This window comes from Carassius auratus, chromosome 46, assembly GCF_003368295.1.
Source record: "Carassius auratus strain Wakin chromosome 46, ASM336829v1, whole genome shotgun sequence".
NCBI classification, from domain to species: Eukaryota; Metazoa; Chordata; class Actinopteri; order Cypriniformes; family Cyprinidae; genus Carassius; species Carassius auratus.
In genome coordinates this window covers 4370585-4514763 of record NC_039288.1, presented here as the reverse complement: position 1 = coordinate 4514763, position 144179 = coordinate 4370585, and the positions used below count along the sequence as shown (strand labels likewise).

Sequence of the window (144179 nt, the reverse complement as noted above, 5' to 3'; positions counted from 1 at the left end):
ACTTTATATTAGATTTATCATGCAATTACTCTGATGTTACACAGCAGTGACCAGTAAGTTAGGCTTTACATATAAGTTGTGGTTTGTGTCCAGAATGTTACACTTATATTAATTGGACAGTTCCCGAGGAATTACCATATAAGTACACTGGTATTACAGTTGTGCACTAACTCCTGCCACTTTACATATCCCCAAACCTACCCATCTTCACCCTCTGGATCCCATTTCCTCCCCTAAACCTACCCATCTTTACCCCCTGGATCCCATTTCCTCCCCTAAACCTACCCATCTCCAGCCCCTGTATCCCATTTCCTCCCTTAAACCTACCTATCTCCACCACCTGGATCCAATTTCCTTCCCTAAACCTACCTATCTCCACCACCTGGATCCCATTTCCTCCCCTAAACCTACCCATCTTCAGCCCCTGGATCCCATTTCCTCACCTAAACCTACCTATCTCCACCACCTGGATCCAATTTCCTCCCCTAAACCTACCCATCTCCAGCCCCTGGATCCCATTTCCTCCTCTAAACCTACCTATCTCCACCACCTGGATCCCATTTCCTCCCCTAAACCTACCCATCTCCAGCCCCTGGATCCCATTTCCTCCTCTAAACCTACCCATCTACAACCCCTGGATCAAATGGTTCCAATTACTCTTATACATATTGTTGTTACAAAATGTAGTTATATAATTCCTGTTACACTAGTACTTAGTGAAGTAAAAAGTGTTGTTATCAATGTCCTGTTACACATTTGTACTTACACAGACCATCCTGAAGGTTGTTACATGTGTGTAGTTACAGAAATATTACAGCTGTAGATGCTATGTACCAATGCATACTTACACTGTGGTTACATACTGCGTACACATTTAGTTACTATGTACTGTAAGTACACAGGTGTTATGGACACAATATAAAGTGGGAAAGAAAATGTCCTTAAATTAATTTTCTTACCACCGCCCACAAATATAAATAAATAAATAAATAAATAAATAAAGTTTGCTGAAGATTTACTCACCCTTGTTATGAAACAATGTTTCAAACTCTTATTGTGAGGCAATAACTCTATTGTAGAAAAGTATTGTAGAATAAGAAATATGGGGTTTATTCTTGCAAGAAAGTCAGACAATCATACAGAGCATCTGCACAGTGTGTGACAAAGAGGAACACATCGACTCTGTATTTATAACCTAATTAAACCAGGATGTGTCTATCTCATCCAATCATAATGCATACTCAACATACATCTCCTTTTAGGGTATCTATTACAGCAAATTTGATAGTGTTATAATAACATTCACAGTTAGAAAGTTAACACTTTTTCTGGATTATATACAGGTCCACCCTAAATAGAGGTAAATTAACACTTTAAATAGTGTTACTTTTATCATTATATATATATATATATATATATATATATATATATATATATATATATATATATATATATATATATATACAGTATTGTTCAAAATAATAGCAGTACAATGTGACTAACCAGAATAATCAAGGTTTTTAGTATATTTTTTATTGCTACGTGGCAAACAAGTTACCAGTAGGTTCAGTAGATTCTCAGAAAACAAACAAGACCCAGCATTCATGATATGCACGCTCTTAAGGCTGTGCAATTGGGCAATTAGTTGAAAGGGGTGTGTTCAAAAAAATAGCAGTGTCTACCTTTGACTGTACAAACTCAAAACTATTTTGTACAAACATTTTTTTTTCTGGGATTTAGCAATCTTGTGAATCACTAAACTAATATTTAGTTGTATGACCACAGTTTTTTAAAACTGCTTGACATCTGTGTGGCATGGAGTCAACCAACTTGTGGCACCTCTCAGCTGTTATTCCACTCCATGATTCTTTAACAACATTCCACAATTCATTCACATTTCTTGGTTTTGCTTCAGAAACAGCATTTTTGATATCACCCCACAAGTTCTCAATTGGATTAAGGTCTGGAAATTGGGCTGGCCAATCCATAACATTAATTTTGTTGGTTTGGAACCAAAACTTTGCCCGTTTACTAGTGTGTTTTGGGTCATTGTCTTGTTGAAACAACCATTTCAAGGGCATGTCCTCTTCAGCATAGGGCAACATGACCTCTTCAAGTATTTTAACATATGCAAACTGATCCATGATCCCTGGTATGCGATAAATAGGCCCAACACCATAGTAGGAGAAACATGCCCATATCATGATGCTTGCACCTCCATGCTGCACTGTCTTCACTGTGTACTGTGGCTTGAATTCAGAGTTTGGGGGTCATCTCACAAACTGCCTGTGGCCCTTGGACCCAAAATGAACAATTTTACTCTCATCAGTCCACAAAATGTTCCTCCATTTCTCTTTAGGCCAGTTGATGTGTTCTTTGGCAAATTGTAACCTCTTCTGCACATGCCTTTTTTTTAACAGAGGGACTTTGCGGGGGATTCTTGAAAATAGATTAGCTTCACACAGACGTCTTCTAACTGTCACAGTACTTACAGGTAACTCCAGACTGTCTTTGATCATCCTGGAGGTGATCATTGGCTGAGCCTTTGCCATTCTGGTTATTCTTCTATCCATTTTGATGGTTGTCTTCCGTTTTCTTCCACGTCTCTCTGGTTTTGCTCTCCATTTTAAGGCATTGGAGATCATTTTAGCTGAACAGCCTATCATTTTTTGCACCTCTTTATAGGTTTTCCCCTCTCTAATCAACTTTTTAATCAAAGTACGCTGTTCTTCTGAACAATGTCTTGAACGACCCATTTTCCTCCGCTTTCAAATGCATGTTCAACAAGTGTTGGCTTCATCCTTAAATAGGGGCCACCTGATTCACACCTGTTTCTTCACAAAATTGATGACCTGAGTGATTGAATGCCACACTGCTATTTTTTTGAACACACCCCTTTCAACTAATTCAACTAATTGCCCAATTGCACAGCCTTAATAGCGTGCATATCATGAATGCTGGGTCTCATTTGTTTTCTGAGAATCTACTGAACCTAATGGTAACTTGTTTGCCACGTAGCAATAAAAAAATATACGAAAAACCTTGATTATTCTGGTTAGTCACATTGTACTGCTATTATTTTGAACAATACTGTATATATACACACACACACACACACACACACACAAATACAAAGGGGCGCTGGACTCGGGGTAAAACCAGTACTGATTACCAGGCCCCCAAAGGAAGAGAGGGCCATCGAAAAGTCTGGAATATATATTTTCAAGGTGAGGGGGGCCCATTAGGGCTGCCTATGCATAGGGCCCGGGATCTTGTGCAGCGCCCCTGTTTATATATATATATATTATATATATATAATAATAATGATAAAAGTAACAATATTTAAAGTGTTAATTTAAATATATATATATACATACCAAAAGTTTGGACACATCTTTTCATTCGAAAAGTTTTCTTTATTTTCATGACTATGAAAATTGTAGATTCACACTGAAGGCATCAAAACTATGAATTAACACATGTGGAATTATATACATAACAAAAAAGTGTGAAACAACTGAAAATATGACATATTCTAGGTTCTTCAAAGTAGCCACCTTTTGCTATGATTACTGCTTTGCACACTCTTGGCATTCTCTTGATGAGCTTCAAGAGGTAGTCACCTGAAATGGTCTTCCAACAGTCTTGAAGGAGTTCCCCGAGAGATGCTTAGCACTTCTTGGCCCTTTTGCCTTCTGTCTGCGTTCCAGCTCACCCCTAAACCATCTCGATTGGGTTCAGGTCCGGTGACTGTGGAGGCCAGGTCATCTGGCGCAGCACCCCATTACTCTCCTTCTTGGTCAGATAGCCCTTGATGCCTGTGACTCTACAATTTTCATATATATATACTATTTAAATACTTTGCACACTTTGAAGTATAGTCTCAGTAAACTACTAGTTTAGTAGATTTATACTGCAAGTATACTCAGAAGTTTTCTTTAAGTGAACTTTACATCAAATTTTAAGTATACTTCTATGTCCCTATTTAGGTTTTAATTTGTATATATTTTGTTATGTGAATATCTGAACAAACAGAACATCCAAAGAACAGGGTATCTGTTTGTAAATAAAAACATTTTATTCTAGCTTCATGCAATCTTTTTTTAAACACTTTAATGTAAGTTAAAATAAAGAAATAACTTTTTGAACAAAAAGCTGAAAAAAGACAATTAATTTGATTTAGAATGATAATCAGAACATAGAGTCGATGAACACCCCAAAGCTTGACTGTAATTATTACCTCTTCATCGGTCGACATTTTGTTCCATAATGTTAAAATTTTGATGCTGTTTAATTTCAGAGGATCGTGTTAGATTACATGTGTTAGTATCTATTGTTTCGTTTTCTTCTTCACTTGTTTTTTCTTCTGTTCAGAAGATGTGTACTAGTGCCCTCTACCGTATAACAATGAAAACACGGATACTAGGAGCACAAGTATAGCTCAAATATATTTAGGCTTTTTCTATAGTATAAGTAAAGTATACTTACATGTCATTTTAAGTGTATTTCTGAGGAGTATATAAAGTCAACTTCTGAGAAGTAAACTAAAAGCATACTCTCCTTTTTTTAGTTTTATGAAATATACTAATAGCATTTTTGAATAAACTTATTTTTTGTAAGGGCAACACTGTAATTGTTCACCGTTAGCACCATTAGTGTTTTCTCTCCCCCTCATTTGCACCAAGTTATTGAAACTAGGGCCGATGTTGGTCAAACGGGTGTTTTTATTGTTTTTATTTATGCTTTTTAAGTCATTTGAAAGGCTATTGTTGGCTAGGTGTGTTTTTAAACTACAAAAAAATACCACCTTAATACTTCTTTGTAAATTATTATTTGAAGTAACAAAACCATGGTTAATTTGCGATTACCATAGCTGCCAGAACCATGATTTTTGATTTTATTCGTGTTAAAACCATTTATTGTTCATAATGAAACATGGAAACTCAGAGAGAATATTAGATTTGTTGGTGGTGGTAAAATTATTACAGACATTAAAAACAGCCCAAAAAGCTTCACGGGATTCTGAATGTAGGCTACCTGAAAGATTGGCTCCATAGTTAGGAGTGAATAATTGTATCAGTTGTTTGTTATTCATGCCACAATGCATATTACTGTAATAGTTTTTATTAATAACCATTACTATATCTGATAACTTTGTCTAGTGCTCGTATGAATGTTTATAGCATGATTTGTGAAAAATTTAACTACTATAGCCTACTGAATGAAATAGTATAGAATGAATATTTTATTTAATTCTGTAACCTACTGTACTAGTTCTACAAGTCTGTGCACTAGTGTTAAATGCTAGGGGAGAGCGAGGGACAAAGTAACTCTTTTTGAATTTCAGTTTGTGCACACACACACACACACACACACACACACATATATATATATATATATATATATATTCTGAACCCTATGTGTATTAATTATGTATGTATATATTTATACTAGACAGGTTTAAATAACTTTTACACCTGTCTAGTATAAATATGGTGCTTTTTTCATAATTACAGTGTACCTAAAGTGATGGTGCAATGTGATATAATTTAACAATCCTCATTCCTCCAAAACAGAGAAAACATATTTAATAAACAACTCTTTTAAATGGCGCAGTGAATAAGAGACATGCCTTTGATGTGAGAGCCTTGGGTTCAAATCCACTGTGAGACAACTATGTGTCCGTGTGCAAGATGCTTAACCCCTAGTGGGGCTGTAGTACTCGAGTCCGGACTCGAGATGTTTTTCTGTCTTCTCGGACTAGTTGTGTTTTGACTTGTCCCGGACTTGGCCATTGGACTCGCCAAATGTTCTTGTTGGTCTTGACCGAGTTCAGAAAAAATAAAAAAATAAAAAATAAATTATCCTTCAAAACAAAATCAGATTTGCATGATGTCACGACTGAAAACATGTGGAAAACGCTAGGCGCGCCACTCTCCTTTTTTCCAAAGCACTCTGTAGCCTGCGCTTGCACTCCAGTGGCGTCTGCTGTTGCTAGGCAACCATGACCCGCTCTCCAATAGAGCATCACAGTCCCGCCCACAGCCCGAGAGAGCGTTGTAGCCGGAAGTAAATTTCCCATTCATTTCTCCCATTGACTTTCAGAAAAATCAGTATCTAAAGAGTTTTAGAGCATGTATGAGGATAACCAGCTACTGCTGAACTCATAAGCATATAACATATCATTTCAAGTGAAAAAATTAAGACAAAATCCAAGAAAAGTCAAAGGTACAAGGAAATACTCATCCCATAAACCACTGCGCCTCATTGAATTCGACTGAAGCCACAACCACGAACGAGCCTTTTGAGCGACTTCCAAATATGATGACGGCCGCCCGTGCAAACTTTTTCCTCCAGTGAATTTTATTTTATATAATGAATGTGCAGTAACACTAGTAACACTTTCAGTATTAATAATTGTTTAAATAAATAGTGTTTTATATATGTATTGTGTATTGATTTTTATATATGGCTCATGCTACTGTAAATGAAAACACATTAAATAGTTTTTTTTATCAATAAATGCTTATTAATGTATAGACTTATGCAACAATTACATATGTACATTTTAAAAACTTTATAATTATGTAAAGTATATATATATATATATAAGTATAATTTAAATTTTCATGTAGCTAACAGCCAGTATTTGTATCTGTAACAACATTTTTAGTATCTGCATTCGGACAACGTCGTACTGTTACTTGATAAGACCGTTATGACTTTTTATCTTTTTTTTTCCCGTAGTTATCACTGAACAAGTATGTCGTGTTAAATTAAAATAATTATTAATTTCTAAAAAAAATTTTTTTTAATGCAAACAGAGAGATTTTGAATGTTACAACAAGAGCTGTTCAAAACATACTGTTTGTTAGGGCGTTCTGGAGAAATGCTCCTTCAAATAACTTTACACTCAGCATGCTGAACAATATACCTGTTATGAGTCATAGCCTATAGCAATGCTATAATAAGCCTGTATGTCATTTTGGCCAAACTATTTTCATCTCAAGTTGGTGATGAAAGGAAGTGTGTGTGACCATGATGTCCCTTGCACTAATTTCCACAGTAGAGCATTTTAATAAACTGAGACTCTTATGTGTAAGGTTTAAACATTGCCTTCCTTGCTTTCTAATACTAAATTAAATGCATGTATAACATATCTGTGTAATATGCAATTAATTGTATATGTTCTTTTCTGTTATATCAGTTATTATACTTCACACCTATGAGCAGTAAGCAGAATGAACATTATCTTTGTTACCCACAAAGCAGGACAAATTTACTTGATTAAAATCAAAAATGCTTACCATGGATAACATTTATGATGTGGAAAAGCATATACAGTTTGTGCATAATTATTGGGCAAGTCAACATTCTGAACATATTTTTTAAGCCCTTCCAATTCCAAACCACATCAATCACTATTAATTTTGTTTATGTCTTATAATTATAGGTATAATCAATGCGAACTGGAAGTGAAAAACGCTCACTGTTGCTCCAGAAGGAAACACAATGAATTAAGGGGATGAAAATTTTGTAACAGAATGAAGATGTGTACATTTATCTTATTTAGCCTAAATATATTGTTTTCATTTAGTACTGCCCTTCAGAGGCTAAAAAAGATACTTGCATGTTTCTAGACAAAATAAGTTAAATTTACGCTGATCTTCAAATTCAAAAAGTTTCCACCCCCTTAATGCATTGTGTTTCCTTCTGAAGCATCAGTAAATGTTTGAACCTTCTGTAATAGTTGTATATGAGCCCCTCGGTTGTCCTCAGTTTGAAAAGATGGATCTCAACAGGGCCGTGCACAGACATTTTGAGTGGCACTGGCCCAAACCAAATAAATGGACACAAGGAGGGTGGGTGCTTGTTAATACAAATTATCAAGTTGTTACAAATATACAATTAAAAAAGAAGAAAGAACACGCTGTAATAATTGACTCTATTGTAGATGTTTTGATAAGAGTGGGCTCTCCCTCACTCTCTGAGCCTGCTTCTGCCTTCATCTTCAATGGAAGTAGGGGGGAGTGGGGTAAGTTGAGCCAGTGGGTAAGTTGACCCACCCACTGTATCTTGGCAACTGTACACTTTAAGTGTCATGTGACCATGTATTTTGGAACCACCCATCATTTCTGCCAGACTGTGAAAAGGAGAAACACATTGGAGAAATGGAAAGCACCATGGCCGTAGCCAGGGTTTGAAAATTAGTGTGGTCTGGATGGGCACTGTGCTTTACATTACATTATTAATTAAGCTGAAGCTTTTATCCAAAGCATCTTACAATTGCTATATATGTCAGAGGTTGCACGCTTCTGGAGCAACTAGGGGTTAGAGCTGTAGTCAAGTCCAGCTTTGTCCAGTCCAAGTCAAGTCCAAGTCCAGGACTAGTCGAGACAAAGTCAAGACCGAGTCCAAAGAGGTTTGAGTCCAAGTCAAGTCCAAGTCCAAAAGTTTCAAGTCCAAGTCAAGACCAAGAGTCCAAATGAGATAAAAAAGGGGCATTACACAAGATCCCGGCATAGGCAGTCCTGATGGGAGTTGCTCTCTTCCTTTGGGGCCCTGGTAATGAGTACTGGTTTTACCCCCAGTCCGACCCTGGGAGCTAAACTCTAAAGAACACTGGCCCTCTAGAACAGAGGTTGGAGCTGTAAGGTCAAATTATTTTTATGTACTTTATTTTCATTTTATTTACTTTATAATGCTGCTTTTGCTGACATTATGTCTGTGGTTAAAAATTAAAATGACTGATTCCTTGGCACAGTGCACACACACATGCAAAGCTCAGGATATGACAAATGCGCGCGGCAAGGCTAGAAGGGATACGTTTGGCTCTACTGGGCATGCGCACATAAATACAGCAAAAGCTGCCAGGCCCGTTTCTACGAGCTGTGTGTTAACAAAAGCAGTGCTGTCTACATTGGATGCGGCGTCGGGCACGCTACACAAAAAATTACCAACAACTGATCGTGCGTGCGCTCTGTTTCTGAAGCACTTCAAGCTTTTTTGACGCACTTTTTTTTTTTTGCTTTATTTGGTAGTATTTTGAATTAATGGTTTTTAAATAGTTGCCTATTATAAAAAAAAAATATGTAAAAAAAAAAAATTCACTCGTTCACTCATTCTGGCGCCCCTATGGATGAGTGGCGCCCTTAGCATTTGCCTATACCGCCTATGCCGCAGGCCGGCCCTGGTGATTGCTGTTTAATTTGGACTATCCTCCAAGCCATTAATGCACAAACCAATCTGAAATGAGACACCATCTGGGGATAGGAAGCGGGGGCTATAGGTATCAGGACCGGCAGGGTTGTAGCGAGACACCTGGTAAAATCACGAATGTGCCAAGTGTATTGAGGACACTTGGTCTCTGAGAGGTTGATGTCATCCAGAGACAGACCACCCTTTGATGATTTTCTTCCTTTAACTCCTTCAAACACCACTCGGAATTTATCAGAGACATTTAGCATAACATGGTAGTTCCCAGGAGCCTTGACATCCACCTAGGTTGTACAATTATAAGTTACCCATTGGCTAAAATGATTTATCTATTGGTGGTTTAAACATAAATAATTATTACCTCTGATCTTCTGATTGAGTCTCACGGCTCCTTTGGGGTTTTTAACTGAGTATTCATGCAACCAGATGTTTAGCTGGTCATCAACGCCCCCGCTGTTGTAGTAATAGAAATGCTGGCATTGGGAGCATCTTTCGGGGTGAAAGAGTCAACTTTCCAGGTAAACCTTTTCACCCTGTGTTCCTGTGGCAGTTCTGAAATGCATGAAGAACCCAACCCCTGTGGAAGTATACACTTTATTCGATAATAGACCATTAAACCAGTATTCTCACTTTCTCTTTGGACCGTATAATGGAGTTTAAAATCATTTTGCATGTCATATTGCAATCCTTGACAAGAAATGTTTTGAGAAGGTCAAAGAAAATGTGTTTATCATGAAGACCAAAGTGCCACCATTAAAAAAGAGGTATTGGTGGAGGATTGTGGACTATGAATTATTTAGCCTTCTACAAATTGGTGATATAATGAAAATGAAACAAATTTAAACATATCTTCTTATAGTTTTCTCTATATATTTGGATTCCATGTAAATGCAACAGCAGATTTTGTGTGTGTGTGTGTGTAAACTTGGCAAAAATAATATTTGCCATGTTGAAAAAGTTTTATTGCTAGTGATCCAGTGGCTAAAACTGACAATTTTCGTTGAAAATGAAAATTTTTTTTTTTACATATCTAACATTTTAAAAGACAATTAGCAAACAAAGGTACACAGAACAAATATCCATGGACTAAATATCATATATCATGCATTTTCACTTAGCTTCATCAGTTGATTACACCTAAACTGGTTATGAGGTAACTGGAGTAAAACATCATTTTCAATGCTTCCACATTGTCTGTAAAACTTATATGAGTGGAAAAAGAACTTGTTCATATCTCCTTGACATTACATCAGTCAGTTAGCGTTAGCATTAACATTAGCACTGCTCTCAGGGCATGAGTACTCCATATTCATATTACTGTTATTTTAGTAAACTGTGTGCTGCTCTCAGGGCAGAAGTATTCAATATTCATATTACGATTATTTTTTACTGATCTATGTGCTGCTTTCAGGGAGGATTACTCATATTACTGTTATTTTGATAAACTGTTTGCTGCTCTCATGGCAGGAGTACTCTATTCATATTACTGTTATTTTTACTGATCTATGTGCTGCTCTCAGGGCAGGAGTAATCAATATTCATATTAATGTTATTTTTAGTGCACTATATGCTGCTCTCATGGCAGAAGTACTCAAGATTCATATTACTATTACTTTACTAAACTATGTGCTGCTCTCAGGGCACGAGTACTCAATATTCATGTTTTTAGTGTATTATATCTATTACCTAACCATTGTTAATTATTTTAAACAACATTACATTATATCAATCATGAACAACATTCATCCACACTGCAAATATAGTATATTTTTTTCATTTGTTCTATATAGTATTGATATAGTTTTTCTTGTTTATATTAATGAGTTATAGGCTAATAAATCTATGAATATTTTTAAGAGTAATATTTTTTTATCATTACATTTATAAATCAATAATCAAATTATGCATTATTGAATGATCTTTTATTTTATTTTCCAGTTACCTGGAGGAGCTGGCAGAAACAGGACGAATCAAAGGAGCTAACACTGAAGAGGCATCTGATGCTGCTGAGTGCAAAATGGTGCAATAAATGGAGATGAATGAAAAAAGGTGTGTGTTTGGTTCCACCTGATAAAAGTACATTATAGCCAAATTCGAATGGTAATTGGTCCCATGGAGACGTAAGAGATTATCAACATTTGCAGGGGTTAGTCTGTGATTTTACTGCCATCTGAATCCAGAATGTCATAGTTTTTTGTCCCACCATCCCCATGAATATCCCCGGCCGAATCCCAAGGTCATGTGGTAATTCAATTGCTGTTCAAATCCACATCCTCTGAGAATAAATCATTTTAAAATTAACAATTTAAACCCATTTTCACCACTGTTTAACCCCATATACTAACTGTTTTACTTTGAATGCATATTACTGAAAAAAAATCTCTCTCTCTCTCTCTCCCCCCCCCCTCTCTCTCTCTTTATATATATATATATATATATATATATATATATATATATATATATATATATATATATATATATATATATATATATATATATATATATATATATTGAAATAGATATATTATAAAAAAATATATATATTTTTGCTAGAATGTTTACAAGAATACTATTTCAGAAATGCTCCATCACAGTGATTGGATGGTTGTTAAGGACAAAATGACCAGAAAAGCACGTAAACATTTTAAATGGGTCATTATTATGGCAGTAACAGGTATACAATACCATTTTTTTTATATATTTATAGGCCTACAATTACATACTTAAAAATGCAAACCAAGTAGCTTTGTTTGCCTCGTGTTAACAAGAGGTTGCATTTACTTATTAATGCGAATTTCCAGATTTTTAATGACACATCATTTTGAGAGAGAAAATTTAAGAAAACTATTTTAGCTATATTGGGTCTATTTTCCTTTTAAACCAGATATTTAAATAAATAATAATCCACTGTGAATAAACCATCAAATCCATGAGTTATCACTGAGGTGCAGTGTTTGGAATAACGCCATTTAAAAGAACAGCGTTAGGTAACAACGTTTTTTTTCAGTAATGGGGTAATCTAATTACTTTTCCCGTCGTTACAACGCCGTTAACATTACTCAACGTAAAATGCGGTGCGTTACAATGCATTGATATCCGAACTCACCCCTGGCTCACACAGCGAGTAAGGAGGTGGGTTAATAACTAGATAAGCGATTATGATTGGCTTAGGCAGAGTCACGTGTTTCATAGTAGCCAGTCAGAACCAGTGTTTTTACGCCAGCGGCGCCAAACACACACACACGCACGAACGCAACAGCTAAACAGAGATTCGCAGCAGCAGCAGCAGTGATGGCGAGTCAGGAGCAATCCGATGAAAAGTTGGCATTTTCAAGGTGGAGATATAAGCACTACTTCAAATTCATCGCGGTCAAAGGCAAGAATGTGCATGTAATGTGTATGTGTAATGTGATTCACACGCATCTACAAAGCTAGTGGCCAAAAACACTTTTCTTACAAAGAGTACGGAAATACTTGAAGTGCAGAATAAAACTTTTGCTGTCTGTTGACGTGCAATAAATATTGAAAGTTATGTACGAACACCTGTCTAACTGACTTTTGAAAACTGCCAAAAAAATAAAAATTCTTTTTTTTTTCTTTTTCTTTTTTTTTACAGTAACACAAATAGTTACTTTCCCTGGTAACGAGTTACTTTTATTATAGAGTAATTCAGTTACTAACTCTTTCTGGAACAATTAGTGAGTAACTATAACTAATTACTTTTTTAAAGAGCCAGTAAGATGAAAATTCTAAGCTTCCTATCACTGTTTATAAGTCCTGTACAATAGGTTTAAATCCATCCAAGGTTAAAAAACATTGTTATTTTGTCAAAATATCATTTTAAAATTACCTCAATTCTCAGAGATCCCCAAACGGTTCGCGTGAAGCTGTTCAAAAGATTCCGTTTCCTTAAACCCCACCTTTCGGTAGCACACTGTGTTCTGATTGGTCAACTAACATAGTCAGTTTTGATTGGTTGTTCCGCACACAACTTCATGGTAAACAATGCGTTAGCATCTTTTTGGGGGGAATTATGTCTTATTCATCTCATCGCGAAGCAAACAGTAAAATAAAAAACTTGAACAGTCTCGCTGCTTTTTCTTCTGTGTGGGTGTATTCAAGCCGCGCGCTTCAGTTTGAATCTGAATAGCGCGTTCAGCGCGGGGGCGTAGTCACATTAGATACAGAGACGTGAAAAACGGACATCGCGTTGTTTTCATATGGATTACTTTATCACAGAATATCTGTTAGCAGCACTTGTTACACTTCATTTTAATGATGTGTTTGTAAATGAAGATCAGCACAGACAAAGGCTGCAGACAGCACACATACTGATAAGACGTTTGGGAGAAAACAAACGCATAACTTCATAATCATACTTCGTGTTGTGATTCGGAGATGCTTGTTGGTCTAAATGAAGTTGGTAATGAACCCTCTTTTATGGCCAAACGCTTTGAAAATTCCGCCTTGAACTCACCGAGATTAGAAAAGCAGTCATCAGTGAAATGTTGTGAACACAACAAAAGGGATTTGTTGTACTACTCTGTTATTGTGGTAAAAATTAATTTTAGCCATTGGTTCTTCTGATCTTCATTCTTTGGCAGTGAAAATAAAACAAACTTGCCTTTACAATTAAAAACACACTGTCTCCTCGACATGATGCTATCAGACCAACCAGAGCATCTGTGTGTGTGTGTGGGGGGGGGGGGGGGGGGGGGGTTCAGCTAGGATTTTTCATTACATGGAACTTACATTGCCTTGAGTGCTGGAATGAGAATTTGCTGGGGTGCTTAGGACAAAGCAACTGCCCAAGGATTGTATTCCAAGACTCCCGGACTACAACCAGAAGAACAAATACTTCCTTCCATCAATACCTACCATTTGCAGATAGGTGCATCCACTGATGACTTCTGCCTTTTCCAAGAATGTTATTCTGCAAAGAGAAGTAAAACTACATGAAACAGTCACAGCTGTAATAAAAACAAATGTATGGGCCCTCGAGTCATGAAAATCCCTACATAAATATCCCTAACAATACACTATCAAGTCAGTGATAGGTTTCTCCAAATTTACATACTAAACATGCAAAGCTTCAAAGCAGAAGCCGCCTATTAGGGGCCATTTCAACAAAAATCTTCAGAACTTCTTTCTTGTCGATTCCTATGTCCTTCTCTATGGCCAGCAGGAGGAGGTCTGATAGCCGTTCTTGACCACACTGATTTCTGAGCCTTGATTTGACCAGCTTCAGCTTTGAAAAGGAATGTTCTACCGTGGGGAATATGACGTTAGCATTGTTTTCCTTGAATACTTCAAGCATAGACTTGACTGTCCTCTTGGGACACTTGTAAGACGCATGGAAGACTCTCAGCTCTGTTTGAAGGTTTAGTGAATGTGCTGTATCAACACCTTGGCCAATATCCTTCCACAGCTCTGGGTCAGTGAGTCTCTGCAGTGACATCACAATGCCCCGAGTCTTCCCTTCCCCATAAAATCTTCTCTCAAGCTCCTGTCTCAATCTGTCCAGAAAGGTATAGTATGTCCTTCCCCTGTAATATTCCTCCAAGGTCTGGACTGCATCATCTTCTCTTGCTGATTTGGAAGTGTATTTCAGCTTTGCAGGGACTTTTCTTTCTCTACCTGGAATATTTGTGGGAATGCTTGTCATTTTCCTCTGCAAATGTTGTGGCAGTGTTGTATATTTGTGAGAATTTGTGAGTCTCTCCTCAGTTCCACTACTCGCTTCAAGACCCCATCTAACACAGAGAAAGCAGCAGCCAAGTCCAGGTCATCCTGCTGGAGTACTTTTGAGGCAACTGATGTCTCCATGAACACTGGCATTGCTATTTCAAGAAGACACAGCAAAAATTCAAAATCCATGCTCAACAGCATTTTAGCTTCTCCTGCAGCCAGATCGGGGGGGGGGGGGGGTCACACTCTCTCAGATCTCTCAAGAACTGTAGGGAAGCAGGGAGGACCTTCCTAATTGTCTTTAAAGCATCTTCCCTGCAGCTCCACCGGGTGTCTGAAAGCCTCTGTAGTTCAAGGACACGTTGGTCTGGATTCATGGCTTTTTGAGTATCCACAAATGCAGCATGGCGCTCTGTAGAGCTGGCAATGAATGTGTACAGCCTCTCAACGACTGTGAAGAAATCCACAAAGTGCTTTTTGGATTTTGCACTCTCAACTAAAACGAGATTTAAACAATGTGCATGGCAGTGCACATATAATGCTCTCATTTTGTCTCTGAATCCGGGACTGCAGCCCATTGTAGCGTCCACTCATAATGGCAGCTCCATCATATCCCTGTCCACACACATCTTGAATGTTGAAGTTGTTTTGCTCAAGAAGCTTCATCTCTGCATTCTCCAGTGCCTCTCCCGTTGTTGATGCCACATCACATAGTTGGACAAAGCGTTCCTTTATAGTCATGTTGTGGACATATCGCACAACAAAGGACACCTGCTCAATATGTGACACATCAGTGGTCTCGTCCAGCAAAATAGAAAATTGTGATGCTTCTGTCACTTCCTTCTGTATGATTCGTCTCACATAAAGACTAGGTGCTTTTATGAGGTCGTTTTGTGTCCTATTGGACAGGAGAGACACCTAGCACCTTTGGTTTGATGCTTGTTTTTCCTTGACTGCATCAAGATGAAGCCCGAGTACGCTGTCATATTGGCCAAGCAAATCCACCAGGTTCAGAAAATTTCCTCTGTTTGAACTTGACAAGTCTTCTTCATTTCCCCTAAAGGCCAAAGCTTGTTTTGCCAGATATAATGTGATGTCTATTAAACGGAACATAATCTCTCTGTTTTTCTGCCTCTCTCTTTCTTTGGCTGCTTCCATCTGAGAATCAGCTACTGCAAAAGCCCTCTGCAGTGTATCTTTTGTAAAGGCATTCCACCTAATCATGCTTAGCATATGCAATTCACTGCTGCGGTGCTCCTTAATCTTCACTTTGGCCTGCCTCCACAAGTTTATCCCTACAGACTTCCATCCTGTCCTGCTCTGACATTTTTCCTCATTCATAAAATTCCTGCAGCTAATGCAATGCATGGCATCATTCAGTGGAGAATATTCCAGCCAGGGGTCATCGTTATACCATTGGTCTTGAAAAGAGCGCCCATCTGGATTTTTAGGGAACTTTACCATAGGACTGCAAGGCCCGACTGAATTGGAAAATGTGATGAAGGTCTGATCGTATTTAAGAGTGCTGCTTTGTACATGAGCTGGATCTGTGGGATTAGCCAACCTGAGCAAAAAATCTAAATCTGTTGACTCTGCCCCACTCGTCATCTCAATATCTTCCCTTGCTGATGCTCTAGTCTCCCTCATCTCATCCTCTTGCTCATCTATCATTTCCCTATATTAACCCTATGGTTAATTAATCAATTCACCTACATAGTGTCATGTCATCTTTATCACAGTGCAAAGTCTCTGTCTCACCTGCTGGTTGGCTTTTTCGCAGCCAACCCTGCAGTGATGTGCTGCCCTTTGCTGCCTCCCTGAATCGTCTCTCCCTCTTCTGAATTCGCCTCTTTTCAGTGGGCATCTTGGCTTCAAACAATACCCAAAATAGTGATAGGATTTAGGCATTTAACCATTTTGAATAAAATAATTAATGTGATGCATTACTTCCATCATTCATTCTTCTTGCTAAAACGAAATGGGAGAAACTAACTATCAGCAGACATGTAGCTTAGTTTGCCTAATGCCTACCAAAAAAATAGTAGCCTAGGCTGCTTGTCTGCAAGCTATCTGTCTGATTATTTAGGCTAAACGTGGCAAACTCATCCTGGATTTATGAAGATTTTAATTCATTTGATAAAACTCGATGATGATGATCGTCCGTTTGTTATACATCCAAGGTTATTATAGTTTTGCATTTTTCATTAGTTTTTATTTTTATTTCGTTTTGACTTTTTGTCTTCAAATTCAGTTTAGTTTTAATTAGTATTTAAAATCGGTTTGCTAGTATAGTTTTTATTTATTGAAAATGCTTAGTTTTAGTTTAGTTTTTATTAGTTTTAGTGTTAGTCTTAGTCTTTTTTTGTAATTTGGGTTATTTGTCAGGGGCAAGATTCAAAAAGGTCAGAAAAAGTATTGTGTAATAATAACTCAACAAAAACATCATACAATTTTAGAAAATATTCTTTCAAAAAATAAAATCAGTACTTAAAATGTACATATGGGCACACATATGTAAACAGTCTCAACACTCCGCAGTAAGTGCAAAATGTGTAAGTGACGTGTGCCAGTAAAAAACCTAAAGAGCCAACAGACTAAAGAAGACATATATGAACCGCATTTGTGTTCAACCCATTTTTGAGCCACAACAAGACATTTCTGTCAGATTGTCAGGGAGCTTAATCTGAGAAAAGAACATGACAAATAACAAATAAAAAGAAAACTTTAAATACAGCATAATTTCTTTAGTGTGTGTGTGCCATGCATGAGTGAGTGTGCATGGGTGAGAAAGAAAGAGACGGCTTTACTTTAGTCAAGCAATAATTTTCTATACAGAATTCACACCCTATACAAATTCCACAGCTGTACAATTTTCATACCCTATACTAAATTTACCCTATACAATAGCCTACTCATCTGGAATGAAGGAGCAAACATTCAGTGTAAGAGTAAAAAAATGACATAACATTATTTAATATTTATACTACGGGGCCGTTGAATGCTTGAATCTGATTGGCTGACGAACGTTCTGAGGCGTGACATTATTTTCTGGGAAAAGCATGGCGAACGTAATTCCAGGCAGCTCTCTTGACCGCATTACAGTTCCATATCACTTCGCATAGTAAAACTATAATAACGGAAATTATAGGACTAACAAAAACAGCATGACAGACGATTTTCCAAAAGTACACATGACATTTCTCACTAGCGAGGCAATAACAGCGCTGTTTAGAGACGCTGCTGCAGTCTAATTCACACAAGCTCTCTCTCTCTCTCTCTGTGTGTGTGTCTCTGTGTCTCTGTCTCTCGCTCTCTTTCTAATAACTTCATTAATAACTGCATTATAATACTATCAACGGCTCAAGCCTCCATTACCAGCTTTAAAATGACATTGTGAAACCAGCAAAAGAAGTGTTGGATGAGATGTGGAAGAAATAGTCCTACCTACAATAGCGATTAAGTACAAAAACTGAACGAATCCCTTTAAATATATCATCTGATCGATGTCTTGAGGTGTGGTAACCGTGGTATAAGCGGAAAAATTGGCTTTGAGTCGTGACCGAATCACCACCTCAGGTGTGCATTATTTTTCTAATAATTCAACGGCCCATCGTCAATTTTTCCTTACTTGAATCACAGCTTAAATAGTGTTTTGACATCGACAACCCAAGTGCATTTTATTATTTTTCATTAATTTGTAGATGTACAATCCAGTCTTTCTGATCACTTTCATAGTCAGTTACTGCATCAACATAAAATTCTTCCACTTCACACTCAGTAATTGCATTCACTTGGTTAAAAGATCTCTTGCTTTTACAACAACGTGCATAATGATTATTTTTATCACACTTTTTACCATAAGCTGGACATTTTCTAGGCGGATGTTGCATCCCACACCGATCACATATTCGTTGACGCTTCTCATCTGTACCTCTGTCCTTTTCACTGAACATTGGTTTCTTTACACTTTCACTAGGTGGTGTCTGACATTTCCTTACAACATCCACAGTACAGGTCTCATTTAACAACTCTTCAGCTTGTGTCTTTACAGTTTCTGCTACTCTGCAAAGCAAAAGCACCTTCTCCAAAACCAAGTCTTGTTCCCTGAGCAATCGCTCCCTCAATCCATTATCAGGTATTCCACACACAATTATGTCTTTTATTAGAGAATCTGTCAACTCACCAAACTCGCACGTTTTACTCCTATGTCTCAACTCTGTCACATATTGATCAATGGTTTCTCCAATTCTCTGCATACACGTGAAAAAATCGATGCCTTTCATAAGTAACTTTCCTCTTCGGGATACAAAACGCTTCAAATTGATCCATTATTGGCTGCAACTTCAAACTCTCCCCTTCTTCAAAAGTAAAATTATTATATACCTCCAATGCTTCATCACCCACCACATGAAGAAACAATGAGGCTTTCATCTTTTCCCCTTTACGTTCTCCATCAATTGCAGATAAATACAAGATAAATTGTTGCTTGAATCATCTCAAATTCTCAGCAACATTACCGGTAAGTTGAAGTTTCGGAGGCGGCTTCCAATTACTATTATCATTACAGACTGCCCTTTACTCTTTGCACACAAGCCCACTTGGCATTTCCACCATCACCCAAATATTATTTAATAAATTTAAGTGATAAAAGATCCACTGAAGTGCCTTCAAGTGTCACAATTTTCAAACTGTACATCCCCAGCATCATTATAGTAACTGCTTTGCTTTAGTGACCGTTCAAATTGAAACTAAAGGGGAAATCTATTAGAGTTAGACTGTGACTGTCATAAGTTGTCAAATCTGTCTTTTCTGAGCTCAACAGCTCTGACCCAAGCTGTGATATAAACAAAACGCTACGGGCTATTTTAAAAAGAGGAGGCGGGGCTTCTTGCTATGTCCTTTTTCATCTAAAACTGTCAACTCATAGAATAATATATATGCTGTTTGTTATCTATAGTGCACTACATGCCATCCACCATACAGAAAATACTATATGAATAGGGCCGTGTGAAAATGATGGGTTAAACAGCTGCATTTTTTCAAAGCTTGTGACTGTTGTTCCGAAAAATTACCTTGAAATGAGTAATTCCTACTGTTTTACATCAAGATCTTATTTGTGTGAAACAGAAGCAGTTTGACGTTAAGTTCTGTCACACGCAAAGACCGAAGTTACTGACCTGCTGTAGCTAAATAGCTTAATTGCTCAAGAGCTACATCTTTCTCAACAAAGAGCTGGTAACATCAGTTTCTAAAGGAAATAAAGCTACGGCTTCACTGTTAATAGAGAGACCCGGCAAAATGGTGGAAATTCATACATGCACAGCCTATCTCACGCTTTCTCTGTTATGTTGTAAATTAACAGTTGATAAATTACACTTTTCTGAGAATATTCAAGTGGAGATCGCTAAACTGCAAGATCACCAGTGTTTTCAGAAAGCAAGCGCATTTATCCACAGTGGAGAAAGAGAGAGAGCGTGCACAGAGTTGCCAAAGATGAGTAGCACACTTAGCAGATATTTCCATATTGCACAAGTGGGCAGATCTGTCTCAGGGATTAAGTCTCTTTCACGCTTGTTATTTTTTATTCATTATTGCAATATATTTGGCAGGATTCTGATCCCATAGATGGGGTGCTTCTAGAAAGCATTTGGTTGGACAGAAAGTTTGATGAGAATCTGAAAAAGAATTGATCCATATTGAGGGAAGTTAGAGACTGAAAGATATAATCATTGAAATAATTCAATGATTATATCTTCTAAATGTGAATTTTGTCATTGTTTTGGAGCACACTATATAGTTTATAGATAACATTCTAAAAAACAAAAAAATCTTCAATTTTGATTTCATGGGGACTTTAAAAGTAAGATAAAAAAGAATATATATTTGGTAGGTTTTTGTTTGAAAAAAAAAGTGACATACATTTACAGAAATGTGAATATAGTTTTGATTGTTGCACAATGTGTGAAGATGAGTTTAAATGTGTGTTGTGTTTTGAAGTTTTCTTACCCTCTGCCTTTTAAATACGAAAATATAGTTTGGCTCTCTACTCCAGGATTTAAAGTCAATACAGGTCTTGAGTCTGTATTGCTCAAAAGCTCTCAGTATCACACCTTTAACATTGATTTCTATAAAAAAAAAAAAAAAAAAATTAGTACAGTGAGTGCGTAATTTGGAGCAAATATTACATTATTATATTCAAATACCAAGGCTGCTCTCTAAGTGACATTCAGTGGTCAGCCAGCGATACTTTTCACCCATAATAGTGTTTCTGTATTCTCCCTGTGAAATATAAAGCAAACAAGGATTTATTTTATTTAAATAAAATTGTATTATTTTGATGTTTGTGATGTTTAGTGTATCTAACTGTATTTACAAATTAGTCTGACCTCCTGAGGTTAATCTTGACATTTTCTGAAGTTTAAGAATGTCCTTAAAAATGGAGAGACACCTTGAGAACTTCAATCTTCACTCACTTCAGAAAAAAGTGCATTGTGTATTAACCGATTTATAGAACAAAAGAGCTAAGTCTGCAATGGTACGAGCTTGTATCCGATCGTTTATGATTTATTACACTAATGGTAAACTTGATATTGTTAGAAATGGTAAAATGAATTATTGAAATTGATTTAGGCTTAATGAAAGTTCACCTAAAATTTAATTTGGTTGAAGATTTACTCACCCTTGTTATGGAAAAATGTCCAGGTCTTATTGTGAGACAATAACTCAGGGTTTATTCTTGCTAGAAAGTCAGACAATCATACAGAACATCTGCACAGTGTGTGAAAAAGAGGAACACATCGACTCAGTCTTTATAACCCAATCAAACCAGGATGTTTCTATCTCATCCAATCATAATGCATATGTCTCCTTTTAGGGTATCTATTTCACAGCAAATTTGAAATTGTTTTAAATTAACACACACATTGAGAAAGTTAACACTTTTTTTGTGGTTTAGATTAGATTAGATTAGATTAGATTAAACGTTATTGTCATTATGCAGAGGACAAGTACAGGGCTAATGAAATGCAGTTAGCATCTAACCAGAATTGCAAGAATGTAGTGTTTTACATACTGTATATAAATATGCAGAGAAAGTAAAAGTGACATTCAGCCAAGTATGGTGACCCATACTCAGAATTTGTGCTCTACATTTAACCCATCCAAAGTGCACACACACAGCAATTAACACACACACCGTGAGCACACACCCGGAGCAGTGAAGCTACATGTATGATATACAGAATGTTACGGGGGCCGAGAGAGCTCAACACTCTGCAACTTAAGAAAACACATGCAAACTGAAAAAACACCAGCAAATGAAGAAAACATCTTCATTAGTTTGACAACACAAGTGTTGCAAATCATCACAGCACATGCATATGACAAAACACGCTGCAAATCATTACAACACATGCATATATCGAAACGCGCTGCAAATCCTCACAGTACATGCACATTAAAAACCAATTAATGAAGCATTGCAGATTTATTTTCATTAACCTTGAAATTATATTTAGCTGAAGATATTAAAGTTAGCCATTTCACCGTTACCATTTAGCCGTTTTACATTTAATCATATAATTATTCAGATTATTTAGGCTAATAATATCCAAAAGATAAACGGATCATGCAATCAGTTTGTTTAAAAAAACAGAAACAAAAACCTCACCTTTCAGTTCACCAACAACTCCACTGACCAGTAGCCACTGCACGATAAGCAAATCCCAGCCGGGTCCGACATTTTTTTGGGATCTCCTTTAATTAAACATTTCCATTGCGGTCAGTTCTATTTGCAGTGTTTCTTAATTTGCATGTGTTGTGAAGGATTAGCGGCGCGTTTTGTTATATGCATGTGTTGTGAGATTTTGCAGCGGGTTTTGTTATATGCATGTGTTATGATGGATTTGCAGTGCGTTTTGTTACATGCATGTGCTGTGAGGATTTGCAGCGCATTTTGTTATATGCATGTTTTGTGATGGATTTGCAGCACGTTTCGTTATATGCATGTGCTGTGAGGATTCCAATGCGTTTCGTTATATGCATGTGTTGAGATGGATTTGCAGTGCGTTTCGTTATATGCATGTGCTGTGAGGATTTGCAGCGTGTTTCGTTATATGTATGTGTTGTGATGATTTGCAACACTTGTGTTGTCAAATTGATGAAGATGCTTTTATTTATTTGCTGGTGTTTTTTCAATTTGCATGTGTTTTCTTGAATTGCAGCATGTTGAGCTCTCTCGGCCACCGTAGAATGTACAGTGGAGTTGCCATATACAGAAATGAGCAGAGAATATACAGAATATAAATAGGAATGCGATGTAGGGATTGTATGTACATTATGAACAGAGCAATGTAGGATTATATATACATTATGAACAGCAGCAACGTAAGAACAGTGGTAATAAATACAGTTGGATGAGTGTGCAAAAGTATTGTTAATAAACAATGTATTCTATTAAAAATAATAGCAGTGCTATTATAGAAATAGTTTACTGTTCTTTGTACAGTAACAACTTTAGACAGTTTACAGTGTAATAGCTTGAACAATGTGCAGTCTGTGCAAAATATGTGAAGTGCAATACATGTATGTAATGTATTGTGACCAGTACAGTAAGAGAGCAGGTGCAGGTTAGATTGGTGGTGTGGAGTTCAGAAGTCTCACAGCCTCAGGGAAGAAGCTTTTCCTCAGCCTGCTCCTGTAATGCTTGCCGAATGGAAGGAGGGTTAAATCTCCATGGCCAGAGTGAGAGGCATCCTTGATGATGTTTCTTGCCCTGCCCAGGCAGCACTTCTGATAAATGTTCTCAATGGAAGTTAACTGGGTGCCGGTGATCCGTTGAGCAGTTTTCACCACTGTAGCATATCAGACCCAAACCATACAAATTAAAGAGTCGATCAGGACTGTGGTTGAAACACGAGGCGAATTCCTCAGAAAGGCAACAGGAGTTTGTAAATCATTCCTAGTGCCACAAGCCAGAAGCAAGATAACCAACCAACCAACTCTTTCACAGAACAGCTTTCAACATTAACACCACTAGAACAATTATTGACAATTTCAATTCGGAGAAGAGATTGTCAAATTTTGGGCAAGTAATCAAGATGCAATGCTGGCCAGCACATGTAAACCCCTGAGAGTAATAAACAAGATCCTTGGATTGACTTCCCCCCACTTAGCAGGACCAGACTGTTTGAGAGTTTCGTGTTTTGAGTTTTGTAACGCCGTGTCTCAGAGTCTGACCTCAAGTGCCCATTCAACTTCAACCAGCCCACAAAACTCCACAATATGAGCCGACACCCAACCACGGGCTTCCCAAGACGTCACTTCAGCGACTACTGAACTTCCAGCCAATCAGCGACATCGGGAAAACCCCTTTCAAGGACAACAAAGGGAACCCTGTTTACACAGGAGATGCAAGTAACTCCTCCAGACATTTGTACTGGTGTATCTAATATGATTTTAACCTCATTGAGGAACTCAATGTGAGGGCTAATTAAGTGATTTATGACTGTTCATGTCTATGCAGCTTCACGTATTGCTGTAAACTTGGGATTCCACATTTTCGTTCTCTTAAACTCATTCTTCCCTAACTTTCTATCTTCCTGCAACTTTTGTGAATGTGTTAGACTAGTTTATGTGTCTTAGATTTATCTAATAAAGCCTTATTCATATTGAAAAGAGAAGTATCTTGTGTTTTCTGCTTACTAGTTAATGTCTTGAACTGCCGATCTTCTTACTGTGCTAATTAATAGTGTTTTCACTATAGTTTGGATATTAATATCCAGTGCAGATTTGATGTTAAACGGCTCATTCAGTGAATCGCAGGGCGCCTCAGTGATTCTGTCCAAATTCCCTTTAAAATCTTTAATGATTCCCTTTGAGCTAAATTGACCTGTTCCACTTACACCACCTGCTGGAGTGCTTTGCGGTCAGATGCAGAGCAATTGCTGTACCATACTGAGATGCAGTTTGTGAGTATGCTCTCAATGGTACAGCGGTATAATTCAACAAGAATCCAGGGACTCAGGTGAACTTTCTTAAGGCTCCTTAAGAAGTAAAGGTGCTGCTGTGCCTTTTTGACCAGGGTCAGGACCAGGTGAGGTCATCAGAGATGTGGATGCCAAGGAATTTGAAACTGGACACATGCTCCACTACAGCTCTGTTGATGTAGATGGTGTGTGTGCATGACTCATAGTCCGCCTGAAGTCCACAGTGATCTCCTTTGTCTTCTGGGTGTTTAGTTCCAGATTGTTAGTGGCACAACACACAGCCAGGTGCTGCACATCATCCCTGTAGACTGACTCATCATCATCCTTGATCAGACTTACCACCGTGGTGTCATCTGCAAATTTGATTATGGTGCTGGATCCATAACACAGTCATGGGTGATTAGGGAGTACAGGAGAGGGCTCAGTACGCAGCCCTGTGGCATGCCGGTGTTCAGGGTGATGATGGAGGATGAGAGGTTATCTAACTTAACAGACTGAGGTCTGTTAGTCAGAAAATCTAGAATCCAGTTGCAGATGAGTGTGCTGATTCCAAGCTGGCTGAGCTTGGAGATCAGCTTGGAGGGGATTACAGAACTGAAATCTATGAACAGCACTCTCACATGTGTTTTGACTGTCCAGGTGTGTAAGGGCAGAGTGAAGTGCCGTTGAGATGGCGTCCTCTGTTAACCTATTGTGGTGATAGGCAAATTGGAATGGGTCTAGTGTAGCAGGGAGACATGATTTTAAGTGGGATGAAACCAGTTTCCCAAAGCACTTGGCAATGATGGGGGTGAGTGCAACAGGACGGAAGTCCTTAGGGACCAAGGCAGTGGAGTGCTTCGGTACTGGCACGAAGGTGGAGGTTTTGAAGCTAATGGGGACAGTTATTTGGGCCAGGGGCAGATTAAAAAAGTCCATGAAGACCTCAGCCAGCTGCTCCTCACAGGCTTTAAGCACACAACCAGGTATTCCGTCAGGGCCAGCTGCCTTCTGTGCATTCACCTTGTGGAGTGGAGTAAACATCTGATGTGGAGAGTATGACAGGCAGTTCACTGTGTTAATGCTCAGCTTTGAGTGAGATCTCCTTATTATTTTGATAAAACTGAGCATAAAAGTGATTGAGCTCGTCGGGGAGGGAGGCAGTGATGGGGGGGGGGGGGTACACAGTGTTTGGTGTTTTGTAGTCTGTGATAGATTGTACACCTTGCCACATAAGCCGGGGGTCTAAAGAATTGAATTGTTCTTCAATCCTCTGATTATGTGTGAGTTTGGCCTGGCAGATGCCCTTCCTCAGGTTGGCTCTAGCTGAGCTGTAAGCCTCCCAATCTCCAGACCTGAAGACAGCATCTCTTGCTTTGAGCAGGAGACGAACCTCTCTGTTCATTCAGGGCTTCTGATTGGGGAATTTTTTTTTTTTTGTATGTGGTCACTCTGCCCACACATCTGTTGATGTGCTCCAAGACAGAGTTGGTGTAATTGTCAATGTTGATCTGAGAGTTTGTGGTGGTCAGGGCTGCAAACTCACTCCAGTCTGTGTGCTGGAATTGATGTTGAAAAGTGGAGTCAGCACCTTCCAGACAGATTTTAACATTTATTATTGTAGGTTTAACAAATTTAATGACCGGGGTATGCTTGGGGAGCAGGAACAAAGAGAGGTGGTCAGACTGACCGAGGTGGGGGAGGGGTTTGACTTTGTAGGCCTCAGTCACATTAGTATTTACGTGGTCCAATGTTTTATGTCCCCTTGTAGTGGAGGAGACATTTTGGTGAAATTTAGGAAGAACAGATCTTAAAGTGCAGTGATTTAAAGTCCCCAGCAACAATAAAGGCATTTTAAATTTGAAATAATTTAAAATAAAATTTTACAAATTACTTTTTACTGTATTATTGGTTAAATAAATGCAGCCTTTATATATTACAGAAAGCTGTTCACAGCTTTCCAAAGCTTTGAACAGTATTGTGTGTGTGTGTGTGTGTATGTATGTATATGTATATTAATAAAGAGGCGAAGGGAAGGAAATATGTGGTATAAAACAGAGTAGAAACAATAGGGAGAACCGCACCCTGGAGAGGATTGTGAAACAAAACCGATTAAAAAATGTGGGGGTGATACACAAAGAGTGGACTGCAGCTGGAGTCAGTGCTTCAAGAAACACTACACACAGACGTATGCAAGACATGGGTTTCAGCTGTCGCATTCCTTGTGTCAATGCACTCTTGAACAACAGACAGCATCAGAAGCATCTAAAGACAAAAAGGACTGGACAATCATTAAAACTTTTTATAGTTATTGTCTTTTGTTTTGAACAGGCCTTCTAGGCTTTGATGCTAAGACCACTGTTCTGTCCATCTCACTGTGTATCTGAAGAGTCAAGCAGTCTCCAACCCCATGGTTGCAGGAGCCACTGCTTACTGGGTGCCAAGAGTTCCCAGACCAATACCTCCTTCAGGCAAGCAGGCCATGTTCCCCTCAAACTAATCATAATAATAGCATTAAAACTTAAGGCATAATCACAAACGATCTTCCATGCTTTAATTTTAACAGTTAAACCTGTTGTTCAGCACTTTGTTTGCTGAAAAAAAGGATCTGTTAAACTTTCATTTGATTTATGTAAATTTTAGAGATATATTTTTTAGAAAGTGAATGATTTATTCTTTAATTTGATGACCACCATTTCTAATAATACATTTGTATATGAATCCAGGAAAATTAAATAAGACATTTAGATTGGGGGGACCAGAAATATAAAAATGGAAGTTCCACTAGCATCTAAGAGTATTTTTAGTAAGTATATGATTATAATGTAATATATGGCCCCAAAGAGAACCCCTGATCCACATAAAGTGTATTGTTAGTACTGCACATCATCAATACTGGTATATTGTAACACCCCTAGTCATCAATATTTGTGGTACAACACATTTTAGTTAGAACTGAACCATAGATACTTCTCAGTGTCCTTCACTCAGGTATTGTTTTTTCCCCCTATCTCTCCATGTTGTCAAATCTGCCTCTGATAATTGGGTAAACAAATGTTCTCATCTTGTTAATGGACATGCATGGTGTTGCCTTCCATTTTAGTGTTCAGCATCAGTATTCCAAAAAAATAAATGTGGAATGACACACTGTCCGGGTCCCCCAAGGACAAATTCCTGCCTGCAATTTTATATACATTGGTACATGTTGTTGATGATTTGAATGGTAAAGTGGAAGTGTGCTGTTTCGCTGGTCTTTGCTTTGCAATTATGCCCATGATGGTCAAAAGGCAACTCACGTTTTGACACAGCCTATATATGTTTTGATTGGTGGTTAATTTTAACTGTTTGTCCTGACTAGGTGAATACTCTGAGGAGTACATCTACTCTGCTGCAGGTTAGTTCATTAAAGGTGAAATTTCAGCATCATGCTCTTGTCAGTGTGTGCACTGGTATTAAAACCTCATGTTTCTGTATTGCAGAAGCAGGATATCAGAGTCCATCGGTGTATGGTGCAGCAGCAGAGTCTACCACCAATCTTGTACGGTTTCCAAACTTCATTTGTCAAAATTGTTCACCAAAATGCTAATACCGTGGCTGACATGAGTTCCAGTGGGAGAACATGGAGTAGATGTGCTCTGACAGCTCTGCACAATCTCTCCTAAACAAACTTGTATTATTTTCCTTTATTTGAGAATTCAGAAAATGTGACTTCCCTCATTAGATGAGTGTATGGAAATGTTTAATCACTTTTACAATAAATAGAGATTTCTAATCCGTTTGAATTTTGACATTTTTGCAGACCATTCAGGAAGGAAGTTCTCGTGCTGGGTCACCACAAGAGGGTGTCGCTACCTACAGTTACTCACAACAGGCATGCATTGTTCACAGTTTTTATACATTTGTTAAACAGTTGCTCTCCCTTGGAGGGGATGTGTGTAACTCAGTGTGGTTGTTCAGGTGGTTGTGAAGACTTCTGTGCTCTCCTCTTCTCAACCAATCAACTCTGCCCCGGCTGCAGTCTTCACATCAAACTCTTCCTCTTCATCCACTGGGAGCTCCCAGACCCGGCCAAACTCACTGCAGCCCAACAACATCTTAACATCTGGACAGCCACCACCTCAGAATGCTCTGGGCAGGCCTGGAATACAGGTATGGTTATTTTGTCTAACGTTTTAAAATAACGTAGTGATTCTCATGTACAATCATCAAATACTAATGTTAGCAAAGGAGGTCAATCAAGACTCTTCCTCCTGTAGCCATTGTGTAGTTTTATCCATACTGTTTTTCCTGAGCAGTTCCGTGGTTTGTCAATGAGTTGGGAGAGCCAGCTACCATGGCACCTCCTCCTCCATATTCTTATGACCCCAATGGCAGTGACCTTCCAGGTCAGAGGGTACCACTTCTTTGTCTAATATTTGTGCATTATCTTTTCTGCATATTTAGTTATACTCTTAAAAATAAAGGTTCTTCAAGTGATGCCATAGAAGAACCATTCAGTCAAAGATTCTATAAAGAACCATCTCTTACATTTTTTAATATGAAGAACCTTCTTTCTCCACAAAGAACCTTTTGTGAAACAAAGTTTCTACAGATGTTAAAGGTTATTTATGGAACCATTTAGACAAAAAGGTTCTTCTATGAAGCACTTTTATTTTTTAAGAGTATATTTCTAAGCTTTTTCTCCCTCAGATTGCAAAGTGCTCCACTACTATTACAATTTTGGGGTTCAGGTAAGTGAGCATTTTGCTTTTGATCTCTACTTTGTCACCTATACAGATGTATAGCTTATGTAATGTCCTGCACTTATAAATGAGGCAAGGTTTATGTGAGTTATACCTAAATGTGAGTAATATGTGGCCTATTGTGGATTTTATGAAACAAAAGCAGCATGGGAAGTCAAAAGGATTTGGAAAAAATATGTAGCGCTCCAAACAGAAAAAAAAGTTCTCAGTACTACAGGTGCGAACAAGTTTTTGCACGATGCAAATTGAAAAATAAATAATTTTTGTAGACTTTCAGTCTTGAGTGGATCAGTGTGCGGCTAGCAACTCCTCTTGTTCAAGTCAAAAGGAAATCATAATTTAAGGCTTCATGAAATGCATTTTAAAAATAATTTTAGATTTTTTCCTGTGGTGCAATTATCTTAGTACCCCCCCCCCTTCTTTTCTCAAGAATAATAATTTCTAAATTCATTGTTTTGATATAAATTGTCATTTTCTACCCTAAATTGAGTCTCTATTCGAGCACTTTATTGGATGGGGTTGGAACCTATTCAAACTTGTAAACACCCACTGTTATGATTGGCTGACATCTTTGCACCTATGAGCCCTACATGTCTGTGCTCTCCACAACACACCACTACCTCACGCCCTGGACTCTTGGTGCCATCCCATACCCCCCCCCCCCCCCCCCCATGCACCACCCCACATACTGTCCCTCTTCCTCTCACTGTCCCATCAACTACATCACCGCCCCCACCCACCTGCCACAACTCACAGTTAGTCTAAGTCTCGTTTACCAGCAGAAATGTTCCCGTTTGTTCATTTGTTAGTATTGTTTTCACAGAAGAATGGTTATTCAGGGATCCTGCAGTGTTACTCAGTACTTAAATAGAAATGCAGGACAGAGTAGGTGTGCTTTTACCACCCTGCACATTCTCTCTACCCAATCAACATCATTTCACTGTAATTTAATAAGCTTACATTGGACTTTTTTCCATAATTATTTGATGATTTTAAAAGGTGACATGATTCTATTCGTTCCCTCCTCATTTGCTTTTACAAATGTTTGCACGCTTCCAGAATGTAGTATTTAAGCATCACACCAGGAGTTAAAGTCAAAGGAAAACAATGTCTGTTGTTTATCTGTCAAAAACATCACTTATTATACTTGCACAAAAAAATAAAAAAATAAATTTGAAACCAAATCAAGTGGTTTCCAAATCCATTTTGAGGTTACAAGCTAAATCTTATTTTTATGAAATAAATGTACTATTTGAAGGATCCTAAAAAGGAAAATGTCAATATAAATATAAAAATCAATATAAGATTTGATCACAGGATTAAATGTCATTTTACAGTTTAATTTAAATGTGTAATATTGTGAAATTAGTTTTTACTGTATTTTTGCTAAAATAGATGCAGCCTTGGGGAACATATACTTAAAACAAATTTCCAGAATGGTTGAATTGTGTTTGTAAATTTGTGAATCTATCAAGTTGCAAATGTTTTTATTGGTCTATCACAGGGGTGGCCACCTGCTCACCAACCTGTAACTTTCTAGTAACTTTCAGACCTTGATTAGCTCGTTCAGCTGTGCTTCATCAGGGTTGGAGCTGAACTCTGCAGGGTCTACATCCTTCGGAGGACTCATTTGAAGGATGTTACGTCACAGCGCCGCGGCGAAGGCTGTCCAAATTCGTAGGATCCTTCAAATGTGGCCCACAAATGCGGCCTCCTTTTCCCCGAACTGGAAGGATGGGTGTGGTGGATCCTTTCGCGTCCTACCTATCCCATAATTATTTTCGTCAGGACGAAGCGAGCGGTAGCGGAGTGGGGGAGGAGTATTATTTTCGATGTTTTTTAAAAACTGGCTTTTCAAAAATATATATTTTCAGTGGTTTTCTAGTTAGGCATTTTGTTTTAGCATTAAGCTTTTTTTTTTTGTTTTACATTTGTACGTGTATATGTAAAAAAAAAAAAAAAAAGTTTACTTTCGTAAACTAGCTTCTTCCTTACTGCCTGTGTGAATATCCCCTTACACACAGCTTATTTGTTAGTGATTGAAGCTGTTTTTAACGCTTCTAAGGACGAATGAGCAAACAGAAGTGTTTATAAAGCTCCGGGGAGAGAACGATGAGCTCTCCCCCCGCGTCTTGCTTAGCGCTGTCACGGTTGCTAGGCGACAGGATATGAGCAACGGGTAAGGGAGGGAACTGAAAGAAGGGTAGGCTGTCCAAATTCACAAACACCGACTTCCGGTTTTTGCGGTCGTCGGAGGACCCCTCCTCCTTCAACCGGGTAGGAAGGATCCTAAGGAGGATGCAGACCCTGAATTTGGACACAGCTAGTGGTAGAATGGTGTGGCCACGAACAGCTTGTTAATAACTTGTACCCTGTGTACAGTATGTTGCCACATTATTGTTTTTACTTTTGATATTTATCTGGAGGAATCTTTGAGGCCGATCAGTTTGCTCATCATTTGAGATTCTTCCTCTCCAGCTGCCCATATCCCACAATAATACCCACATCACCCTTAGGTGGCCCTCTCACCAGTAACATCATCATGCAGGTCTGTGCTCGCACAGGCCGGGGGTTAGCCATGATAAGGCAGCATATATATATTTTATTTATTTATTTATTTTTTATAGTACCTTCTCTAAACAAATGTTTTAATGTTAACTAAAAACTTGTGTGGCCACTGTGACATCAACTGAAATGCAGAGTCATTTGAGAGAAAAAGCAAGAAATTACATTTAAAAAGAAATATTATATTATTAACTTTCAATAACATGCACAATAACACAAGGAAAATTTAGACTTTAAAGAACAGCAAAGGTTTCCATCATTAGCAATGTTAACCCAGATGTGATTTTTATTAAGTTCATGTGACCACAAACTAAAAATGAAATATAAAACCACTAAAGCATCTATTTTAACTCAAGGTATAAAAATCCTCACCCATTATGTCTACATGAAATTTAACAATAATGTACCCCATATGTCAAAAAAGAATAGAAAAATAAATTTAGAAAATTTACTGTCGATAACTGACAGCATTATAACCATCATAAAGCAACACAAGTGAGAGGTTACTAACCCACAACAGAAATTGTAAAATGAATTTGATATATTATTTGTGATGGGTTCATAGTCTAAACTAGAAACTAACTCTACAGTAGCTCCTGGTATTGAGCTTTCACAAACTCTAAATATTTGATCATGCATTGTGTTTTAGTCACTAATACCATTAGCTATAAAACATTTTTGGAAAAACAAATGAAAAGCTATTACCAGTCACATAGATGCACAATTTTTGTAGCATATTTTAAGCTTAATTTGAAACCATTTGGTGACCTTTAAAAACATTTATGTTCAGTGCAGAGATAAGTTTATTACAAAGATGCATATATATTAAGGTCCACATCATGTTACCTGTATCTTCTAATAAAATAATGTCACTTAAAGATCACTAAATAACTTGCATTGTTTCAGATATCATATTTCATATATTGGCTCTACTTCCACTTCTGATTTCTGAAAAGGACTTTCTATAGTACATACACATGATCTTCAAATCTGCAGTATGAGCTCGTTTTCAAAAAATATTGCACTAGCATTAATGATTAAAAGTGTTACAGCACCAGAACTGAGTATGCGGTGCAGAGTTATACAGAGTAAATGTCTCTTGTTTAAATTGCTAACTTAAAGCCGTACATAATAAACTCAGGATTTTACTTTAGATTTGTATGAGAGAGTTGCTACAAGGGTGCATTCTGAGGTATAATTTGAAGAGCTCAGAAGTGTATAAAGTTTTTCTTGCTTTGGGATTTTTATTAAATGTCGTTTTCCGACATCATTTTGAATGGAATTCAAATAAAATGAACCAAAAATTCTGATATAGCCACAGTAGGTGCGAACAGAGCCAATATTAAGTTTACATTTAAAGGTGAAGTGTCTCTGAGTAAAGAGTCAACTGAGTAAAGCCACCTTTGCAATGCACATAATAAATGATGTCTGATAGACTGGAATTCATTTGTTTCCTATTTAGAGACACATAGGCTTATGGGATCATATGTGGATGTGTTATTTTTGAGATCCAATTCAAGCTTTGGATGTATTAATTTTGAACTTGAGATATTAGACCGCATGTAACATGCTAACCTGAATTTAATTAAATCAGTGTACAGTGTAACTCTTACACACTTAATAGTTGTAAAATGCAATTATTTAATAGTAGGAACACAATTATTAATTAAAATGTTTTACTTGTTTTGTCTGTTCCAAAAGAATTGGTAGTCATTTGCCCTATATGCATATCTAGCTATTGTTTATATTTGATTATTCATTTTCCGCCATGGTGAGGATAAATGTTCACCAGACGTTTTATTTATCTGAATATTCCCTGTAATGAAAATTTGGCTTACGACATTCATAGGTTGATTACCTGAAAAGTGTAACACAGTCCCCTCATCGGGACATGCTTACTTCCCTGCTAATAGTATGCAAAACATAGTACGTCAAATTATCACTAACCAAATTCGCAGAATTCATAAAACAGTATGTAAAAAAAAAAAAAAAAAGATAGCTGAGACGTTTTACTACCCCATAAAGCCATGTGAGAGTATTCGTCAATGGTGGGGAAGCGAAATGACTGATGTTGTAGGTCACATGACAATGCCAACATGGTAAATGTAGTATGTACGAATTGTATTAATACTACATCTATGCATACTGTAGATCATGGCTGCCTCTAAAATAGCATACTCTCCAAGTTGACACTTTTGAATATGTAATTACTTTTTAAACATTCAAAAAGTACATTCTATGTAGTATGAATGAGTTTACGTTCATGTAACCTTTCCATCAGTTACGTTGCTTCACTGCTCTCCCGTGCCCTCATGGGATAGTAAAGTGTCCATTGGATACATACTTCAGAGCCTTTTGTCTACTATATAGGAAGGAAAAGTATGTTATTTCAGATGCAGTCTGCGATTTTGCTTTAATTTGTAGGATCCAATCAATGGCAGAAAGGGGAGTGTTGAGCATTTTCTATATATATTTTTTTGTTTGTTTGTTTTCTTCGCAAATAAATTACATGCTTCACCTTTGAATGTAAATTCCAAGTGGCCTCAATCAAGGAACAAATTTTCCAAATCTTTTGCTTAGGCGTTACATAAATGGTCGACCAGACACTTGCGTTGATGTTTTACGAATGTTTTTACACAATTCGTGCTGCTCTGGTTTTGTGAATAAAGCCCAATGTGTGCAAAGCAGAAAGATGCTGAAGTATAAGAGTAATATGCCCTTCACTGCTGTTGAAGCTTTGAACTAGTCTTAAGCCAGGGATCTCCAACCCTGCTCCTGGAGTCAGTTCCAACACACCTGCCTGTAATTATCAAGTAACTCTGAACACTTTGTTTAGCTAGTTCACGTGTGTTTGATTGGGGTTAGAGCTGAAATCTGTAGGATGGTAGCTCTCCAGGGGCAGTTTTGGAGACCCCTGCCTTAAGCTGTGAAACTTTAATGAACTGACTTCGCATCTACAGCTTTGTCGTAACCGACTCCTCTTGTTCCCAGCTTGAGGAGCCCAAACTGTCACCGGGTCCGACCCAGTCGTGGCACAGATAATCACTGGAGGCCAGGAGCTGGACACTGGAGGCGGTCAGACTGGAAGCAGAGTGCAGCGAGTGCCTGGGCGACTGGAGGAGGAGACTGTCCCTGCCGTTTGCCCGTTGAGATGTGGCCTGCATTGGGTTCTGTTCAGTCTCTGGTGGTCCCAGTCCCAGTGTGTGCAGGTGCATCTCGCTCTGTGTTACCTTCAACAACACCTGGGGACCTTTCCAAGACGTTTGTGGTACGCTGTTTGAGATGCTGTATGCAGACTGTTGATCTCCCTTGGTCTCTGCCTGTTGGTCAGGGATGTGTCCGTTCATACGAGACATTAGCATTTCCAAGCGTTTCAAAGAGTTTTTCTTGGAACACGAAAAGCGCTGCAGGCGGCTGCTGTGCACAAATGCAGCCGAGTGGGATATGTTGTTTCTCAAGCCATTGCTTTCCGGTCTGCCTCTGACCGGTCCCGACATGGACTTGAAGAGAGCTGATACGCTGAACTGGGACTCTCTGTTTCTCCTGTAACATTGGGAGAAGGATGTAGATGCTTTAGATCTAGATGACTCTTCCCCATCCCCATATCCAGGTCCTCTGAGCCTATCGCCCTCCCCGTCCTCCTCTTCCTCAGACTCAGGTGTTTCGTCCTGCTGAGTGGCCTCGCTACTAGAAGAGTATGTGCGGCGCGGTGGTTTACGGTTGCCCAGCAGGTCAAGAACCTCATAGCGGAAGCTGGAGATGTCCTGCTTAAGTTCCTGAATGCGGAGAAAATGAATTCAATTACCAGAGCGTAAACAAGACCACCTAATTACTGGGAATATTCTAGCGTTGTGACTATCTTCATGACTTTTGCTTCTTATGGTTGGACTTGCTGACTTTAGGGGTGAGTCATATCTGGAGTTTATCATCTTCCGTAATCAGTCTCTCCCCAAATGTCTGAGGTTTAATATACAGGAAATGATGGCATCTCAAAATGAATATCAAGCAAACAACAAAATGTTCTGTTGCATACAGGTTGGAAATTGGATTAATGTGAAATTACTTGTTTTGTCCTATTGTGTTATTGGCTAGTTCACTTTGCACTTTAAGGTCCTAAAGGGAAATAGCTATTTAGACCATGAAATTCGTAGAAAAAATGGATTTAATAAGGAGAATATTACATCTTCTATCGCACCCAAGCCAAAAGAAATATTTACAGAATTTGCTGTTTTGTACTTTAAACAGTGTACAATTAGGCTAATAAATTATTTTTATTCATATTAATAATTAACAATATTAATATATTTAACATAATAATGGCAACTAATACGCATCGAATACTGATGTCTTTTGTATTTCTTCAGAAGACCATAGATTATTTTGAAGTAAGATCATTTACAGCCCTGAATTCAATGTTCATTTATTCTACTCAACATTATTTCATTAGTGTTCACGTCAAAAGTGTGTTTCTACCACATGTAACCGTCAAAACTTCATGACAAACATGCTACATTTGAAAAAAAAAAAAAAGTACACTTTACGAATGTAAATGAGATCATTATTGCCTCAATAAGTGCCTATATAGAGGTGACTAAAAAATCTTAATACCTTGAAGTTCTCCTCTGTCAGCCCTTCGTCTGTTTTGGCGCTGCGGATCATGGCTGCAACATATCGCTTTACTAAGTTTCTGATCACCTCCTAAAAACAGCCATAAACAGGACAAACTTCAATACATTTTTTCTTGACATATTGCCTTCTGATCTACAAATAACCATGTTCTCCTCCACAAAGGAGGCGATGATATATTCTCGGGTGGGTTGAGATATGGTGATGGCTTTGAATGTAATTGGCATGTGTATATTTTGTTATTCCAGTTTAATAAGCGGTGAAAATCAGTTTTGGGCATATTCATGACGTATGCATTAACTGGAGGTGAAAATCTGGATGTGCATTCATTAGCATTTATTTGCATTTCCAATAATGAGCCAGCAGTGGCTCTCAAAACCCACTACGCACAATAACAAAATGCATATTGCAAAATCTGCCACTGCAGAAATATTTGTCTGTAGCAATTATATACAACCTCTCACTTACAAAAGACCCCGCTTAAAGGAATCGGTCACCCCAAAATTGTCAATTTATTAATCTGTATTTTTTCACAGAACATAAAATATGAGATTTTGAACAATCATCACACAGCTCTTGAAATGCAACAACATAATGAGCACAGCTGTCAAGCTAAAAAAAAGAAGAAAAAAAAAAAAACTATCAAAAGCATCATATGACTTTCCAGTGCGAAATCGCATACTTCCCTACATAGTGTGCAAAAAAAAAAAAAAAAAAAAAGTATATGAGGTGAGTTTATAGGACTAAGTAAATTTCTTCCAAGATGTCAACTTTGATATTCCACAAATAAAAAAAATATAAGCATACAAATGAGACAAGTGTGAGTCAGTGTTAATTTTGACACAAAATTTTAATTTAGTTTTAGTCTTAGTCTTTTGACTATAATTCTTTTTAGTTTTAGTCAAGTTTTAGTCATCTGATTTGTTTTAATTTTAGTCTTATTTTAGTCGACTAAAATTGCTTGGTATTTTAGTCGACTAAAATAAGACTAAAATCAATAACAGATTTACTAGACAATTTTTTACAGCTGGTATAGGAAACAAACTTAACCAAAATATATAAAACACAAATTCAACTTTATTTCAACACAAATGTGTCTTTATTTCGATTCAAAAGCTTTTATGCAGCAACAAACACTGTCATGATAATGTAAACAATAACTAGCTGCCAACTGACCATCAATAAAAGAAAAATAAAGTTAGGTCCAGGACCTTAAAGCTTACAGCTGAGCTGAACAATAAGTGCATACATTTAAAGTAAATATTTAATAAGTTGGCAGCTAGGTGGATAAAAAAAAGTAACAAGATTTTATAAGATATTCATTTGTCTAGCAATATTGTATGTTTTAAATACTACAATATTGCTAGATTAGTATGTATAATGATAGGATTTGAACATTCACGTTTCACATGACTAATATAGAAATATTTGTGATATTGTCAACAAGTAGAACATTATAAAATATACTAAACATTGGTATTAATCAAATGTATGTATCATAATATTACGTATTAGTATTGTGCTCTCATCTAACTTGAAGAAGGGGCTATTTTACATTACTTTTCAGTTCGTAATATTTAATGCTACAATATCTACGCACTGCATTCTTCCAATTTTGCTTAGCTCAATAAACAAAAGAACATCGTTGTGAAATTACATTTGAGAAAATGTCCGGGTGGCTCGTCTGTAAATGTCTTTTCAAATTGGTTGTGTTCTTGCCACGAATGAGCGCTCTGCGTGCTTTACGCTTTGTTTTGTTTTGTTCGTCGTCAAACGTGAAGTGAGCTGTGGACATTTTGTCGCTCTTTTAAACATCACCTCTTCGAATGCCGTCTTCCCGGGAGCTCATTTAAAAACTGAAAACTTTCGCTTCACGTCTCAATAAGTCAGACTCGGATTGGTTCTCTTCTCTCATGCAGTCTCGCCTGTTATGTTTTGCCGGTTCTTTTGCTCATTCTTCGCATCTCTCCCGTCTGCTGATTTGATTTTCGTCACAGTCTATTTTCGTCTCGTCCTTTATTCGTTGACGATAATGTCAATCAATTTAGTCATAGTTTTAGTCTCCATCAGTGCCTTCTATTTTAGTTTTCGTTTCGTTTTCGTCCGCAAAAATATATTCGTGACGAAAATAATGACGAAAATATTTAGTCAACGAAATTAACACTGGTGTGAGTATAGCTTGAAGTTCCTGCCTGTGGTCCCTTTATGAAGTCTCACGTGTTCTTTCATAATAGATGTCCGTTAGTGTTGTGACCTGCACCAGAGGTTGCTGCACTCTGTGTATTAATGCCTTAGTAATCAGCAGGGATCCAGTGGTTATAAAGTTCAAAGCAGGAAAGGGTGTAGTGCAATTAGAGCAAGTAATTAATATGCATTGATTAACTAATTAACATAATATTTCGTTTCGGTGTGATGGTGCACTATTTATTTCAAACTGCTTTAAAATCCCACCTACATTACATGATTTTTTCTCTTTGTAAGTGCCTAGAACTGTTATTTACAAAAAGACATGCAAATTATAAAATGTGCAATGCTCTAATAACTCATTAATATGCATGATACCCATAGGCCAATGTTTGTTTTCTCATTTAAATAAACTGTTGGAATTGTTAACCTATTAAAAGCAAGGTTTGAATCCAACAAAATGGATGCCAAAGTGTGATGTGTACGGCCAAACACCATTACCTGGTAATGCTGGTTCTGAATTAGGTTATCGGCATGCCTTTCCTGAAACATAAAGACAACAGATTTCAACAGCAAATATGTGGCATTATGTAATACTTATGATCCAAAGATGAAAAGTTTGAACTGTCACAAAGCAGTGCCAGATACTGTTATTTGAGTATAATTGATATAGTATTATAGTTATTGTTAATATTTAGAATTTTAGTTTTTTATTTTTGTCATTTTAATTATCTTTTGAATGTCTATATAGTTTTTATTCATTTAGTTTTTAATTTATTTGTTTGTTTCAAGTTACACTAAACAAAAATGGAAATTGTTGGTAAGTAGCTAAAATAAAATAATAATTTTAAAGAATCAGTGCGTTATATTTCTTAAAAAGTTTTCTCAAGGGTTTTAGTTTTATGATAACATCCCTGAAACGTTCACCCAAAAAATGTAAACCGTCATTTATAAACATTCATATGGTTCCAAACCTGCTTGACTGACTTCCACAAAATATAGTGTTTGAAGTCAATTATCTTTTTTAATTATTATTATTCATTTATTTTATGTATGACAATGAAAAGTATACATAAATTTGAAATTTTGAAAAGGGGTATAATAAGGTCCAAGTGACTTTTGAAAGCCTTCTGAAACCACATAATACCTTTTCACCTTTAAAAGGCTTTGTATGAAAAAGCATCCAGCACATTCTTTTAAAATTTCTCATTTTGTGTTGCATGGAATAAAAATTCATACAGGTTTGATACTACAGGAGGGTGAATCAATGATGACAAAATGTTCATTTTCACACAAACTGTCCCTTGAAATGACCTGAAGCCTTCTGAAAGCATTTGACATGCCTATTCTTCACTGCAATGGCAGTTACAAATTCATAAAATAAATGATAGCAGCCTTACATAATGACTGTCAAACCCAAAACTGTGTGCTCCATGTGCTGTGTGGGAGAATGTGGGTGAGCGCGCTTGCAGAAACAGTAGAGTCCACCTCACAGAGGAGAGAAGTTCAACTGATCGAAAGATGGCAGGGGAATGGGTATGGTTGAAGCGGGGTTGCCTAGCAACCAATATCAGCCTATAGGGCAACTTGAGGCTGGATGCCAAATAGACAAGCCCTGGCAGGTTAAATCCAAACATTATTTAATGCTAGGACATCCTTGAGACAATTTAAAAGGCAATTTAGGATTTCTGAAGGTTTATTAGTATCCTTAATGTTAAAAGTATCGCTATTATTATCATCATTAAAATGTGCATGATTAATCTTTTTTTGGCTTTAATATATTTTTCAGATTTAGTAGGCCATTCTGAGAGGTCAGTGTAAAAATTGAAACAAACTCTTTCTTGAGGGGAATTTAGCTCTTGAGGGTGTCATCATTATTCAGTGTATTTTCCAAGCAAAAGCCAGTTCATTCAATAAGAATCCATCCAAACATTAATTTTGTATTACAGATGTATTATACATATGGCTGCCTTATGAACTGACGTGCCTTAAAGGAACTCCAGGGTGGTTTTAATGGTGTTCTGAATGGGTGCTTTCTGGCTAAAGTCGAAAGAGCAATATTCAGGGTTTCTAGATATGGCTTGGTCACCTCTCTCTTTTTTGTTTTTGCCTGTTCAATCATCCACCAGAATAAAATCTGATCTTTTTTAAAAAAAAAATACAAATTTCTTCAATAAACCACATGCTTTTAGATGTAAATCATGTCCACTGCACAAACAACATATAATATTCAGGATACAAAGTTAACAAAGGACGAGCAGATGTGCCTTCTCTATTTCTAGTGATTCTTCAAAAAAATCACTGTTCATGATGACAGCTATAATGTGCCACCCACGCGCACACAGAATGGAAGCACACAGTGCATTACCGTGAACTCTTTGAGGTTTTCGTGTCTACACTCCTTATGCCTAGGCTCTCCGTGTCCACACAGAAGGCAGTGCAGCCACACACACAGGTACCACACAGACTTTGGACTGGGTATGATGTTGAAGGGTGGTGGTAACGTCCCCCCCTCATCAAAGTAGCTCATCCACAGCTTGGTACGAGCAAATTTCCACTCAATGTCGGCGTGATCCTACAGCAGAGAAAGAGACAGACAGTTGGATGGAGGACAGTGCTGAAAGTGCCAATTGGGATAGTGTCCCAGACTGGCTTTTGTTACTGCAAAACTCATCTTGCGACTGGATGATGTGCGCTTACTAAGAATTGTGTTTACTTGGATAACAGTTCCCATTGTGAGACACAAACAGGGGTGAACATGCCTCTAAATGCAGCTTATATAAGCACAAAACTAACATGTCGAAAAATACACAGATTATGAGCCCATCTGGCTGTAACAAAACTACTAAAATATAATGGTCTGTTAGTAAGATACTAATGGATTTAATATTCAATATCTACACAAAAACATTATGTAATGTAAGAATATCAAACATTCACATCAAGAAAACATTTAAACATAAAACTGGAAAATATATTCATAGACGGGGCACCTAACGACCCTCATGATTGTCAGAAATCAAGACTCTTGAAATCAAATAATATCTTTTTTTTATTTTTATGACAAGACATTTATAATGTATTAAAATGTAATGTGGTGCAACTTATCATAACTGATTTATGTATGAATAAATCATGATTTATTTATTTTTAATTATTTTTTTATACATTTTATTTATTGGTTACACCACATGACATTTTTTGTCATTAAATGTAAACTTTTCTCTCTCTCTCTCTTTTTTTTATAATTTTTTTTAAAAGAATGTTTTTCAAAACCATAACCGCACACAAATAACAGGAAGAATATTAATAGCTTGGCACGTTTTAAACTAGATTTTGTTCATGGACACTGTTATTTTTCATAGCACAATGTTAATTGCACAAATACAAAACAATTTGATCAGTAAGGCACATTATCATGTTCCTTATCTTTCAAGGTTTTATTTAGTCACCTAGCCTGGTCAGGCTGATCTGTTGACTGATTTTAGTCACTTTTCAGTTGATCGTCCAGCTAAACTCGCTAAATACCATCTTGGCCAGGTTAAGATTAAGACAAGATTAATCCAGCTAATAACAGCAAGCCAATCTTAGGCTGGCATAAAATGTTCTTTTTAGCAGGATATTATTTATACCAAGCAAATGTACTCAATTAAAACACTGGGCATGTGGTCAGACTCATTGCAAGTGGTTTTTGCTCTAAAATTTTGTTTGCAATTTCATTTTTAGTGAATTTGAACCTTTCTGGCCAATTTAAAGAGGGCATGATTACAACTGATTTTAGAAATTAAGTCGCTCTAACACTCTCAAACTTTCTTTCAATACCAAAGAATTGAGGTGGAAGTATCTGATGGCACTTACAGCAATGAGTTGGTAAGAGTTGTTCATCATAGCGATGAGCATGTTCAGCAGCACCACCAGTGAGATGACATTATAAGTGCCGAACATGGTGGCCCCCACAAACTCCGTAAACTCATGACGAGCCTTCACATTGGTAACGTACAGATTCAGCAGCCCAAACACAGACCAGAAGAGAGACTGGAGGGTTTCAAATAGCCTGAGAAGTCAAAGAGAGGGGGAATAAAGTCAAAAGCAAAACAAGAATTGCCCATTGTCTCCATAATGCTCCATAATTCTCCCAAACACACATATAACATACACATATAACTATATACACACATAGTTATTTATATAGAAAAATTAGAATTGAATTGGGGAACTGAATTGCAATGGTTTTAAGCCATTTTATCAACAGCCTGCAACTTGTAAAAATATGCACCTCTTTTTTTATTGTTGTTTAATCAAATACATCTAAGAAGAAAACAAACTGAAAAAATCAACTTTTTCAATTAAAATGTATTTGAATAATAATGATAATTTACTTATCCCGGTTTAATAAACAAAGAAAGGTATTTTTCACTGAAAACATCTGAATGCCGTAACTTACTGTAAGTGACCAAATACTTAAGAAAGTAGAATTAAACATTTATTATGGCTAACTTTAACTACAAGCTTGCCAAGCCCTTTTTAGAATGTTTTGGGATGGATGGATGGAAAGATTTCATTCATTTCAAATGGTGAACAGCCAATTCAATTAAAATAGTTCCTCCTATTATACACTGAATGAATGAAAAACTCTGTGGAAAAAGAGAGAAAAAAACTAGGGTTGTATTTTTTTTCCTCCTGACTGTTTTTACTTTGAACAAATCAAATATTAGCCCTCCCATGAGTAGTGTGGAAATATATTGTTCTCATTGAAATCTCTTCCCATTTCTGAACACATTATTACAGCGCAGCCTTGAGCAACAGATTCTCGTCATTACACAACAGTTGATGGATGCCACACTGCTCCATAAATTTGTCTTTGTCTTCTGAGCTCAGGCTCATGGCTCATGCATGATCATAGGCTCATGCTATGATGTGAAATTTCAGGAAGATCATAACCATTTCCACTCACGTTTCCTCTCTCATTTCTTTCTCATTTTGACCTCTGCAGGGGGTCGGTATTACACTGAGTGTGACACCTTGGCCACATTATATTCATTGATCAAGTTAACCAAAGTGTCGGTTTGGGTTTTGTGCATCATAGTTCATTTATTTTGATTATTATCAAAGCTATAAGACCTCTGCTACTGCAAAGACAAGCTGAGACCTTTACTGTTGAGATGTGTTATTGTCATTTAAAGATGCAGTAGGTAACTTTTGTAAAAATATATTTAAAAAAAAAAAAATTTAAACCTGTCATTATGTCCTGACAGTAGATTATGAGATAGATAATCTGTGAAAAAATCAAGCTCCTCTGGCTCCTCCCAGTGGTCCTATTGCCATTTGCAGGAATACATCGCTCCGTTAAGAAACAACCAATCAGAGCTGCGGTCCGTAACTTTGTTTGTGTTCAAAATGTAGAAAAATGTATATACAGTAATAAGCGAGTACACCATGAATCCATTTTCCAAACCGTGTTTTTGGCTTGTCCTGAATCACTAGGGTACACCTATAATAAGTGTTTATATTTGGACTATTTTAGATTGCTTCGGGGATACCGCGGCGGAGTAACCCAGTATCTTTGTGATTCTTCATAGACATAAACAGAGAGAAGTAGTTCCGGCTACGATGTTCTTCCGCAAGACGCAAGCAGTTCTGTTTATTAACCGCTAGAGCGTCAAAAGTTACCTACCGCAGCTTTAATGTCTGAAGTCCTCAACATGCAGGATGTTTTTTACATCTGACTCTTAATTGCAATTTACATGCAGTTAAGTGTCCGGAAACCTTATATTCAGTTTGCAATCATTCTTTTAAAGCACAAGTACTCTTTTTAAAGGGGCTATATGTACGATTTTAATGTATTAATGTCTTTTTATTGCCTATAACAAAACTTAAAAAACAAGACCTTCCTCTGACTTCCTAGTTAGTCTATGAAAGCCCGTAGACTGATTTTTACTTGATGGATTTAGGATGTTTTTGCCAGGACAATTAAAAGCATGTGACACACACTCCTGAGAGCCACTCTTCTGTTCTATGATGCATGGAACACATGCTTATGTTCAGGTTAATGCCAAAAGAGATGTGTCATGCAAAAAATTTGTAATTAAAAAAAAAATAAATATTCAAACTATAGGAGCACAATCATTTTACCTAAGCAGAAGTTTTTTTGTTTGTTTGTTTTTTTACAAAATACTGATTTCGAGGTATGAAAGTTCTTCATCTGCTGTTTAAAGTTTAGATGACTGCGAATTTAAAATTACATACATTTTATCTCTAGATTATTGATAAAAAAAAATGTACATGAAGAACCTATGCAAATATAGGTGTGGCTAGCTAGCATAAAGAACTTCAAAATGTATTTGGCTCACGTAGAGAAGGCATTGTTCTGTTTCTCACAACGGATCCCTTTGCAGTGGTTGGGCTCTTCGGACGCCTTCGTCTCATAGTAGAAGTAGAGCTGGTTGAGGCCGTTAGCGAAGGCCAGCAGCACCAGACAGTAGATGAAAAGGAACTTGAGGATGTCCAGCAGCATGCGGCCGAGAGAGATCTGCAGTGGGCCCAAGTGAGAGTTGGCGGTGAACAGAGAGATGAGACGCAGCGAGCTGAAGATGTTGGCGATGGCGAAGAGAGCCTCTGCGATGAGCGTAGGGTGCCACATCTCCCACTCCACACGAGGACGAGAGCTGTTGTACTGATAGAGAGAGAAGATATGAGAGATAAATGAAGGCGGTTCCTGGAACTACAAGTGGTCTTCTGTAATGGTATCAAATCTTTTTCATAAAAATGCTGGTATCAACCTTAAAGTAGGCCACAATTTTAAGAGATATAGTGGCCAGGTAGAGGGAGTTCATCGCAAAATCCATAAGGTTCCACCAGTCATGGACGTACTCTGTGAAACCGCCATCCCACATCTCTTTAATCTCCGCCCAGATGAAGCCTGCAAGGGCCAAAATTAAAACAGTACAAAAAGTGCAGATCCTCCACTTTCACTACATAACCCCATATATGGTAAGGTAAACAAAAAATCATTTGAAGTTACTAATTGCGGTGTTAAGATAAAAAAAAACTGTCCCATCCTGCCCCTAACATGTCTCCAAAATTAATTAACTGAAATTAACTTTTTACATTTACATTTTATCCAAAGTGACTTACAGTTGAGGAATACAGAAATACAGGAACAGAAAGCTGAAAACAAACAGGTATTGTTTAAGCTGCCATACTGTATATACATTTTCATTGCTCCACTGCCTAGGGCTCATATTCACAGAAATAAACAAACTCCGTTCTCGCTGATTGCACCTGTCCTCCACATTACAGATCATTTGTTTCAAGCCTCCACTTGTGTCTACTTCTGGGCTTGAGAAAAACCTCAAGCAATTATGATTGAGCCCTGGTGTAATCAATCCTGAACTGGGGGCTTGAAATATGATTTCCTCTGCTTTTGTCTTGAGGTCAATAAATTATTATTATGAGTTTTCATTTACATTATGAGAGGGATAAAACCACTATGTGCAGTCAAACAGTTTTACTGCTTGAGAAATGAGCAGACTAAATGAATGTTACAGACCGGAATTTCTTCATGATTTGAGATAAATGGATATTTTTACGCTATGAATTCTGTCCACCCACTTTATTTTCTACATGGGGACTGAAAATATTCTACATGAAAGTGTTATGAACAATGAAAAAGACTTTGAAATGAAGTTTGAAAAGGTAAATCACATGTGCAAAAGAAGTATATTTACAAGTACTACTTGTGCTAAAGTAGTACAGCATACATTTAATGACTTATTATGAAAAAATATATATAAGGTTATAAATATATCATATATATCTTTATAAAATATGTAAAACAGTTGAATGTTGTGTTTCAGACAGTTGCATCGTGAGTGTTATTTAGAATTAAATGGAAATGTATAATGCTTTCAATTTATATGAAATGCAATTAGCTGATCTTAAGAGTGTTTTCTGACGCAAGTAAAATGGACTTAAGTACATCTTTATACATATATATATATATATATATATATATATATTTTACTTCTACTATGTTTGAAATATGGTTAAAGTATACTGACAAAAATGTTGTGAAGTTTTAATGGTAAATTAAAATACACTTTAATGTATTTTTTATACATTGAAACCTTTTATGCCATGCATTTAAATAAATTTGAATTAAAATATTTTAACTTTGAGTATAATATTGAATAACACACTACAGTTAAAATGATAATAAAGTACTTTTTATGTGCTTTAGAATATTAGTCAACATCATTTTAAGTGAATGACAAAAGATTGACGAAAAATAAATGATTTAAAACTAACACAAAGTACATTTTTCAAAAGTGTTCTTAAGTGTGTTAAAAAAACATACATACCCTCTTTTATATCATTAATAACAATAAGTAATGTAAAATAATTTTTTATCGTTTTTAAAAATATAATTTTAAGATTTGAAGTACACGACAAGTGCACAATCAATACAATTATACACACACATCTTTTTATTAATTATTATTTTTTTATTTATTTTTGTACAATGCATTGTTTATGGAAGAATGAATCTATCTATCTATCTATCTATCTATTCTATCTGTCCATCCACTGCACTCAAATGTACCAAAGAAGCCTTACCTAGAACCCAGGGTAAGATCATCCACTCCACGATGGTGGGTGGAGGTCCCTGGACATGCAGGTCAGTTTGCACGATGTGCTGTGAGGTGAGGAGGAGGAGGAAGAGGAAGGTCAGGTAGGAGGCAGTGTGGCAGATGAACTTGATGAAAGGTTTCTTGATGAAGGTTCCCAGGGTGCTCTTTGGAGCCAGAAGGTATATAAGGGAGAAGACAGGGAAGAGCAGGCCAATGATGAAGCAAGTGACAAGCTTCACTGCCCAGTGACGTCGTCTCCAACCTGGGAACCCATCGTACCACAGAGTCGCCAGGAGCTGCTGGCAGTTGGGCTGAGCTACAAACTGAGAATATAATAATAGTTGAATGATCTAATAAGCCAGTGAATTCATGACAAATACAGATAAAGATGGTATTCAGTATCTGGCATAATATCTGCTTAACATTCATGCATTGTGCTGAAAAGATTAACTGGATGTTAAAATCATACAGATGTTTCTTGGTAACTTGGTATATGATTTATACTAATGTGAATGTATATGAAAATTGAATAAGTGGTGATTGAAAAAAAAACTGTCAAGAAACATCTTAATTAAATAAAGTGGTTAACAGAGTTATTTGTATTATGCTGTTGATTTGATCGAAATTGAGCACATTTCCTCCCAATCTATATGCTATTTCACAAGTTTGCACTTACATATAATTGAACTGAGCAAATAGTAAGAATATTTGGCATGCTTCTTTGAGGGAGGGCTCCGATCTTGGAATATAGCCAGAGGAACCCAGAGGACTCCCCCAGTGTGGGGTGAGAATTGTTTAAGATTGAGGAGTTGGGGAGGAGGCATGCCAGAAAACTGCCATGGGACAGAAGTAAGTTGGCTATACACGCACACACACACACACACACACACACACACACACACACACACACACACGTATTTTGTTAACTAAACAAGCTCCACCTGTGCCGAATTGATTGGTTATCTAATTATGCACCTCCCGATTCTTATTAATAAGATATAATAGAAAAAATTTAAATGTAATGAAAAAAAAGTATTTTTTTCTTAGTTTTGTATAATTGTTGTCTTTGTGACAAGGTGTTTATGTTCCTCTATTATTTGCTGTTTTGTTTTGTTTTGTGACACAGTGCTTATGTTCCTCTATTGTAAGTCACAAAGTCAAATATAACCCATATATAAACTTATTGTTTTCATTTTTTTCTGTTAGCTATTATCTATCAGTCATCCTAAGAAAAGCAAACAAGTGCACATAAACGGAAAACAAACGATATGCAACAGCAGGAATGTTGAAACGGTTTTGAAGTGAGTAAACATGATTGATGTTTGACATCCATGTCTTTACGTAATACCTTTTTCCAGAGGCATTTTGAGGTGAAATCAATTATTAAATCAAACTGTGATACTTTGAGTAAGAAGTCGTTAAGTTAAACTTTTATCACTGGAAAAATTTTATCTACACTTACTACAAGATTTATTGCCTTGGGGTAACCTGGAATGACTTGCTCAAGAGTCCAGTGTTGATAATTCACAAATTAACCTTTGTGAGGTTTAAACCTGCAAATATTAATCCATCAGTCCATTATGCCACACCACCTTAGCCATGCATGTTCTCACACAATAATTCAGTTACTCTATAAAAATAAATACAAAAAACCCTCAAACACACAGAAATGCCTCTCTTTTACACAATACAGGTGGAAAATGACGTGCCTGTCCATAATAATTGTATAAATAATGGTTTTCAAATCACATTTTTCTCTTGCTGCCTGACCTACATTGCTATTCAGTTTTATTATGTTTTATGAAAGAAGTCATTTCTGTTGAGGGCTCCCATTAAAATGATTCGCAATGGCAACTTGAACTGTAGCCCCTCATGAAAATATTTTGCATCGATTCTATCAGCATTAGAAAACAACAGTTCTTATGAAAGCACTTCATCTCAGGATATAATTTCTAGTGAAATAAGAAAAGTTCTGATTTACTTTAAGAAATCTTTTTAATGTCCTGGATTGTTAATTACATTTTTCATATTTTTATATGTTCGTTTATTTAATTGTTTTATTTAATTTGTGTTTTATAATTGTATTATTATATCAGCAAAATATGTACTGTTGATGAATGAGGTGGGAAAAAGTAGCATCAATAAAATGTACGAGGAGGACTTAACATGATTCCCATACACTGTATTTGTTACACAGCCAAAATATGATAAACTTATTAAGCCAACATGATGAAGAGAAAACTTAATTTGACGCCTAAGGACAAGACAAATGTTTGCAGGTTTATACATGCTTTACTGACGTTAAGGATGGTCAAAACACTGCATTTTAATTTATATTTATCTCATAAGCTGCTTTAAAAATGCCACAAGGAGAATGAGCTTACACAAGCACTAAACCAGTTCCTGTTTTTGATGATAATAGAAAAAGTTTCACATGCATACATAACCTTGTTAATGTTTCAAGTCATATACGTACAAACACAATTTTAGCTCTTCACAGAGACTAGATTTGAGCAAAAATATAAAAAAACACACATTTTCCAAGATCTAATATAAAAAAAGATAGAAAAAAGTGCACAATATGACGAAATAATTCATAATAATTCATTATATGATGACATTCTTGTGAGAAATATGCTTTATCGCAATAGAATAGAATCAAAAACCTTTGAAACCTATGAAACGATTTGCTGTCTAATCAAGATTCAAACCCCTGAAAACTATGGATAGTGAAGTAGAACGGGGTCATTCAGATACACTATCTGTCAATCTTGGACTCTCACCTCTTTCTGGTGGTACTTGATGGCTAGCTTGAGCTTGGCCAGGTCTCTGCACTGACGGGGGTCCAGCTCCTCGCTGTGGTCATCCCGATGGTTGAGGATGGTCTCCAGCTCACAGGAGCTACGGGCCTGATCCAGCAGGTCTTTAGCAAAAAGTTTGCACTGCTGCGACAGCTCCTCGTACTCCTGCCGGAACTCGTTCTCCACCTTACTGAGCTCCTTCAGCTCCCAGCCCAGCCTGAACGCTGTGAGGATGGGATCTTCGCTGGAAAGGGCGATGAGAGAGGGGCTGGCAAGTGTTTTGTAGATGTTTAGACGTGAACGGGAATGCCGCAGGCTGTCCACTTCGGAGCTCGATACACACTCTACGCAGTCACAGCGGATCTGGTGTGGCCGTGGGATGGTGACTTTACGTTGAACTAGCAGCTTGATTATCTCGTAGTTGTTAGTGTGGGCAGCCAACATGATTGGTGTGATATCGGGTGTAAACTCTGAAAACTGCGTGTCCATCATGTGAGAAGGAACCTTGAAGAGTGAAAATAAAGCAAGCAATAAATAAAAGTAAAAATAAGCTATTGAGGAAGCAGCCAATCTTTACAGTTGTGTCCAATGTACTGTGCATAATATTAAAGATGACCTGCTTTCAGCGAAAACAATCCTAACACTAACAGACAATGATCGGACAAAACCCGACAAATCTGTCTGCTACCATTTGTTGGTATCTTTCTGTGCAGTGTCAACTGGCCTTCTAAAATGATCATAGACCTTAAGGACCTTTGACCCTTGAGAGTTGCATTGCATTGTGCCATCAGTCCAATTTGCGTAAACTTTTCTCTGCCTCCCTTTAAAGGGATAATTCACCCAAAAATCTAAATTATGTCATTAATAACTCACCCTAATATAGTTCCAAACCCAGAAGACCTCCGTTAATCTTCGGAACACAAGATATTTTTAACATGTTTGTGATATCCGGTTTGCGGACGAATCATTCGATGTAACCGGATCTTTTTGAACCAATTCACCAAATCGAACTGAATCGTTTTAAACGGTTCGTGTCTCCAATACAAATTAATCCACAAATGACTTAAGCTGTTAACTTTTTTAATGTGGCTGACACTCCCTCTATATATCCCTCCCAATATCCCGGAGTAATGCTTGCACTCAAACAGTACACTGACTGAACTGCTGTGAAGAGAGAACTGAAGATGAACACCGAGCCGAGCCAGATAACGAACAAAAGACTGAATCGTTCACGAGTCAAGAACTGTTTCTGTCAGACGCGTCTGATTCGAGAACCGGTGAACTGATGATACTGCGCATGTGTGATTCAGTGTGAAGCAGACCGACACACAGAGCGTCTGAACCGAAATGATTCTTTTGTTGATTGATTCTGAACTGACTTGTGCTAATGTTATGAGTCCAGGTAAACCAAATGCTTGAATGAAGGGCAATCATCGCCAATGATGCCATTACGTCGAGCACAAAAGAACCGGTGAACCGTACTGGTGTATTACTGGTGATCCGAACACCGATGCAACCGGTTCTTGACTCGTGAACGAGTCATTATCTGGCTGGGCTCGGTGTTCATCTTCAGTTCTCTCTTCACTGCAGTTCAGTCAGTGTACTGTTTGAGTATGGAGTTAGAATTGTGTCTTTATTACATGCGAGAAAATAAAAGATCTGAGAGAAAAAAAAAGTTTGAGAGAAAAAGTTATCACACTGATAGCAAAAAAATATTTCATGAGAGAAAAAAGAATATTTGAAAGAAAAAGTTTTCATGCCAATAGCAAAAAATAATAATATTTGAGACTAAAAAAAGTTTTAAGAGAAAGTATTTTCTCATAGAACATAAAAAAATATACATTTGAAATTTTTTTAATTATTTCTGAGAAAAAAAATCTCTCTCAAAATACTTTTAAAAAAACTCTCAAATATATATTTTTTGCTATCAGTGTGAAAATATTTTCTCTAAAAAAAAAAAGTGTTTCTCTCGAAACGCTTTTCTTTGCTCTTGATGCAATTTCTTGCTCTCGTGTCAGGATTTTGCTTTCACTGTGAGAATTGTGTCATGGGCGGGGCCACGTTCCTATTTGCCAGTCGGGTGAGCATCGTCTTGTCTTGGGAGTCGAACTGAATCATTACACCATTGTTCGGTTCACCTGCATAGATGCTGCCTCTGCCTTATGGCTGGTTAAGTTGAGCACGGACACTACAATGTTTGGGTAAGATGATGACACACAGCTGGCTGAGCAAGTTCAGTATCACTGAAGATGAAACATTAAAAAATAGCACTCATATTCATGAATTTATGTGTATTATATTATTTGCTTGCTAATCGCCATTGCTTTAAGTGGCCCAAAAGAGGTGCCGGTACTCTATTATAGCATATATATATATATGTTTTTTTTATGACTCCCCTCATCCCCATTGTAAAAAGAAAAAAACATAAAAAAAACAATGACAGTTGTAACAGTGCATAAATCAGACCTTAACTCTAATGAGCTTAAACTTATTTTTGTTCACAGTGCCCGAACTGTCAATCACTCCTGTACGCGTGCCTCACTGACTGTCCTCATCGCAGCTGCAGCAACTTGCGCTCTCTTCATCAAGCTTTAAAACAAAAAGGGGACAAAACGGTCGTATTGTCTTCGTGCATATGGATTAATTAGATAAATAAATAAATAAATAAATTCGTGCCTAGCCGCCTACGGTATTTTTGTTTAGAACTTAGAGAAAAGATGCTGCAGCCAATGAGCAGCCGGCGGGGGCTGGTTGCAGGACGACTCAACCTCCGCAGACAGTTTTTAATGTTTATCAGACAATAACTACTCAAGATTTTGCTTTAGTATAATTTTCGAGACAATTAGGGCCAGATTCGGGATTCTGGACAACAGTTTAGATTTCGGGACTGTCCCGAATTTTTCGGGATGTCTGGTCACCCTTCCTGAAAGAGCTGCTGCATTACTTCATTAGCTTGCGTCTGCCCTGCAAAGATATCACACTAGTGATGGGATTTATGGCTCTTTGAGGGGATCCGGATCTTCGCGATCCGTTCCTTTCAAAGAGCCGTTCAAAAGAATGGCTCTTTTGGCTCTTTTTAAATATTTAGTCAGTTTTAAGAAGCCAGCTTGGGAGCCAGGGGCGATTCTAGGATTTTTTCAACTGGGGGGCACAAGAGGGGCCACGATTAATACAGAGGGGCCAATCTTGTGTTGTTTGAACTGTATATCCAAATCATTTCAAGAGTTCAGTCACCTTTAAAATCAGTAATAAACAGTGATACCCTATTATATTTTAATAGCAGTTATTCACTGCTCTAAATAAAAAAAAAATCAAATACAATTTGTATTAACTTTTCACTTTACAAAAGTGAAAGAAAAACTGTAATAAATAAAATAATCCAATGTATGAATAGTGTACAACTCACAAATAATAATAATATAATTTATTTATAATAGCCTTATATAATATATATATATAATAGCCTTATTTATATAAATGCAGAATAACATTAATAATTCATAGAAATAAATACACAATTAATTAATTAATATAACTAATATAAATTTAATATAATTTCATAATGTTTTTGTTTATTATCCACATCCCATTCAATTTGCATAGCAGCAGTTGCAGTAAATTTGCATTGATGAATAAACAAAATCTACTTATGTCAAGGCTAATTAATCTTGAGCATATTGATTTAAAAATATCATATATCCATACTTTGTTAGAAAGCTACTTGTTCAAAAAGGTAGCTTTAATTTAACATGTAAAATATGTGGATCCTATAAAACAGTTTAGAATAGCTTAATTAGTCCAGTGTTGTTTTAGTATTAGTTATTTATTTTGCTATTTAATCATGCATTAAATAATTATGTATGATTTTTTTGAGAATGTTTCTGGGTGTCATCAAATGACGTTTTGTCAATAACTTCTGTGAAGGGAGGGAGAGAGAGCTTTGCAGGGGCAGACAGCAATCGCGGAGCACCATGGTGATTTAGAACGCCAACTGAATTTATTAGGAATCTACAGACGCAAATAGACTAAAGGTGTAGAAAAATAAAGACCTATATGTGTATTTTGGACTTTTTTTTTTTCACCACAAGTCTGAAAGAAGACATGTTACTGAAGACAAACAGCCCCAAATCTCAAAATTGACCAGTAAAAAAACCGATGTTTTTGCATGTGTCCAGAGGTGGGTAGAGTACCCAAAAACTTTACTCAAGTAAAAGTAAAAGTAATTCTAGAAATATTTACTCAAGTAAAAGTAAAAGTACTAGTCTTGAATAGTTACTTGAGTAAGAGTAAAAGAGTATCGGATAAAAAAATCTACTCAAGTAGTTAGTTACTAGTTACTTTAGGTCATATATACGGAGCCTATTTTTATTTAGATATATAGATAAATGTATGTAATGTATGTGTGCGTGTGTAAATGTATATATTTCATCAGCCTTTACTCCAATTTATTATAAAACCCTGTCTGTTTACTTAAGTAACAGATATAGGTTTCATGCCATAACATATTTTTAATACGACTGACTTTAACTTTCAATGTTAAATTCACATTTAATATAATGTGATATAAATATTGCTACTAATCTTTCATTGTTCAGAAAGAGAGCAAATAACATTTACATTATTAAAGATAATTTTCACTGACAGTCTAGATTGCAATCACTCTCAGAAACTCCCATTAAAATCACTGAAACTGTTAACACTGTGAAATCAATATCTTAATTATAGATTCGTACACACATCTGCACTTTGTTGTTTCTGACGAGAGGATTCGCCAGAAAGAGGTATTCAGTCAGTGAGCGAGTGAAGGAAGCACCGGCATTTCAGCGATGACTCATCGGAACACCTCTGATTGGCCATTGCATTCAAAAGAATCGTGTGTGATTGGTTATAATGCGCAGCGCTGTAAAAACACGTCTATCTCTGGCTCAGCGCCAGCAAGCGATCACAGATCTGAATTTAGCAGCTGATGATAAGACTTGCTGAACGTACTCGCACCGGTGTGATTGTATTAAAATTAATAAAATCTTAATCGGCTATTTTTTGTCTTTTGGAAGCTGCATTCAACTTGACTCCCCTCTGTTATAAGCCACACACGTACAACAAACTACTGTCATAGTGGTATCGTGTACTGTAATCGAATGTAGCCCAAGTTATTACCTGTTAAACAGTAGACAGCACACACGTTCATCTAATAAGGATCTCCATCGCAAGCAAATAATAGCCTTTGCAGATTTGCTTTCAATTCAGTGCAGTTCCATAGCCACGTTTTCAACGCTGCTGATGATAAACGTTACAACTCTGAGTGAACCGCTTCAGACGCTCAGCGCGTAGCTTCAGGGAACTAAACGACTCCTTCAAACTGATTCATGAACCAATTCACTTGTTTGCCAATTGGTTTGATCAAGCCTTTGAACAGAATTGACTCAAAAGAATGAATCATTCGCGAATGGGCATCGCTCATTGCCCAGAGAAAAATAGACGGCGCGTTTGGAATAAACTGAAGCATTTATAACATTTATTGCATTAAGATAAAGTAACGAGAGGTGCGTCGCTCACAGTAACGAAGTAAAAGTACAGATTTTTCCCAAAAAATTTACTCAAGTAAGAGTATAAAGTACCCATTTTTAAATATACTCCGAAAAGTATTAGTTACCCCGAAAAATTACTCAAGTAAATGTAACGAAGTAAATGTTACTACCCACCTCTGCATGTGTCTCACCCATATAGACTTTAAAAAAAAAAAGTCTTAAAGGCCATCTTTCAATTTAATTTTATAACTTAATTCATACAGAATATTGCATGAAAATGTAAATTTAAAAAGACATACATAAGAATACATATGTTTTACAACACCCACGGGCAGAAATTAAGAAAAAAAAGTGCCTATTCTAAGCTACGCTCCAAAAACCCGCCTTTTCCCAGAGAACGCGTCATATGACGTAACGACAGGCAAACATAGGCGCTGCAGCCCTGGTTCTCAGTGTGGGTTTATGTAGTCTGAGAGGTGGAAACAGAAAATAGAGATTGTCGTTCTCGTTATTATAGTTATAGTAGGTTTGAGTTGTCACAATGGTGAATTCTTGTGTTTGTTTTGGATGCAACAACTCCAACTTGTCTGGCCATCGGGTCCACCGATTTCCAAACAAGAAACACAAAGATTTCCGTGCTTGGATACGTTTCGTCCAGGCAAAGAGAAGCAATTTCGCTGCCTCCTCGTAGACAAGACACACGGTGTTATGTGAAAAACACTTCACACCGGACAGCTACAACCAAGGACATCTTATGGGATTTCGACGAAAAGAGTGGGTTAGGCTGGCAAATGGAGCTGTGCCATCGGTGCATGCAGGTCCACCTGCAAAATCTGGCGGGAGTGAAGAGTCTAACGTTAATGTTAGCACTAGGAGAGAATCTGCGCGTCGAAAAAGGGAGCTTTGCACAGTAAGTCTTATAATACCATATATAAATTGTTGTATCGAAATGTAGCTCTGCATGTAATTTCTGCAAATGTATTTTTCTTGACGTTATAATGGTCTTGGCATGGCACGAAAGCCCGCCTAGCTGCCGTTAGCTTACTCTTGTTACACCCCGTGAGGCGGCACATGAGCCTCCTGACACTTATTTTATTGAGCTATTAAGACCAGGTTCCAGAAAATTGTATTTTTTTAATAAAAAATGTATGTGGTTGCATTCGCATATTACTACTCGGTTAAATTCACGCATTAATTTTCCTGCATTTAACTTGTTTTAGCGCCCGCCAAATAGATTTTTTTCCCTGCCAAAGTCTTATTTGTTCAGTGAGTAATGTAGATGAACTGCTGCCCTTGTGACAGGGCGCATGTTTAACTGAAAGAATGAGCAGAGCGCACGCACACTTTTCACCGTCTCCAAAACGCATCCAAGTAATTCTTGGTTTTCTTTGACTTATCGAAGCTGGTATCAACAAGGCACATGCGAGAGAATGCAGCTCGGGACTACTTTGAAAAGATTTTAAAAAGATTAGCAGTCTTTTAAATAATACATGAATGGGGGATTTTCATGAAAGGACTACATTTTTTTTTTTAAGTTCAAAGTTGTGATTTCGGTCTGTTTTCAGATTTTGGGAGAGAGTGCTGCCAGCAAAGACGGGGGCGGTGCAACTGCCACTTCAGATCCTGAAGATGATGGAGATGGAGACATCTCTACAATGGACCCTGAGCCAGAAGTGGTCCATCGTGGATCACAGTGCAACATAAGATGTTTACATCGTTCATTAGGTAGTTAGCTTATATCTAGCATTCACCATACATGCCATATACAATCACAAATAAGGATTATGTCAAAAATTTTCATGATCTCCATGGTTACTATTTTGTCATTTCCACTTTTCAGACAGTAAACATTAAAAAATTAAGAACTCCATAATGTTAGAAAAATACATTTTTACTGGGTTGCATTAGATAGTGCATGTGTTGTTACCAATGAATGTACAATGGTGAACAATTAGTAAGATGAATCTCTTTCATCTAAGGTGTTCAGGTAAAGCCTCAGATGGTGGATGTGGGGACTCAAACCGAAAGATCAACTCCACTGGCCAGTCCTGAACAAAGTGATGATGAATGGTCATTTTCTGATATCATCAACCATTCTGGTGATATGTCATGGAGTCCAGGGGAGGAGATGTTGAGCGAGTCCTCTGAGGAGGAACCAGAAGAGCTGGAATCTCTCACTGACCCAAAGTAAAAACCTTTTTATTAATGGAAACTGTTTCTGATTGTGTATCAAACAATGTCATAGTCAGAATTAATGTGTGTTTTCCTTTTCTTGATTTCAGTGCTGTTGACAAGTTCATTGTTTGCCAGAGGCAGTTGCTGTCCTTGTTCACGGTTTGCTCTGCATGCTGCGGGGAAACCCAGGGACACATAATGCACCCGGAAGGAACTTTCATAAAAGTCAAGCAGGTAATGTCTTATTTGTCAACTGTCTATGAGGAGCTGAATTATAGTCTGTGAATGTACAGTATGTATATTAATAATTTGTGTCTTAACTATACAGGTTTTTTACTGGTTCATCTTAAAGCTGCTTGAGTATTGAATCTTGTATCTTTCAGGCCTGCGGAACTTGTGGTTATGAGCGTTACTGGCAAAACCAAGAGAAGGTGCATCGAAACATGACTGCCTGCAACCTTTTACTCAGCGGTGCCATCCACTTCTCAGGTTGCATGGCTTCTCAGACAATCAGGATGCTGAAGCTGTTTGGACTGCAGTGCATAAGTCCTGGTACTTTTTTTCTGCCATCAGCACTATTACTCTATCCCTACCATCATGCAGGCCTGGAGGAATGAGTTATCACTTAAAAGTATCGATACTAATAAAATTAGTTTTTTTTTTCTTTTTTTCTCAATTTCAGGAAATGATGACAGAATGAATATGGCTAAAAACTAATGCAGTCTTGTATAGCAGACCAAAATGTTATAGATTGATAACAGCATTACATATTGTTTGCAAAAAAATAATTGCAAAGATGAGTCATTGTCTTAGACCCATTTGAACTGAAAACATTAATGTCATATATTTATTTTGCATTTCACTGCATTGGGTTAGCTTTGGAGACCTAATGTTCTATCTACTTATCTCGTACAGACTTCTCTTGGCAGCCCTACATTTCAATAGTAATGGCAACAGAGATGTAGCGCGAACTAGTGAGGGTGAGGGACGCTACACTGTTCGCTACCCACGGTTTCGGAAAGGTGGCTGGGTAGTCCACCCCATCAAGGAGAAACCATCTTACGGTTAGTAGTTTCACTTAGTTTTTCAATATCTTTTTTGTGTGAATCTATCTATTTTTATGTGAGTCAACCATGTAACTAAATGTATTCTAAACATTTCTCTCCTCAAGTATACGCAACAAATCTTATGGTCTCTCTGGTAGAGGAATACTGCAAGACACCGCAGGCCCTCTGCTGCACCGCCCCCCTCACCTCTTCCGTCCAGAAGGTTGCCAAGGATGAGGCAGTCAGCCTCCATCTCGCACGACACTCACGTTTTAACATGTAATAAAAGATCAATTTTACCAGTAGTTTGTTTCACTATGGATTTATTAATCGTTTTCCAAGCGGGGCCACTGGAAACCTTTGTATGTCTGTCCCTCCTCTGCAAACTGCCTCCTTATTGCTGACACAACACATGAAGGTATGGCTTTCCTAATGTTCCTGCCTAGTATTCCGTACGCCCAGCTGACAACCTGCCTGTATGCTGTGTATCGGAACTGCCTGTGGTTTAGATTGGGACCTATATACATTTTGATCATACCATGTTTTCATAGTAAACAATTCCAATGGTAAATATTGCATGTCCTGTTGGCTGATATTCTACTGTACTACACAACCCCAAAGTTGTTTTTATAGTAAGTATATGGAAACCACTCAGTTTAACAACCTGCTTAACAGCATTTACTATTTTGGTGTAGAAAAGCTATTTTGAATTGCAGTAAAATAATTTTTGCTCAAAACCTACTCTGGTCTGCTGGCTTGAAGAGGGCCATGCTCCTGTCTGAAGTTCATGTATGCTATCTGCAGCACAAAAGGATTCAGACAGGATGCTTCAAACCCTGGATGGAGTGTGAGGCAGGTAATGTCTTCTGGGGGATCAAGGTTTTGGATAAAGGACCAATAGGCGTCGACCTCCCTACAGCACACACTCTCCACTGCTGATGGCATAGCCTCACATCTACCACACAAGCACCTGTTAAACAAATGTGCTAAGATAAACTTACTCTCCTTCCCTCCTTGTAGCTCTAGTGGTTGGTGTAAGACCTTGTAAGAAATGACATGTAGACTACTTACTTCCTAAAACTTGGGTAAATATGAACTGTAAAAAGACACACCCCCTGTACAGTATAGGCTGTCAATTAGATGCATTTATCTGCATGCCTTACAACCAGTATCCCTCCACGTGACAATAAAAGATCCTTGTTACAATGACTGTATTTATATGAACAGCATATTCCCGTCCTAGCCGGAAGACTAACTGCTTTCATACAGGTACTCCACAGTACATGTGAGCTCATTTACATTATGTCCGTCGGAAATACTAAGAGGTGAGTAGTATAACAGCCGACTAAGTTCGGAATTCAAGCTGGCCGGTTATGTTGTTCAGATATACGGCCCAAACGCTTGACATCTGCAGAAGCAGAACATGCGGACACCTAGATCTAAAAGCAGTTACTGATTAAACATCGGCTAGCAATTTCTACAAAATGTCACGATAAACTATGTTGTGTGGAAATGCACAGAATTTCTATCCCTATCCAGACTAGCTGACCGCCTACATCCTACAACATTCATTTAAAATCTGGGATCTAAATTAATTATTTTAAGACACATGTTGCTGGCATAGATGGTGACAATCTACATGGGTGCTTGAAAAACAACAAAGTCGACAGCAATATTGCTAAATATGATTTATTAAAGATACTGCAATGTGATAAACATGGAGACAACGTTAGCCACAATTATCTATCGCCTGTGGTCACTCACCAAGACACCTGCCCAATTCTCAACTGATTCTCCTCACACCACAACTCTATATCTCTCCTCTGTCCATTTACCCTTCCCCTTAACTCTCCCTGACCACTCTCTCGCCTAGGCGGCTCGAAATTATACGGCAATTGCCCATCGTAAGAGTTGACATTTATGCCAACTGCAACCTCTTCACTGTCTGACTCCATTACGAAGAGACGATGTTTACCGGCCGTTGCGTCACTTCCGATCAGAGCGTTTTTCACAACGGAAGTAATTTTAATCACAATTTCTTTTTAAAAACTGTTTTAATGCCAATTTATGATTAATTTCTTCATGCAAGTCCAGTTCCTACACTATTTATCTACACGTTCATTCACTATGATCTTCAACTTGAAAGATGGGCTTTAAGTGTGGAGCGTTAGATAAACATTACACGATTTGTTTCGTCACCTCACTTGAGTGAAAAAAGTCGCTAATCGACTGCATGATTCAATAATGACTTTATTAGAATTGCTATTATAGTTTTTTTAAAACCATTGCTTTAAATTGCGTTGTTGCCTTTATCGGCTCGTTCGGCCGAAATCGTAACGCAGTAAACCCCTTTTAAATTCAGCATCAGAGGAGCATAGTAAATATAATGATTAGCATCTTGGTCTGCTCTAGGAGATAACATCGTCATCGAACCTGGTCTGTCTAACACCGAAAGACGTTAACGTTAGTACCAAACACTTCTTGCACTGCAACAACTCGCTAATCGAAAAACATCAGCTATTTAAAATAGGTGCTTTTTTTTTGGAAAACAGCAGCTCGCTATTCTTAGTCCTCGTTGAGAAGCATCGCGACTCAATCATGAGTTATTTACTAAACTGAAAGATTATAATTTGAATTTGTGAGTGACAGACAAGTAGAAATGTGGGGGCACACTGGGGGGCCAATCAGTTTTCAGGAGGGGCCAGTGCCCCCATGGCCCCTCCCCTGGCTACGCCACTGTTGGGAGCATCTCAGTTTATCCTGGAAATAATCACTGGGAGGTATTATGAGGTGAGATTTGTAGTCAAATAATTAAAGCTCAGATATCACACACCAATATCTGAGTTTGAATTATTCTGAAATATTGATTATTACCTCATTTCTCATGTGTCGACTATATTCCATAGGGTTGCACAAATCCCTCTGCTTAGACAGTGACATCATTATTTTGATTTACCTTTAGTACAAAGTGTGTGTGTGTGTGTGTGTGTGTGTGTGTGTGTGTGTGTGTGTGTGTGTGTGTGTGTGTGTGTGTGTGTGTAAAACTACGTTGACTTATGTTGTTCATACAATACCTACTCACAAATAAACATAAAAAACAAAGCCGGCTGCAATGAATTTCTGTGCAAAACAGCTTTTACTACAAACACTTCCACACAAGAACATTGTTATCACACAAGAACATTTTGATAGAAAACTATTTTTTTTTTTAAGTAGATAAAATTAGAATAAATAAAATGGAAATGTCTACATACTACATACTATTACTACTGTAAACTTTGCAAATAGGACATCAGCCCCTTCAAGTCAATGAACAATAACAAAGTGGGCTGCAATGAATGTCTGTGGAAAACAGCTTTTAGTGAAAAATTTCTATACAAGTACAGTATCACAAAAGAACATTTTTAATGATTTTAAAATAAGTTTTAAATGAACAGAAAATGCAATGTAAATGCATGCACAACTAATAACTAATATCATCACGCTATAAAGGGTTGGCCTGCGCTGGGTGCGCCCCTCCCCCTATAACTGTTCTGTCTCCTGGCGGAGCTCATTTGTATGAACACGCATAGGAAAAAAGAACGATAGAAAGAACGGCTCCTCTCCAGTCGCGACTCGGCTCCCATCGTTCATGTTTATGAGCCGTTCAAAAGAATCGGTTCGTTCGCGAACGTCACAACTCTATATCACACAGACTTGGTAAAGAGTCAGCAAGCGAGTCATCTGATTCTAACCGTGCTGTTCTTATAATAATCAGAGTCTGAAGCCAGGAAAGCATCGGTGTTGTTCACTGACTTTGAATATCACAGAACTGAGCGAGCGCGTATCACACGTTTTCTCCGGCCACGCTGAGTTGTAATTGACAGCGGGAAAAGCGACGCAATCGCATGCGCTTTTCACTAGTGAAACTCAATGGTTTATGGGTAATGTAGTCTCCGCTCTCGGTGAGACGAATTATGAAGCTTGCATTGTGAAGGGCGCTCTGAAAGGCGGCAGCGCAGGCTAAAGATTAAAGCCTCTATTGAAACAGATGTCTAAATTTCACTAGTGAAAAGCGCATGCGATTGCGTCGCTTTTCCCGCTGTCAATTACAACTCAGCATGGCCGGAGAAAACGTGTGATACGCGCTCGCTCAGTTCTGTGATATTCAAAGTCAGTGAACAACACTGATGCTTTCCTGGCTTCAGACTCTGATTATTATAAGAACAGCACGGTTAGAATCAGATGACCGTAGGCGGCTAGGCACAAATTTATTTATTTATTTATCTAATTAATCCATATGCACGAAGACAATACGACCGTTTTGTCCCCTTTTTGTTTTAAAGCTTGATGAAGAGAGCGCAAGTTGCTGCAGCTGCGATGAGGACAGTCAGTGAGGCACGCGTACAGGAGTGATTGACAGTTCGGGCACTGTTAACAAAAATAAGTTTAAGCTCATTAGAGTTAAGGTCTGATTTATGCACTGTTACAACTGTCATTGTTTTTTTTTTATGTTTTTTTCTTTTTACAATGGGGATGAGGGGAGTCATAAAAAAAACATATATATATATATGCTATAATAGAGTACCGGCACCTCTTTTGGGCCACTTAAAGCACTGGCGATTAGCAAGCAAATAATATAATACACATAAATTCATGAATATGAGTGCTATTTTTTAATGTTTCATCTTCAGTGATACTGAACTTGCTCAGCCAGCTGTGTGTCATCATCTTACCCAAACATTGTAGTGTCCGTGCTCAACTTAACCAGCCATAAGGCAGAGTCGGCATCTATGCAGGTGAACCGAACAATGGTGTAATGATTCAGTTCGACTCCCAAGACAAGACGATGCTCACCCGACTGGCCAATAGGAACGTGGCCCCGCCCATGACACAATTCTCACAGTGAAAGCAAAATCCTGACACGAGAGCAAGAAATTGCATCAAGAGCAAAGAAAAGCGTTTCGAGAGAAACACTTTTTTTTAGAGAAAATATTTTCACACTGATAGCAAAAAATATGTATTTGAGAGTTTTTTTCAAAGTATTTTGAGAGAGATTTTTTTTCTCAGAAATAATAAAAAAAAATTCAAATGTATATTTTTTTATGTTCTATGAGAAAATACTTTCTCTCAAAACTTTTTTTTGTCTCAAATATGATTATTTTTTGCTATTGGCATGAAAACTTTTTCTCTCAAATATTCTTTTTTCTCTCATGAAATGTTTTTTTGCTATCAGTGTGATAACTTTTTCTCTCAAACTTTTTTTTTTCTCTCAGATCTTTTATTTTCTCCCATGTAATAAAGACACAATTCTAACTCCATATTTGAGTAAATGAATTACTCCGGGATATTGGTTTGTTTGAACTCAGAAGAAGTGTCAGCCACATTAAAAAAGTTAACAGCTTAAGTCATTTGTGGATTAATGCATATTGGATACACGAACCGTTTAAAATGATTCAGTTCGATTTGGTGAACTGGTTCAAAAAGATCCGGTTACACCGAATGATTCGTTCGTGAACCGGATATCACAAACTGCTTTGTTTTGAACTCTCTCACAACAGACACGGAAGAGAAGATAATGCTGAATAAAGTCGCATTTTTTGCTAGTTTTGGATCAAAATGTATGGAACGACATGAGGGTGAGTTATTAATGACATAATTTTGATTTTTGGGTGAACTAACCCTTTAAGGGTGAATTAAAGTGGACATAAGGGCTTAATACTATGGTTACGGCTCTAAGAAAATGTTAATGTCCGTCAGTTTTAGCCTTTTTAAAATATTTTTATGGACACTTGAACTTGGCATATTTGACAAGTTTAAGTGTACCACCAATCTTACATGTAAATATTTATGAATGCATCTGTATACATCATCGGAGTTGTTTTGATGCTTTATTTCAGTAGCCTTCTCTTTTTGGACTGGAGTAAAAATTTAAGTTCTGAAAGCTACATTATGTGTTCATAGTATATCAAGTGTTTTTGATCTCAAATGATCAAGGAGAAATGTGTTCCTTTGAGGCATTTTATGACCCAATTCATATATGAAATGAGTCACCCTGATATCTGTATCTTTCACTTCACTTGATTGAATTCAGAGATGTTTCCTAAAGGCACCTCACATTTAAATGGTGCGAAAAGCTGTGATGAAATGAAAGAATGCATAATGATTTCACTGTGTGCTATCCAGAACTTCCAGCAGGACAAAAAAAATAATTAAATACAATTACAGCAAGGGCTAAAACTTTGCAATAGGGGTGGGTATTGACATAGATTATACAAATCTATTAGATTCTGATTCACTAGCTCTTAATTCGATTCTTGTGCAATTATGATTCAGTATTGACTCATTTGGAAACCAGATACAATACGTGTCAGTTTTTGAAAACAATCAATATAACTATATAACTAATATAACGATATAACTATTGCCAGAAACAGACTCTCAACTCTGCATTCAAATTGCTATTTATTTTAGATATAATAATCAGCAGAACCTGATTTTACCAAGTGAGACATGTTCCTGGGACAACATCGTTGTTGACCCTGGAACAACATTGTGATTAACCAATCATATTTGAAGAACCAGTTTTTAGATTTTGTGAAGTTTACGCTTAAAATCAGTGTTTGGTGCTTGTACATCAGTGTCATTCATCTATCATTTCCTCTGATTTTAGGGATTACTCATGGTTAAGGTTAGGTTTAGGTGTAGGGATATGGTTAAGAATATATTTTTGGAGTAAAATGTTGTTCCAGGGTCAACAAAATATGTTGACCTAGGAACACTTCGAACTTGGCAAAATCAGGACGTGCATAATAATCACCACTCAAAAAATTGAATACAAACATTTAAATTGCACATAAGGACATTGTATATAAACGTTTTAATTATATAATTATGTTTATACTAGAATTCGTTGTTGAAATATAAACATTTAAACGGTGGCTTGTTCACAGCGAAAGATTTATTCATATAAATTAGACATTGCTAAGTTAAGTAAAAATAACTTCTGGGGTTATTTTTCTAGTTGATTACCCAACATGTTGTTTCACTGATGTCTTTCCATGGTTGAAACACTGATTGAGAGATTATATGAGACTATTCAGTAAGTTTTTTATTTGCTTATTATGCTTTTTATTTCAGCATACCTTCTGATCAGGGTGCAAATTACACAGTGACTTTTGATATTTTAACACGATTTTATTGTGTATTTTTTATGTTTTAAATAGGGCTGACAGTGCGATTGATTAATTAATTTATGCGCTGATGAATTAATCAAATGAATATCAAATTAATTTGATTAATGAATTGGTATATCATGTGTTGATTAATTAACATCATTATTGCAGATCATTTAAAGTCATTATTGAGCTTAATTACAAAATCACTGAATAGACATTGCAAAAAATGAAGTCTTTTGTTGACATAACAAATTGGTTATATATCTAAGTGTGTGAGTAGTTTATTCCCGAACGCGGAATGTGCATGAACACAAGAGGCATAAACCAATCACAGCAAAACATAAACCAATTATATCGCGATGGAGGCATTGCCTCCTCTTACATGAATAGGGGGCATGGTTTTATGTTTGTACTCCTCCTCTCTGTCCCTCACTCATACTGATTGGGAACTCATTGGGTTCAGGGGAGGCTAGAGAGACACAGACTCCCGTTATAACTGCTGGTGTCACTGTTGGAATATGTTTCTATAGAAAAACAAGTGATTTATATACTTTTAAGTATTATAGTTGTAATATTCACGCACCTGTTTCTCGCCACTTGGCTTCTTGTAGGATAACAGTAACTCCACCGCTCCCACCACCTCCTTGCGGATGGCATAGAGGAGTGCATCACCCATGTGCACGCCATGACTTAACAGTAGCTCCATCACCTCTAAGTTCTCATTCTCAATAGCGATGAGGAGTGAGCTGCGGCCCAGCGGGTCCAGGCAGTTCACGTTGATGTTGTAATAGATGTCAGCCTCCTCAAGGGCCTGTTTAACTCCAGCATAGTCTCCCTTCTCCACCGCCGTCAGGTAGGCTCGTTCCTTGGCAGACAGCTCAACCTCCGCCCTCACGACCTGCAGCGGGATGCGATCGCGGTACGGGGAGTCACTGGCTTTGTTGTAGTATAGCTGCGCCATCGGGTTCATGTGGACTCTGTGACATAAAATGACACACGTCCATACAAAGCTGTGCAGAGATTGAGCAAACAGTCAGTCATTTAAAAATGACATTACATTTCTTTCAGTAATGACATGCTAAATCATAACAAATCCAGATGACCTAAAATTAGTTACCTAGATTACAATAATAACTACAGTTTTCATAATGTAATCAATAATCAGTAATGGACTACAGTTTGTAAGTAATCTACCCAGTTCTGTTTTAAATCTACCATTTAGATTGGCACTGATGCAGATCAAATCTCAGAACTAAAGTCTATTTTCTTCAGATTTCTGAAGACGTGTATTAACCAGATGTTGAAATGCTGATTGATATTAGCTATCCAGCATATATTTGCAGATTTTACACAGAATATTATATATATATATATATATATATATATATATATATATATATATATATATATATATATATATATATATATATATATATATATATATATATAATATTCTGTGTACAATCTGCAAATATATGCTGGATAGCTAATATATATATATATATATATATATATATATATATATATATATATATATATATATATATATATATATATATATATATATTGTGGTATGTCCAGATGGTCCACTAATGCCACGTGAAGTCAAGTGAAGCTCCCACCAAGGTGTCCAGGAGAGTCAGCTGGCCATGGACGTCAAACTGTGATATGAAGATGATTTTTCCCTCAGTTTGTTCATGCTTGATGGAGCTCTGATTTCTAAGTACAGCTATTCACTACAAGTGATTGAAACTTTTAGAAATATCAATCTGAAGTGATCCTTCTAGACACAACATATTTAGTAAGAAACTGGATGGTTACAGGGGATGTTGTAATTGTTTAGGCTTTTTGTCTATTTATTTTAATTAACAAAATTAACATTTCCCAACAATGCTCAGCATGAAAAAATCTGAATACAAGCTGCTGTTTAGAAGCATAGCATATATGAATGAAACTTCTGCCTTTTCTGTGTGAAACATGAGAAAGAATCCATTTAGAGCCCCAGCCATAAAATCATGCAGTAATGAGGGTGATAGAAAGTTTAGAACCAGGACGGATGTCACATTATTTGTCTACTGGGAATCATGTAGTTTAGAAAGAACAGAGGGCCAATGACAGATCCCTGGGGGATGCCCTGGGTAACAGCAGAAGCAGACTAACTGCCTCCTGTCATTGCGATAATTAGGAACTGAACCACATCAATACTGAAAGTTGATGTGCTATCTTTTCTTCTATTGGTAAGTATTACATGTCAATTTTTTTTACATTTTTGTTTTGCCTTTTTAATAATATATTTTGTTAAGAATACTTTATCAAGTGACTCTCTCTTCCATTTTCTTTCACGCATTACCAGTATATTTGGTGTAATGTGAAAACTTTTCTTAACATTATTACACACCATTACCATAACACCCCTTTGATTTCTAGGCATTTCAGTAAACAGATGTGTAAAATTATGTGAGCAACTGCCAAGATAGGCTTGTGATGCTTTGCTTCACCGTCTAGAGATACAAGACTTTACGAAGCAATCCCTATAAATTATTGATGCAATTGTGTTGAAGATAAATATCATAAATCCATAATTTCAAAGAGTTGTGATAGCCAATCTACAAGAAATGAGGATTGTTTGTCAATCAAAGTATACATTAAATACCACTTGCAGTAATTCAGCTATCCTGGCATAAGATTTTGTGGACTTCCCCAAAAGCAAGGCAGCTGCCCAGTTTTACTGTGATCGAGTCAATCTAAATATCATAAAATTTTATTTGATGCATTTTATACTCATGTCTGTAAGTATTTCATTATTTCATTATGAAAGAACAGAGGCTGCCTGTTTTTCCTGCTTGCTGTTGTACTTCACACCTCACTGGTTCATGAAAGCTAAACAAGGCTTCCACAGGGAACTGACCCATGTTTTATTCAGCATGCTTCTTGACTTGGACGGACACCTTAGTTCATTAGAGTGGTATGAATTTACACAGACCAAATACTATACATGTTTTAAAAATTACAGATGGAAATAGCATCTCTGAGTTGCATAAAACATAAATCAAGGTTATTGTCATTTTAAAGGAACACTTTCCCCTTTTTTTTCTTTTTTGTTTTTTAATTTGCTCATTTTCCAACTCCACTATAGTTAAACAGTTGAGTTTTACCCTTTTCGAACTGATCTCCGGGTCTGGTGGTAGCACTTTTAGCTTAGCTTAGCATAGATAATTGAATCTGATTAGACCGTTAGCATCTCGCTCAGAAATGACCAAAGAGTTTCTATATTTTTCCTATTTAAAACTTTACTCTTCTGTAGTTCCATCGTACTAAGACTGATGGAAAATAAAAAGTTGTGATTATCTAGGCTGATATGGCTAAGAAAGTATACTCTCATTCGGGCGAAAATTGCAACTTTTATTTTCCGACTGTCTTAATACACAAAGTAACTGTATATAACATTAATTCTATTATTTATTCATATTTTCATTGCATTTTTTTGTTAAATCTCCAAATGTATTTAAGTTAGATTTAAGCGTCTTGTTTTTGATTTCTATTGAATTGAACCATTGTTTACATTTAATTTGCTGAAACCTCCATAATCTAAATTAGGTTTAATTGAACTAAATGTTCAGGTAACAATGATTCTGTGAAAACAGAGAGCACTAACAATACTGTGTGTGTTTATAGAGGGAGTAAGAGATGGATGTTGTTTCAACAACAGGAATTACTCATTTGAAACAAATAGCAAAAGCAGAAATCTCTGGTGGACCATACAGACCTCTGCCTCCAGCTATGAACAGAAGCTGAGCTGTCTATAAAAGCTGAACGAGCCTACCACATAGGTTCTAACATTGCGATGGAATGGCAGAACTTCACAGAGAAAAAAAGAGCTAGAGAAGCACGTATAACATCATACCCTCTGCACCTGTGTGGAACGACTGTGTTCCGTGAGCATCTGGTGGCATTTAGGTTTAACATATATATTTAAGTGCACACTGATCTCTTACAGCAGTTGTGTGTGTTCCCCTCTGTCTCGCTTTAATGCAATGGATCAGTGATTTAGAGATTAGAAATGTTAAGGTTTTTTGGTTTCTGCAGCACTCGGGTTTCCTCCACTGGTCTGAATCATATACTCCCGACAAGAGATCATTTTGGTTCAGATTTCGAATATCAGTCTCAAAATACCGACTTATGAAAGGAATCATCATGGTCCATGAGCACCAGAAATGATTACATTTACTTAATCAAGCTGGTGTTACAAGAGCGGTCTTATTTACAAACATGGCTGAGAAGATGTTGAAGAAAAGGGATAAAATATATTTTTTTGTTTTAAAGAAATGGAAAGATATTGAATTTGAGTTACAGTGAGACATTTACAGTTAAAGTGAATCGACAGTTATACGTAATTGCTCACTAACATTTTCTGTATAATGTTAAATCCAGTTTTACAATTTCAAAGCAGCACTATAAACATTCAAACCCTAAGTGTTTTTATAAAATTTTATCCTTCACATTTCTGCATTATTGCCACAAATGCCACTGTGCAGAATATTGTCTTTAAGGGAAAAGTAATTATAAAAAGAAAGAAAAAAACAAAACAAAATGTTGTTAAAGCATTTCTATACTTGAGCATGTGAAAGCTTTTAGAGGGACAGGATTCAGAGCTTTTTGCACCATTCCAGTTATTGGGTGCCGGAGAGCATGCAAGTGAACGAGAGTATATGAAAAACACCTTCATATTAACACAGTAGATTGGGCTCTATCCACCCCCCCCCCCCCAATAATATATATATATATATATATATATATATATATATATATATATATATATATATATATATATATATATATATATTATGGGAAAGTAGCTTAATTTTACTGTTTTCATGTGGTTTTATGTGCATTTACACAGCTTTTTATGATAAGATATCTATATAGACCTATTGTATGGTACAAAAATAAATATTAGATGAATCTGGGCCATTTACTTTATTTTTCAATTCAATTCAATTCAAGTTTATTTGTATAGCGCTTTTTACAAAATAAATCGTTACAAAGCAACTTTACAGAAAATTATGTTTCTACAATATTTAGTAGTAGCTAGTAGTTTGTGCACATTTGACAGGATTTTAGAAAAAATAATAATAATAATACAAGATGTAGTCAGCTAGACGATGAACTATCAATATTATTAAGTTATTATATGATTCAGTCACACATTTAGCAATAATTGTTAGTTCTGTTTGTTGATTCAAGGTTAGCATCATCTGGGGTCCTCTGAGGGTCAGCATCATCTCTTCTCAGGTGTTCTGGATCCAGACTGGAGCTTGTTTAAATCCTAGTTACCACGGGATGTAAATCCCGTGGCGAAACATAGAAACAAAATACAGACATCATTAGCATAGCTGCTGATCCAACAAAGTAAAATTAGTTTAACCCAAGCTAATGAATAAAAATGCAACTTTGAACAGATGCAACTACACTCACAATTAAAAAGATACATTATTCGAATGCTTGGTGAAAGAGATGTGTTTTTAATCTAGATTTAAACAGAGAGAGTGTGTCTGAACCCCGAACATTATCAGGAAGGCTATTCCAGAGTTTGGGAGCCAAATGTGAGAAAGCTCTACCTCCTTTAGTGGACTTTGCTATCCTAGGAACGACCAAAAGTCCAGCGTTTTGTGACCTTAGGGTGCGTGATGGATTGTAACGTGGTAGAAGGCTAGTTAGGTACGCTGGAGCTAAACCATTTAGGGCCTTATAGGTAAGTAATGATAATTTGTAACTGATACGGAACTTAATAGGTAGCCAGTGCAGAGACTGTAAAATTGGGGTAATATGATCATATTTTCTTGACCTGGTAAGGACTCTAGCTGCTGCATTTTGGACGACCTGTAGCTTGTTTATTGAAGAAGCAGGACAACCACCTAGAAGTGCATTACAATAGTCCAGTCTAGAGGTCATGAATGCATGAACTAGCTTTTCTGCATCAGAAACAGATAACATGTTTCGTAGCTTGGCAATGTTTCTAAGATGGAAGAATGCAGTTTTTGTAACATTGGAAATATGATTTTCAAAAGACAAATTGCTGTCTAATATAACACCCAGATTTCTGACTGTAGAGGAAGTAACAGTACATCCGTCTAGTTGCAGATTGTAATCTACAAGATTCTGTGTAGTGTTTTTTGGTCCAATAATTAATATCTCTGTCTTATCCGAATTTAATTGGAGAAAATTGTGTGTCATCCAATCTTTTACATTTTTAACACACTCTGTTAGCTTAGATAATTGGGAAGTTTCATCTGGTCTCGTTGAGATATATAGCTGAGTATCATCAGCATAACAGTGGAAGCTAATTCCGTATTTTCTAATAATATTACCAAGGGGCAACATATATATTGAAAATAGAAGGGGACCTAGGACGGATCCTTGTGGCACTCCATATTTTACTGATGATAAATGAGATGACTCCCCATTTAAGTAAACAAAATGGTAGCGATCGGACAGGTAGGATCTAAACCATCTTAGAGCCTGCCCTTGAATACCTGTATAGTTTTGTAATCGATCTATGAGTATGTCATGATCTATGGTGTCGAACGCAGCACTAAGATCAAGTAAGACTAGAAATGAGATGCAGCCTTGGTCTGACGCAAGGAGCAGGTCATTTGTAATTTTAACAAGTGCAGTTTCTGTGCTATGGTGGGGCCTAAAACCTGACTGAAATTCTTCATACATATCATTTTTATGCAGGAAGGTGCTCAATTGAGCAGACACAACTTTCTCTAAAATTTTAGACATAAATGGAAGATTTGAAATAGGCCTATAATTTGCCAGTACACTAGGATCTAGTTTTGGTTTCTTAATAAGAGGCTTGATAACCGCCAGCTTGAATGGTTTTGGGACGTGTCCTAAAGTTAACGACGAGTTTATGATATTGAGAAGTGTTTCTTCTGCTACAGGTAACAGCTCTTTCAGTAATTTAGTGGGTACAGGATCTAATAAACATGTTGTTGGTTTAGATACAGTGATAAGTTTATTTAGCTCTTCCTGTCCTATGGTTGTAAAGCGCTGCAGTTTATCTTTGGGTGCGATGGATGAAACTGAAGTGTTAGACGCTGTAGAATCTACATTCGCTATTGTATTTCTAATGTTATCTATTTTATCAGTGAAGAAATTCATAAAGTCATTACTATTTAACGTTGGTGGAATATTTGAATCAGGTGGCATCTGGTAATTTGTTAACTTAGCCACTGTGCTAAATAAAAACCTAGGATTGTTTTGGTTATTTTCAATGAGTTTGTGTATATGCTCTGCCCTAGCAGTTTTTAGAGCCTGTCTATAGCTGGACATACTGTTTTTCCATGCAATTCTAAAAACTTCTAAGTTAGTTTTTCTCCATTTGGGTTCAAGACTACGAGTTAATTTCTTGAGAGAGTGAGTATTACTGTTATACCATGGTACAGTACGTTTTTCTCTAACTTTTTTCAATTTGATTGGGGCAACAGCTTCTAATGTATTAGAGAAAATGGTGCCCATGTTGTCAGTAATTTCGTCTAATTTGTGTGTATTTTTGGGTACAATTAGCAGTTGAGATAGATCAGGCAGGTTATTTGCGAATCTTTCTTTGGTGGCTGGAACAATAGTTCTGCCCAGACGGTAACGCTGAGACATATAGTTAATATCAGTTATACGCAGCATGCACGATACAAGGAAATGGTCTGTAATATCATCACTTTGAGGTACAATATCTATAGCAGTAAGATCGATTCCATGTGATATAATTAAATCTAGTGTATGATTAAAACGATGAGTGGGCCCGGTGACATTTTGCTTGACTCCAAAGGAGTTTATTAGGTCAGTAAACGCAAGTCCTAATGTATCATTTGCATTATCAATGTGAATATTAAAATCTCCCATGATTAGCGCCTTATCAACTGTAACTAGAAGGTCTGAGAGGAAATCTGCAAATTCTTTCAGGAATTCTGTATACGGCCCTGGTGGTCTATACACAGTAGCCAGAGCAAGAGATACATTAGATTTCTTTTGCATGTCTGACAGAGTAACATTTAGCAGAAGTATTTCAAAAGAGTTAAACCTGTATCCTGTTTTCTGGGTAACATTGAGAATATCACTATATATTTGTAAAATTTGTAAAACATTACTGTATAAATAATGTAATTGTCAGGCCAGCTAAACATATACATGTGTAATTTACATAGCTTGGAATGGAATGGGTAAGGCTTCATTTAATAATTAGCATACATATTGCTATCATATTGGCTGTTTATTACTAGTCATAAAACGCTTATAAATGCTCTATTCTGCATGACCATCTGCATTTTAGATCACGTAATTCTACCCCATACCTAAACTTAACAATTACCTTACTAACTATTAATAAACAGCAAATTAGGAGTTCACTGAGGCAAATGGCATAGTTAATAGTATGGAAATATTGAGGATTTGACCTTAGAATAAAGTGTGACCACGGAAGGTGTATCGCTGAGAGTGTGAACATGTCTAACCTCAACCCAAATAGGTTTGTGATGGCTGGAGCTGTTTGCAGAGCCAATAACCAAAGCTGTAAATACCAAGTGACACATTAATCTAAAACTGTACAAAAAATTACCCTGCAATGCACCATAAGAATGAAAACAATCACTTAGCCTTCACTAGTGACTATCCTGAGCTGTGACGACAACACAGACAGGCAAAACCAAGTCATTTCAATGCTTCTGAACAATCCGAAAATTGGTTACTGGCAAACATATTTAATAATATAATGAAATATGATATTAACTGCACATTTCCAAATTAGCAGAGGCATAACTATCTCATCAGAGACGTCAGGTCCTGGTATACACAATTTTTAGCATTGCACAGTTGAGCATGCAAGCCTTTTTAAGTCTACTTCAATAAATCCCAAAATATAGGTCTACATCGGTTTTGACGTAAACACTTAACTTAGTAGGCTCAATTTGAAAGTGTACACAAACACAGACATTGGACAAACATGCTCTAGAATGCCCCGTGTCTGCCCTCCAGAAGTTATGACCGATTAAATGTCTCTGCACTCATTAACCCACCCACACAAGTGTTCATCCACACTCTTGTCTGTTGTTGCAATTCTAGTAGTTTGTTTGTTGCTCTGATTTCAGCTGTGAACAACAGACCCAGGCCCAGAGTATACTTCAGGAATACTTATCAGGAATGGTGGGGCATGTGGAGAAAAGTAAGGAAGCCACAGGTACACAAACAGCATATTCGGGATTAGGTAAATGCATCAGCTGGCCATAACAGTGAGTGTGTTTTTGAGACCGGAGCCCACACACAGAGCAGACATTCAGTTCGAAACGCTAATTAGGTACAGGCAGCTGTTTACTAGAGTGTGGGGGAGCCACAGAGATCTTCTTCCTCTCTCTCTCTCTGTCCCTCACTGTACTGATGGACCTGCGTCACAATCCCTGCGCTATTGTTTTTCACAGAGCATCAATGACTGCAGACGAGAGGGGCTCGGCTATGTAAAACCTGAACGCCACTTTGTTAAAGCGAACAGGGTCATTAGCCAGACTGGTTTCGGATGTACTGACAGGTGATGTCAGATGGCTGTTTCTGGGATAAAACACAGAGGCGTGCAGTAGGATCATTTTTGGGCTTATATAATCCTAAACTGACACTAATATGATCCCAGGAGGCATCAGAGTACCATTATTTGTCATCAGTACCATTATCACCACAGTGCTATAAAATGACAGCGCTTTTTTCACTAATGCGACCAGACAAGAGACAAGAGAAATGCATTCAGAGTTTTGTTTTTGTGACATGCAGTCTGTGTACTGTGCCTATTATGCAACTATTCTGTGTGAATGTGAAACACAAATGTGGAGTATACCGTGAAATACTGTATCCCATAATACAATGCGCTCGATTCCACCTTTTACTTCCAGTGTGATGAATGAATGATTTAATGACTATTTTATGATTTTTTCAACATTTCTTTGTATGATCATATTGATCATGCTTTAAATGAATGTTAAGAGAACTACACTGTCATTTCACAACAATATGAGTAAATGTATTGCTACAGTTCCACATTTTAAAAATATAGTATACAGCATGCACTGTCCAACATTAATATTCCATTCTGAACATAGCAACAAATAAATAGTTGTTCTGCGCTGTCCATTGAATTCACATCGACCAGGACAAAGTTTTGCATGGTCTGTGATACCATTTCTGTTTTTTCTGGTATAGGAATAATTTGCTTAATTTAATACTAATGAGCCGTTTATCAAGCACGCTTTTGGTGATAATTGAGCATTTGACTTGCACCTTGTTGCTGTGTTACAGTTTCACATTTCATGGGAACCTTTTGAAATGGAGAACAGCGTATTACATTACTACTGACTCTTGGTGAAGAGTCAAAGGAAACGAGCAGACGAAAAGAGTGTTCAGAAATGACGCTGACCCACATGGTGTTACATAATGCATGAGAGCAACCATGAAATGTCATGTTATTTACACATCTGAGCCTGAAACCTAAAAGCAGAACTCAAGTACATCGAAGCACACCTGTGACCATCAGTGTAACATGACTGTAACCTACATACTGTATTACTGAACCATTTTCATCTCTTCTGTTTGTGCCTGAAAATAGCTGTGGTTGTTGTTTTCATCAATTATTTCATTTCAGAATTTTGCTGTTGAACTTTCAATAATAAATGACACATCTGAATGTGAGTGTGTGTGTGTGTGTGTGTGTGTAATTTGAATGATTATTATTATTACTGAATTTATTTATTTTATCTTTCTTTTAAAACATTACTGTTTTGTGCCTAGAGCTCTATAACATTTACAATTCTGTAGATATTTTCTGTGGTATTAAAAAATATTGTTTATTGAGCTTGACAAGGCCAGTTCGAGAGAAAATGTGATAAAATACTCATTACCGACTTTTCTGAATTTGCAATGAGGGGAAAAGACAAATTTATAATTTTCTCATAAAACATATGAAGCATATTATTTTAGTGTGCTTGTTACACATCCCATGTGCTTACTATGGCAATAAAGTAGATGGTAATACAGTATGCATAATTAAAAGCAACTTACCAAATACCAAACCAAGTACATGTTGTAAATTAATATGACTTATTTCTTATTTGTGTTACCATATTGTAAACAATTATGCCTTAGAATAAAGTGTAAACCAAAATTCTATTGAAATGTACGTACTCTGCATTTTAACCAATTTGTTATGAATGAGGACATGCAGAATGGCTGATACTCCCATGAAACATTTACAAAATAAATTAGTTTACATTTCTTTAGCGTAGTAACCCTAATTAGAGTTCAGTTAATCCTGATAATTATGTCAGCAGCAAGTCATAGGGACACATGGTGCAGTTTCCTGAGGACAAGCCATGGAGCTCCTTTAGATTCACTAGAGTCTTAAACCTGTTGACATTCACAAACGACCAGCATGCTAAAATGTTGTTGCTTTTGTTTGGTTTTTTTGACATTCCTCAACAAATATTCTGAATGAGGACATAATAGTCTTAGTAGTGTAAACCTTTCTAAAAAAAAAAATACATTTAATCTGTATGTAGTTTTTTTGTGTGTCCACTGATACCACTGCACCTTCTGCAACATGTTACGAAATCATAAACCTTTCCAAATGATTCCAAATTTTCTGCATGCAGAATTTGGAAAGTGCACTCACCCTGTGTCTTCTGGCTTACATGTTTCGTCTCTTCTGTCTTACAGACGATTTTCAAGAGAATTGTGTCTCCAAGGCTGCCGGCAGCTCGTTGGATCCGGTGGAGGATCATTGAGCGGTGTGTTAAGCCCACCTCAGGGAGTCCATTGATGGGTCACAGTGGATGAGACTCCGGCGTGTGGTTCCCAGCTGTTGCCTTTGATCGGGGTTCTGATGATCAGCTGGAGAGAGCTGGATTTAACCCCAGGTGAATAAAAACAAACCAATCCTGAACAAAAGAGCAAAATCATCCAAATCATTCCTGGTTTTCAGTGTCCCAGTGTGTACTGCAGTCATGAGGATTGACATGCGCGTGTCTCGGTTGTCATGGTTGCCGGATGGAGTGTGTCGTCTCTGTCCCTGCTCTTCCTCTGTCTGTCTCTGTGCCGCTCTGGCTGTCTGTTCTCTCTCCTTTCTTTTTCTTTTCCTTTTCCAGCTCACCCTCCTCTCTCTGTCTCCATCCCTCCCTCCCTCTCGCAGCATCTCCCAGTCCCTCTTCTCCAGCACCCAGGTTGTCTTTCTGCTTGTTGTCCTCTCAAATCCTGTCTGTCTGTTCCTCATCTTAAAGAAGCTGCTCTGTTTCTCCCCTGACATTAGTGTGTCGTTTTGTGCTTTCTCTCCTAAGCGTTCTACTTCTTTTTCCTCTTTATTCTGGGAATGACAGGACGAGTACAGGTACAGGTGCTTGGCTGGAGATCCAGACAGGCATGCGGTGTTAATTGCTGATACGTTCACTGGTATCAGTTTGTTACATTCCTCCATGGTGACAGTAGTCTCAGCCTGAGAAAAAAGCACATCTAAAATGAGCTCACTGGCCGTCTCAATCATTGCTTCAGCTGTATCAAAGTCAGAGTGAAATGAAAATTCATTTATTTTTGACCTCATAATATTTGATCAAAATGTTGGTGACATATGCCAGACTCCTCCAATCACGTTGTCCTCTTAACCCACCCCTCCAAACTCAACAAGCTCACATTAATTGGTAACACTTTAGAATAAGGTTCCATTAGTTAATGTTAGTTAACTACTTTCGTTAACATGAACTAAGCAAGAACAATCCTTCTACAGCATTTATAAGTCTTAGTTCATGTTAATTTCAACATTTACTAATGCATTATTTAAATCAAAAGTTGTGCTTGTTAACATTAGTTAATGCACTGTGAATTACCATCAACTAACAATGAATAACTGTATTTTCATTAACTAACATTAACGAAGATGAATAAATACAGTAATAAATGTATTATTCATTGTTTGTTCATGTTAATTAATACATTAACTAACATTAACTAATGGAACCTTATTCTAAAGTGTTACCCATTAATTTGTAAGAACAATATTCCGAAGTCCCCGTTCTGCATTTCCAAATAATCCATTTCACTCGGATATACTTCACAATATGGAAGAAAAGATTTGTCACTATCTCTATTTCACCATAGACATTTTGAGTTTTTGTTTGTTTGCACTTACCAAGCTAGATATTAATCGTTGCGGTATCATATTTTTCAGATTTATTTTACACTAAACGTGATGAAATACTGATCACCGAATGAAAACAATCTTACTTTTGGCTGAACCAAGTCGATTCCTAATTTATTTCACAGAGTCCTTGTTATAAATGTAACGTACTTACTCTAATGATAACATTAAATTATACATAATTAAAAGCAACTGCTTTTATACCTGACCATATAATAAGTGCATATTGTTAATTAATAATAATGTTAATTAATAATACTTAGTACTTATTCATGTAATTACTGTAATAATGACAAGTGTGTTTAACCTAAAATTCAGTGTACTTTAAATACGGTTTAACCATCCAACGGTTATTAATGGGGACATGCAAACCAGCAGAAATTCCCATGAAACATATACCGTATTTTCCGGACTATGAGTCACACTTTTTTTCATAGTTTGGCTGGTCCTGCGACTTATAGTCAGGTGCGACTTATTTATCAAAATTAATTTGACATGAACCAAGAGAAATGAACCAAGAGAAATGAACCAAGAGAAAACATTACCATCTCCAGCCGCGAGAGGGCGCTCTATGCTGCTCAGTGCTCCTGTAGCCTCTCACTGAAAACATAGAGCGCCCTCTCCAGGCTGGAGACCGTAATGTTTTCTCTTGGTGCTTAGTTCTAAATAAATGCGATTTATAGTCCAGAGCGACTTATATATTTTTTTTTCTCATCATGGCGTATTTTTGGACTGATGCGACTTATACTCAGGTGCGACTTATAGTCCGAAAAATATGTACAAATTGTTTGCAGTTCATCATCCTAATTAGAGTTTGACTAAGTTTAGATTTATCCATCTTAAATGGCACATAAAAGCACATGTTAGTCACATGTCAGTCAGTCAACCTTTTTTTTTTTTGGCGACAATAAACTCTAAACTGGACCAGATTAGATCTGTTTCAGTTGCATTAAATTCATTTGCAGACTATTTTAGTCGCTGCAAAAATGTATTACCAAAATATTATTTGCAACAGTGTGCATGTTTCTGTGTGAGTTTGTTGTGATCAGAACGACTTGAAAGTCTGGTAATGTGTGATCCTTGCTCGTTTAGTACATGATACCCAGATTTTCTCTGTAACCATGTCAAAGTCTGCAAGTGTATGATGCCTAGTGTTTGACAGTCTGAATCTGAACACTATTCTCATGAATTTAGAATGATTATTAAAACTTTGTAGTTGTAGTTTACATCCTTGGAGTGAACAGGCCTTTAGGAAAGAAAAAAAATCACAAAAGGTTTATTTAAAATATACCGTATTTTTCAGACTATAAGTCACACCTAAGTATAAGTCGCATCAGTCCAAAAATACACCATGATGAGGAAAAAAACATATATAAGTCGCACTGGACCATAAGTCGCATTTATTTAGAACCAAGAACCAAGAGAAAACATTACCGTCTCCAGCCGCGAGAGGGCGCTCTATGTCTTCTGTGTAGACTACAGGAGCACAGAGCAGCATAGAGCGCCCTCTCGCGGCTGGAGACGGTAATGTTTTCTCTTGGTTCATGTCTCTTAGTTCATTTCTCATGGTCCATGTCAAATTAATTTTGATAAATAAGTCGCACCTGACTATAAGTCGCAGGACCAGCCAAACTATGAAAAAAAGTGCGACTTATAGTCCGGAAAATACGGTAGTAATAATAATGATTTCTTTCATAGAAAACCAGTGTGATTAAAAGGAGAGCAAAATCTCCTGCATCTCAGCTTAGGTTTTCTCCTTTGAAAACAGCAAACCTCAAGCATTTCTCCTCCAATTCATGCAGTCACAAATGAGCTGAGCTGTGATGATCCATTAAAACTCTGCGCTCTTACACAAATTGTCTCTTTTGTGGGGAATTGCACTGCTCCTAAAAAATGTTCACTTAAACGGAACAACAACAACAAAATCCCTTTGATGATTCCCATTCGGGCTGATTTGCATTCATGACTTAGCCGGATGGCTGCTGTAAGAGCCTGAGGTCTCGGTTAGATCAGCACACTAATGGGGTCATCTAATAGAGAGACTTGCATAATGAACATTTCAGAATGAATTTCTGTCCTTTTATTGATAAAGTGTAATTATGTAATGCTTCCGTTGTCCAGTTATCTTCTCAAACTTTTCTTCAAGAAATCAGCAGTGGTGACCTCTTCACAGTTGCTATAATAATCTCTGGTGGGTTATTCATCACGTCTGCTGTGGCTGTGGGTTATGGTATAATGTATGGCTCCTCTGCGCTGAGCTTTCGACAGCACGCAGTAAACAGTTCTTCACATACAATAATTACAGTGTTTACAAGATGATCTTAAATACTTTTATGCTTTTGACAATCCCTTATGCTCAACAAGGATGCATGTGATTAAAAGTACAAACAAACATAATTGCACTTTAAAGTAACAGTTTTCTATTTGAAGATATTTTAAGCTGTATTTCCATCATCATTACTCCAGTCGTCAGTGTCACGTGATTTTTCAGAAATCATTTTAATATGAAGAATGTTTAATGTGTCAGAATGACGAGTTTGAGAAAATGGTTAAAAGATTTTCATCTTTAGATGAACTCAACCTTTATAGATGGAATCTACATTCACACATTAAAAAACAGTGTTTTACCATGCTTGTACCGCACTCTGCAGCTGTCATTGAGGCAGTTTGACATGTAACTGACGTACATACTGGCTCTCTCAACTGCTCTCCTTTACCTTACAGAAACCTATAAGAACAGAAATGACTTATCGAGACAAAAATATCCGGTTCTGAAAATCTGAACAGCGTGTGCATCTGTAACAGAAACAATAATGTCAGCATTTAACAAAGCAGCTGCTGGAATGGGCTACACGAGCCTGTATCATTTGGATTAGTTTTTAATTGCCCCTATAATTCTTATGTTCGTATATACAGTATATTTATAAACACAGATCGAAAAATAGTAACTCGGATGTTATCACTGACAACGGTCGAGAGAAAAGATGAAGCAGGAAAATATCGATGTGTGCTGTAAAGGTCACACATGTATAACATGGTTTCAAGGGGGAAGCAAATACTCTTTTACAGATTCGCTGCAATAGACGAAGAAAGAGACTTGAGGAGAAATCAGTATGAACGGATGCCCATGCAACTCAGTTTTTCACAGCCTTACTCCTCACAGTTAGGTTCCTGGCCTGTTAGCTGTAGGACTTTGTTATTTTTGAAGTCCTTTGCCAGTTAATGATCTCTTCTCTAGATATCCATGAGTTATTTCCCTAAGTGCCTGAAACAACTGCATATGCAATTGATAGCCATGAGTGGGATTATAACATTCATTTAACATTTGTTTTTTTTTTGCAAATTAAAAATACAAAAAATACTCCAATTCCGGAAATCATATATATATATATATATATATATATATATATATATATATATATATATATATATATATATATATATATATATATATATATATATTAGGCTAAAAAATTATTTTAGATTTTATTAATTTATAAATCTAAAATATTTATTAAAATAAAAAATATAAAATACATAAATAAATAATATAATTAATTATTATAAATAAATAAATGTTAATAATTTCTTAGAATAGTTTCTGTTTCTAAGAAACAATTATAAAATATTCTGCTGAATAATATTTCCCCCCCTATTATATCAACATCAGTATCCAAACGAATTTTTATACACAAATTAAAAACGTTTCAAAAATTCCACATTTCCAAAAACATATTTTGCAATCACATTAGTTTGTTTCCACCATGGGATATTTTTTAAAGCGACTGTGAATTTTTTCCACAATTCAAACTTTGGATTTTGCAATTCAAAAAAATAAAAATAAAAATAAAAATAAATAAATCACAATTACATTTTTTATTTGTGTATTCCGCTGCGCAAATGGGCTTCCATGATAAAATGACTAGATAAGATGGGGGGGGATAGCATCGCGTGCAAATTGAGAACTAAAAGACTAAAACTAAAAGGCGAGCTGTGTTTTATTCTTGTGTGTGGGGCGGGTGCAGGAACACATCACCTCATTAACTTCAATTGATCTCCAGCGCTGACAGAGCGTCATTAACCCACACCACAGGCAACACAACCCCAATGTGTTTCATAGAATGATCAGATCACAGCAGGATGTACCAGTGGATGAATTTCCTTCAGTGTGTCTGTACATTATTTCTCGGCATCAGGTCTGCATATTTGATCAAAGAAGAGATCCTACAAGTTTGTGATTGCACCCTGCTGCTTCATTCTGTATATTCGCAGGGAGCTGGTGGGTGCAAAGCATTTAATGAATGAGTGGATGAGCCCATGAGGCAATCAGACGAGGTGATGACAGGGGCACGGCTGCACCGGGCTCCTCTGGTCGATAAAGCCATTACACACCCAGCCAGGATCAGCCTTACAGAACACACAACAACAGTAGTGTAGGTTATGCATTATATCTCAGATTTTATAAAAGGTCGCATCAATTATTTCTCTTCAAATCTGTTTATGACCTATAAAATGCAGCCTGGAGTGACATGCTTTTAATAAGCTCTTCTGAGCATGCAGTTACTTTTAAGTGAAGGATTTAACAATGTATCTGTCAGGGCATTAAATCTAATCCAGACATGAATCTGCCAGACAATAATGAAGTGGAAATGAGCCTTAGACAAACAACTGGTCATGTGCTAGCATATATGCTCTTGTCAGTCTATTATAATGCAGCCTTGATGAACTGAATAATGCTAATGTGCTGTTAACATAAATCAGGGGAAGACAGCAGGGCTGATGGACATGCTGGAGGGTCAGTAATACATTCTTATTTATTTATTCATTTTAAATAGATTTAAGTATGAAATGCTTTTTAAAGACCATAATCTTATATTACAGGGTGCAATGTGATATTTGATGAGAGGATGAGACCGATTTGGCAAAAGGTTGAGCAGGTGGTTAGACAGAAAAGATTTCAAGCATCATCTGAAAAGCCAAGAAACCTACAATTTAACCCTTTCACGCTATTTTACTCACACTCATGCCATCCAAGATTGTAGTTTGTTTCTTCAAGGGAACGGATTTGTAGAAATGGATCCTCTGCAGTGAATGGGTGCCGTCAATCAAACCTATATAGCAAAATTTGGTAGTTCTGTATGTTGTTTCAGGGTTGGCATCGTCTCTTTTCAGGTGTTTTTCCCTATTTTCATTTTTGGGTAAACAACTTTTAGATAAATAAAAGATTTATCATTTATATTTATAATATGAATATATAAAGAATACAAGACTTAAACCTTTCCCCCAAGAGGAACATTCATTTTGACCAAACAGCAATTGATGACAAGTAGATTTAATATGTTTAATGTACAATACAATACAAATCTGATACAAATGATTCAGTGGCTTGCACTTAAGAGATATTTGAGTGAATTTTGTGATCTGTAAGCTCATTTTTATTACAACATTTATATTCATCCAGATTCCAAAGCATTGCGATGGAGAATGTTCCCGATTTCAGAATCAGAATCATCAGAATGAGCTTTATTGCCAGGTATGTTTACACATACGAGGAATTTGTTTTCGTGACAGAAGCTCCGCAGTACAACAGAATGACAGCGACAGAACATAAAACACATAATAAAAGAATAAAAAATACAAATATGTAGACAGTGAATGACTATATACAAATGACAATTGTAGGCAGGTATATTACAAAATGCAGTTATGTATGTACATATATATTGTGTGCAAAATTTAAGTGTATACTAAGTATGTGTGTTAGATAAATAAAGTGTGTGTGTATATAAATATAAAGTGTAGTGTGTTCGCCATTATTGTCAGCCGTTCATAAGATGGATTGCCTGAGGGAAGAAACTGGTCCTGTGTCTGGTTGTTCTAGTGCTCAGTGCTCTGTAGCGTCGACCAGATGGCAACAGTTCAAAGAGGGAGTGTGCTGGATGTGAGGGGTCCAGAGTGATTTTGACAGCCCTTTTTCTCACTCTGGATGAGTACAGTTCTTGAATAGATGGGAGAGTTGAACCGATGATTCTCTCAGCAGTCCGGACTACTCTCTGTAGTCTTCTGAGGTCAGATTTAGAAGCTGAGCTGAACCAGACAGTTACTGAAGTGCAGAGGATGGATTCAATGATGGTGGAGTAGAACTGTTTCAGCAGCTCCTGTGGCAGGTTAAACTTCCTCAGCTGGTGGAGAAAGTACAACCTCTGCTGGGCCTTTTTTACGATGGAGTCAATGTGAATGTCCCACTTCAGGTCCTGAGAGATGGTGGTTCCCAGGAACCTGAATGACTCCACTGCAGTCACAGGGCTGTTCATGATGGTGAGTGGGGGGAGTGCAGGGGGGTTTCTCCTGAAGTCCACGATCATCTCCACTGTTTTGAGGGTGTTAAGCTCCAGGTTGTTGAGACTGCACCAGACAGCCAGCTCTTTTACCTCCTGTCTGTAAGCAGACTCGTCACCGTCCTGAATGAGGCCGATGAGTGTGGTGTCATCTGCAAACTTCAGGAGCTTGACAGAGGGGTCCTTAGATGTGCAATCGTTGGTGAACAGGGAGAAGAGCAGTGGGGAGAGATTTAATTGTCACAGACTAGTGAAATAATAACCACTGACACTTTAGACCTGGAAAGATAGTTTTTCTCCAGATTATTTATTACACCTTCAGACAAAATCTTAAAATAAATGAACAAATGTTGCATATGTTTAATGTCAGGCTTTTATGGCTCAAGTAGTATGATAAAATGGAGATCAAACTAAAGGAAGAAAAACATTAATTTTACTAAAAAAGTATGAGCTATCAATCAGACGACAAAAGGGATTTAGAAAATTGTGAACATCTTTCAGCAAAGTTATATATATGATACAGTAGGATTTATGGTTAAAATGTCTGAAGCGGAAATGATGTGATATTAAATCCATTCATTTCAGAAGACAAGACGATAGTGTGAAAGCACTAGATGCATATCCTGACACTGAGAAACTGAATTCAGTATTACTTTAGTCACAATATTTATACCAGCTATTGTAGCTGGTCATGTTGACTAGAAGTCATTCTTCTGCATTTAGAAAAGAGGGGTACCCATGTCCAATTATAAGACCCCAAATTTCCTATGCACCCACATAATGCATGCTATACAGACCTCACATACCTCTGTGCGCCGGAAAAATATTACTAATAAATCCCTTTCTGACATTATCGACCAGAGAATAGTTTTCACTGGTAGAAATGTGCTGTCTTTCTTTGAAATAAATGCCACTTGAATGGCTTTATCTAATCAGTCATCCATTGTGTGCCTCAGTGGTCCAAATATGCAATATTTTGGGGCTCATTTTAAAGTCCGTGTGCGCACTGTTGCTGGTGGTTTGTAATTCCATTGTTCCGGTTATATTTGCCAATGTCTTTTTGCAGTAACAGCTGAGGTGACATCACATTAAACATGTATGTTTTGGTTCAGATCTCAGGGGATCAGCCATCCAAAGGGCTTTTCACAGCCTTTTCACACATTTCTTTCCTCCACATACCAGAAATAATCTGGGATTTATATATATATATATTTTTTTTAATTATATCCGTCAGGACAGCATTACATAAAATAATTTTACTACTGAAATAAATTTAAGATGCATGCACTTTTGCAAAAATCTAATATTTAAAGGCGGTTTAGTTGTAATTACATTACCCCAGGATTGCAGAAAAAAAATCCACTTTTCCCAGAATTATTTATAGAAACTGCTTTGTTGACATCATTGATCATTTGCGGTAAGAATATAATTACCTTTTCTCTCATGTTAAATTGCCATTTGAATAGATTTTTAAGCTTAATGCATTCTGGGAATTTCAGGTTTTGTTGACCGCTTTCTCAAGGTCAGGGGTCCTCAACTCCGGCCCTCGAGATCCACTTTCCTGCAGAGTTTAGCTCCAGTCTAGATTAAACTCACCTAAAGACCTTGATGAGCTGGTTCTGGGGTTTGATTAGGGTTGGAGCTAAACTCTGCAGGAAAGTGGATCCCGAGGGCCAGAGATGAGGACCCATCCTAAATTGTTAAACCGTTTGTACAATAGGTGCCCTCTATTGACATCTAGTGGCTCACCCCAGTCAATGGGTTATCAGAGAGAATGACAACAAATCCAAATTAAACCAGCACTCTTAAAAGAAACTACAACCATTTATCATTTTATTGATAACATTGACAAATACCTCAAGTATTTACACACTACATTTTGCAGATAAGAAAGTCGCTCGAATCATTTGAGATCTAAAAATGCCATGTTTATTTCAAATCACAGTGTCACCTAGACATAAAAAACAAAACTGAAGGTGCAAATTAGAGCTTTCCCCACCTTAACATTTCATCACTTGCATCTGGTTAAAGCTGAAAATGTACCTAGACTCTCCTCACATAAAATTATCAATGTAATAAGTCAAAATTACACAAATAATAATAACCACAATTCACAAACGTACTCTCATTGCGGGAAGCGTATGGGGCCGAACGAAACTGAACTTTAAATATAGCAAAAAATTGTGCATTTTGAAAGCTGGGAGAGTAGAAAATAAAACAAAAGAACTAAGTCAACAGCCATACAGAAACACACCACCTTAAATAGTTTTAAAAGAGTATGTACTGCTACCACTTTGTTTATGGTTGAACGGTGTGGAAATATTTTGCTTTTGCCAATGCAGTTTAATAGCAAGCTGTAACTGGACCACCAGCAAACCCAGCACTGAGAAAGTTTGGTTGTCTAAAGTCAGAGCTTGCATGCATTGGGCGTCTCTACTGGTGATCAGTTTATAGCAGCCTTGACATCAAGACCTCGTAGACCCAGACTTAACTGATACTAATTGGAAGCGAACAAATAACTTGCTGCCCAATTAGGAGAAACAAGTTCTTTAGTCATCCTCATCATCTTCCTCTTCTTCGTCCTCCTCATCATCATCGTCGTCGTCGTCATCATCATCCTCTTCCTTGGGTTTGGCTTTGGCAGATGATGCCCCTCCGCTTCCTTTCCCCTTTCCTCTGTAGTCAGCCATGTCCTGAGAAGACAGAACACTATAACACAACTCATATGCTCATCAAGGCTGCACTGAATAAACAATACAGTAAATCGGTAATACTGTAAAATACTGTTACGACAATTTCAAACTGTTTCTATTTGAATAGATTTTTAAATGCAATTTATTCCTGTGATGGCCACAGGATCCTTCAGAAATCACGCTCTCATTTGTTCTTCAACCACTATCCACACTGAATAACGAAGAGCATTTTGAGAGAGGTCATGCTGCACCTTCTGATACTTGTCCTTCAGTTTGTTGGCCTTGGACAGAAAGGGCTGCTTCTCCGAATCAGACAGATTGTTCCACATCTCTCCCAGCTTCTTGGCTACATCTCCAATGCCCAGACTGGGGTGCTGAGCCTTTATGCTGGGCCTTTCTTCTGCACAGAACAGGAAAAATCCAGACCTGGGAAAAGGACAAACAATTTAAGCGACAAAACCAAATAAGAGCATATTCCATCAAGAATCACTGAAATAAGCTCTAGAAATAAGGAAAGAGCACATACGGTGGCCGCCTTGGAGCATTAGGGTCCTTCTTCTGCTTCTGACCCTTCTTTCCTGGATTGTAGCTCATCATTTCCTGGTCATACCGGGCTTTGTCCTGCTTGGCCATGTCTTCAAATTTAGTCTTCTCTTTTGGTGACATAGTCTGAAACAAATGTCCATTTCTTTAAGCTGCTATCTGCAGAATTTGTACATTTATATTCATTGACTTTATATTCTACTTACTTTCCATCTTTCTGAGCACTTCTTGGAAAATTCTGAGAAGTTAACCGAGACGCCGGGGCTCTTCTTGTTGTGCTCTTCACGACACGTCTTCACAAAATAAGCATAGGCGGACATCTTGCCCTTGGGTTTTCCTGGATCACCCTTTGCCATTTTTACTAAGCCGCTTAAGTTTCACCACACCTGGAAATACACAGACAATTTAATAAACTAAAACAAATGTTACTAAAAGGACCTAATATGATTGGGCACCATAGTTTCAATGCATCTTTTCATACATGGGACATCACATCCCTAGAGACACCCTTATTAAAATGTCAATTTTCCAGCAGTGTTGGTTCCAGAATTAATTCATATTCTAATTCTTCTGAAAACCATATGGATTTTAAAGTCATCCTTAAAGAGATGCAAGCTGTGATAACACAAACCAACCAACTATAATGTGAAGCTGAATCACAACATTACATGTTTTCATATGAAGTAAAAATATTTGAAAATCAGATAAAATCAGAAGACTGCATGCTATACATTACATTTATTGCACTATTCATTATCGCGGTGGTTCATGGCAGTGGACAGGCGCTAAAGGGTTCTTACTGAAAACTGTTTCAATTGTTAGAAATTTTTTTACAGACTCATGGGTAATGTAGTTTTCCCACATGGAGTTCTGAACCTCGCAGCTCCTTAAAGCACAGCTGTCTTTAAAGACCTAAATTATCATAAAAATCAGTTAAATGGGATTTTTACTTCGGGAACCTCGTTTGTTTCAATGTATCGTCCGTGGTGCCTTCAAACACGATTTATTTAAAATTCCATGCTGTGAAGTGCAAACTGATGACAGAAACTAAACTTTATTTTTAATCGTAAAGCTGCAAATTAGTGATCATTTCCAAAATACGATGCAATTTAACTAGTCAAGCGTTTAAAAGACGATATGCGGAGAGTGACTGTCTGACCGCTTCTTCAATCAGACTCCATTAAAATGGCTTCTTATCAGCGGCGAGGAACAATGACTTGCACATCATAGTTTTCACAGCAGACTCTTCGGGGATTTGTCGACTTGCTGATAGGCAAGCCTTTTAAAAGTCGTTCATTAAATACAGTGAGCCGCGAGGCCAGCTTTTACGAAGTTTTACCGGTTCCCCACTGCACGATAAAATCACGAATCCTACTATCGTGAAGGCTTGCGACATGAATATTAATTACGCACCGTGACATACGCCCCGCGTAGCTAGCTGATTGGTTGCCAAGCAGACGTATTTAGTGACCTAGCGAATTAATGAATCATACTATGAAGAAGGCGTTCGTTATAAATATTAAAATAAGTGCACTGTACGAATTTAACGCAGAAACGTCAGCGAATTAATTAATATTCATGAGCCAAACCTTCCCTATAGTAGGATTCGGAAACTCGCACCCGGCACAAACCCGTTTATAACAAAGGCAGAGGAAAACCAGCCATGACTGGCACTGGCTGTCAACAGCGTGTTTAACAGCTCAATGCTCTCCAGAACCAGAAAACATACAACCAGATTAAACTATTACACAGCACATATAACACAGCGACGACACACTGTGCACTTCACACCAGCCTTTCAGGCCATTTAGCACCCAGTGATTTTTGAGGCATATTTTTACATCGCCAGCCATTTTAAAAGCACGTTCGTCACTTAACTTCAGTTTAACACACAATAAAAATGTAGCTTTTCTTGACTGTAAACGAAAGCAAAATAGTTTTGAACTAAATAAACACAAACCACCGTTAACATTTCACTGTAAATGAGTTTTTAAAAGGAAAACTCGGTTAGTTATACAAAAAATGGGTTTACACACCAAAACGTGATTTAAATAATTAAAATAAGATATTAAAGAAAATATTAGGCCCCAGTGAAGATTTTAAAACGGAGTGTTTTATAGATACCGTCTGATAGTGTTCGTCCCGTCGTCTGCTCTCCTCAGTCACACTAACGGCCTCGCGCTGCCTTCCTCTCTACTGAAGACCACACAGCCTCGCGCTAGCTCACTACGAGACCCACCTGATTGGTCAATCCCGGCGCCCATTTAAAACAGCCTCCACAACTGTGGATTGGCTCAAATATTATACATATTCATAAGATGCTTGCCGCCATTGGACAGAAGCCTAAACCACACCCATTATTCAAAAACAAGGCGGGAATTCCTGTCATAACAACAGAAGTTAAAAAGATCTGTGCAAACCACGTGTGAGCGTGAACTACATGCAATACTGTACTACATAGAGAACTGTATGCTGTACAGTGTTTTAGGGCGTGAGAATACTGAGTGAAGTAGAAGAAAATAGGGCAGTTTGGCTGCTACATGAAAACGAGGACGGCCTACATAAAAATAGTAATCTAAAACATTGTGTTTAATGGTTTGTCCAAAACACTGTGTCAAGGACATACATGACTATGGTTTTTGTTTTCAATATTAAATTTAGTAGAGTAACAATATGTATTTGTTTTATTATAAATATGTGGCTTAAATTGCATTTACATGTAATTTGAACCCGTTAAAAATGGGATTAAGAAATGTTTAAGAAATGAGATATTATGGATTACCAAAAGCATTAGAAATTACACACAAGATGTAAGATATTTTTTATTCTTTGCACTACAAAATGTAGATTTAAACATTAACATTCTCAATGATTCAAATTTAAGCTTCTAAGAAATTAGAAATGTATTACTATAAAATAAAAAATAATGGATATTATGAACACATTCAGAAAGTAAAATATGTACGCGTCAGGCAACTTTTAGTAAAACTTAACCTATAATGTCATAGTAATATTGAAGCACATTTTAAATAATAACAATATACGGTGGCGGTTTATGTACACAAATGTGTCACACAAGCACAGAGCAAATCTATGCACAAATTTTACATTACACATGATTTTGGATTGTTACATTTCAATTAGCGATTATATGCAACATAAGAGCAAGAACATGTTTGCCAAAGCCACTGGAATATTCAGGCATGTTTAGTAGAGAGACTGTTTAGTTCAGGATAACATTATATTTTTGCCAACAAGATTTGACCAAAAAATGCACCGTTGTCTTGGAATAGGCTGTCCTGAAACTCAGCCCTCGATGAAACTCAGATGTTAAAATCAAATCACCAAAAGTGATAACCTAAACACAATTTTACACACAGAGCACTCATGGAGAATGTCTGCTGACCTATAGTGCTCTGTGATTTAGTCAGTGGTTTTCTGGCCTTTAGGGGGCACCAATGACCACACAGTGGTTATTATTCATAGAATTACACTAGGATCTTATCAAACTTATGTAAATATTTTTATTGTCCAAATGTGACAACAAAGATCGGAAAAAATAATGATTTTTGACACCAGTATTTACCAAGTTAATAAGATATGCTCAGACAGTAGTCTGCATGGGCATGCCTTCATGCTCCGAGGAAGAGGAGAGAGATTGTGATGAAGCTGCATCTCGTTTTAACTCATCCACTCTCTTCTGCAACTCTGACTTCAGGACCAACAACTCCTTCAGACTCTGATGAACAGGAACCTGACAGAGGCAGGGAAAAGAGAGCCTTGAGTGTCAATGAACGTGGGGTATGCACGACTAAATTGCAAGATAAAATAAAAATAACACAATACAATTAATAAAAATAATGTTTGCTAAATAAAAACATCAAATTAAAATGTATATATAAATGCATTCAAATATTAAATGTGTAAATACATTGGTGAATCATTTTTTAAATGCATCATTTTAATTTTTTCTTTATCCAATTAAATTAATTTTAGCTAAGCAAACAAGTTTAAAGTATCCAAGTGTGAATAATCTAATGGCATGTCCAACTGCAATACAGTTTTTTAAATACAATTCTAAAAATCTAAATACAAATGCTTGTAATAAATAATAAAAAAATATATATATTGAAATTGTATTGATTTTTATTTGTATTATTATTTTTACACTCTTGGGGGCCATTCACATTTGCATCTAGAGATGCAACTTTTAAGTCGAACTTCTCTTAACTCATGCATCTATATATATATATATAAAAATGTATGCAGCTGGATAAATAACAAATAAAAAAAGTTGTATAAATCTTTAATTCTTCAAACCACATATACCATATAATAAATGTTTTCTAAAAGAAGTGGTTAAAATGATCAATTTTGCCATATATTCAATAAAATAACATTTTAAGTAAATCCAGGCAATCCTAAAATTTGACTTGCAAATGCAACTTAAAATATAAAATCAACTCAGAATCTTAACAGTTTTGAACAGTTAACGGAACTCTACAAAACATATCTTTCACCTACAACCACTGTAGAACGTGGATTACGTAGTTATTAAACACTGTGCCATCAACCATCATCCTCTGCTCACCTGTGGCCTCATGCGAGGGTTCCAGCGCACGTAATAACTGACCCAAAGCTCAAGATGCCTCAGACTGGCAACTGGGTATAAAACATGGTGCTCGTAGTTCACATACAGCGGGTTAGTAAACTCCTCAAGCTGGCTGTTCACATATGACCACAGAGACACGGTCTTGCTGTACACCTCCTGTAAAATCAGAACTGAATGACATTAGGGTGATTCAGTTATGACAGAATGACTATAAAAACCAAGTAACAGTTGCATGCATCAGCTCCTGCCTTTGAGACCCGTTCTTGATCGCTGTTGTAAAGAAACGTCCCAAACAGACAGCTGTACAGGTGATCAAGCACCGTGATGAGAAATACCTCGTTGAATTCAAATGCAGAGGGAAACTACGGAGAGAAAACGTATAATAAAAGAATAATACAACATCATCCTTTTTTCATTATGATTTTATTTTCCTCACCTGCCGGGTCATTTGCCAGACACAGTCGATGAACTGCACAAAGAGAGGTGAGCGCTCAGAGTTTGCATGATTCCCATCTCCATGTCCCACACGCTAACAGACAGAAGGACAAGAAGAAAGCCGTAAGGTGCTAGTACACGTTCACTGCAGAATGGTTTTCTCCGTATACACAGGATGTTACTGACCGAGGCAAAGCGGTGTCCGAAGCTCAGCCACTCCTTCTCCAGAAGCACCTGGAAGCCCCTGAGCGAGCGGTAGTGTGCGTCCAGCATGAGCATGGCCAGAGAGGTGAGCTGAGCCGTGCGGTCCCAGCCATCGCTGCAGTGCACCACCACTGACGTCTTACCTGACTCGATTCGGTCTGCGATGCGCACCGCACCTGCTAGCAAGAGCTACAGAGAAAATGACCGGTCATTTTGGTAAGTGTTGAGTGTTGGTCATCTTCAGCGTGCGCTGCTCAAAACATAAATGCAGAACATTAATAACTACTGTCATATAGGCTAATGTTAAAATGAGAGCACTATTTTAAAAAATATTGTGTATTGTTAAGGTTTTGCTGACGTTTATTGTCAACTATCTTTTAATCAAAACACAAAACATTTACCTCGTTTGTATCTGAGAGACATTCGTTACATATTTTCACTGTGTTAACATCAGTAATTATGACTGTTGAATGTCTGACTTGACTCAATGTATTTTGCTGCGCACCTGAACATATGATTCAACTATTAGTCGAATATCAGCAAGATTCGATTCTGAAATTCTGATTCAGCTATGAAAAAGATACCCCTATTTTTGACGCGCCATCACGACAGGACGCCAAAAAGTTTGTTACTGGCGGTGCCTATAACTTTTGAATGGAAAGAGATATTTTCACCAAACTTTGAACACTTATGTAAGAGCTCAATATGAGGTCACAGTAAAAAATAAAAAATAAAAAAAGAGGAAAGAAATAAATGCGGCATTTGGCTATTTGGTGGCACTATAAGCGGGAAAAACAGCTATGACTACACAACCGTTAGTCCGATTGACTTGAAAATTGATATGCAGTGTCTTTGTCCAAATTGTCATAGATGACATTCATGTATCTTAAAAAAACATGGCCACCATTGGCCAATGCGTTTTGAGCACCTATTAGACGTGTTATTATTGCGTTAACGCATTAATTGATTAAAACCACTATTATTTTATTGCGTTAATGCAGTTTTTTATTATTATGAAAGTCTGTTTCTCATTGGCTCTGAATACACATACAGACAAATCATGGGGCACAGGAGGGGATGCTCCCGATCAAATTATTTAGGCTAAGCATCAGCATTCACATACCACTGTCTTTTGAAAAGAATGCAGTGGAGTGAATAATTGTGTTAACCTTGTGGTTTATTTTTTTGAGTCGTATGGGACGTGGTAACACACGTCCCTCTTAGAATATATTGCTTTACAGATCTATCGCTTTTTGCAGCTCAGAAATACTCACGCAATCATGCAGCACGTATCAGATGATCTGGACTCTGGGGCCGTTAGCGCTCACGCTCACTGATCTATATATTTCTGAACTGCGCTCTTGCCCACCTCTTCCAACTGATCCAGGGACTGCTAAACAGAGCGATCACACTAATCAAACAAACCAGGCTTTGGATGTTAAGATTGCCATCCTAATTATGCTCCTGTATCCCGCACACACAAGTCTCTACCCGCACATCAAGTGTTGTCCCACGCGTCACTCTCCTGCGATGGGTCCAGTGATCGTGCAGCTCTCTAATCGGAAGGTGTCTGTTATAATGTTATGACCGAGGCTCTGGACCTTGAGCATAACTTGTTTTTCTATAACAAACTATAAAATATTTTATTAAAAAACGTTAATGTCCTGGCAGTGACAAATAGCTTGTTTTATATTTAATTACATTAATAAGCTGAGATTTAGGCTACAATCAATATTTTAACTGCTACTATGTAAAAGGAACTCTGCTGTAAAAAGCACCTTTTTGTCACCTTAAGTGTTTGCAAACCAAATGTTATTACACTTTTGTTCATAGAGCAGTAGGTCTACTTTTAAATGAAAAATAAAATGTGCACAATACACTACTTTTGAATGCATTATTTGTTTTGTGCATAACAATGCGATTAATTGCGATGAAAACAAAAAGTGATATGTGATAACAAAAAAAAAAAAGTTTTCCGTTGCCCAGTACTAATATATATATGTTTTACTCTTATTCTTAAAATTTTATTCTTAAAACTTATTTCTTTAAGAAGAATTTCGATTTGAAATAGATTCAGCCAACGGATGGTTTACTTGTACATGTTAATCAAAATAAATAAATGTATATATATATATATATATATATATATATATATATATATATATATATATATATATATATATATATATATATATATATATAAAGAGAAGACAGAACAGAAACATCAATGAAAATTCATTGGGTATAATGACCATCTGATGGTGTCCCGTTTCGATCCTGACTTCAAAACTAACATATTCACACATTCTCACCCTGATGTATTCCAGCCAGTGCGTAGAGTCGACAGATGAGAACCAGTGCTGCTGGTCGATGGCAGGATACACCACCTCCTTCAGCTTCCTCAGGGATTCTCTCATCACGTGTATGTTGGGGATCTCCAGAAAGTTCAGTTCCACATTGATGTAGAAACTCTCATTCTCATATCCTCCATCTTTGGCCTACAGAACAGAAGCCACATATCAGCTATTCCAGAAAACCACCATGTTCCAAAAACACAGTGACCAGCTTAAACCCTGGAATAAACAATAGATTTTGCAGTCTGGTTGAGAAGATGGTAGTTTGAAATATTTAGAGCCAGTCTGAAGATTTTGGTTAGTTGGAGTTGACAAATTTCCCAGACAAGTTGTGCATTGTGCACAAAAGCTTCAGACAACGATTCAGTCCACAAGGAAATCAAACATGTTTGATATTTTAAGCCAATTCTAGAATACATTTTGTTTTCATTTGTTGTGTGTCTCCTAAAACCAAGATACATGTTTCTGTGTGTGTTGCATTCAGAAGGACTTGAAGGTCTGGAAGTGTGTGATCCTCAGTCCTTTAGATTCCCGTATGATGCACAGTATTTGTCTGGAACCATTTACAAAATCAACAAGTGTATGATGTCTAGTGTTTCAAATTTTAAAAAGTCGTGTAGTGTACTCCAGCCTTAAGATGGATATTCCAGAAGGGAAACTTTCAAAACATCTGTGTTTTTAGATGCTTAGCTTCAACCACGTGATTTCTCTCATTCAGATTGCACTTCCAGCCATCACACTTGCTGTAATGTGTAAGGGGAACATGTTTTGACATGTTATGATAAGCCCAGAGCATTGCTGAATTATCGATGAGATTTTTATGATCTTTCATGAACTGAACTTCTAAGAAATGTTCACAAGCCTTGTCTTGTCCTCATCTGGACTAATCCAAAAACAAGCAGTGTTAATCTAAAATGGATGATGTTCTAGCAGAGGGAAGATGCTTATTTGACTCATTTACTCTCATGTCGCTCCAAAACTGTATGACTTTCTTTCTCCAGTGTAACATCATAGACGATACTGTGAGAAATGTGTTCTTTGTGTGCACACAATGGCAGTCACTGGGCTCCAGTTGTTGTTTGGTTCCCAACATTCTTCAAAATATCCTCTTTTGTGTTCTATCTTGGAAAGTGATACAGGTTTGGAGCAACATGAAGGTTAGTAACTGATGCCAAAATATTTAGTCTGGTTCAGTGTAACCATTACTTTTATATATTTAGCATTTAAGACTTAAAGTGAAAGTGACGTGACATATAGCCAAGTATGGTGACCCATACTCAGAATTCGTGCTCTGCATTTAACCCATCCAAAGTGCACACACACACCATGAACACACACTCGGAACAGTCATTTTTTTTATGCTACGGCGCCCAGGGAGCAGTCAGGGGTTCGGTGTCTTGCTCAAGAAAACCTCAGTCGTGGTATTGCTGGCCAGAGACTTGAACCCACAACCTTAGGGTTAGAAGTCAAACTCTCTAACCACTAGGCCACGACTTCAGAGGGCGGCTGTGGCATAATGGTTATAGAGCCGGACTAGTTACCAGAAGGTCACTGGTTCTAGTCTTGGTTGCTGGCAGGACTTGTAGGTGGGAGGAGTGAATGAACAGCGCTCTCTTCTCCTTCAATGCCCATGACTGAAGTGCCCTTGAGCAAAGCACTTTACAACCAGTTGCTCCCCGGGCGCTGGATCTATAGCTGCCTACTGCTCCGGGTGTGTGTTAATAATAATAATTAATAATAATTCCTTACATTTATATAGCGCTTTTCTAGGCACTCAAAGCGCTTTACATTGTCAGGGGGTATCTCCTCATCCACCACCAGTGTGCAGCATCCACCTGGATGATGCGACGGCAGCCATATAGCGCCAGAACGCCCACCACACACCAGCTTACTGGTGGAGAGGAGAAGCAGTGATGAAGCCAATCAGTAGATATGGGGATTGTTAGGAGGCCATGATGGTCAGAGGCCAATGGGCGAATTTAGCCAGGATGCCGAGGTCACACCTCTACTCTTTACGAAAGACATCCTGGGATTTTTAATGACCACAGAGAGTCAGGACCTCGGTTTAACGTCTCATCCGAAGGACGGTGCTTGTTGACAGTATAGTGTCCCCATCACTACACTGGGGCGCTAGGACCCACACAGACCACAGGGTACGCACCCCCTGCTGGCCTCACTAGCACCTCTTCCAGCAGCAACCTAGCTTTCTCAGGAGGTCTCCCATCCAGGTACTGACCAGGCTCAGCCCTGCTTAGCTTCAGTGGGAAACCGGTCTTGGGCTCCAGGGTGATATGGCTGCCGGTGTTCACTTTTCACTGCTGTGTGTGTGTGCACTTGGATGGGATGAATGCAGAGAACCAGTTCTGAGTATGGGTAACCTTACTTGGCAAATGTCAAATGTTTTTTTTCACTTCAATTTTAATGAACCACTTTTCTAAGTAAAGTCAGAATCTAAAACAGGTTAGTAAGCTAAATCCATCCCTTATTGTATAATATTCACTTCATGTATGTTTTATATGTTTTTATTTTTAAAACATTAAATTTTGTCTTCACATTGTCATATATGAATAGAAAAGTTCAAAAGGTCAGAATTTATTTAAAACAGTAACATTTTGTAACATTATAAACTTCTTTACTGTCACTCTTTCTTAGTTTAATGCATCCAAGAACACTAACTGAAGGGCAGTGTATATCCACAGTATTTGTTTGTTAAAACAGTTACTTACTTTGTTAGTATCAGCCACAGTGCTTTGGCGAGCATCAAAGATGCAGAGCTTATGAGACTGAGCGTTGGCGTCGAGTATGGTCTGCAGGTAGCGCTCATCCTCCCTGCAGCGGCGGTCTGATGGACCCACCTGCGGCTGACCGCAGCGGACGATAGCAGCCTGACTCTCAGGGTGAATCCAGGACAGCACCTGACGAAAAGTTTATATGTCTGAGACGGTCATATAACAAATCAAATGTTTCTGTGGCTCAAATGGAAGAGCATTGCGTTAGCAGCGCAAGGTTGTGGGTTCGATTCCCAGGGAACACATGTTAGGTAAAAAATGTTCGTCTAAATGCACTGTAAGTCGCTTTGGATAAAAGCATCTGCCAAATGCATAAACTTAACTTAAACTATGTTTAATATTTGAAATCATATATAACATTGTTTAAAACTGTTAAAAACAATTTTTGTAGTTTCTGTTATAATTTTTTTAATAATATTAATATACATTGTTATATAAAACATTTTTTTCAAATTTAGTTTTAGTTAATTTAGTACATCAAGTTAAATGAAAAAGAAAAATTATGCATTGGCAACTATCTGAAATTAAATAAATGTAGTTTTACTTTTTTTTTTTTTTTTTTACTATAATAACCCTGATGACAATGCAGATGATGCTAGAAGATATTTTAATTTGTCAAACCATACAGACCATAAAGAAACCTAAACTATTTTTAAAATTTTCCTATTCAATTTAAACTAATACGTTATCTTACTGGGAAACGGCGTTTGGCCCTAAAGGCTGCCACTCTCTTCAGTTCATCCTCGGTGACGTTTGAGGGAAGGACCAGCAGAGCGGGATACGTCTCGCACACCTCATAACTGCTGTTGACTTTGCTGATGATCCAGCTCTCGTTTGGAAGACCCTGTTACCATCCACATCATCGACACAGGTACATCAGAACATCATACCAAAATAATGACCTGTATTAACACATACTTTGCATAAGGTGAGTGGTGATGATAGTTCTTACCTGCCTCTTATACTCCACGACTGGGTCGTAGATCTTCCAGCCATCTTCTGGAAATGTCTCTCTGTACTTAAAGGCAAAGAGAGGCTGAAGGAAAAGAGAGGGAACGTGTATCATTAACAGTGTTGTGGGTAACGCGTTACAAAGTAACGCGTTAGAGTACTCTAATTACTTTTTTCCTGAAATGTGTAACTTAACGCGTTAGTTTCGTGCGTAAGTAATCAGTAACTTCGTTATTTTTTTAAAAAAGTAATCCGTTATTTTAAGGAAAGGAAAATCCCGACTGCAGCCTGCTTTTTGTCAGACAGTAGTCCTAGGTCTACTGTGCCACCTGCGGATGTACAGTATCAGCGGAGCCGAAGCTCTGTGATCGTAAAGTCAATGGCTGTGAAAAAAGCTGTGAAAAAAGCTTCCGAAAAGCTTCCGTCGACCGCCAAAAATTCTACCTCAAATTTAACGCTACGTTTTAATCACTAGTTTGAAGAGTAAATGTAAGAGGACTGTGTTAAAGTGAATTTAGGCTTGTGACTGTGAGTGACACTTTAATAATTAGTTCGGCTATTAAGCGATTTGTCATTTGCCTGTGTGGCAGTGAAGGATTTAATTCGGTTTGTTATCATTTTTGTTTGACAGGCAGCTGTTAATTTCTGTTAGATCATTGGCTGGCTGGTAGTTCATCATTTCTAAATCTATTTAAATCTGCAAGCCTGTTTAAGGTTGTGTTTACAAGTAAGCATAATTGTACTTTGATAACTGCATTATTTAAGTTAAAGAAAAATCAGGAGTTATCTTGTGGTGCTCATAATATACAGTAGCCTAGGCTACCCGGGCTGGGTAACATTAGGTGCGAATTTTGATTAATAATATGTTCTGTGATAATAAATAAATAAAACGCCATGTGGAATAGCCGATTGCTGACTGTCTTTCCTGTTATTGTTATCCTGCAGTGTTAATTTAGTCGGATGACTGACGTTATTCATTGTCGGGAGTCACGACTTGGTGCATTTAAAGGGGCCGGGGGCTGTGTCTGTCATATGTGAGCCGCTGCAAACGGCTTTTAATTTTTGGTAACGCATGAGTACTCTAACGCGTTACTTTTATGAATAGGTAACGCTGTATCATAACTGATTACTTTTAATTGATGGTAACGTTGTAACCTAACTAACTACTTTCCAAAGTAACTATACCCAACACTGATCATTAAACACACTGAAACAGCTTCTGCTTCTGTACACATGTGTGGGTGTTTTTAGAAAGTCGTACCAGGTTGTGGAAGAGAGGGAACGCGTACTTTGACAGTATTTCGAACACCTCCAAATTGCTCTGTCCCTCCTTCCTGTACGCAAACCGGGGGTTTCTCAAGTCCTGTGGTAAAAAAACAGGAATTAATATTTGAAAGTCTGCGCAAGTAAATTAAAAGAAGTGAAGATTGGAAAAGGAAGAGGTCGAGAGCCAAAGATGTGTCCTTTGCCTTGCAAACTATCTCAAGTCCTTGAGTGTTCTCTCCATGACTCTGAACGGCGACGGACTCCAGTCTGCTAATGGCTCCAAGATTCACATCCAGCACAAACGGAGGATCCTTTCCCAAACACAGAAGAAATGTAATCAACCAACCAAAACATATGTGCTTGCTGAGATCTGAGAAACCAGTTTAGAGCACTAAATTAAGTAATCTACTGAGCCAGAACCTCATATTGTATTTTATAGAGATCATGTCTGTGTCCTGATTTGCATAATTTTAGTGCATAGTAGAATTATGTACTTTGCAGGCCATAGGAAAGTCTAAACATTTGAGTATGTAGAAAGAGTGTATGCCAGTATTAGGGCAAGGTTGTGACACACCAAACCAACTATTGAAAATGAAAGCTGCCTCACCTCACCAGGGTCTGAGTTGGAAAGTTGCTTATACGAACACATTTGTTCTGCCTCTGCCTGAGAGGAAATGACTCTCCATACCAGCAGGTGGCAGTAGTCTGTATTCAACATTCAAACAAGAAAACTGGAAAAAAAATGGTGGAATATATCACCCTCTGAAAGGGCACTTCGGAGTGAAAACATGGTCGCCATATTGAAGAGTCGTTCCAAACAGAAGTGCTCAAAACCGGCCACTTTAAAGGGCCCTTCGGAATGAAGGATTTCGAAGGGAACAACTGATGGACACTTCGGAATCCCACGATCCTTTGCGCAGATTCTTTGCATGATGACGGCGCCTCCGTGTGGGCACGTGATGGTGACGCATAAGGGCACTTCAGAAAACAGTTATTTGGTCCCCTACACCCTTCAACCCTTCGAAGCTCTCACTCCGGAGGGTAAACCCTTTGAAGGGATTAGGGCATAGGGATGAGCACTTCCAAATGGAACGCAGGATAAGATTGTAGATATACAAACTGTGAACAAAGCAGCGCTTGGTAACTTTTTAAATATGAAATACATTGATCAGCTGGTCTTAATTCTTTCCAGACAGCCAAATCGTTATGAAAATATTTGCGTATTGAAATGGTCAGGTAAGATGAAGATGAAAAATTTGAAAATTATTAATAACAACATTGCTGATTATTCAAGCAGAACTTTGATGTGAAGTGACACCACAGTCGGCTCTCAATGTCAGTTTGGTGTGTCACTGCATTCAGAAGGCGTAAAAAGAAATAGAAAGTGTGTTTACCCGCACCAGGCTTTTAAAGAAGAGCTTGTAATCAGTGATGGTTAGAGTTCCCCTCACGACCCCAGAAAACGGACAGATATACATAACATCTTTGACTGTAAAAAAACAACACAGCATACAAAGTTATACAATACATTCTAAAAAGTATGACAATTTTAACCTTGTTCACTGACCATATATTAACTCTTCTTTTTATGGTATATTTGTTATGCTTCATGATGGCTCTATATACTAATACATCTCGTAAAAAGATGCTCAAGCACAAGTGTTAAGTTCCTTACCAATAGCTTTGATGGTTTCTCCAGGAACACGCGGGGCCTCTTCCATCTGAGCCTGCTTATTTCCTTCTCTGAGTGCCTGTCACACATTTTGACATGATACACATCATTTTCTGATTAAGGAAAACAATATTCTGGATAAGCGTTTACATGTTCCTATTGGAATATTCCAGTCTCAGCATAATTTTTCCTATATATTCTGAATAAGGCATTTAAATTATACAAAATTCGGATTAATACAGACATATGCCAGCTGTCTAAATATGATTTATAGAATACAAAATTATTAGTTTTTGCAATTAGTTTTATGTATTTTACACTTAGATAATCAGAATATGACCACATTTTGAGTGCTGCCTGCCCAAAAACTTGAGTAACATGTTGCCATGGCATTGCTATGCAGTTGCTAGGGTGTTATAGCTGGTTGTCATAACAGCAAACCCAGAGCCCAATGTATCCATGATATTTTGGTCCCTCAACATAGGACAATTCTTGCATTTTTTATTTATTACTTTGTACAATATTGATAGTGGTGCTTACCTTCATAAGTGCCACTTATTAGTAAACTACTGGGAAATCTCTAATAAAACAGACAAAAAAAAATTCTAACAAACGTTGATTTATAAAAATACAACTCAGCGTTAGAGAGATACACAAAAGCTGCATGTGGTTTCCTTCGCTACCACTCCAAGACTTTAAGTTCTCTCTCCGCCTATACAAACAGTCAGTCCGAAGCTTGAGGTTGTAAACTAAACACGGAAGGCAGGGTTGTAATTAAGAACACAGAGCAAACTGCTGATGACGCAAATTCAGCAAGAGGAAAATATCTGAGATTCATATTTTTAGATGCTTTGCAAAGTTTTCATTAACTTTGACAGAAGGGAATATGCACTTCTTCACATAGCTAGAATACACACTGAAATTTTCAGGAACATTCTGGAAACCATCAACACCACTCCAGCAGCATATTGAATGTGAATTTACACCAGTAACTAATACAAATGAAAATCTTATCTTAATGCAATATGAAAGCATTAGGATTACTCTTTTCAGATCCCATAAATCACTCGTCTATGGCTCTAAAAGTGTTCTGTGAGCACATTGTTGACAGTGAGCCACAGGGAGCTCAGCGGGAAGAGATGGGGCTCATGGGTCTGCTCCACCTTCAGTGACACAACTGTTTGGCAGCTTCATAGAATCAGAGAATTCAGTCATTCTGTTACAGTCCAGCTGCAGGACAACGACGGCACTGTGGAGTTCAACAGGCTTGACCTTCACAAAGACAAAAGATCTATGGAGATCTGTTCAGCATTATAATAATAAAGCCCTGAAAAGATGGCATGATGTGTGATATTTCATAATGGCATATGAGTCAAAACATCTGTATTTTCCACTAACACATTCAGTGATCTATATCAATAAAGTAGAATACAATTAGACATAATGAAAATTAAAATACAAATCATACTCTTTCAAAAGCGTCTGTGTCCCAGAAAAACAAATGTGCACAAAAATAAACATCCAAATATTACATACAGCTAGAGCATTTACATCGACATGTTGGTAAATATCAAAAACACGTCATTATAATGACCAGACAATACAAGAAATATATTTTTTTCCAAATTTTTTTGATACAAAACAGACTTTTTGACAGACAGACAGCTGTTTTGACAGACAGACAGACAGACAGCTGTTTTGACAGACAGACAGACAGCTGTTTGACAGACAGACAGCTGTTTGACAGACAGACAGACAGACAGCTGTTTGACAGACAGACAGACAGACAGACAGCTGTTTGACAGACAGACAGCTGTTTGACAGACAGACAGCTGTTTGACAGACAGACAGCTGTTTGACAGACAGACAGACAGACAGACAGCTGTTTGACAGACAGACAGCTGTTTGACAGACAGACAGACAGACAGCTGTTTAGACAGACAGACAGCTGTTTTAACAGACAGACAAAGAGCTGTTTTGACAGACAGACAGAAAGACAGACAGACAGCTGTTTTGATAGACAGACAGAAAGACAGACAGCTGTTTTGCCAGACAGACAGACAGATAGTTCAGACTGTTAAGTGAGTTAGTAATTATGTAAAATAGTTAACAGATAGAGTCTAATAGAATCTCTCTCTATCTTTCACACACACACACACACACACACACACAAACACACACACACAAAAAGAGACTTGCCGAAGAGGAGGCAGTCTGCTGAGGGTCATTGTCCAAGAGAAATCCGTTAACTTCCACATCACAGTCCTGCACCAAAGAAACCCCACAGCACCACAGAAAAAAAAGAGTGATGAGGAAAGAGATAGAAGGAAGCATTCATTTCAAGAAGCCATGAGAACGACAAGTATGAAGGTGTACAAGGGGCCAAATACACTTTAGCACTTTCCCAGATCTGAGGTGTTAGGTAAGGTTTCTGCATCAAAAACTCTGATACTAACTCTGTTTTTGAGGAAATCAACATATGAATGTCTTGTGGACTGTATATTAAACATGTAAAACCTGACAAATAAAATATACCCCCACCCCCCCAAAAAAAAAGAAATGGTATAGTTTATTGCAGCTTAAATATATATTATAATAAATATAGATAAAATATATATTTCACAAAATATTATAAAAACACATGTTTTGTTCAGTATCATATTCATCATAATGTTTCAGTTATGAAAGTTACAATCATAATGTATTCTTTTAATTTAAAAGATTAAGTAAATCTTAATTTGTTGTTACCCCTTTAAAGAACAGAAAGAATGTGAAAATCAGACGTTCTGCATGATTTACAGAGAAGTTGATCTCAACTCATAAAGGACCAATGTTTAAAGTATCATTACTTTATCAGTCTTTTCTGGCCAAAATATGATTATAAAATCCATAATAATCCATAATAACATACTTCCAGTGAAAAAGTCCCCTGATTTCCTCCCATAGCAAAATCCACCAACACAGAACTGTTTAAGACCGTTTTCATTTGTGAATTGTGCTTTGTTCTGAGCATATTTCTCTCCTGATTCAGATGAGATGTCTTACTTACTGGGAAAAGCATATATTGATATATTGATGGATTTGTTTACTACAAACACAGCTTTTCACTTCACAAGATATTAATTGATGGACTGGAGTAGAATGGAGTACTTGTGGATTATTGTGATGCTTTTAGCAGCTGTTTGGACGATCATTCTGACGGCACCCATTCACCGCAGAGAATGAAAATTAAATTTCTCCATGTCGTTCTGATGAGGAAATAAATTAATCTGCATCTTGGATGACTTGAGGGTGAGTAGATTTTAAGCAAATGTTCCTTTTTGAGTGAACTATTCTTTTAACACCACACACACACACACAAAAAAAGATTATCAACAATTATCAGTCAACTGGTTTCAGTCACACTAAGCTATCATATGACTCCAGATGAGCTGTCTGGACTATTTTTATGATGCTTTTATAATCCTATGATATGGCCAGGAAAAATTAATCTTTTAAGTTCCACCAAAGGGGTTTTTGTTACAAAATTACAAAATATTGAGAGAAATTTATTTTTTTAATGTGAAATGTGTATCTGTGAAGACTTGACAAAATGAAATAATTTTATCAGCAATGTTCTGATACACTTTGGTTTCATGACAAAAACAGCAGTTGTCTGTGCTGGCTCTTGCATAAGAGTACATAAACTAAAGGCACTGGGTGGAGATCTCTGGCAATGCATTGAGAGAAAAACAAGAGCCTGTTTTGAGTTAGTGAGCATTTACCCATTTCGTTATATTGTTTGCTTCAGTACACAGTCTTCTACCTCTACCAATTACCAAACTGTGATAAAATATAAGCAAAAACAGGAATAAATCAGGGTCATGAATGAAAGCAAGTCTTGATTTTTTTCTAAAGCTAATGCAATCCAAACCATGAGATCGGTGTTGTATGTCAATAGAAAAGGTGTTTGTGTATATTTTAAGTTTATACACATACCAGTACGTATTTACACTCATACCTTGTACTCTCTGGAATTCATTTCTGAGCTGATGGGTCCTGAGAACTGATTTGACATTGTGGCTGCTATCAGTTGTTTACACCATTCAACATGAGGCCCTGTGGGACTATAATGTAAAAGTGGTAGTGAGTATATGTTTGTACATACAGTATATGTCTGTCAGTAAGATACTTAGAAGAACATAGTTTGTTTACATACAGTTGGCTAATATTCATCCTAAAATTACCAGTACATCAATAGCATTCATCATTCTGGACTATGCTGTCAGACAGTCATGTACAGGTGCATTTCAGTAATTCAACTCAAATTGTGAAACTTGTGTATTAAATAAATTCAATGCACAGAGACTGAAGTAGTTTAAGTCGTTTAGTTTTGGCTCACATTTAACAAAACCCCCAGAATTCACCATCTCAACAAAGTAGAACATGGTGACATGCCAATCAGCTAATCAACTCAAAACACCTGCAAAGGTTTGCCAATCCTTCAAAATGGTTGTTCAGTTTGGTTCACTAGGCTACACAATCATGGGGAAGACTGCAGATCTGACAGTTGTCCAGAAGACAATCATTGACACCCTTCACAAGGAGCCACAAACATTCATTGCCAAAGAAGCTGGCTGTTCACAGAGTGCTGTATCCAAGCATGTTAACAGAAAGTTGATTGGAAGGAAAAAGTGTGGAAGAAAAAGATGCACAACCAACCGAAAGAACCGCAGCCTTTTGAGGATTGTCAAGCAAAATCAATTCAAGAATTTGAGTGAACTTCTCAAGGAATGGACTGAGGCTGGGGTCAATGCATACAGAAGTGTCAAGGAATTTGGCTACAGTTGTCGTATTCCTCTTGTAAAGCCACTCCTGAACCACAGACAATGTCAGAGGCATCTTACATGGGTTAAGGTGAAGAAGAACTAGACTGCATCCCAGTGGTCCAAAGTCCTCTTTTCAGATTAGACCAAGTTTTATATTTCATTTGGAAACGAAGGTGGAGGGTGGAGAAGGTCATAGCCCAAGTTGCAGTGTCCAGTGTTAAGTTTCCACAGTCTGTGATGATTTGGGGTGCAATGTCATCTGCTGGTGTTGGTCCATTGTGTTTTTTGGAAGTCACTGCTCCCATTTACCAATAAATTTTGGAGCACTTCATGCTTCCTTTTGCTGACCAGCTTTTTGAAGCTGCTGTAAAATGAAATCAGCATAATTTCGCACCTGCCCACCTGACCACCTGCCCACATGGTTAAACGACCATGATGTTGGTGTGCTTGACTGGTCAGCAAACTCACCAGACCTGAACCCCAGAGAGAATCTATGGAGTATTGTCAAGAGAAAAATGAGAAACAAGAGACCAAAAAATGCAGATGAACTGAAGGCCCCTATCAAAGAAACCTGGGCTTCCTGACGACCTCAGCAGTGCCAAAACTGATCACCTCCATGCCATTTGCTAAAGCAAAAAGAGCCACTACCAAGTGTTGAGTACATTTACAGTAAATACAGTAATTTCTTCTTTTTTTGGTCTTATGAAAAATTCTAATTTGTTGAGATAGTGAATTGGTGTTTTTTTTTTTTTTTTTAATGTGAGCCAAAATCATAACAATTGAAGGAACCAAAGATTTAAACTACTTCAGTCTGTGTGCAATTGATTTATTTAATTTTTATTTATTTGAGATGAGTTACTGAAATAAATTTTTCCACAACGTTCTAATTTATTGAGATGCACCTGTACATCTGTTGTTTAGATGGACTACATATTTATACTTACTTTATAAAATATCAATGACTTAATAATATATACATATATTAAAGGTAATGGTCACTTTTTATCTCACTTTTATCTATCACTTTATGTTTTTTTTTTTTTTCTCAGAATTACGAGATAAAAATTGTGAGTTACAAAGTAAGAACTGCAGGATATAAACGGACAATAATAGACGTGGGTTTTTCGCTCTTTTTTTCTCGTCTTGTTTTTTCAAAATTTTGACTTTGTCACAATTATGACATTTATATATTTATGAAATTCTGAATTCTTTTTTCAGAATGGAGATGTAAACTCTAAATTGTGAGTTACAGTCACTGATCTATAATATAGAATATATATATATATAAAATAGAGTTATATATATAGATCAGTGGTTACAGTCTAATTTTGAAAAGAAAAAAAAGACAATGGTATACCTTGCAATTCTGGCTTTAACACAAAATTGCGATTTTTTTATCTCACAATTTGACATTTTATAACTCGCAATTTCATGTAGTTCTGAGAAAAAAGTGAGAATTTCTAGTAGTAAACTTGCAAGAAAAAAATGGCAATTAGCAATGGCAGAAACAGGCAGCTTTTTTTATCATTAACTCCAATTAAATTACACGGTTTGCTCATGTGATGTCAACAAAGCGGCGCCCATGAGGGTCTACCCGCTCCACGTATCACAAAACAGACTAATGTCTGCAGTAGAAGTTACATCTCTCGCGAGCGTTCATGTTTTTTATTTCCAAAACCGGTTTATGTGAGTGCACCCTTAATAAAGATCATCATCCAATAATTTATTTTGAAGATTAAGTCATCAGCAGTGTTGCTCATGTTGATAAAATGCTTTCTTATCTGCATGTCTGGTTAATAAAACACAGCATTTAATTCAAAGTTAGCCCGAGGGTTTTGTTTGCATCAAGTCACTCAGTAACAGAAAGCGGTAAAACAGCTAACGTTAGTTTATGACACTCTAGCTCTACAACGCGACGCGACGTATAATCCACTAGCGTCGCGTCACGCCACTAGCAGTGTAACGATAGATGAGTTGTGTCATAAACTATAAAAAGGGTGTTATTGGCACTGACCTGTCTGGGGTTTCAGCGTTTGACTGTGCTGAGGTTGGTCGCTTATCCATTCTCTACAGAAGGCTTACAGAAGGGTAAAATCACGGTATGTTGCACATCCAACGCCCATCATGTGTCTGGATCTGCAAACGCTTTCCTCTAAAACTTTGTGACTCGCCGAGAGTTGAAATCGTGAATCCTACTACGTCGAAAGGAATCGCTCATGAATAATAATTAGGTCTGTGCTGCAACAACCCTCCAATGGTGACGGTCTGCTCTTGAATATTAATTAGGTTGCGTCAATAGTTTCCAATGGCAGGGACTCCGCTCATGAATATTAATTGTCAGTCTTCAACACAGTAGGATTCGTAGACTGGCCACTAGCACCGCCACGCCAGCGTTAATATTAACTACGTTACCCAAAATGCAACCAGCAAAAGCAATATTTAGAAACCCCTTCATTGACATACCCTTGTTACATAATACGGGTAAAAATAATATAATAGCAATTTTTTTTTTATGATTTTGGGGAAAAATAGTGAACATGTTAACCGCATTTTGTGGGGATTAATGGTGAATGCCCATCTGGCTTTGAACAAATCTTTTCTTCCTCCTAATCCTTTCCAAATCCCAAATTCTGGCTTCTCAGCTATTCCCAGGTAATAAGGAAAACAGAAATAAGATGAATATGCTCGCATAATATGAAATTTATTTAATCATCTTTTAAGTGTTGAATGCTCGCTTCCCCTGAAATAACACGTACATCTACACATCTGTGTACTAATTTAATGTTCCAAGAAACCTCACTATAAACTAACACCATTTAAATGTAACAAATGCATTTTTTATATTTAATAAAAAAAAAAAAAAAAACAGCTTGTACACCTAGGATTGCAGATCTCAAGGGAGGCATATCTCATATATATATATATATATATATATATATATCAGACAGAAATACACAACTGAAAACTTTGCTTCACTGTTACGGTTGAGAAGGAGCGGATGGCAGGAGATGGACTGGGATGTGTACCGTCCACACGTCTTTATGGCCTCTGGAATATACTGGTTCATTGAGCCACCGGGGGTTTGAGAGTCTTGTAAGGTATTTCATTTTGAGTTCAGTCAAACAAGCTGCAGTTTCCAGCTCTCTCATCTCTTCACAGGGAATATCCTCAGGACAGCACCACGTCTCCCCAACGTCCACAAGACCTGCACGTATACAATGGTAAATAGTCTTGAGACCATTTTTTTTTGAAGATCTTGGTCTTGTTTCGACCTCATTTGTACTTTGATGTTGACTTGAAAGTATATAAGCACTTCATATTTCAGCTCTACCTTTAATAAGAATGAAGTATATGTATATATATATATATATATATATATATATATATATATATATAAACCATTGTTGATTTATTAAATAAATCTTTATATTATACAAACATTACGATTATTAACAAATCAATGTACATTTCACCTGCTATAACACCACGGCCGAACCTTTCTCCAGACTCCAGGAGTTCCTCGGTTTGCACGGAGGTCATTCCCAGTCTCTCGGTGAGGATGAGTCTCCAGTCCTCTCCCTCCCAGCTCTTCTGAGCGATGTGAATGGCTAGCGTGCAGTTCCTCAGTCCTGACAGCAGGGGCCGCCAGCGGCTCTCTACGGTCTTCACCCCGTCCAACACAAGAGTAGCGTACGGCTGGCGAAACGACAAGCAAGCCACCTCTAAACTCATACCGAGAATATAATATTTATCTCTTCATCTACATTAAAAAGACACGTTTAAAGTACGTTGCAAATCCCCACCAGATGCTAAGTACTTTAGAACATAGCTATAAGGCTAACACTGCTGTAAATACTACAATAACTTCCCGCTAAACGCGTCTTGTCGGACGCTTGTGTAAAGCGCTTCCTGTTTTAAAATGACAAGACAAGAGCTCAAAAAAAAAAGAAACAGCGCCCGCTAGTGCTGTGATTTAAAACGCAACACAAGCCGGCCAATACAGTGCATAAGAAATAAAGTCACAAGAATATAACATGAAACATACTAAGTTACTCATCAAATTATCCATGTCGTTTACATTTATTTAATTTATTTCACAGTTTTGGTTTTTGTAGGTTTTACAGTAGCTACAATATGGAGCCAGAAGAGTCTCAATAAAGATAAATGCACACACTACAGTCACATATGCACACACAGGATTCATAGATGCACACACATGATTCATAAATACACACACAAGATGCACAAATGCGCACAAAATTCACAAATGCACACACAAAATTTAAAAAGCACAGAAGATTCACAAATGCATACAAAATTCAGAAATGCACACAAAAATCAGAAATACACACACAATTCAGAAATGCAAACAACATTTACAAATGCACTCAAGATTCACAAATGCACAGGACAAGATTCACAAATGCACAGGACAAGATTCAGAAATGTATTTCTGATGCACACACACATATATCTTGATTCACAAACTGCTTGCGGTCTGTGAACTTCACTGCATTTGTGTGTGAATTTTGAGACTTGGCTCGACACACAAATGCTTTTTTTTAAACAGGGAATGATCAGCAACCAATCAGATATCTCCCTTCTTTTAGCCAATCACAAGAATGCACCCCACGTGGGGGGATTGTTTACTTATAAGCCAATCACATGAACGTGTTCACACAGCAATTGTATTAAATTGTATGAAAATACAGATGTTTAGATTACAACTCAGGTTTATTTTTTATTATTTTTTACTAAATATAAATTTAAAAATGTCTCAATACATATAGCCCAGTGACTGCAGAAAAAAGTTAACCATGGATTCATAAATTTGCAATAGGCAATTATTTCATTTTATTGAAATATTTTAATGAAAGTAAAAAAAAAAATGTTTAAACCTTTTTGAATATTTAAATATATCTAAATATTCTTTTGGATGCAATATAGAAGTCACTTTAATTATAATATTCAGTCCCTACATGAAAAGAGAGTCAGTGGTCCGCTGAGAGAGGAAAGTGACTCTCTGGCTGCGAAAAGTGGGTCTCCGGCTGTCGTTCGCTTAGGAAAGTGAGTCGCTCGCTGGGTGAGGAAAGTGAGTCGTTCGCTGCGTGACTCGTGAGGAAAGTGAATCGTTCGCTGAGGAAAGTGAGTCGCTCGCTGTGTAAAGAAAGTGAGTCGTTCGCTGCGTGACTCGTGAGGAAAGTGAATCGTTCGCTGAGGAAAGTGAGTCGCTCGCTGTGTGAGGAAAGTGAGTCGTTCGCTGCGTGACTCGTGAGGAAAGTGAATCGTTCGCTGAGGAAAGTGAGTCGCTCGCTGTGTGAGGAAAGTGAGTCGTTCGCTGCGTGACTCGTGAGGAAAGTGAATCGTTCGCTGAGGAAAGTGAGTCGCTCGCTGTGTGAGGAAAGTGAGTCGTTCGCTGCGTGACTCGTGAGGAAAGTGAATCGTTCGCTGAGGAAAGTGAGTCGCTCGCTGGGTGAGGAAAGTGAGTCGTTCGCTGCGTGACTCGTGAGGAAAGTGAGTCGTTCGCTGCGTGACTCGTGAGGAAAGTGAATCGTTCGCTGAGGAAAGTGAGTCGCTCGCTGTGTAAAGAAAGTGAGTCGTTCGCTGCGTGACTCGTGAGGAAAGTGAATCGTTCGCTGAGGAAAGTGAGTCGCTCGCTGTGTGAGGAAAGTGAGTCGTTCGCTGCGTGACTCGTGAGGAAAGTGAATCGTTCGCTGAGGAAAGTGAGTCGCTCGCTGTGTGAGGAAAGTGAGTCGTTCGCTGCGTGACTTGTGAGGAAAGTGAATCGTTCGCTGAGGAAAGTGAGTCGCTCGCTGTGTGAGGAAAGTGAGTCGTTCGCTGCGTGACTCGTGAGGAAAGTGAATCGTTCGCTGAGGAAAGTGAGTCGCTCGCTGGGTGAGGAAAGTGAGTCGTTCGCTGCGTGACTCGTGAGGAAAGTGAGTCGTTCGCTGCGTGACTCGTGAGGAAAGTGAGTCGTTCGCTGCGCAAAGTGGGTCGCTGGCTGCGCAAAGTGAGTCGCCGGCTGTGTGAGGTAAGTGAGTCTTTCGCTGAGGAAAGTGAGTCGTTCGCTGGGTGAGGAAAGTGAGTCGTTTGCTGATTGGCTTATAAGTAAACAATCCCCCACGTGGGGTGCATTCTTGTGATTGGCTAAAACAAGGGAGATATCTGATTGGTTGCAGATCATTCCCTGTTTAAAAAAAGGCATTTGTGTGTCGAGCTGAGTCAAGGGAGTCTCAAAATTCACACACAAATGCAAAAGCAGTTTGTAAATCAAGATATATGTGTGTGTGCATCAGAAATACATTTCTGAATCTTGTCCTGTGCATTTGTGAATCTTAAGTGCATTTGTAAATGTTGTTTGCATTTCTAAATTGTGTGTGTATTTCTGAATTTTGTGTGCATTTCTGAATTTTGTATGCATTTGTGAATCTTCTGTGCTTTTTAAATTTTGTGTGTGCATTTGTGAATTTTGTGTGCATTTGTGTATCCTGTGTGTGTATTTATGAATTATGTGTGTGCATGTATGAATCCTATGTGTGCATATGTGACTGTAGTGTGTGCATTTATCTTTATTGAGACTCTTCTGGCTCCATACTACAATGGTTGACAGGATTCCATCAACTAATTTACCGGCCAATGGAAGATAGTTCTGAACCTCTGCACCAAAACGTGTTGATATGACATGATATTTCCTGAAACAAGGAATACAACAGAGTGTCTAGTATTAAACAGAACCCATAGCAGCCTGTTTCACAAGTTATTTCAACACAGTATGCAGGTCCACAGGTCACTCTCTCATGGTTGATCTTTGTTCCTCCACGTCAACTCCAATTCTGCCTCCAGTCCTCAAAGCCTCTGGAGGCCTGTGTATGTGACGTCATCATGTCTTCCTCTGTTCCTGGAGCTTTCTGGGCCTGATGACTCCACCCTTTCAGTAGGGAACCTTTGTAGTGTTTCCAGCTATTGCTGAACATTCTGAGCATTTCAGTCCCATCAGTAGCTGCTTTCATGCCCAGTGAGGATGTACAGGTTGCTCATGGCAGACGGATCATCCGTAGGAGTGCTTTGCAAGATAATATCCCTGTAGTAACATATAATAATAAGTATATGATTTCAATTAATTCCCAAACGTGTTGCTAAACTAAAGTGGAAAAAATAAATACCTAGTTGTTCCCAAAACTTGAAAAACCCGACTTCTGTCTGTGATCTCCTGGGTAACCTGAGGTGAACAGCATAATATTTAATAATTTCATCCTTCCTCATAAATCAGTGTGAAGCCATCCATCATTGTTCTATACGACAGGTTTACCTCATTCGTTTGTAAACTCCTTCCTTTCAGACCATGTTTCCAGAAGACAAGAACACTGTCCTGTAGACACACTATAACAGACAATCACATTAGCACCAGATTCAACAGAAAGAAGTCTGATTCCAAATAGACAGATGTACACAATCTAATGGCCAGCTAAATATTGTTGCAATAACTGAAAATAGTTTTAGGCTGCTCACATTCATTTTCAAATTACACAGTCATGATATATTCATAAATAGTCATAAATTGAATATTTTCCATTCAAAACCTCAAAATTTGAATAATGAAGTCACGTAGTTTGGATTAATGGATGTTCCTGCCAGTCGCATTAAAGGAGCATTACGTAGGTTCTGAAATTTCTAACCGTTACTGACACCATTGGCCGTTAGAGGAACTGCAGCCAGTCTCATGCTCGTTCTCAGTGCCCAGAGGAGCACGCTCTTTTTTTTCTTTTTTTACTTCGAGGAGTGTCCATGGGTGTCTGAATTGTGCTGGAGGCTGGTCGCTTCTTTCCATCCGCAGAGTCCATTTGAAAACACTATTGCCGCTGCTTACTATAATGGCTGGTGTGCCGTACGGTTGTAAGTCCAAGTGGAAGAGAACGCGCATGATGAATTTTCGCGCCAATTCGGGCCGACTCCTCCACACACAATTGAGCCTACAGGCTGATAGAGGCAACCATGGTGGACAGTCGAGGTGTCATTCTTTTTTTTCCATCATGGATGGCTCATACATGTACAAATGAAAACTCTATCTTTAAGATGTTTTTAAGTAAAAACCTCCACATAGCTCCTTTAAATACTGGGGACGCGTCATCGACAAATAATGCCCAGTGATACTCTGTTAATGCAAATAGCATATTTATGGACAGGAGGGCAAAAAAGAACATGCTAGTATCCTCACTGTAATCTTCCCATTTCTGTCATCACAACCAATATTCTGTTTAATTTTCATCAAAAATGCACTGATAAACATCTCTTCTGATGAGAGATACAGGACCTGCACAGACAGTCAAGCACCGAGAGCACTGATTTGGGCTAAAATGTAAAACTAAAACTACATCTTATAGTTCTGTACCTTTGTGAGTGCAAATACTCTCCATGCCAGCAGTTGGCAGTAGTCAATAAAATGAAAACGTGTGTGTTGGCATTCTCAGAAAAGATGAAGATGTAAAATTAGAAGAACCTTCTGTGTGTGCCCACGTGACTTAACTTTTATTTTTATTTTCATGCACTTAGTTCGCTAAGCTGATCAGGCAATCAGAGTGATTTCTCTCACTAACTGGCTCAACAAAATCAGCCAAAAAGCTGCTGACGGTTGTCCAACTAGTGACGTTAGCGTGGAACATACTGCAAAACCTAGACTGAGATATGCTCAAAGAAGGCCTGGCATTGGCTAATAGCCGATCGTGAGTTTGATGCACCATGTCCTTACCCAGTGTCTGAATGGGAAACTCAAAAGCAAGTTCAGAGGTCTTCTGATGGCTCAGATATCCCTGGAGATTCACAACCCTCACCGTGTCTGAAACAAAACGGTTTGTTAATAGATTTGGTTCCTTGGCTTGTAAAAACACAGAAACTGCACTGACAGTAATGCAGGTATAATGAAAGTTTATGGGGCATGACACTGCATAAAGTCTATATGGTCATATGGTGCAACCAGCAAAGTCATGTGGTGCAACTAACATGCAGAAATGAGAGGAATGGGGGAGGGATCTTGAAAAAGAGGACCCAAAGAGGACCCCAGATGGCCCTAATGAGTGTGTGTCATCTGGTAAAACACCCCAAACCAAGATATTTTATGAATTAATGATCCATACATTTGTCAACAAAAAAAAAACTTATGTTGAAAAATATATTTAAAAACTTTTTTCAAAATATATTTTTGTAGTTTTTTCACAATGATATTTACCAAGTGTATATTTGTGTATGCATAGTGTAAGAACAATATGGTATTCACTTTACTGATTTTAACACGACATGTTTTCTTGAAAATGCTATAAAAGTTTCTCAAAACCACATGAAACCAACATGAATACAAAGAACAGATTTCTAAGAACTCAAAAAGTAAATCATGGATGAAGCAGGAATGACATTATTTAAGACACAAGGAACATATAAAATATGACTTTTTAAACCAATCTGAGCATCCATATGAAGTGCTTCAAATGATTCAGTGAAAAGGAGCGATTTCTTACTTTTCAGTGCTATGAGAACTGTGTCCCTGTCGAGCTGAATCACTTGTTTGACCTCCAAAGACTCGCCATCTGTGAGGTCACATGAATCACACGACTGATCAGTCTGTCATTGCAATATGAATCATATAGTTCATAGGAAAGATTCTTCATATATATTTTTCCTGTTGTAAACCTCACGCATATAGTGATTTTACAGTGTTTTGTGTGTGATTGTTGATGTATCCACAAAATGCAACACCTGGTAGACTTTGTGGTGTGTCATCCAGGTGAATGATGTCAAAGTACATCTGTCCAGTGTTGTCTTTTTGGCAGGGATGGCTTCTCACCCCCACACAGACCTGTGGCAGCTCCTCTGTTTCGTTTACGAGCAGCTCAAAGACAGGCAGAGACTCTGGCAAATTCAGAGCAATGTGCTGACAGAGAGAGAGAGAGAGACAGGAAGGTTACGCAACAGTGCGGATATTTTTAACATTTCCATCACTCTTATCTCTCATTTCTCACCTTGAGCTGCATGAACTTCTGCAGAGGTTCATACCACATTAGAAGAACCAAACCAGTGGGAACAGCAGCACAAAGGAAAACGCTGTCAGTGTAGGGGTTTCGAACTAGAAACAGAGAAATCAACATTAAAATGTGCACGGAATGCCTAGAGAATGATTCACACGCCTACAGAGGTCACTGGTCCTCACCCACACTGCATCTTCTACAGCCCTTGGTGTCTGGGATCTTTACTGACATGGCATACCTCCTGGAGGAAGATAAGAATTACCACCATTTAGCAGACCCGTTAATCCAAAGTTACTGACAAAGACAAAGCTATGGATCAATTCAAATGAAACAAACTAAAATATAAGAAAATACATATTCATGTTAAATAAATGAAGGTATCCACAAAAAAAAAAATATTTAGAAATATTATAAAAATTGTAAAAATAAATATATTTTAAAATGTCATTTATATGTGTGATGCGCAGCTGAATTTTCTGATTCATTACTCCAGTCTTCAGTGTCTCATGATCATTCAGAAAGCATTCTAATATGCTGATTTGTTGCTCAAGAAACATTTCTTATTATTATTAATACTGAAAACAGATGTGCTGCTAAATATTTGGTGGAAAATGTGATACATTGATTCAATATTCTTTGATGAATAAAAAGTTAAAAAGCACAACATTAATTTGAAATAAAACATATTTCACATTATAAATGGTTTACTGTCACTTTTGGTCAATTTAACGCATTGTTGCTGAATAAAAGTAATAATTATAAAAAAAAAAAAAAAAAAAATCAAAATGTCCCCAAACGTTTAAACAATAGTTACTTAATAGGTTACACATCACCTTAAAAATTTAAATCTAATGAATACTATGTATAAACCTAAAAAAGATGTCTCATATACAAAGTAGAAACACAGCAAAATTTCATCTACCATAGATAAAAATATATATATATTATAAACAATATAAAAATGTCATTTTTGGTTTTAGAAATGTGATCTCTTAAAGGAACCACGAACTGAGAAATCTAAATTCCCTTGATCTTGTGACATATAAGAGGGCATTGTACAATAAAAACATGCTGCAAATTTCAGAACTCAAAACTTTAGTCTAAAAACATCTTATATTGAAGCCAGTCTGCCAAACACAACAGCTTGTGGAATGTGCCACATTATGATGTAATAGTGTGGCTAAACTCCGCCTCCACAGAAGAAGATCAACACCTGCTTCTACATCACTGCCTGTTTAGCTCTGTCTCAACCAAGAATAATAGTTCATGTGACCTCATCACCATCAAGCAGTCTTGAGCATTCACAGATGAACTGTAGAATCCTACAAACCTTGCGCTTATCTTTGTGCTCAAGCGGTGCGCGTTCATCACCAGATGCCCCTGTCTACGCTGCATATTCCTGCGGTACTCAAAGAGGGCCGGCAGACTATGAGAAGTCAACTGTGATGACTTTCCTGTGGACAGAGAACAGTAGGGTACCAGTCAGGGAGTTAATGAAGATATCAGATCTTTGTGGTACATTAAATGCGGTCATATTAGTAACATTGCACATGCCTGAGATGGACATAAGGACATTGTTCATCACGTACAACCAACTGCATCTCTGAGGAAGCAACTGGAGAAGAAAGAAAAGAAAATCTCACACACTCTTTCATGAGATATTTGCTCTAGTAAATTACGAAAGACTGTCTCCTCAGAACAAAAATTAGAAAGGTGATTGTGAGCTTATATCTCACAATGAAAATTGTGACATATAACTTTATGTACCGTTGTTTATTTTGTTATGGTGCCTTTGTCATATCGTGACATATTGTTCTCATTTGGAACTTTTTTCTTTATTATTTACTCTGAAACAACAAAAGGGTCCACAAAAAAATAGAGAAAGAACAATATGGCTACCTTTTCCATGGTGTCCTCATGGAGCTCATTGAGGTTGAGAGTGTAGATGCCCTCCTCAGCACCCAGCATAAGGTACTGATCTACGAGTAAATATCAGACAGTATTGCCATTAAAATGAATAGAAATTGGTTTATACATACATCATATACACATAATTATAAACACATTATAACAATAAACAAATAGTGCTTTCAGTATCTGAGAGTGAGTTCTCTTTTTTTCTCAGCATTAATGCTTTATGTTTATTTTTAAGAGATGACAGCGGATATAATATGCTGTATTCACACTAATCTATTTTAACACACCAGCTATTTTGTCCTGCTTCTGCACTTTAATTTCGCTCTAACAACAAAACCATATGCAAGTTGATATACTTGTTCGAGGGTTTTGTGTGCAGATTTATGTAATTGGCAGCAAGCCGAATACGGCTGTCTCTGGTGATCTAAAATGCTGCAAACTTTACCTCTAGTCTTTGGAAGAACCCATGTAGCAGCACATTGGGTCTTTAACGGACAGCCGTTGAATACTTTAGAGAAACAGGCCCCCATCTGAAAAGAAAATTTATCATTTGTAAGTTTTATATTTGTAATTACAGAACAATAAGTATAAAATTAGAACACACAATATAATTTGAATATCTGTGCTTACATGTACTTGTGGTGTAGGTGGCAGTCCATGGACAACTTTCTGGAATGGATGAAAAGAGAATAAAGTGTGAGCGACCAATGAAAATCTGCCATTGATTAAAACAAGAGGTGCCCACATTTTCAATACAAAAGGCCAAAACTTGACCGAGGGTCATGGGTCAATAGTAAATATTGCAATAAATCTAACTATAGTATATTAAAATGTATATCTTGATGCAAAAAATGTAAAAAAAAAAAAAAAAAAAAAAAAAAAAAAAATATATATATATATATATATATATATATATATATATATATATATATATATATATATATATATATATATATATATAAATTAGAAATGAAGATGTTTCAATGGCCTGTTTTTTTCTTTCTTTTATGATATGGCATGAAAGGCCAAATTAACTCTTTGCCCGCCAGCATTTTTATGATTTTCACTCCAATTTGATGGCCTCCAGTATATTTTGTTGTATGAATATTTGAATATGCAATACACCAAAATAAAGATCAGAGCCTCTACTTTTAAACAAAAAACTTTTATTCTAGCTTAAAGCATTTTTTTTTTTTTTTTTTTTTTTATATAGTTTTGAGCAAAAAGGTGAGAAACCAAATTTTTATCAAAAACGACATCTGGATAACATTCAGTATGATTGTCAAGGCATAAACCCAGTAAATCGTTTCCATCAACACCTCTAAAGCTTGCACAGACATATACCATATACCACATCCTGGATCAACATTTTACTTAGAGATGCACCGACTGCAATTTTCTTGGCTGATTTACGTTTTTTTTTTTTTTTTTATGTGATCTGCCGATACTGATTTTTGCAGATTTTCTTTTTAAGAACTATAACTAACAGCATATACAAAAAAGAAAAAAAAAAATACTTTTCTTCAAAGCAATATATATTTTTTGTTCATAATAAAATAAATTATTAAACATTACAAAACAACTTTATAAATGGACCTTTTTCTCTTTTTTGCTTGTCTTACAAAAGTCAAAAGATCCTGCATGAACAAAACTGAAGTGTACAATACTCTTCCCAATAATAATAGTGCAGTAAGTGGGTAATAAATGTTGCCAGCATATGTATAGGAAAATGCTACTCCAGCATTAATGGCAAGTTGTCCCCGTGGTTTATTTTAGCCTAACAAGTTTCAAAAATAGCAAACTTAGTGTCTTCACTCACAATAAAAAACTTCCACACCAACCACATGGAATTACTAAAAGAATCTACAGATTTCCTCTCAGACCTATTGGTTACCGTTGATAAAGCGCTAATTGTCAGAGATTTTAACATTCATGTTGATAATACAAATTATGCATTAGGACTTACTGACCTAATAATCTCTTTTGGAGTGAAGCAAAATGTCACAGAGCCCACTCATCGTTTTAATTAAGTGCTAGACTTAATTATATCACATAGAATCAATCTGACTGATATAGATATCGTACCTCAAAGTGACAATCTTATTGACAATTTCCTTGTATCGTGCATGCAGCCTATCATGGATATTAACTATATGATTCTGTGTTATCATCTGGGCAGAACTATTGTTCTAGCCACCAAAGACAGATTCACAAAAAACTTGCCTGATCTATCTCAACTGCTGTGCGTACCCATAAATACACATGAACTAGATGAAATGACTGGCAACATGGGCACTATCTTCTCTAATACATTAGAAGCTGTTGCCCCCATTAAATTGAAAAAGGTTAGAGAAAAACATACTTTCCCATGGTACAACAGTAATACTCACTCTCTCAAGAAAGAAACTCGTAGTCTTGAGCGCATGGAGAAAAACTAACTTGGAAGTTTTTAGAATTGCGTGGGAAAACAGTATGTCCAGCTATAGACAGGCTCTAAAAACTGTTAGGGCAGAGCATACATCATAAAAAGCATAAAAAGAAAATAACCAAAACAATACAAGGTTTTTATTTAGCACAGTGGCTAGATTAACAAAAAAAACAGATGCTACCTGATCTAAATATTCCCTCACAGTTTAATAGTAATGACTTTATGAATTTCTTCACTGATAAAATAGATAACATTAGAAGTACAATAGCGAATGTAGATTCTACAGCGTCTAACACTTCAGTTTCATCCACCGCACCCAAAGATAAACTGTAATGCTTTACAACTATAGGACAGGAAGAACTAAATAAACTTATCACTGTATCTAAACCAACAACATGTTTATTAGATCCTGTACCCACTAAATTACTGAAAGAGTTGTTACCTGTAGCCGAAGAACCACTTCTCAATATTATTAACTCATCGTTATCTTTAGGTCACTTCCCCAAAACCATTCAAGCTGGCGGTTATTAAGCATCTTATTAAGAAACCACAACTATATCCTAGTGAACTGGCAAATAGGCCCATTCTTCCAAATCTTCCCTTTATGTCTAAAACTTTAGAAAAATTGCGCTCCTTCCTGCAAAAAAAAAAAAAAAAAAAAATGGATTTGTATGTAGAGTTCAAGTTTTAGGCCCCACCATAGCATAGAAACTGCACTTGTTAAAATCCACTTTCCTGTGAAGTTTAGCTCTAACCCTAATCAAACACGCATGAGTTTGCTAATCAGTGTCTACAGGATCATTAGAAAATCACAGGCAGGTGTGTTTAATTAGAGTCGGAGCTAAACTCTGCAGGAAACTGGATCTCGCGAGCCAGATTTGAGGATCACTGCCATAGATCATGACATACTCATAGATCTATTACAAAACTATACAGGTGTTCAAGGGCAGGCTTTAAGATGGTTTGGATCCTACCTGTCCGAATGCTACCATTTTGTTTATTTAAATGGAGAGTCATCTCATTTATCACCAATAAAATGTGGAGTGCCACAAGGATCTGTCCCAGGTCTTCTGCTATTTTCAATATACATGTTGCCCCTTGGTAATATTATAAGATTTTTCCATCTTCGAAACATCGCCTAGCTATGCAAAATGTTACCTGTTTCTGATGTAGGAAAGCTAGTTCATGCATTAATGACCTGTAGACTGGACTATTGTAACAGACTTCTAGGTGGTTGTCCTGCATCTTCAATAAACAAGCTATAGGTAGTCCAAGATGCAGCAGATAGGGTCCTTACCAGGTAAAGATAATATGGCTTTCATAAAAAAATGTATGGATTTATTTAAAAAACAAAACAAAACAAAAAACACAAGAAGAGTAAAAATAATAATGAATATGTTATATGGTGCATATATTTAGCAAAATACCCCTCTCTACAGTTTTTAACGAGTAACGCGTTTATGTGTTGTTGAGGTGAATGTGTTGTTATGTTATATTGTTTACAAGACGTTTTATTAATGTCTTTGCGTGGCTGAAACACTGATTAAACGATTACATGAGACAGGATACAGATTGTAAATCTTTTTTAAACTTATCCTCGGATGTGTAGTCATGACTCACATTTATTTTGTGCTGAAACTGATATTAATATGGAGGACAATTTTAGTTGTGCCTTGCACTGCAGCGTCTGTTGAACTGAGGCACTACAGAGATCTGTCACTCCAGATTAAACAGCGCACAAAACTGCATTTATTGTCCGAATAATACATTTAAGAATCGATATCGTTCCATAAAAAAAGAGAATCGATTAATATGAAGATATCAATATTTCTTTTACCCAGCCTTAGTTTTCACGTGGCTGTGATCGCTCACGCTGTTGTTAAGTCAACGACAAGGCCTCGCTTGCGCTCACAGCTGCATATAAAAGGATCAGCTCAAAATCATAAAGACATGACACTAATTCCGATCCCTGGCCGATCGATCAGTGCATCTCTAATTTTACACTGTAATATTATGCAGCTTTCATTTATATGCTGTCTATTGCTGATGATCGGATTTTTTTAATATGCATCTGTTTACATAAGAGATCACTCACTTCTCCGTCCTGTTCACCTGTGTTTTTGTTCGGGAAGTTTTCTACTCGTTCAGAAAATGTGTAATAGCACCCCCGAGTGTATAACAGTGAAAACACGAAAAGCTGTAAAACTCGTCTTTGGCAGAGAAGTCTTTTAAGGATGCTTTCACACTTGGTCCTCTTGCCTGGTCCGAACCGGAGTTCAATTGCCCCCCCTTCCCCCTGCCCCTGCTGGACTGTGTTAATATTATTTTATTTGGGTCCAAACCACGCTTCGCTTGCGTCATCAAGCCAATATCTGTTTACTTCTGTTTACATCTGTTTACTGTTTGCTTGCAGCGCATGTTTGCTTGGAGCAAACGTTACTGGAGTTCATATGACCCGTACCCCAGACCACCCTTTTTTAGACCTTCCCACAGACTCTCGTCAAGTCATGAAGGTTAAATTTGATTTGACCTGTGTGATTTTTTATTTTTTTACTCACGGAGTCATCCGGTTTCCTCCTGAGAGTGCTCCATTCTGGAGAGAGAGGGGGGTCATTTGGGGGAAAATGACTCCTGGTTCCTCCTGGGTCTGGAGTGACAGAGCTCTCTGCTATCAAACCTGTTGAACACAGCAGCTGCATCAGTGTTTGGGTTTTGGCCTGATATAACGGGCTCCACTAACTCTATATTAATCTCACTGGGTGGTGTGGCCTTACATATGAGAAAAAAACCCAGAAACCTCAAACCATGAAATTGCTATGCAGTTTCTAATGGGTGCTCAATGTGTTGCTATATGGTTGCTAGGGTGTTATGAGTGGTTTTACGTGTGTTATTATGTGGTTACTAAGGTGTTCTAAAGTGTCTTCTAAAATTCTAAAGTAGTTTTCTAACTGGTTGCATTGAAAGACAAAGGTGGTATATTCCACTCAAAAATGAAAGTATACAGTCCGAAATATAAAACATTCATTCATATTCTGATCCCTGGTATATACACTTCATTTATTACAATGAGGGCATTCATGGGCATGCAGAATTTAAAAAATAATATCCAGAGTTTTGAGCAGTGAGTGAATTCTGACCAACTAGAACACAATTGCCATCAGGTTGCCACATCTGTTTCGCCAGTATCCTGTTTTTACAGTTTCTACTGAGGGGTGAAACTACCAAACTACAGAGGTGTGTGTAAGAAAAATACTAATATTCTAAACTAATAGTATAAAATTCTAAAACATTGTTTCTGCTTCATCTAAAGAAAGCAAGTCATAGGTGGGAAGGCACGAGGGGGATATAATGATTACAGAATGTTCAGTTTTGGGTGGAGTATCCCTTTACCACTATAAAAGCAAAAAGCATATAGATTCAGTAATGTGCAGAAGTGTAGGCTATTAATGACGTTGGTCCATTTAACATCACTAAAACTAAATATTAAAACAGAACTGTACTCTAAAAGATACCTCTGAGGTATTCTACCTTAAAGCTTTGGTCATTAGTAAACACTCATAATTTGACACTTATATCTCACCTTCAGTTGGTGTTGAACAAAGGGAACCTAGACTGGTGGAATCACTGAAGAAGGAAGAGTTTGTGAGGAGTGACAGATCTGACAGTGTTGAACCAATCAGGAAAGTGGATTCATTGACTAGGGCGGGGTTAGAGTCAGGGACGGGGCCCTTCAGAGGCGTGGAGCCAATGAGAGGCGAGGAGAGGGAACAGGGAGTGGGGGCTTTTCTCTCTTGATTGGTTGTTGTAGTTGTTGACTGGGATGAAGACACCACTCTCTTCACTGTCCCATATTTATCCTCTTCATCCGGTGAGAGCTGTGGATTAAACACACATCAATTCTGCTATTCTAGAACTTTTGACTTTTTAAACTTTTATGTCATTGCTTTCTACCTCCGCTGAAGAGCCTCTCTTTATAGTCAAACTCCTGCAAAAGAGCAAGCAGAATGTTAGACATTTCATCATTTTAGTTGTACGTTGAAGCTGCGGTAGGTAACTTTTGACGCTCTAGCCGTTAATAAACAGAACTGCTTGCGTCTTGCTGAAGAACATCGTAGCCAGAACTACTTCTCTCTGTTTATGTCTATGAAGAATCACAAAGGTGCTGGGTTACTCCGCCGCGGTACCCCTGAAGCAATCTAAAATAGTCCGAATATAAACACTTATTATAGGTGCACCCTAGTGATTCAGGACAGGCTAAAAACATGGTTTGGAAAATGGATTCATGGTGTACTTGCTTATTATGTACATTTTGTATACTTTGAATACCGCTACTGGTAAAAAACAACCAATCAGAGCTGCGGTCCATAACTTTTTTTTGTGTTCAAAGTATACAGATTGCTTCGGGGATACCGCGGCGGAGTAACCCAGTACCTTTGTGATTCTTCATAGACATAAACAGAGAGAAGTAGCTCCGGCTACGATGTTCTTCCACAAGACGCAAGCAGTTCTGTTTATTAACCGCTAGAGCGTCAAAAGTTACCTACCACAGCTTTAACCGAGCTATCAGTTTTTCCAAATAGTTTTAGATACCTTGACCTTTTACTCCAAATTTAAAGATGACAGATTAAATATTAAATAAATATAACAAATTAATTAGCATATTTGTCTTGTTTTTCTAGTCCAATATATATATATAAATATACTGTATATATATATATATATATATATATATGGTGGTAACAAAATATGCCATATTTGGGGGACCAAAGGGGTCAAATCGACTTCAATAAGCTTTTTATATACAGTATAGTATTTAATATTTTTTATTTAGTATATAATTTAATTATTTACAAAATGTTTCATTAACCACAAAAATTATGTAAATGAATATTTTCATTCTAGTAAACAGATATCAAATTAGGTTGCCACAGAAATAATCAACTATACATAAGTAATCTCATTATTTAAAAATATTGTTAACATTTGGATATTTATGCCAAAGGGAAGAGTTGAACCTAGTATTAATTATTTTTTTTATTTTGACTAGTAAAACAAAAATCTGATTCACAATGTCTTTGCAGTGTACATTTATAACGATGAGCAACAACCATGTGTCGAGACATTTAAAAAAAAAGCCAGATCACCTTTCCATCAAGGCCTCTTCCACACACTCTAACAAACTCCTGCAAAATAAAGAATAAAAGTGCAATGCAACCCTTAAAACACCTGTTTGTGAGCAGGATAATCATATTAGTGCTTCTTAATAGCTTAATCCAACAATAAATGTATCCAATTAAATGTTGAACAGTGATTGGAGGGTGTCAAACTCCTCAGCCAATTAATATTTTCGAATGGCTTCCATGCATTATCACATCAAACTCAACATTTACTACTGACACCATTACTTTAGACGGGCGAGAGTGAAATATAACCCACGGTGAGTCCTTGTCCGCACTGATAGAGCTCCAGTCCTCATACGCCCCCTAATGAAGAACAGGAAACCAATAAGTGATTCCATAAGCATTGTTTTATCATTTCTTTTCATGCTTTTGTGTTTTGCGTATGGAAATGAGGGTGAGAAAATGACCGAATTTTTCACTGGACAACGTCCTTTCTATTTCATTCAAATGCTTATTCTCACCAGATCAGGACAGGGATCCGTCTCCTTTCTCATGGGTGGTCCAAACTTCACGTGACCGACTGGAAAACAGAAAAAGTGATCACAACTCCTGAACCAACCAGAATCACTGTATTCAACAGCAGCATGCTTCCCCTTTCACATACAATCGTGTGGTAGGAGTATGACGCGCCACTTTCTATAAAGTATAGTCTGCATGGCATTCTAACTTCTCATGCATTCATGCAAACAGACATGAACCTAAACAAACACTCAGAAACATACACAATACGTTCTTTCATAGCTCTAGATTGGCTTTTTAATTACAATAGCGCCTGTTGGCCAGCTAACCTTGGCTTGTGGCCGTGGCTTGCTGTAATCTTCCAAACCACAACAATTGCGCTCACTGGCTAACGTCGCATTCTTACTCACTCTTGATCAGCCGTGAGGTGAAGTCACAACGGTCATATTACTCTAGTTCTGTCATCACACTGTTGTAGAGGATATGCTGAGTCACTACAAACTTTTCGGAATCATAAAGGGGTCATTTAAAGAAAAAGCTTTTGAAATAAAAGAGTTTTAATGTAAACTGTTGACTGCACTGACAACATCTGATGATTGTCTTCTGTGGAGCTTCTTTACAACAGAATCCGTCTCATATTTGATTTGAAGTTTGAATCATTCTGTTATTTTTCCACTTTAAAACTCCTTGAATCAGTGCTGTATTTAAGTCCAGGTTTTAACTTTCAGAACTCAAAACTTATTGAAATCAAGTGGCTAAAATCAACATTCAAAGGGTACATTAATGATTGACATTTACATAACATAGTAAATGCTGTGTGTCTGTGAATACAGTTCATTATTTTGATGTTGTTAATCATTTCACATGCAACGGGAATTTGCTTAAAGCTGCAGTAGGTGACTTTTGTAAAAATATATTTTTTACATATTTGTTAAACCTGTCATTATGTCCTGACAGTAATCAGAGCTGCGGTCCGTAACTTTGTTTGTGTTCAAAATGTAGAAAAATGTATATAATAAGCGAGTACACCATGAATCCATTTTCCAAACCGTGTTTTTAGCTTGTCCTGAATCACTAGGGTGCACCTATAATCAGCGATGCCGATAACGCGTTATTCTAATCTGAACACTTTTTTCAGTAACGAGTAATCTAACACATTAGTATTTCCAAACCAGTAATCAGATTAAAGTTACTTAACCAAGTCACAGTGCGTTACCGGTTTTTTGTTTTGTTTTGTTTTTTCATTTTCCTTAATAAAAATATATATTTATTTCTTCTTGCATCTCGGGGAGTGAAGTCACTTTTTCAAGTCACGTTTTCAGCATTCATGAAGTTCACGTCATGTGTATGTGCCACGCAGCGACACAAACGTAAACAATGGAGGGAGGCGAGAGATGCGCGTTTTCTAGATGGAGATACAGTCACTATTTTGAGTTTGTGTCAGCTAAAAGACAACATTAAGGTCCATTGTACACTCTGTGCTGGCGGCGACAATGTGTTATCTAGCTACAAAAACACTACATCGAATTTGAAAAATCATTTGGATTCACAGCACTGCATAGTCAAATTTATAGAGCAAGTCACACAAGCTGGACTTCGGCGCAAAACCAGTAAGTGGGGGAGAGTTGAAGAAGTTAGTCGGGCAGTTTGTTGTGGAGGAAATGCCATTAAATACGTTTGACTCGCTTTCATTTCATGCCATAATAAACAAGATCCCTACCACTGTCAATGTAGCGCTGCCTCACAGAACAGCTTTTTTATTCTTACATGGAGGAGTATTCAGTGATGGAGAGAAATCTAATATTTTTTATTAAATAATGTATTAATGTTAAGTCAAGAAGGGCTGCCTTTATTTTTTGTAAAAACATGTATTTTTTTCAGGAAATAGTTTTTAAGTTCAACTTTGTCAGCAGATAGATTGTGGATGTTACTGTTAAAAATACACTTGCAATAAAGTGAGTGTTGGCAAAACTGGTTGTCATTTTTATGTTGTCGGCAGCTGCTGATTGTAACTAATAAAGTAACTTGTAAAGTAATTAGTTACTTTTAAAATCAAGTAATCTGTAAAGTAACTAAGTTACTTTTTAAATAAAGTAATCTGTAAAGTAACTAAGTAACTGTGGCAACACTGCCTATAATAAGTGTTTATATTATATTTTAGATTGCTTTGGGGGTACCGCGGCGGAGTACCTTTGTGATTCTTCATAGACATAAACAGAGAGAAGTAGATCCGGCTACGATGTTCTTCCGCAAGACGCAAGCAGTTCTGTTTATTAACCACTAGAGCGTCAAAAGTTACCTACTGCAGCTTTAAATACCAAAAAAGGCCACTTAAAGGGACGGTTCACCAAATAATGGCACTTACTCATCGTCATGTCAAAAACAGAAAATCTTTTGAAGAACGGTGTTGCATCAGAGCACACAGATTTCCATTTTATGAACAAAAAAACACAGATGCAGTTTTTAAACAACATGAGTGTTAATAAATGACAGAATGTTCCTTTTTGAGTGAACTGACCCTTTTAATGTAAAGGTCAGAGAGAGGATAGAAATGCTCATGAATAAATCAAACAAATCAAAAACAAATTTATTTAATAAATGTATGATATTACCAATTTAGTTCATAAAATCATTGTTTAGTAACTGAAATATGTTAAAAGATTATCAGAAATGTATTTATGTGGTGTTTCTGAGCCATTTGGATGCAATAACATACTGCTAAAATAACTAATAACATAAAGATAGTTCTTTTACTGTGTATAAGAGTATGAAGTTGACTCACATTGCTCTTCAGACCGAGTTCTTTGAATGGGACGTTTCGCTAGGGAATGAATCTTATCAGGTAGGACACTGCATGTCTGTAAACACACAGACACACAACCATGGACATGATCTCTAAAGTCACATGAGGATCTTTTACCTTACTGCTCCTGGGGACCCAGTGTCCTGCAGGGTTCAGCTGAACCAGCGAATCCTGCTCTTCAAGATCACTTGGGAATAAACAGGCAAGTGTGCTGAAGCTGGCTGGACATGAACTTTCAGGACAGTGGTTCTCCAGGAGCAGGGTTGAAGAACAGCCACAGTACAGATAATTAATGTTAAAAATGTCACATGTCAGCTTAAAGCCATGGTACTGTCTTTGTACCACTCTGGTGTTTGAGTATTAAAGGTGAAGTGTGTAATTTTTGTACCATTCCTGGCACCAAACAAAACTGCAAAAATAATGATTCCTGGGCTTTAAGAAACATACTCGTAGTATTCATCATATCGATTTTGAGTGTTTAAAAAAATACAAATAATATAATAATAACAAGCGTAATAAAATAAAATAAAAAATGACTTGAATATGAATATGAATAAAAAAATTGTGTTCAGACCTCATTTGTTATTTTCAAAAATGCTATATATGTATATTTTTATATTATAATGTATATTTTTCAAGCTAAAAAGTGCTTTGTTTTGTAAAGCAAATCAAACATTTATTTGATGTTTTTAATGTTATTTATTTTATAATGAAAATTATTGTTTAAACATCAATATATTATTTTTATAATGAAAAATATTGTTTTAACATCAATAAATTATTTTGGGGGCTACAACATACTGCAGCCTTATTATTATAATTAGTTATTAGTATTATTAATTCTTTTTTTTTTTTTACAAAACTGTTTAATTTTTTTTCTAAGAATTAATGCCATATATGTATATTTTGTATTTTAAATTTATATTTTCAAGCTATAATTTATTTATTATTTACTTATATATTTATTTAAAATTTATTTATATATTTAATTTATAATTATTATTATTATTGTTGTCTTTTTAACAAAAACAGTTACATTTTTCTAAGAATTATTACTTTTTCGGGTTTTTCTCTATTTTGATATCAGGATTGTTCTATGACTTGATGCACCACAAAATAATCACTAAATTAACAATAGATACATTTTCAATTTAAATTAAATTTACATTTTAAATACATTAATAAATAGACCTGGATTTCCAACAGGTTTTCTAAATATGATGGAAATGTTGGACCATTCAAACAATCAGCTGTTTTAAGCTGCACATAGCCTCAGTTTTTTTACCCTTTCAGTCTAGTAGAATTGGGAGAAAGTATTTTACCATTAAAAACATTACACACTTCAGCTTTAATCGAAAGTGCTCTGAAATAAAATATGTTTCTCCATTTGAAAGGAAATCTCTTCATTGCTCTCCATTCACCTCCAGGTCACTCTCATCCATAGTGTGTGTCTGTTGCAGATCAGGGTTATTGACTGCATCCAGCAGCTCTATAACAAGGTTACGTGTGAGGAGCTGCGTGACAAAGGCATGCTGAAAAGACAGAGAAAAAAAAAGATTTCAGTAATAAGACAGTATCAAGAGCCCCCTACAAGGATATCAGATCATTAAAATGATATTCAACACACAGATATAGTTAACATGTACCTGTAAGATTTTTTCTGCTGTCGGCCTTTTCCGAGGGCTCTTTATAAGAGCCGTTTTAATGAAGTTGTGAAATTCTGTGGACCTGATAAATGAGCGTGCTTTTATTGAACTTGCAAACAGAACGCTTAGTTATTTACGCAAAGATGAGGAAAATCAACAGCTGTATTACCATTTGTTCTTTTCTTTGAGTTTGGGAGGTTGAAAACTGCTCTTGGACATTAGCATCAAAGCTCTGAGGGAAAAACAACAAAGACGGTTTTGATCTCTGCCGCCAACCTTTCAACCTAAAGGACAATGTCTATGAAACGTTGCATCTTTTTGTTTGAGGTTTCTGCTAGACAAGCTTACATCACTCCTGGCAGCGTGTGAAAACATGTTTTGTGTTGCCAAGGGGTCAAGGTTTGACTGGCTCAAACTGAGTTGAAATTAGCAAAATAAAAGAAATCGCTTACTGTACCTATAACAAAGGGGAATATCTTTTGTAGTGTGACTAGTTTCACTTTAGCAAGGGTTTACATGTGTGTATATTTGTGTGTGTGTGTGTGTGTGTGTGTTGACACCTCATAGGGTGTAGGTCAAACATGGGCGGCTGCAGCTCTGCTAGTTCAATAGCTGTGATACCCACTGCCCAGATGTCACACAGCTGGTTATAACCGCCTTTCCTTTCCACTGCTGCAACCTCTGGGGCCATCCTGAGAGAAAGACATCACAGTAAAATATAAAATATAAAATAATATACCATACCCATACATACCCATATTTTTCGGACTATAAGTCGCACCTGAGTATAAGTCGCATCAGTCCAAAAATACGTCATGATGAGGAAAAAAACATATAGTCGCACTGGACTACAAGTCCCATTTATTTAGAACCAAGCACCAAGAGAAAACATTACCGTCTCCAGTCGCGAGAGGGCGCTCTATGCTGCTCAGTGTAGAATACTCGCGACTGGAGACGGTAATGTTTTCTCTTGGTTCATTTCTCTTGGTTCATTTCTCTTGGTTCATTTCTCTCGGTTCATGTCAAATTAATTTTGATAAATAAGTCGCACCTGACTATAAGTATATATATATATATATATATATATATATATATATATATATATATATATATATATTTCACAATATATACAGTTAGTTATTCTTTTATATACACCACCATTTCATGTTTTTTAAAGAAATTAATATTTTTATTCAAAAGAGATGCATTAAATTGATCACATTTATATTGTTGAAAAAGAATCCTGAAAACAATGTGTACTGTTTACACAAATATATTAAGCAGCTCAACCATTTTCAACTGTGATGATAATAAGAGACGTTCCCTGAGCAGCGAATCAAAATATTAAAAAAGATTTCTGAAGGGTCATGTGTCTGAAGGCCGATGCCTTGCTGAAAATTCAGCTTCGCATCACAAATATAAATAACATTTGAAAATATATGAATGTATAAAACAGTTATTTTAAATTGTAATAATATTTATTAATATTCTTATACTATATTACAATCTTGGTGACTCACCAGTATGGCGTCCCGATAAAGGACTTTCTCTTCGCAACAGATGCGTTGATCTCAGCTGCCACTCCAAAATCCGCTGATAGACCGAGAGGAGACAAAAGCCCAGGTTTATTAGATTTATGGTGTATTAATTAATATGTGCATAAGTGTGTTTACATGTGAGGGTCTGAGACAGGGGTAAACCCCGACTGACCTAGTTTGACATCTCCTCGCTCCGTCAAAAGGATGTTGGCACCCTGCGGGCAACCAAGAAGGACACAATGAGCACATCTCACATGCGCTATTGTCCTATAAAGAAACTCACTCATATATATGAACTCTACCAATGTATATCAATCACTATGTGGCAAAATGGCTATAGGCAATAATGACTTGTAAAATTACTTTTATGTCTCTATGCATTTTCCCCCCTTGATGGAGATGATGTAGACCCTGTAAACAGAACACAATTGTGAAAAATACATCATAAATGGGCTTTACACGTATTTTTAACCTTTTTACTAACCTTTAACTCTGATTAATAATTATTCCTGGGTTAAAAGGTATTACGATTTCACATTTGTAATGGTTAACACTTTTATTTGCATATTTATAAGAATTCACTGGTGAACAGAAGCCCATCCTTGCCAGCTACAATACAGAAGAAATTATCTGCCACTATTGTTGTTACATTTATACACATAAAAACTTTTAGATTTTGTCTGACACAAATAAGACCGATAACCAATAAAGGGCTGATATTAAAATTCAGTTTTAAGCTTTATTTAAATCATAAACTTAAAACATCAAAAACTAAAATTAACAATTTGAAATATTAAAAGTGCATTTAAAATTTGTGGTTTAAAAATGCATTTTGAAAATTATAGATTTATATATATATATATATATATATATATATATATATATATATATATATATATATATATATATATATATATATATATATATATATATTGTGATTTTATAAATATTACAGTTTTGTAAAATTACAAAAATTTTATATTTTTTATTTTTGTGATATTAAAGATTTCCTTTGGATAAATATATCCCAACGTAATAAAGTTAATAACACTGGCTGGGAAAGTATACTGCAGCAAGCATGCAATGAGCATGCACCTTTTTAGAAATCTCAACGTAAATCAAATTATCATGGCTATAACTAATGCAATGGCTATTTAATTTAACGGTTTCTCTCAGATGCAGAAGCTAAACACAGCACGGGGAAGTTTCTGTGACTGAACATAAATATTTAACGAGGGGAGCATTGTTTAATTTATGATCGATTGTCTGTTGCTTAACAACTTGCCACAAAATTCTAGCACTATATTGTTATATTTAATAACACTGTACACCTTTGGCACTTATAGTGCCGCATTTAGCTCCCTTCGAAGAATGGGAACCGAACAACATTGGAGTCCCAAAAATGAATATTGGTAACCAAACAGTTTCTGGTCCCCATTGACTTCCATAGTGCACTTTTTATTTTATTTTATCCATGTTATGAAAGTCCTGCAACTGTGTGGTTACCAGGGTTGTGGAAAGTTACTTTTAATAGTAATGCATTACAATATTGCGTTACTCCCTAAAAAAGTAACTAATTACATTACGTTAAATTACTTTTGCGTTACTTTCGCGTTACTTTTTAAATATGAGCAGGGCTTAATTATTTTTAATATAAGAACTTCTATTTATAGAAAATATAAAAGCCCTTTCACAACAGAAAATGTATTGAATAAACCTCAGGCTGAAGGAAAAGTAAATTCTCATCTGTACAGCAGAACACAGGAGAAGAACGTTCAACACTCTTCAGCAATAAAAAAAAAAAACAGTGAAGCACAATTGTTAGTTTATCAAAATACATTTTTGCTTATTAGTATGGTTGAATTGGATCATCAAAGGTCAGCAGCAAAGACATTGGTTAATAAAATGGGATTAGATACATGTGTGTTAGTTAACATTTTGAATTAATGCAGGTTTGCGTCATTTTCTGAGTTTGCATTACACTGTTTTAAATCATTTTGATGAATACTAAATCTTTTTTTTTTTTTGAGTGGGATGAATTAATGGACATTCACATTTAGTCTAGAACTACATCACACAGCATTCACACAGCACAAACAATGCCTCTGTACTTCAGATTTCTCCCAATATGGGGACAGGAGACATGTCCGTCAATAAACGGGAAAACAAAGTAACTCAGATATTTTCTTGTAAATTAAAAAGTAATCCGTTACTTTACTAGTTACTTTAAAAAAAGTAATCTGATTACATAACTCGCGTTACTTCTGATGTGCTACCCCCAACACTGGTGGTTACCCACATTCTTCAAAATATCTTCTTTTGTATTTAGAAGAAGAAATTAATTCATACAGGTTTGGAACAACATGAGGGTGAGAAAATGACAGAATGTACTTTTTTGGGTGAGCTGTCCCTTTAAGGAAAGACAACAACAACAACTACAACACTAGAATAATTTAAAAACAACATCACTGAAATCCCTTCCTACTGCCTCATGGACCTTAAGTGATAAAAACATGATGTAAGATGTGAAGGCATCCTCACCTGAAGTGTTTCTCTGCTCACATACGCTATTTGTCTCTCTTTCAGAGGACCAGTGACTGCAGAAACACAATGACCTCATTTAGACTCGCTAAATACCATATGTACATTAATACTCTGTCAGACAATATAAATAACAACAGAAACCATTTAAATCTGCATAACCCTTCTTAAGGAAACAACATACAGGAGGGCTTGCTTTAGAAACAATTAAACATCACAAACTCAGCTAGAATGATTGGTATATGAATTGACTACCTACTTGCAATGTCAATAATGACCTATAACATCCAAATTATATGCAGTAATGTATCAAATCATCATATCTTTGAATTGTACCATGGTAAATATCCTGCAACGATCCTCCTCCACAGAATTCCATGCAGATCCATAACTTGTTATTTCTGTGCAATATGAAGAAGTTCATTGTTAGTTTTCCTCAAGTTTTCTGCAAACTGCAGTATTAGTTTCTTACATGACTAACCTGAGGTAGCTTCCGAAATAGGCCACAATGTTTTTGTGAGTGCAATCTTTCATCATGGTTATCTCATGTTGAATGCTTGAAATGTCATCACCTGACAGAAAAAAGAAACAAGGGTCTTTATCAGTAACACGATAAATTTAATCAGGCTCCCTTAACAAACCAGCAAGATTTACAGCGATTACATAACTAAATTAAATAAGCGAGCTGAATTTCAGATGCTGCAGTGAAGAATTCAGCATCAAACTGAGTTTTCAGCATAAAATATGATCTTCTGGGTATCTTTAAATATATATATATATAAAAAAAATAAAAAAAAAAAAAATATATATATATATATATATATATATATATATATATATATATATATATATATATATATATATATATATATATATATATATATATATATATATATATATATATATTTGAAACTACAAGCCTTTCTCAATCATTTTCAGTTTTAAAATCTAAATACGGGTCAGTGTTCAGATGTTCGGAAGCTCAGAAAGCAAAGAACTACTGTGACATATAATTTTGAAATAATTAGTGTTGGCCAATAACCGTAAATGCCAATTAGCAAGAGGTGCTGACTGGACTAAATATTGAACATATTTAATATCACAACCTTTTTTACAATTAAACATAACTTTAGCCTCTTTACATGAGAGTTACTTCCTTGTGTGTCTGCACACACTTGGCGAATGAAGCTGATTTTGATTCTAACCACATCTACTAAAAAAATATCAATACATAGTGTGCATCATATCAGTAAAAATGCAAATAAGAACATTTTATTAACAATGGTTTATGACCTTACCAGGGTCCAGTTTGACCACTTTAATAGCTGCGATGACTGAAGTCTTAATGCTACGGGCCTATGAGGACAGAGAAACAAACTGGTGGTTTATGCAGATTAATTATAACGTACTGCTTCTACAAATAAACAATGCATGTTGACATCAGACATATTTGCATCAGTCAGTCAATTTCAAGTTCCAGTGCTTCAAGTTTCTACATTGTTTTTTTGCGGTAGTACTGGATCACAAAAATCCAATGCACAAAGAGCCACAAGTATTTTGATACATGCACGAATACACGCTACCTCTTTCAAGTCTGACGGGTTTCAGTTATGCCTTTCAAAAGCCTCATACTATACTAACCACGCAAGAACTGTGATTGTATCACAAGGATGTCCCTTAAAAAGTGCAAGACAAACCGTCTACCTTCACTTGAAACCATCGTGGGATTTGTGAGGCACATTGTGTGCCTCTGTGGTCTACACATGACAGAAAAATGAAGCTGTCTGCCTGTAACCATGGTAACCAGCAGCCAATAGTGGATCAACAGACACTGGAAAGGTGAAGTAGAGATGAAAAAAAAGTGGCAGTGCTCATTTCCTGTTTTCTTTCCTGCTGAACCAAATCACATCCTGTAATGTGTCTTTCTCCGTTATCAAGGCCATGATGCGTGTTTGTTCAGGCAGAGTGATATAAATGGACAATCCACCCAATCAGGGCAAACAAGGTCACCGTCAGATACTCCGAAGAGACAAAATGTGCATACGGCGTTTGCAAATCTTTTTATTAGTCGCTTCCTTGTATGCAAAAAGATGTTTTTCACGCCCTGTTATTTCTGTTGCATGGTATGCCACCATGATCAGCTCAGTTCATTCTAAGGAACAAATTCCATTTGCAAGGATAATTCGTGTTTAGTATCCTTTTTACTTTTCTTTTATGAGGAAGGACTCCTCAGTGAAGGTGCACACATGCACAGTCGCATGCTTTTATGCAGTTAAACGTGCCAGAGCCACATGGGCGTTACGGAACATCAAAGTCAATGGGGTGTGAAAACTGAAGTCATAGTCGAGTAACATGGTCAGACAGTTAGTACACGCATCATTCATGTTCTGTGAAATTATTAGTTAATACTAGTTCCTACAACATGCTAATGCAAATGCATAATATGCTACAAAGTATAATGTAATACTCAAGTCTGAAGCACAATCAAGATTGTTGCAAATATAACTAAGATACAAGATGCAGTATCTGTGTCATGAATCTATAACAACTGCTGGAAAGTGTTTTTGCTGAAGGACCAAGAACAAACCAGCTACTATGTCCCAAAACACAGATCTTGCAGCAAGGCATGCTTACAACAACTCATCCCTTTTACTAACAATATCACAAAGCTTTTATACTGAAGTAACTGTGGTTTTGGGATGGAAACTTTGGTTATAGTTTTCTTGCATCCTCACTGGTACAAACACAAGCACCTAATTGCACTAAATGTTCTATGAAATCGTTTTTCTAAGATACTTTCCTACCTTAAACACATCTCCGTACGTCCCGCTGCCGATGCGGTGTATCAGCTCATAGTCATCGAGCGGATCCGTGTGCGATACTCCGATCGCGTCCATCGCAGCGCGGCATCTGATGCGTTTTCTCACGGTGCCAAATCAAGAGCGGATGATACTCATCCAAGTGCCACTCACCACCACTTCCTCAACGTAACAAGTGCACTAGAGTGAACATGTCAGCGATGACACAGACGCATCTCTCTCTCCGGGGGCGTTCACAGAGACGCGTTCAGGACGTCTATAAGAGCGCATCTCTGAAAGAGAGAGAGAGAGAGAGAGAGAGAGAGAGAGAGAGAGAGAGAGACAGTAACTAAACGCGTGGGAATCATCAAATATGTCTGATATGTGCACCTAAAGAGCGACAATTATCGCAAACGGAGCGCACGCAATAACGCGTTCAGACAGTTTAGATCAAAAAGTTTCAATGAAATAGAGTAGCTACTAAAGACGTCATACTATTGTAGGCTACTTTTAATTTCTCATATGTCTTTAAGCAGTTATATAAGTATGCTTAAACGAATCTTACTGCCTTTTATATTAGACAATATTTAAACGACAATATTTTGATGAACAATGTGAAACGCATTTGAAATCCTTCAAATCTTGACAAAACAAGGCGATATATGACATCAATATTAAGTTTAGCAGTAATGAAAAATGTAGTTTGTCAAATGTAAAATATTAATACTAATACTTATTTGAAATAGTGAGAAAGTGCGAGTGCCATCTACAGGTTCCTCGGCGTCAGAACAATGTAAACATTCGTGAGAGATTACTGTGGGTGATTTGAGAACTTCATATTCACATCTATTTATTCACATCTATTTATTCACATCTATTTATTCTAATATAGATCCTATTTATACCAACAACATATTTAGCACATTTGGACTCGAGACGCCACATATGTGTGATGTCTGATTATATTTATATTTACATTGACATTTATTCATTTAGCAGACGCTTTTATCCAAAGCGACTTACAAATGAGGACAGTAGAAGCAATCAAAAACAACAAAAAGAATAATGAAATATAAGTGCTATAACAAGTCTCGGTTAGCTTAACACTGTACACGTAGCAAGGGCTTTTAGATAATATAGACATAATAGAAAAAGAATAGAGCAAGCTAGTGTTAGACACACACACACACACACACACACACACGCACACACACGTTTGTTTTTGTGAAAAGTGGGGACATCCCATAGGCGTAATGGTTTTTATACTGTAGAAACGGTATATTCTATGGCCCTTAACCAACCCTACACCTAACCCTAACCCTCACAGGAAACTTGGTGCATTTTTACTTTCTCAAAAAAAAAAAGTCATTGTGTATGATTTATAAGCATTTTGAAAAATGGGGACACGGGTTATGTCCTCATAAGTCACCCTCTCCTTGTAATACCTGTGTCATACCCATGTCATTATACAGAGTTGTTTCCTGATAAGTCACAAAAACAAGAGCACACACACACACATACATAATTGCATAATAAATGAAAAGGAAATAGAATACAAAAGATTAGAAAGTTACTATATAACTATAACTATAGTTAGATTTTTTTAAAAGAATAGAATTAGAATAGTGAGTGCTAAAGTTAGGGAGTCAAATAAAGATGGAAGTGATGTGTTTTAAGCCGATTCTTGAAGATGGCTAAGGACTCAGCTGCTCGGATTGAGTTGGGGAGGTCATTCCACCAGGAGGGAACATTTAATTTAAAAGTCTGTAAAAGTGACTTTGTGCTTCTTTGGGATGGCACTATCAAGTGACGTTCACTTGCAGAACGCAAGTTTCTAGAGGGCACATAAGTCTGAAGTAATGAATTTAGGTAAATGGGTGCAGAGCCAGTGGTAGTTTTGTAGGCAAACATCAATGCCTTGAATTTTATGCGAGCAGCTATTGATAGTGTTACGTTCCACCCAGTCTAGGATAGGGGAAAGCAACATTAAAGAAAAAAAAAGTAAACAACATAACTGTGATACAACAATTTATTTGATGTAACACAAACAAGGAAGTATTAAGTCTTCAGGAGTGGATGAAAATCCCAAAGAAAATACAATAAAAAAAATGCCTCTAACTATTGCGACCAAGTCTACACTTACCTTACAGAAATAAAAAGTAAATAAACAACAATATAATTCCCTTACTCCCTCTCTAGTTTTAAACAGGAGAAAATGATTCAAAAATAATAAAAAGAGGGCACCCACTCCCTAGAACTTCCCGTTTTTGGATGTATATATTGAAATTAGAAGACACGTTTCCACAATTGGTATCAAAATAAATACAGAAAGAAATAAGTGTCTATATCAATGTAACAATGTTGACAAGTTAACAGCAAGGCAAAGAATTAAATAGAAAGGTTGTAACACTGATTCACAACCGAACAACAGTAGAGCTTAGAAAGAACCAACTATTAGCTAAAGCCCCAAACAACAAAAGAACCACGCGTCCCTCTCCCTTGAGCGCGATGAGGCTTTTAAACTTCGACAAGACCACTCCCCAAACGAGCATCCTTCATCCCAGGAGATCACCTTCACCTGGCTTTACCTGCACAGAAATAAAGGCATGGGGGGGGGGGGGCAACCACGACTGCCATCTAGTGGTTGGGAAGACATGTATACAAAATAAACTTAATCTGTAGAACGTAACACCCCCACCCTTAAATTACAAACCAGGGGTTTGTATATAATACAAGACAGTATACCTCTAAATTTCACCATCATAAACACGTGACAGAGCATCAGCAACAACATTTTCAACTCCTTTCTTATAATGAATGTCTAGATTGAACTCCTGTACCATGAGCGACCACCTCATCAAACGCTGGTTTGAGTTGGACATTCGTGACAAAAAAACCAAGGGATTGTGGTCCGTATACACCCTAATGGGATTACAGCTTCCACCAACATATACTTCAAAATGCTGAAGTGCCATCAACAGAGATAGTGCTTCTTTCTCTATAGTACTATACTTTCTTTGACTCTTCGTAAACTTTTTAGAGAAGTAAGCTACAGGGTGTTCAATACCAGAGTCATCATCCTGCAGCAATACCGCTCCAGCTCCACAGGCACTGGCATCCACTTGCAACTTGAAAGGAAGTGAAAAGGTAGGAGCAGACAGCACTGGAGAATTACAAAGGAGTATCTTTGCAGAATTAAAGGCCTGTTCACATTCAGGTCCCCACACAAATTTTCTGGCCGTACTTAGCAGATCTGTTAGTGGGGATACCACCACTGAAAAATTCCTACAGAATCCACGGTAATATCCAGTCATCCCCAGAAAACGTCGGAGCTCTCTCTTGTTGGTTGGGGTGGGAAAATCAACAATGGCATTCACTTTGGCATCAACTGGCTTAACTTGCCCTTGTCCAATCACTTTACCAAGATAAGTGACCATAGCTTTAGCAAATTCACACTTCGCCAAGTTTAAGGTCAATGATGCTTCAGCCAACCTCTTGAAAACTAGTTCCAAGTTATTTACGTGATCCTCCCAAGACATTGAGTAGATAACCAAGTCGTCCAGATATACCTCACAATTGGGCACCCCTGACAAAACTCTCTGCATGAGCCGTTGGAAAGTTGCTGGGGCATTTCTCATCCCGAATGCCATAATGGAATATTGCAGGAAGTTATCAGGGGTGACAAATGCAGAGATCTCAGAGGCCCGTGGGGTCAAGGGTACCTGCCAATACCCCTTTAGGAGATCAAGCTTGGTAATGAAACAAGCAGAGCTTACTCGATCTACACAATCCTCCATACGTGGCAGGGGGAAGGAATCTGGTTTTGTTATATTATTAACCCTACGGTAGTCAGTACAAAATCTTACAGTTGAGTCAGGTTTTGAAACTAAAATACAGGGTGAACTCCATGGGCTTTGACTGGGAAAGGCCAAACCATGATTTAACAAATATTCTACTTCCTTTCTCATTAATTCACGCTTCATTGGGTTGAGCCGATATGGGTGTTGCTTGATTGGCCTACACTCGCCCACATCGATATCGTGTTTCAACACTGTAGTCTGCGTTGGCACATCAGAAAATAAAGTAGAATACTTGTGGACCAGATTTACAATGTCCTCACATTGTTCTTTAGGAAGATACCAGAGATATGATTTCAAATCACTCAAAATGGAGGAATTATTTAAGCGCATTGTCAGGCCATGAACATCACTATTGGCCAAGCCATCATTTACAGGATTATATACCACTTGTCTGACACTAGTGGACAAAACCGATACAGGTTTTGGTATTGACTCTGGAGATACCGACCTGGTCACGTAGGCTTTCAACATATTTATGTGACACAACCGGGTTTTTCTCTTACGGTCTGGGGTACTAATCACATAGTCTGTGTCACCAAGCTTTCGCTCAACAACATAGGGGCCCGAAAATTTGGCTTGCAAAGCTGAGCCAGGAACAGGAAGAAGGACAAGCACTTTTTCACCAGGTTGAAAATTACGCACTACACTTTGCTTATCATAATGAGCTTTCATTTTAGCCTGTGTTTTAACAAGATGCTGTTTTGCAACTTCACATGCCCTGTGGAGACGTTCCCGAAAAGAACTGACATAGTCTAAAACTGACATGGGTGGAGTGGTCTTAGA

The 144179-nt window shown here is 37.1% G+C and overlaps 7 protein-coding genes across 11 annotated transcripts in view; 1 reads left to right on the top strand and 6 right to left on the bottom strand.

The window, feature by feature from the left end:
* LOC113063711 (meprin A subunit beta-like) overlaps positions 1–1143 on the bottom strand; it is a 10593-nt gene extending 9450 nt beyond the window's left edge. Inside the window, exon 1 of the mRNA XM_026234041.1 lies at positions 1024–1143. The gene's annotated coding sequence lies outside the window, so the exon portion shown is untranslated. The remainder of the gene's footprint in view (positions 1–1023) is intronic.
* A 31143-nt stretch (positions 1144–32286) lies between these two features.
* Positions 32287–78528, bottom strand: LOC113063897 (short transient receptor potential channel 5-like). The gene is made up of 11 exons (XM_026234314.1): positions 78031–78528; positions 66907–67300; positions 50400–50921; positions 47603–47939; positions 45766–45905; positions 45337–45659; positions 42845–43040; positions 41355–41561; positions 39488–39529; positions 36785–36874; positions 32287–35952 (listed from the first exon to the last, which is right to left on the bottom strand). Exons 2-11 carry the CDS (start codon positions 67291–67293, stop codon positions 35131–35133), a joined length of 3066 nt encoding a protein of 1021 aa, XP_026090099.1. The 5' UTR covers positions 67294–67300; positions 78031–78528; the 3' UTR covers positions 32287–35130.
* Positions 56170–59472, top strand: LOC113063898 (uncharacterized). Of its 2 annotated transcripts, XM_026234316.1 has the most exons (7): positions 56170–56855; positions 57511–57670; positions 57925–58132; positions 58228–58354; positions 58504–58672; positions 59036–59184; positions 59292–59472. In XM_026234316.1, exons 1-6 carry the CDS (start codon positions 56700–56702, stop codon positions 59083–59085), a joined length of 870 nt encoding a protein of 289 aa, XP_026090101.1. In that variant the 5' UTR covers positions 56170–56699; the 3' UTR covers positions 59086–59184; positions 59292–59472. The 2 variants fall into 2 exon arrangements, 1 of the variants encoding a protein (XP_026090101.1); XR_003278753.1 differs by lacking the exon at positions 57925–58132.
* Positions 78529–87706: 9178 nt separating the features above from the next.
* Positions 87707–91378, bottom strand: LOC113063895 (high mobility group protein B3-like). Its single transcript, XM_026234312.1, has 5 exons — positions 91244–91378; positions 89326–89505; positions 89103–89245; positions 88828–89002; positions 87707–88576 (listed from the first exon to the last, which is right to left on the bottom strand). The coding sequence occupies exons 2-5, from the start codon at positions 89473–89475 to the stop codon at positions 88433–88435; spliced, it is 612 nt and encodes a 203-aa protein (XP_026090097.1). The 5' UTR covers positions 89476–89505; positions 91244–91378; the 3' UTR covers positions 87707–88432.
* A 1251-nt stretch (positions 91379–92629) lies between these two features.
* On the bottom strand, positions 92630–110444 carry mtmr1b (myotubularin related protein 1b). 4 transcript variants are annotated; one of them, XM_026234309.1, is made up of 16 exons: positions 110225–110444; positions 107403–107508; positions 105602–105667; positions 103406–103481; positions 103131–103219; positions 101934–102041; positions 101726–101827; positions 100466–100549; positions 100208–100357; positions 99451–99639; positions 96683–96868; positions 94353–94559; positions 94168–94260; positions 93980–94093; positions 93711–93887; positions 92630–92873 (listed from the first exon to the last, which is right to left on the bottom strand). In XM_026234309.1, the coding sequence occupies exons 1-16, from the start codon at positions 110272–110274 to the stop codon at positions 92724–92726; spliced, it is 1947 nt and encodes a 648-aa protein (XP_026090094.1). In that variant the 5' UTR covers positions 110275–110444; the 3' UTR covers positions 92630–92723. The 4 variants fall into 4 exon arrangements, with proteins under 4 accessions (XP_026090094.1, XP_026090093.1, XP_026090095.1 ...); XM_026234308.1 differs by having other exon boundaries at positions 103125–103219; positions 110225–110443; XM_026234310.1 differs by lacking the exon at positions 105602–105667 and having other exon boundaries at positions 103125–103219; positions 110225–110443.
* Positions 110445–110753: 309 nt separating this feature from the next.
* On the bottom strand, positions 110754–112327 carry LOC113063896 (protein CXorf40A). Its single transcript, XM_026234313.1, has 2 exons — positions 111684–112327; positions 110754–111415 (listed from the first exon to the last, which is right to left on the bottom strand). Exons 1-2 carry the CDS (start codon positions 111940–111942, stop codon positions 111189–111191), a joined length of 486 nt encoding a protein of 161 aa, XP_026090098.1. The 5' UTR covers positions 111943–112327; the 3' UTR covers positions 110754–111188.
* Positions 112328–114811: 2484 nt separating this feature from the next.
* Positions 114812–139823, bottom strand: LOC113063892 (mitogen-activated protein kinase kinase kinase kinase 2-like). Its single transcript, XM_026234307.1, has 32 exons — positions 139543–139823; positions 138037–138094; positions 137220–137310; positions 137075–137139; positions 136739–136794; positions 134561–134608; positions 134370–134412; positions 134180–134252; positions 133220–133351; positions 132829–132891; positions 132660–132741; positions 132435–132545; positions 130993–131068; positions 128213–128271; positions 128008–128054; positions 127716–127754; positions 126523–126556; positions 126152–126446; positions 125130–125248; positions 120774–120812; positions 120589–120673; positions 120126–120205; positions 119781–119841; positions 119557–119680; positions 118409–118467; positions 118221–118324; positions 117958–118132; positions 117720–117788; positions 116957–117043; positions 115520–115590; positions 115374–115429; positions 114812–115291 (listed from the first exon to the last, which is right to left on the bottom strand). Exons 1-32 carry the CDS (start codon positions 139633–139635, stop codon positions 115204–115206), a joined length of 2682 nt encoding a protein of 893 aa, XP_026090092.1. The 5' UTR covers positions 139636–139823; the 3' UTR covers positions 114812–115203.
* Positions 139824–144179: the final 4356 nt, after the last annotated feature.

Excerpts from the sequence above, each read along its gene's own strand:
- LOC113063898 (XM_026234316.1), top strand. The coding sequence starts at position 56,700 with ATGGGATTTCGACGAAAAGAGTGGGTTAGGCTGGCAAATGGAGCTGTG. Across the intron at positions 57,671-57,924 it reads ATGTTTACATCGTTCATTAG|GTGTTCAGGTAAAGCCTCAG; the intron begins GTAGTTAGCTTA and ends CTTTCATCTAAG. Across the intron at positions 58,355-58,503 it reads CTTTCATAAAAGTCAAGCAG|GCCTGCGGAACTTGTGGTTA; the intron begins GTAATGTCTTAT and ends TGTATCTTTCAG.
- LOC113063897 (XM_026234314.1), bottom strand. The coding sequence starts at position 67,293 with ATGAACCCGATGGCGCAGCTATACTACAACAAAGCCAGTGACTCCCCG. Across the intron at positions 50,922-66,906 it reads AGCCAAGTGGCGAGAAACAG|GTTCCTTCTCACATGATGGA; the intron begins GTGCGTGAATAT and ends TCACTCTTCAAG. Across the intron at positions 36,875-39,487 it reads TTCAGAACCAGCATTACCAG|GAGGTGATCAGAAACTTAGT; the intron begins GTAATGGTGTTT and ends GGCTGTTTTTAG.
- LOC113063895 (XM_026234312.1), bottom strand. The coding sequence starts at position 89,475 with ATGGCAAAGGGTGATCCAGGAAAACCCAAGGGCAAGATGTCCGCCTAT. Across the intron at positions 89,003-89,102 it reads AATGCTCCAAGGCGGCCACC|GTCTGGATTTTTCCTGTTCT; the intron begins GTATGTGCTCTT and ends TCCTTTTCCCAG. Across the intron at positions 88,577-88,827 it reads TGAAGGACAAGTATCAGAAG|GACATGGCTGACTACAGAGG; the intron begins GTGCAGCATGAC and ends CTGTCTTCTCAG.
- mtmr1b (XM_026234308.1), bottom strand. The coding sequence starts at position 110,274 with ATGGATAAGCGACCAACCTCAGCACAGTCAAACGCTGAAACCCCAGAC. Across the intron at positions 99,640-100,207 it reads GGGCCAAACGCCGTTTCCCA|GTGCTGTCCTGGATTCACCC; the intron begins GTAAGATAACGT and ends ACTTTTCGTCAG. Across the intron at positions 94,094-94,167 it reads TCTGGCAAATGACCCGGCAG|TTTCCCTCTGCATTTGAATT; the intron begins GTGAGGAAAATA and ends TTCTCTCCGTAG.
- LOC113063896 (XM_026234313.1), bottom strand. The coding sequence starts at position 111,942 with ATGAGTTTAGAGGTGGCTTGCTTGTCGTTTCGCCAGCCGTACGCTACT. Across the intron at positions 111,416-111,683 it reads CGGCCGTGGTGTTATAGCAG|GTCTTGTGGACGTTGGGGAG; the intron begins GTGAAATGTACA and ends GTATACGTGCAG.
- LOC113063892 (XM_026234307.1), bottom strand. The coding sequence starts at position 139,635 with ATGGACGCGATCGGAGTATCGCACACGGATCCGCTCGATGACTATGAG. Across the intron at positions 126,557-127,715 it reads GAAGAGGCCTTGATGGAAAG|GAGTTTGACTATAAAGAGAG; the intron begins GTGATCTGGCTT and ends GCTCTTTTGCAG. Across the intron at positions 125,249-126,151 it reads TTGTTCAACACCAACTGAAG|GTTTGATAGCAGAGAGCTCT; the intron begins GTGAGATATAAG and ends TGTGTTCAACAG.